Source organism: Cheilinus undulatus, linkage group 1 (genome assembly GCF_018320785.1).
Source record: "Cheilinus undulatus linkage group 1, ASM1832078v1, whole genome shotgun sequence".
In the NCBI taxonomy this organism is placed as follows: domain Eukaryota; kingdom Metazoa; phylum Chordata; class Actinopteri; order Labriformes; family Labridae; genus Cheilinus; species Cheilinus undulatus.
In genome coordinates this window covers 3,967,536-4,089,431 of record NC_054865.1, presented here as the reverse complement: position 1 = coordinate 4,089,431, position 121,896 = coordinate 3,967,536, and the positions used below count along the sequence as shown (strand labels likewise).

General features: G+C 38.4%; 4 protein-coding genes and 1 non-coding gene across 7 annotated transcripts; all 5 read right to left on the bottom strand.

Annotated features, from left to right (window-relative positions):
- Nucleotides 1–13,710: 13,710 nt before the first annotated feature.
- trnap-ugg lies at nt 13,711–13,782 on the bottom strand. Its single transcript has one exon. It is a non-coding gene; the product is annotated as a tRNA-Pro (tRNA).
- A 5,676-nt stretch (nt 13,783–19,458) lies between these two features.
- Nucleotides 19,459–21,947, bottom strand: plekhf1 (pleckstrin homology domain containing, family F (with FYVE domain) member 1). The gene is made up of 2 exons (XM_041811451.1): nt 21,570–21,947; nt 19,459–20,946 (listed from the first exon to the last, which is right to left on the bottom strand). Exons 1-2 carry the CDS (start codon nt 21,823–21,825, stop codon nt 20,333–20,335), a joined length of 870 nt encoding a protein of 289 aa, XP_041667385.1. The 5' UTR covers nt 21,826–21,947; the 3' UTR covers nt 19,459–20,332.
- Nucleotides 21,948–27,448: 5,501 nt separating this feature from the next.
- On the bottom strand, nt 27,449–40,844 carry pop4 (POP4 homolog, ribonuclease P/MRP subunit). 3 transcript variants are annotated; one of them, XR_005991696.1, is made up of 8 exons: nt 40,713–40,844; nt 34,867–34,922; nt 33,941–34,170; nt 31,775–31,852; nt 31,579–31,640; nt 31,074–31,175; nt 28,546–28,736; nt 27,449–28,300 (listed from the first exon to the last, which is right to left on the bottom strand). XR_005991696.1 is itself a non-coding variant. In XM_041782909.1 (7 exons), the coding sequence occupies exons 1-7, from the start codon at nt 40,717–40,719 to the stop codon at nt 28,600–28,602; spliced, it is 672 nt and encodes a 223-aa protein (XP_041638843.1). In that variant the 5' UTR covers nt 40,720–40,844; the 3' UTR covers nt 27,449–28,599. The 3 variants fall into 3 exon arrangements, 1 of the variants encoding a protein (XP_041638843.1); XR_005991698.1 differs by lacking the exon at nt 27,449–28,300 and adding an exon at nt 31,297–31,411 and having other exon boundaries at nt 28,600–28,736; XM_041782909.1 differs by having other exon boundaries at nt 27,449–28,736.
- A 3,447-nt stretch (nt 40,845–44,291) lies between these two features.
- Nucleotides 44,292–90,179, bottom strand: tpcn2 (two pore segment channel 2). Its single transcript, XM_041783616.1, has 25 exons — nt 89,793–90,179; nt 76,812–76,867; nt 72,990–73,066; nt 71,830–72,007; nt 71,577–71,693; nt 69,523–69,629; nt 67,418–67,490; nt 63,547–63,646; nt 63,403–63,468; nt 63,228–63,292; nt 58,796–58,887; nt 58,616–58,697; nt 56,295–56,384; nt 56,070–56,189; nt 55,926–55,985; nt 55,436–55,564; nt 52,662–52,711; nt 52,292–52,391; nt 50,181–50,252; nt 48,693–48,766; nt 48,366–48,471; nt 47,840–47,922; nt 45,981–46,062; nt 44,982–45,073; nt 44,292–44,890 (listed from the first exon to the last, which is right to left on the bottom strand). Exons 1-25 carry the CDS (start codon nt 89,944–89,946, stop codon nt 44,812–44,814), a joined length of 2,304 nt encoding a protein of 767 aa, XP_041639550.1. The 5' UTR covers nt 89,947–90,179; the 3' UTR covers nt 44,292–44,811.
- A 6,611-nt stretch (nt 90,180–96,790) lies between these two features.
- nadsyn1 (NAD synthetase 1) lies at nt 96,791–119,629 on the bottom strand. Its single transcript, XM_041806634.1, has 21 exons — nt 119,376–119,629; nt 117,130–117,190; nt 116,763–116,879; nt 114,674–114,727; nt 114,418–114,507; nt 112,369–112,420; nt 112,197–112,285; nt 112,006–112,123; nt 111,554–111,685; nt 108,909–108,980; nt 107,687–107,811; nt 107,553–107,601; nt 106,168–106,270; nt 104,643–104,811; nt 103,476–103,611; nt 103,127–103,233; nt 98,628–98,759; nt 98,454–98,523; nt 98,071–98,199; nt 97,387–97,563; nt 96,791–96,871 (listed from the first exon to the last, which is right to left on the bottom strand). The coding sequence occupies exons 1-21, from the start codon at nt 119,458–119,460 to the stop codon at nt 96,833–96,835; spliced, it is 2,106 nt and encodes a 701-aa protein (XP_041662568.1). The 5' UTR covers nt 119,461–119,629; the 3' UTR covers nt 96,791–96,832.
- Nucleotides 119,630–121,896: the final 2,267 nt, after the last annotated feature.

Below are 121,896 nucleotides of genomic sequence, written 5' to 3'. Positions count from 1 at the left end.
AAAATTCCATTAAGGACAAAAGCTTAGGCCGTGCCACAGGAGCCAGTTCCATTCTAACATTCCATTCCACTCCATTCTACCATTCCATTTTATTCTACCATTCCATTCCATTATACCATTCCATTCCACTAAACTTTACATTCCATTCAATTCTACCATTTCTTTCTACCATTTCATTCCATTCTACCATTACATTCATTATACATTCCATTCCATTCTACCATTCCATTATACATTCCATTCCATTCTACCATTCCATTCCATTATACTATTCCATTCCATTATACATTCCATTCCATTCTACCATTCCATTCCATTCTACCATTTCATTCCATTATACATTCCATTATACCATTCCATTCCACTAAACTTTACATTCCATTCAATTCTACCATTTCTTTCTACCATTTCATTCCATTCTACCATTACATTCATTATACATTCCATTCCATTCTACCATTACATTCCATTATACATTCCATTCCATTCTACCATTTCATTCCATTATACATTCCATTATACCATTCCATTCCATTCTACCATTTCATTCCATTATACATTCCATTCCATTCCATTATACCATTTCATTCTATTTACACTCCATTCCATTCTACCATTTCATTCTACCATTCATTCCATTAAACATTTTATTATACATTTCATTCCATTCTACCATTACATTCTATTATACATTCCATTCCATTATACCATTCCATTCCATTCTACCATTTCATTCCATTATACATTCCATTCCATTCTACCATTCCATTCCATTCTACCATTTCATTCAATTGTACATTCCATTCCATTATACTATTCCATTCCATTATACCATTCCATTCCATTACACATTCTATTCCATTCTACCATTTCATTCCATTCATACATCCATTCCATCATACCATTCCATTCCATTATATCATTCCATTCCATTCTACTATTCCTTTCTATTATTCCATTCCATTCAACCATTTCATTCTATCACTCCATTCCATTCTACCATTTCATCATTCCATTATACATTCCATTCCATTCTACCATTCATTCCATTATACATTCCATTCCATTCTACCATTTCATTCCATTATACATTCCATTCCATTCTACCACTTCATTCCATTATACATTCCATTCCATTCTACCATTTCATTCCATTAAACATTCCATCTCATTCTACCATTCCATTCCATTCTACCATTTCATTCTGCCATTCATTCCATTATACATTTTATTATACATTCCATTCCATTCTACCGTTACATTCTATTATACATTCCATTCCATTCTACCATTTCATTCCATTATACATTCCATTCCATTCTACCACTTCATTCCATTATACATTCCATTCCATTCTACCATTTCATTCCATTATACATTCCATCTCATTCTACCATTCCATTCCATTCTACCATTTCGTTCTGTTATACATCCCATTCCATTATACCATTCCATTCCATTCTACCATTTCATTCAATTGTACATTCCATTCCATTATACTATTCCATTCCATTATACCATTCCATTCCATTCCACATTCTATTCCATTCTACCACTTCATTCCATTATACATTCCATTCCATTCTACCATTTCATTCCATTATACATTCCATCTCATTCTACCATTCCATTCCATTCTACCATTTCGTTCTGTTATACATTCCATTCCATTATACCATTCCATTCCATTCTACCATTTCATTCAATTGTACATTGCATTCCATCATACATTCCATTCCATTCTACCACTTCATTCCATTATACATTCCATTCCATTCTACCACTTCATTCCATTATACATTCCATTCCATTCTACCACTTCATTCCATTATACATTCCATTCCATTCTACCATTTCATTCCATTATACATTCCATTCCATTCTACCACTTCATTCCATTATACATTCCATTCCATTATACCATTTCATTCCATTAAACATTCCATCTCATTCTACCATTCCATTCCATTCTACCATTTCATTCTACCATTCATTCCATTATACATTTTATTATACATTCCATTCCATTCTACCATTACATTCTATTATACATTCCATTCCATTATACCATTCCATTCCATTCTACCATTTCATTCCATTCTACCATTCCATTCCATTCTACCATTCCATTCCATTCTACCATTTCATTCCATTATACATTCCATTCCATTCTACCATTCCATTCCATTCTACCATTTCATTCAATTGTACATTCCATTCCATTATACTATTCAATTCCATTCTACCATTTCATTCCATTATACATTCCATTCCATTCTACCACTTCATTCCATTATACATTCCATTCCATTCTACCATTTCATTCCATTATACATTCCATCTCATTCTACCATTCCATTCCATTCTACCATTTCGTTCTGTTATACATCCCATTCCATTATACCATTCCATTCCATTCTACCATTTCATTCAATTGTACATTCCATTCCATTATACTATTCCATTCCATTATACCATTCCATTCCATTACACATTCTATTCCATTCTACCATTTCATTCAATTGTACATTCCATTCCATCATACATTCCATTCCATTCTACCACTTCATTCCATTCCATTCTACCACTTCATTCCATTACACATTCTATTCCATTCTACCATTTCATTCCATCATACACTCCATTCCATTCTACCATTTCATTCCATTATACATTCCATTCCATTCTACCACTTCATTCCATTATACATTCCATTCCATTCTACCATTTCATTCCATTATACATTCCATTCCATTCTACCACTTCATTCCATTATACATTCCATTCCATTCTACCATTTCATTCCATTAAACATTCCATCTCATTCTACCATTCCATTCCATTCTACCATTTCATTCTACCATTCATTCCATTATACATTTTATTATACATTCCATTCCATTCTACCATTACATTCTATTATACATTCCATTCCATTATACCATTCCATTCCATTCTACCATTTCATTCCATTCTACCATTCCATTCCATTCTACCATTTCATTCCATTATACATTCCATTCCATTCTACCATTTCATTCAATTCTACCATTTCATTCAATTGTACATTCCATTCCATTATACTATTCAATTCCATTCTACCATTTCATTCCATTATACATTCCATTCCATTCTACCACTTCATTCCATTATACATTCCATTCCATTCTACCATTTCATTCCATTATACATTCCATCTCATTCTACCATTCCATTCCATTCTACCATTTCGTTCTGTTATACATTCCATTCCATTATACCATTCCATTCCATTCTACCATTTCATTCAATTGTACATTCCATCCCATTATACTATTCCATTCCATTATACCATTTCATTCCATTCTACCATTTCATTCCATTCTACCATTCCATTCCATTCTACCATTTCATTCCATTATACATTCCATTCCATTCTACCATTCCATTCAATTCTACCATTTCATTCAATTGTACATTCCATTCCATTATACTATTCAATTCCATTCTACCATTTCATTCCATTATACATTCCATTCCATTCTACCACTTCATTCCATTATACATTCCATTCCATTCTACCATTTCATTCCATTATACATTCCATCTCATTCTACCATTCCATTCCATTCTACCATTTCGTTCTGTTATACATTCCATTCCATTATACCATTCCATTCCATTCTACCATTTCATTCAATTGTACATTCCATTCCATTATACTATTCCATTCCATTATACCATTCCATTCCATTACACATTCTATTCCATTCTACCATTTCATTCTATCATACACTCCATTCCATTCTACCATTCCATTCCATTCTACCATTTCATTCCATTATACATTCCATTCCATTCTACCATTCCATTCTATCATACATTCCATTCCATTATACCATTCCATTCCATTCTACCATTCCATTCTACCATTTCATTCCATTACACATTCCATTCCATTCTACCATTCCATTCTATTATACATTCCATACCATTATACTATTCCAATATGCTACACCCTAATGTGGAGCAGCGGATTACAATCAAAAACATCTTATGTCACCCCTGGATTTTTCAGAAAGGGACTATGGAGCGCTGCGATGAGGCCCAATCCTTGTACCCTGACTGTGGACCGGAAATACCTCCAAGAAAAGGAAGGAAAAAGAGGATCAGGAACCTTCACAAGATCAGGGAAGGGGCCATCAACTGCTGCACCAAGATGATCATCCCTTAGTGAAAATAAAGCTGGAAAAATAATAAAGATGTGACCCTGTTATTTTCATGATTGTTTGCACCAATATGACACGCTTCTCTGTCTGAATCTCTTCCTATCCAACAAAGGCAGAAAATCTTCCATCTATGAGTCTTATCCAACTCAGGGTTTCTGTCTTTTCAGTGTTTTTTCTTACTTCTGTCCAGCTTGCTCATGTTAATTTGAGACGTATCTGGCTGCAGACCTCAAGCAAACCTCTACACTGGGGCGTTCAGCTGCAGACCTGTACGCTTGGGCGGACCTGTACGCTGGGGCGTAACGTACATTACCAAAGCCGTGGACCTCTACACTGGGGCGTGACGTATATTGCTCAAGCCCGTGAACCTCTACGCTGGGGCATGACGTATATTGCCCAAGCCCGTGAACCTCTACGCTGGGGCATGACGTATATTGCCCAAGCCCGTGGACCTCTACGCTGGGGCATGACGTATATTGCTCAAGCCCGTGAACCTCTACGCTGGGGCGTGACGTATATTGCTCAAGCCCGTGGACCTCTACGCTGGGGCGATGACGTATATTACCTGAGCCAAATTTTCTGCTCTAGCCCCTTGCCCACTGGCTTACCCTAAATCTAACCACTCGGGTTTTAATGCCTAAATCTAACCACTCGGGTTTTAATGCCTAAACCCAAGTACTCGGGTTTTAATGCCTAAACCTAAGTACTCGGGTTTTAATGCCTAAACCCAAGTACTCGGGTTTTAATGCCTAAACCCAAGCACTCGGGTTTTAATGCCTAAACCCAAGTACTCGGGTTTTAATGCCTAAACCCAAGCACTCGGGTTTTAATGCCTAAACCCAAGCACTCGGGTTTTAATGCCTAAACCCAAGCACTCGGGTTGTAATGCCTAAACCCAAGCACTCGGGTTTTAATGCCTAAACCCAAGCACTCGGGTTTTAATGCCTAAACCCAAGCACTCGGGTTGTAATGCCTAAACCCAAGCACTCGGGTTTTAATGCCTAAACCCTAGCACTCGGGTTGTAATGCCTAAACCTAAGCACTGGGGTTTTAATGCCTAAATCTAACCACTCTGGTTTTAATGCCTAAACCTAAGCACTCAGGTTTTAATAGCGTAGACCCCAGCGTAGGGGTCGGGGTCTGCTACTGCACGCCCCAGCGTATGGGTCGGGGTCCACTGCTGCCCACCCCAGCATCGGGGTTAGGGTCTGCTGCTGCACACCCCAGCATATGGGGGCTATGCTAAGGTCTAGTAAGAGTCAGCGATCCAGTCATGCTAACAATAGCTAACACGCTGCATGCCCCAAGTCTGCTGCTGCATGCCCCAGCGTAGAGGTCTGCGGCTGAACGCCCCAGCATAGAGGTTTTGTCGAGGTCTGCAGCGAGGTTGACGTCTCTTGGTTGATTTAGTTTTTCCTCAGTAATTTGATGAAGAGTCTGGTGTGGATCTAACCTTGCAAAGCAGATAGATACGCCCGTTTCCATGTTTCTCACTGGTGAATCCATCTTCCAAAGCTCCCGCCTGAATCGTTTGGGCCCAGTTAGAAAGTGACAGGACCAATCAGCGACGAGGTGCAGTACTTTCAGGCACGGTTGAGTCGTGATGTTAGCAAGCAGCAACAAGAAGCCAGTGCAATTATTGTGGAAGACATTAGTGTGAATGCTGCTAAAGCACCGGTTTTATCAGGACTTGATGACATTTCTTTGTTAAAAGACAAAGAAAAGCACTGAGTTTTCTTTTCAAAAACAACAAAAGTCATGTACTGACATGTCTACAGTTGCCATAGTTCACGTTATTCCTCGGTAGCTGCAAATGCGCAGCTCGCTGGCGACTAGTCTGGATCTAAATACCATTGAACACCTATGGAGAAATCTCAAAACTGCTGTTGCAAGAAGGCACCCTTCAAATCTGAGAGACCTGGAGCAGTTTGCAAAAGAAGAGTGGTCCAGAATTCCAGTTGAGAGGTGTAAGAAGCTTGTTGATGGTTACAGGAAGCGATTGGTTTCAGTTATTTTTTTCCAAGGGTGTGCAACCAAATATTAAGTTTAGGGTGCCAACAATTTTGTCCATCCCATTTTTTTTAGTTTTGTGTAAAATTATGTCAATTTTGTCTTTTTTCTTCAGATTTTTTGTGTTGTTCCAATGCACATAAAGGCAATAAACACGTGTATACCAAAAACATTTGTAATTGCAACAATTTCTGGGAGAAATGGTGTATTTTCTGGAAATATTCCAGGGGTGCCAATACTTTCGTTCATGACTGTAAGCTGTAGAGTCCGCTGTCTTCAGAAAAATAATGAGAAAGAAAAAACACAAGATGAGAGAGGACCGTGATGCAGAAAAAAAATTTAGAGAGCAGCTGGGATTTAATCTGTACACTGTCAATAGAGTACAGCTATTTTAGACTTTTTAAACAATGTGCAAATGCTTTAACAGTGTCAAAGTTGAGAAACATTTCTACTGTGTTCTATTGCTTCACCACTTTACAACATAATGATAATGGCTGCTACAATATTATATGAAAATAAAGTTATATCGTTGTTGTGGCACATCACATCAGTGTGATGTGTTGGCTACAATGAGGACTGAAGTTAAAAAAAGTAACGCTTGAGTTACTTTTACAAAGCAGTAACTCAGTTACTTTTGCAAGCAGTAACTAGTGACTATTTTTCAGTAACTTGCCCAACACTGGTCTTTTCATGATGTTCCTCCCCACTCTAAAGAGGGTTCAATGTAACATATTTAACTAATTTATTCCATCATATTATGACCTTTCCTTGCTATAATCATAGCTAGATTATGATAAGTGAGTGGAAATTTGTATTTCAGATATGTAAATATTGAAAATTAATATTAAAAAATAACCATCTTTTTCCCCAGACGTCTCGCGGCCAGATGACACCTGCTGGCATGGGACCTGGCTCGCTGGCAGTCATTTGGGGATGGCTAGTGTAAGTCAGACGTTTTGTTTACAGGTGCAGAAGAACAATTTCTTTTTCTACGTTATTGTCGGTAGATTTTACCGGTGGGACAAAACGGCGCATATCAGAAAATTTGTATTCAGAACAGACTGAGCTGCATGAGCATGTGTATTCGAATTGGATTGTATCTTCCAGCGACCATGTGTACAGAGACGTTTTAATCTCTGATCCGAATGAATTTAATCTGATTGTGAAAAATGCTCATGCAACCGCAGCTACTGTCAGCTGTCAACTAGGAGATTTGAGAGCCCTCATGCTTCCATCTGCTGGGAGGCTTAATGGAGATACTGATTTCCTGGTTTCACCTGCCCACAGTGAAGCCAAAATAAGCAGAAACTGGTTTGTTGACTGTGGTATTAGTGTGCTTTATTGTGACCTGAACCCAGAGAATGGGTTATTATCAAGAAGAAGATGAAACACACCAAACTCAACAACCCAGATGAGCCGAAGACAAAATGGGAGAAATCCCAAACCAAAAACACCCGTTTTGAATAAAACTGAGTAAAAATGAGGAACTAAACCAAGGCTGCCTAGCAGCTGATAAGAAACTAAAATTTTCCAGGGAGTCTGAAAAATATTCTTCAGGAAATAAATGCACAAAGGCCACCATACTGGCATTATGAGGGAACTAAAAGACTGGACTAGGAAATCCAACATCAACAGTACAGTCTTTAAGCAAACAGTTAAATCAGGGAAAACTCGGGGAGGGTCTCAAGAAGAGCTTTGGTTGACTATCACTGAAGGAAATCATGAGGAAATGCAGAGAGATGCCCTCACTACCTATGGTGGTGAGATAATGAGTACAGAGCTGGAGCTGAAGAGTAGAAGTAAGCTTCCCACACACACACCTGGTCCTAATCAAGGCCAATCAGCCACACACCTGACTTTGCACTGCTGATTCCCTAAAGCGCGGTACACACATAAGGATTTTCTAAATCATGAGATTTTTTTATCTGTTAGAGACCCCACACATTTAGATAAAAAATCGGGCGTTGAACAGTTTTGATTGTACTGTGTGTGGTGTGCTCCGATAATCTCAACACACACACCACACATATCATGATTCTGTCCCACCACCAATGTAGAATCTCGTCCTCCAAGCCAGAAATCTCACGTGATCACACGTGATCTAACAAAAACGACAAAGAAGAAACATAGCAACAACCGACAGCAACAACCGGAAAACACAGCACGCAACATGGAAGAGGACATACAAGAAGAGGGAGTGATGGTGTTCTTGGGACTGTTTTTAACAGAAAAATCATGGACTAAGAAAAAAAAAGAGAAGACTGTGGAGAAAATCCTGGAGACAGTGTGAACATGGACTTTATAGTCTACTGGGCGAGCTAGAGGTGAGTTGTTGTCAGTCAGCTCGCTTATTGATTGGCTATATGCCGTTCCACGTCACAATTCACAGAGTCATGACTTGGGAGTTATCAGCTTGCCCCACACACATAAAGATTTTTGGTCATAAATACCGAACAAGTTTAACATTTATGATTGTCGGCCCGACTGTTTTCGGAGCCAATTATCGGGACAAATTCACTCTTAACACATCTCAGACCACAGGATAATCTTATAGGATAATATTATAAGACCTAAAGCGGGGTACACACATAAAGATAATCTGGCTGTTTTTGTCCCGATTTTCCCCCTTCCCAACCAAGGACAGCAAATGCCCGATTATCTTACGTCTTATAAGATTATCCTATAATATTATCCTGTGGTGTGTTAAGAGTGAATTTGTCCCGATAATTGGCTCAGAAAACGGTCGGAGCCGATGATAGTAAATGTTAAAGTTGTTTAATATTTACAACCAAAAATCTTCATGTGTGTGGGGCAAGCCGACGACTCCCGAGTCATGACTCCGTGAATTGTGATGTGGAATGGAATGTAGCCAATCAAGAAGCGAGCTGACTGACGACAACCATAGACATTATATACGTATGTAATATCTATGACAACAACTCACCTCTAGCTCGCCCAGTAGACTATAAAGTCCATGTTCGCGCTGTCTCCAGGATTTTCTCCACAGTCTTCTCTTTTTTTTTCTTAGTTTGTGATTTTTCCATTAAAAACAATGCTGTGTTGAGATTATTGGAGCACACCACACAGTACGATCAAAACTGTTCAATGCCTGATTTTTTATCTAAATGTGTGGGGTCTCTAACACAAAAAATCCCTTAAGATTTAGAAAATCCTTATGTGTGTACCCCACCTTACATAATCGGGCGTTTGCTGTCCTTGGTCGGGAAGGGGGAAAATCGGGACCAAAACAGCCCGATTATCTTTATGTGTGTACCCCGCTTAACCTGCCTCTATGAGTAGTAAGACTGAGAGCCCTCACACAGAATGGTGTCCATGCTGCTGGCTGTGGTTATTTACATCATTTATATGACAACAACAACAACCCACTTCCTCCTTCCATTTATAATGTAAAGTTCAAAAGGTTGAAATGGATCTGTGCTGCTCAGTAAAAATGTCTTTATAAGACAGAGGAGACATTTACAGCTCTACTGGCTGAGGAGTATCCTCTACTCAGGTATGATTGCATTCACTACTCCTTCAGTACTGTGCCTGGTTATGCATTAACAACCTCTATCAGCTGACTTTGTGCTCATTTAAGAGTCAGGTGTGCTCCAGTTTGGGCCTGACTCAATAACATGAAACCACACTTAAACTGCATACAGCAAAATAGACTATACATAGCAAAGTCATAAGCTGACACGATAGATGGATGTGTTTCACACATCCATCTGGAAAACCTTCAATACTAAGCGTTTGGGAAAGGGCAGAGGAGTAAAACAAAAAACTCGGAGTGTGATTGGATGAACGTTCTGTCTGCCTCATCTTTACAGGCCAATCAGAGCAACAAAACACATGACGTAGTCGCGACCGAGGTGGGCGTGTGCAGCTACCAAGGAATAACTCGAACCATGGCGACTACAGACATGTCAGTACAAGACTTTTGTCGTTTTGAAAAGAAAACAACTCAGTGCTGTTCTTTGTTCTTCTTTTAACGAAGAAATGTCAAGTTCTGGCGCTTTAGCAGCATCCACACTAAGCTCTTCTGTCGTAATTGCACCAGACTCTTGTTGCCGCTTGCTTTCGTCATGATTTTGCTGCGCCTGAAAATACTGCCCCCCCCCACTTTCTAACCGGGCCCAAACAGTTCAGATGGGAGTGTTGCAAAATGGATTCGCCAGTGAGAAACAGGGTTGGGCGTATCCATTTACCTTGCAAAGCAGATGGGTTTGCCAGAATCCATCTCTGTCATCAGACGAATCCATCTCCAAAACCCCAATCCACAACTTTTGTGCCGAACCGAACTCTGTACAGACCAATCAGCATCATTTGAGGAGAACGAAGCAGTAGTTATGGGCAGGGTTTACCTGTACTCAAAGCTGTTAGTAATGGCTGCCTCCATGCGTTGATTACCTTGGATGTAGCTTTAGCATAGCGTCAGTTTTTCTAGAACTGGATCACGTTTCTGTATGTGCTTACTTTGAACACTCTGGATTTGGATGTGTAGGGAAGATAAATGGACGGACATGTGACCACTTTGATAAGACGGTCGTGGACGCCATGTGTCTGAACACAGTGATTCTGTTTGATAAAGATCGGTACGTCATAAACTAATTTAATGCTTGTTGTAGATTTACATATATATCACATCATCTTGATTAAGATTAAGATTGCTGGTGTATCTAATGGCTGCTGCAGAAGCTGTTAGCTTGGATGCAGCTTTAGAAAAGCGGTAGTTTAACCAGAAGTGGACCGTATTTCTTATTCAAACAATATCATAGTCACACCGAAAGCTCGTCTTGGCAGAGTAGATGTTTTTGCACGTATCCTGACAGGTATGGCATAAATTTCATTCACTGCAAAGGTCCCAATTCAAAATCTATGGCAGTGGTAGCTTAACTGGCTCAAGAGTAGCGTGTGTACAATGTCACTTTGTCTCGTCACTGCAATTGGGCCGTCATGAATTTGATCACCTTCCAAGAGTTTTTCTAAAAGTCCTGCCCTTCAAACGCTTTCTAGGAGAGCTTTCCCAGATGAATGTGAAATAAAACCCTGCAATGAATACTGAACAGTCTATCTGGCATGTAAATTTAAGTTAACCCTAACCCTGATCAGTGCTGGTCAGTGTTAAATGATCTCAACACTAGTGAGCAAACTTAAAGTTTACACATTAGTATTTCAAAAACTAAAACTAATTAACACTAAACTAAAATGACGCAGTTTTGCAAAATAAAAGTTAACTAAACTAACAAACCAGCAGTTAAAACTAATTAAAACTAAATTGAAATGGAACACAGAGAGTGAAAACGAAATAAAAATAAAAACTAATGAAAAATCCCAAACTATTACAACCTTGTCACACATCCTGTTTAACCCATATATTTTTTAAATCTGAAACTTTGACTTCCTCTTCTGTCTCCTCTCTTTGCCAACAGGAAAAATTGACCGCAAGGCTTGGCTCATCGCTTGAGAAATTTCTCTGAGGCGTCTCACACATGCCAAGCCAACCGTCACCGAAACCAAGAAAGGTTTTATCTTCCAGAGAACTCATTTCAGAAAGCCTACACCTTAGAAAATTATCACTCATTAAATCTCACCAAAATCTTCTAGACCTGGCTCAAGGGCAGGAGAGGCACAAGTTCATGGCAAAATACAAGTATTCATTACAAAAAATTAGCAAAAAACAAGTTGCCTGTGAGATGAGTCTGGGCTGAGTGGAGAGAGAGAGACAAAGCAGCAGGGGGAGGGGCTTAAATGCCTCTGAGATCATTGAACTGAATTATGGCTGATCACTCTGGGAGCAAGGAAGAGACGGGCTGTTTCTCAAAGTCCAGCCCTGTGTCCGAAATCACTCCCTATTCACTATATAGCGCACAATGCATTTTGAAAAGTAATGAAAAACCCAGCAATATTTACCATCATGCATCACGGTTGCTGCTCTCAAACATGACGGACGAATGAGAGGAGCACAGGAACACATAAAAAAAACTTTATTTAATACTTTTTTGTTTATTGGTTTTAACCAAATCTGTAAGAAACTGTTTAGGATTTAAAATGGAGTAACTCTGAGGATTACAAGACATGAGACCATCATTTTTATGCAAAAATAAGTTACATTACACACAAAAATGTACACTATTTTGCCACTAAAGACACAAGCTTTTTATCTACTATTATTTTCATTTTTGGGGGGAAAATAACTCACATTTAGTGTCAATTTTCAGTGAAATTCTACCGTTAATTTCGATCCTCAGCCAATGTCATCAAAATCTACGAGCCGTTGTTGCTAAACGTTTGAATTGTGAGACGGTGATGACATCATTGCTCGTGGCCGAAGTAGTGTCCGAAATCATTTTTGTGTTTTGCAGTTGAGTCCACTATGTAGCCCACTATAGGCTGCTCACTATAGAGTGGATAGGGAGTAGGGAATGAGTGAGTGGTTTCGGACACAGCCCAGGATCCTTTCTCCGCAGGAGGGATCCTTTTGAGTCAGGTCCTAAGAAGGTGAGGCAAGAGTCCTCGCTGTTTAACATACATTTGGAACAGGCAAGTGTACGTGATTATGTCAGTGGAAGGCCCATAGACATAAAAGAAATAAAAATGTATCCAGCGCCAATTATATGCTATCAAATCATCATAAAACTATATTAAATATAAAATAAAATCATATTCATAATGGACCGTAATCATATAACATAATTCATATTCATCATATAATCAATTCATACAATAATCCAAGTCCAGCTGGACTTTGGTACCATAAAATGAAGATGATGACCCATTTACAGGGCACATTACATTTATAAATGTAATGAGAGGTGGAGGACTCTGCTTTTGTTTAGTTTTGTCTTTCTTAAAGAGAGGGAAAATGGTGAGCATAGGATTTTGGGTAATTCTTGCATCCTTAGAAATTCTATGTTTGAAGGAAACTTTTTCAGGGATCCTCATTATTAAAACAATCCTCCAACCACTGTGGATGATGTAGTACAGTGGTAGGCAACTGGCAGCGCACGGGCCAAAATTGGCCCTTGCAAAGACTACCCCAGACAGAAAGATGGAGGAAGTTGGGCTCATCCAGGATTTCAACTCGGGACCTCTCACACCCAAAGCGAGAATCATACCCCTAGACCAACGAGCCACAAAACACTATTTTGGAAGGACACCAACATTACAGCAAATGTTTTTTTTTCCCGTCACATAACTGTTGGATTACATCAAGAGATGGTTCATACAGGCAACTGCTGTGACTGGTCCCACGGATGCATTGTCAAGAAGGTCTAAAATGCTTCAATTTGGTTATCAATTTAAGGCTTTGGAAATGGCATATGTCAGAGTCTTGAACCTTAAAGAGGCTGAGAAAGGACACACAACCTTAAAGAAGTGCTGTTCAAGGAAATGCCACATTTGGCAGGAGCTTGAGGAGGGATGTTCATGCTGGGCCCAATCAGCAAGGACCTTGCAAAGACCAACTGGTACAGAAAGATGGAGGAACTGAGGGCTCGTCCGGGATTTGAACCCGGGACCTCTCGCACCCAAAGCGAGAATCATACCCCTAGACCAACGAGCCACAAAATAACATTTTTCAAGGATGCCAAAATTACAACAAATCTCTTTTTTTCAGTCACATAATTGTTGGACTACATTGAGAGAAGGTTCTTAGAGGCAACTGCTGTGACTGGTCCCATGGATGCGTTGTCAAGAAGGTCTAAAATGTTTCAATTCAGTTATCAAGTGAAGGCTTTCAAAAATAGCATTTTCATGGATTTGAACCCGTCGAGAAGTTGAGAATTGACAAAAGCTTCATGAAGTGCTGTTCAAGGAAATGCCAGCGTTGGGAGTTTCTAGACACCTGGCAGGAGCTTGAGGAGGGATGTCCATACTAGGACCAATCAGCAAGGACCTTGCAAAGACCACCCCGTACAGAAAGACAGTGGAAGCTAGAGCTCGTCTGGGATTTGAACGCGGGACCTCTCACACTCTTAGTGAGACTCATACCCCTAGACCAATGAGCCACAAAATACCTTTTGTAAGGACACCAAAATTACAACAAATTTCTTTTTTCTCAGTAACATTATTGTTGGATTACATTGAAGGAAAGTTCATACAGGCAACTGCTGTGACTGGTCCCATGGATTCATTGTCAAGAAGGTCTAAAATGCTTCAATCAGCAAGGACCTTGCAAAGAGCACTCTGTACAGAAAGATGGAGGAACTGAGGGCTCGTCCGGGATTTGAACTCGGGACCTCTCATACCCAAAGTGAGAATCATTTCCCTAGACCAACAAGCCACAAAAAACTGCTTTTGAAGGACACCAAAATTACAACAAATCTCTTTTTTTCAGTCACATAATAGATGATAGTCACATAATAGATGAGAAAATAAGTATTTTTTTTTGTAGGAAAGACAGGTTTTGCCTGATGAAGATGAAATTTTGGCCCGCCATTGAGTTGGTCAGAAAAAAATTTGGCCCCAGGCCAAGTTCCCGACCCCTGATGTAGTATCCTTCAAAAATGGATGTTCCAGGATCTTCCCTAGCTTTGAGAAACTGCTGAAGAGTATCAGCCGTCTACAAAGGAAAGGCAGGAATCCATCACTTTAGTGGACTCCCAGGCATACAATCATCACAAATTCAAATGGGTTAACCAAAATTGTTCAGTAAAGGAGACCAATAAAGAAATAAATCTGTTTTTCCTGCCTATCCCTCTGTGTATGGTATCAAATGATAAACCGTCAACCAGTGACCTGACTGAGATTGCTGGTTCAAAGAAAATTTTACGGGAGCCCACTGGGGTATTTCCTCCAGCGACCTTTCCTGAACTAGTTTACAGGTGAGAGAAATTCAAGCTTGAACCTCACATAAGGAAGTATAAATCATGCTGCTATAGGCATAGACTGCTGGCTCTGTGCTGCATAGATTCATCTGGATCTGTGGGACGGTCGACCTGCAGCATCATCATTATCATTATAACTACTATAATCATCCTACATTTTAAGTGAATTAAAACAGTTCAAACTACACTGCTGTTATCCCCTTTATATATTTGATTTATTATTTTTGCTAATGCTAGCATAACAATGATCATTGCTTCATCTTTTAACATAAATCTTACTTCTGTTATCATAACTAGAACAGTTTTGTTAAAATTCAATGGTAAAAATACTTCACTGCGATATTTATCAATGATGAATTAATGCTGGTCTTTATTATATTAAGGTATAGTCTTTATTGAATAACACTGGTCTATTATAATAGGCCACAACAGAGAGTACGGTCTAGCCCAGGGGTGTCAAACTCAAGGCCCGGGGGCCAAAACTGGCCCCTGGAACAGTAAAATCCGGCCCGCAAGATGATCTCATATTTCTGTTATAACTGGCACATCAGTCTGAGGTCTGCGGATTTCCTCAAGTCTAAAAATGTAAATGTATCCTTGATGATTTAAGACATCCTTAAGTCATAAAATCTGAAAAAGTAAGGAATAAAAATATTTAGATAAGAAGTCAGGAATGTGGGAAAATAGATAATTTTGTTTTGTTTTAATTTCACATTTTCAGTTTTGCATCTCACAATCAGGATTCAAACTTAGACTTTGACTTTATATTTTATACTTTGAGCATTTCAACTCATAATTTTGACTTCTCATGATATATTTTGAGCTTTAAGATTCATAATTCTGATTTTTTTAATTCATATTTTGACCTTTTTAACCAATTATTTTGAATTTTATCTCATATCTTAAACTCAAAGCTTTGACTTCATCATCCCATAGTTTGACCTTTTAGACAATCATATTTTGACTTTTAATTTCATGATTACAAATTTTATTTCATATTTTGACCTTTTAAAATTTTGACTTTCTTTCTAATATATTTTCATTAAAAAAATAATAATAATTTCAATTTCATATTTTAAACTTTTTGAACTAATAAATTCACTTTTCCCAGATTGTGAGCCTTTAAACTGATCTTTTTAACTTTTTAAATGTCAAAATCCTTTATCATCAGCATTAAGTTTTTTGTTTTGTTTTGTTTTGTTTTTTTCATATTTTTTTGCTGGTGAAAAGAGGTTGACAGTTTATGGTTTAAAAGGTGACCCTGTTAGGCCCTCAGGTTAGACCTGGATCCAGAAGCCAGCCCCTGCTGTGATTGAGTTGACACCCCTGGTCTAGACCTTCCTCCTTTGTGTCTCAAGATGACTTCAGTTAAGAATTGGTGCTATACAACAATTGATTGATTGATTTATTGATTGATTGAATGATTGATTGATTGATTGATTCTAGACAGATGGAAACACTCCATCTTTAACTCCAGTCATCATAAACCAGTCTTTTCTTTAATTTAATCTGCTTTAACAGTCATTGTATATCTAAATAACAGAACTAGAGGCAGATGTTTTGTTCAGATGTTTTTGTACACATTGACAGTGACTGAAAACAGATGAAATAAATATAGACAGATTTACTCGGGCTGACCACAAGTGCTCCAGAAACAGTTCCACAGCAACAGCCTTTAAAAAAGCAACAATGAACAGAGTATACACACAGTTCTCTGACTTATAAAGCCCTTCTCCATCCTGCTGAGATCAACCAAAGCTAGTGAACATAAAAATCTGAGGCATCTCTCTACAGAAATTCAAAGCTATAAAAATACACAACAGAGCCAAATGTTCTGTAAAAATTGGCACATGCATGTTAAAAGCATCACGCATCAGTTCTTGAGAAACACCAAACAACTCCAAAGTCACCACATCTCCATCCAAATGTCAAAATCATGAGTTTTCTAGGTCAAAATGTAAGATAAATGTCAAAATCATGAGTTTTCAAGGTCAAAATGTAGGATAAATGTCAAAATGATGTGTTTTCAAGATCAAAATACAGGATAAATGTCAAAATCTTGAGTTTTCTAGGTCAAAATGTAGGATAAATTTCAAAATCATGTGTTTTCTGATCAAAATGTAGGATAAATGTCAAAAACTTGAGTTTTGTAGGTGAAAATGTAGGATAGATGTCAAAATCATGAGTTTTCAAGATCAAAATACAGGATAAATGTCAAAATCATGAGTTTTCAAGGTCAAAATGTAAGAAAAATGTCAAAATCATGAGTTCTCGGCGCTGGTAGTTGAGTGGTTAAGGCGCATGCCATATATGCAGGCAACCCGTGTTTCAATCCGGCCTGTGGCACTATTTCCTGCATGTCTCTCCCCACTCTCTCCCCTGTTTCCAACTCAATCCACTGTCCCATCAAATAAAGGCAAAAAGGCCAACAAGAAATCTTAAAAAAAAAAATCATTAGTTTTCAAGGTCAAAATGTAGGATAAATGTCAAAATCGTGAGTTTAATTAAAAATTGTAATTGTGAGATGCAAAATTGAAAATATGAAAAAAATAACAAATTAATTTCTTTTCTCACATTCCTGACCATTGATCTAATTATTTATTCTCTAGTTTTTAATTTTTTTGACTTACCAAGGACATTTAAATCCTCCAGGTTAAGATCATATTTTTGTACTGGAGGAAATCTGCAGACCTCATACCTGTGGTCCAGTTATAACAAAAATCTGATCTGGTCTTATGGGCCTGGTATAACTGTTCCACAGGCCAGATTCAGCCCTCGGGCCTTGAGTTTGACACCCCTGCTCTAATCTCTGTCTGTATCCGTGTACTGCTCCTGTTTCTCTATTTCTCATCTTCAGCTGTCTGATCACATAAAAGCATGCTGAATGTGATCATAACGTTGCGGCGTCCTCTTTGATTATGGTGAAGACACACAGACGTACACTGCCTAGCCAAAAACAAAGTCGCCACCAAAAGAAGGTCACACACTCTAATATTTCATTGGACTGCCTTTAGCTTTGATTACAGCACTCATTCGCTGTGGCATTGTTTTGATAAGCTTCTGCAATGTCACAACATTTCCATCCAGTGTTGCATTAATTTTAACATTGATTATGGGAGAGTCTGACCACTGCACAAAGCCTTCTCCAGCACATCCCAAAGATTCTCAATGGGGTTAAGGTCTGGACCCTGTGGTGGCAACCCATGTGTGAAAATGATGTCTCATGCTCCCTGAACCACTCTTTCACATTTTGAGCCTGATGAAGCCTAGCATTGTCATCTTGGAATATGCCCGTGCCATTAGGGAAGAAAAAATCCATTGATGGAATTACCTGGTCATTCAGTATATTCAGGAAGTCAGCTGACCTCGTTCTTTGGGCACATAATGTTGCTGAACCTAGACCTGACCAACTGCAGCAACCCCAGATCATAGCACTGCCCCCACAGGCTTGTACAGTAGGCACTAGGCATGATGGGTGCATCACTTCATCTGCCTCTCTTCTTACCCTGATGCGCCCATCACTCTGGAACAGGGTGAATCTGGACTCATCAGACCACATGACCTTCTTCCATTCCTCCAGAGTCCAATCTTTATGCTCCCTAGCAAACTGAAGCCTTTTTTGCATGCCAATGATTTGACTCTTCTTAAACAGACTAACATCTTTTCCACAACCACAGGATGTGTCTTTCAACATAGTTGTTTAAGAAATGAGAAGTTACTCATTGCATCAGCTGGGGTTAGATAACTTGTTGCTTGAAAGATAATCGCCCATGCAGTAATTATCCAATAGGAGGCTTGTACTTGTTTGCTTAGTTCAATCCAGGCAACTTTTTTTTTTGGCCAGGCAGTGTATTATTAACAATCAGCATTTTTGGAGAAGTTACTTCAGGGTCTAACTTCTTACCTTTTGACTGATACTGTTTTTACAGACGGGACTGAGCTGTGTTTTTTCACAAAGACATGAATGCTTCTGCATTCTGGCTCTCCTCATGTTGTGATCTGTGCCAGGACATACCTGGTGAATAGTTAGGTGGTGAGAAAGGGTGGAGAGTCTGGCAGCAGATTTACTCTAAACATTTGATTCCAGGTGAAGTCAAAGCTTGCAGGCCTCATGCCAGCACCCCAGAGAAGTCTGGCATCCAGCTGACTGTAGGCCTTTGCCCTGAGGCCCCTAAGGGTGTAACCCCCCAGGTAAATTCCACTTTTGCTTCATGGCGAAACAACCTTCGCTTGCTTCTACAGCAGAAAGTTTTATCAGTCAGTCACTGTAGAGAAAATCTCAAAGTCAGGTTAAAAATTCTGAATTAGCCCCTTCAGCATGTGTGACACAGTGAGACTCTTCAACACAAAAACCCTGGAACGAATCAGAGCAGGAGACTCAAAGTAAAAATGTAGACATCTTTAATAGCGCTTAGTGAAATAGTGGTTTTCAAACAGAAGTTTATGTAAATAGTACATGGGTTAAATCATGAAGCAAATTGTCAAACATTCAAAACGGAGCCAGTCTGCACTGAGAGGTCAGAGAAGAGAAATATGTACAGGCAGATTAAAAACAGGCCACCTCTACAAATGAATGAGGTCCTATCAGGATCATAACTTGAATTTTCTCACAGCAAATATAATATATAGATGGCTCAAAGTAGTAATAAAAAATGCCTGCACTCAGACAACCTCTCCCAACACAGCAACAAGACCAGCAGAAAATGTAAAACTAAAGGGCCATTCTGACAATTACAGCAGAATCAACTAACATTAGTCCGGCTCCTCTGGTGGTGTCTGTACTAACTTAAACAAACTAAACATTAATTTACAGATGAAGACTTTTTACAGTTCATATTTACACATCATTTACACATCATTTACATTTCAAAGTACACACAACCTTAAAAAGAATAGTCAAACAGACCAAAAACTAAAGTTGAACAAAATATGTTTAAACACCAAAACCTGACATAAATATTATTTAAGCTGTTTTTAATTTAACACTATAATTTAAAGACATATTTTGTGAAACAAAAACAACAACATTAAAATCGTGTTATCAAACATGTTTTTCAAACAACATGGAGCCTCCCACATGGAGAGACAAAGGGCGGCCTCAGCTGCTCTCAGGTGTGCTCAGGTGTGAATGCAGGAAGAGAGGCAGAGGTGAGCTCCAGCCCTTCCCTGCCCCAGTCCTGGTGCTGTAACTCCAGTCACCCTTTCACACCTGCTGTTTTGGTCTTTTAGGAACACGCTTAGCTCATATGTTGTTTAACCTCTGCATGTCTGATTATACACACATGATTAATTGTTGCATGAGTAGGGCCGGGCATGCTCTGGTTTGAGGTAAATATAGGGGGACCAGGAGTCCATCTGGGAGTCCATCCACTTGCTGGGATCATGGTCATCTGACTGCTCCTCTGCCTCCTCTTCCTCACTGGACCCATCCACCTCATCTTCGTCTGATTCCGTCTTCCCCGTGCTGTCTCCCCTCAAGCGACACACGTCTTGATTCTCTTCCTCAGGCCTCAGAAGATTAGAGTGACACATGGTGCAGACCCTCAGGCACTTGGTGGGGTGAATGTGTTGGATCACAGCCCGCTTCCTGGAGCATGCGCCACAGACCACAAAGCCACATCTCCTGCAGTGGTGGCGGCGATGGGTTAGGGAGAACTTGTGCGAGCAGCGCATGCAGATGGCAGAGGCCTGGTCGGGAATCCAGGTCACAGCAAAGGCTGACCCGGGTGTTCGGCCGCTGCTCTGCAGCAGTCTGGACCTGCATTCCTCCATGTGGTCGATCCAGGCTCGTTTCTCCTCCTGTGATGAGGCGGACACGTAGAAGGACTTGCGTGGTGTGCGGATTAACCATTGGTTCCTCATACTGGGACTGTCCTCCAGGTCCTCCAGCTGGATGTCCTCTGAAACAAAGACATGCTGTTTGTTAATACAAGGCTGGGTAATACAATACGGTCGACAAGCATATGAGACAAAAGATGCAATGACTCAGCAAAACGTCTGGAAGGAAGCAGACGATCCTCCACTGGAGATGATGGACCGCTCTGTCACTCTGTTTTTCTTTTAACCCTCTGGTATCACTCTGCACTTTTCTCTCTGAGTTTTCTTGTTTATTTTATGATCATTTTGTCCATGTTTCTGCATATATGATGATTTTTTTTTCTTGAGAGATTTTAATATTCCCATTTTAATTTTTAATGGGCCTATTGTTAAATCAGGGGAACATATTTTTATATAATTTTTGAATTCATGTTTTTCCCTGTGGATTCTGTCCTGAACAGCTTAGAGAGCTAAATCTGAATGACACTGGAGCGTTTTAAGTAGTGCATGTAGAGCAGTTATAAAGTCATGCCAACAATGAAGCCGTCAAGCCTGTGGCTCTAAGAGAATCCAGACCTGTCTACAGGCACCACCTGCAGTAAGAAGCTGTTTTTTCTTAACTATTTTTTTCCCCACAAAGCTTTAACCCTTTGGATTCTTTTGAATATCAAAGCTTAAACAGTGATGTAAAAGATGAGCTGCTCACCCAGAGGCATGATCTGCTGTTTCTTGTGCCAGCGTCCGTTCACGATGATGCTGCCGTACACCAGCACATCATTGAAGAGGAAGAAGGCTTTAGGCTGAGGACCCTTGCGGCTCTGCTTCATCAGCCGACCCTCCCCGATCAGAACCCGCCCTGGCTGGGACAGAGGTCTCCCCAGCGGCCCAAATGAGCTCTCTACAGCTTGGATCCGCTCCTGGTTCTCCTTAGTGAAGGACAGCCGCTCTACCATGGTGCCCATGTTTCCCAGTCAGGAGAGCTGTGTTTTCAGTGCTGCAGTCTTTGTGCTCCACGCCTCCGTAGGTGTGAGGTGCTGTCAAGTGTTTGTCTCGATTCTGGTGAGACAAGAATCAGAGCAGGAGGACTTAAAGACTCTGGATGACACAATGGGGCTTTCCAAACCCAGTTCTCCTTTTAGATAAACAAGCTAGTAAGACAAAAGAGGCGGGCCCTAATTCTGAGAGCATGGTGGTGTAACAAAAGTGTAAGGAGGAAATGTCAGCATTTACAGATTAGCATCAAATTTAGAACTGAAGTTTCTTCCATTGACTAACTCTTCCAGTGCAATAGGCAGGCTATAGAGGAAATATTCTACATTTACTGGAATCTGCAGCAGCAGCTGTTTCTAGATGTGAATGAATTAGGTCATGACCAACATCATAATAAAAGAATTTCACTGTAACTTCTGATGCTGACCATCTATTTATAAGATTTTATATCACACCTGTGCAACCAGAACATCTGAGAAACTGTTTGGTTATGTGACTGTAAGGGTGCTTTCACACCTGGATCATCAGTGGTCGGTGGGCGTTCTTTCTTTCAGACACATGTGAACACAGCAATCAAACTGTTTCAGGAGAAAACAGCTGAGCCAAATCACATGGAAGAGGTCAAAATATGGCTCAAATGAGAATGAAATCAACCTCAGACAGGCAAGCTAACATGCTGTTTGTATTTCACTGCCTCTACTCTGATTCAGAAAGGGCAAACACTGCTGGCCAGAGCATGGCCATGGCACTGATCGGATTTGCCTGTGGAAATTTTAGGTTAAGTAACATGACAGGTTATATCATCCCTCATATGGATCTGTATGACCTGCAGCTCAGCAAGCAGCAGGCCACTTCCTGCCCAGCAAAGGTGGTTTTAGGATTTGGTTAAGATAGGAAATTGCAACAAGGAGTTTACATATGCTATCAGAATGCTACCCTCTGATGGGGCATTCTACTCTAGGTTTTCGCTTGCTTAAAGAAGCTGTCCCTGCCGCTGTGACTTTGCTTGTGTGTCATAGATTCATACTTAGGATGCACATTATTGGATTTTGCTGTGAGCTGTATGGCAGCGCAGGGGTTAGCGCTGTTGTCTCACAGCAAGAAGGTTCCTGGTTCAGTTCCCAGTCAGGACCTTTCTGTGTGGAGTTTGCATGTTCCCCCAGTGCATGTGTTAGTTCTCTTCAGGTACTCTGGTTTCCTCCCACCACCCACCAAAAACATACTTGTTAGGTTAACTAGTGATTCCAAATCAAGGGTGTCGAACTCAGTCACAGCAGGGGCTGAAATCTGAATTTAGGTCTAACCTGAGGGCCCAACAAAGTCAACATTTAACCATGAACTGTCAACCTTATTTTCACAGGGGGGGAAAAACTGATGATAAATGATTTTGAGATCAAGAAATAGTCAAAATGATAAGTTTAGAGGCTCCAAATCTGAGAATAAAATTTTAAATGTTAGTTCAAAAGGTCAGAACACAAAATTAAAGGTTACAATAATGTTTTCCAAAAGGCAAATATACGAGCTAGAAAGTAAAAATCATGAGTTTAAAGGTCAAAATATGAGATTAAGTTTGAAATCCTGATCTTGAAATTTCAAAATATGACTTGAAATTTAAAATTGGAATCCAAAAGTTCACAATATGAGATAAAAAGTCAAAATGTAAAGTTTAAGTCAGAATTTTGAGATGCAAAGGGTTAGGGTTAATTTCTCTCCCCCATTCCTTACTTTCTATCTCATCATTTTTACTCCTTACTTTTTAAAATTTTTATGACTTAACAAAGGATTTTTTTAAATCTTCAAGGTTAAATTTACATTTCTATACTGGAGAATATCTGCAGACCTCAGACCTGCGGGATCCTATGGGCTGGATTTGCCCCCCGGGCCTTGAGTTTGACACCTCTGCTCTAAATGCTCTGTGAGAGTGAGAGTGCCTGGTTCGTTGTTTGTCTCTAAATGTCAGCCATGAGATTGACTGGTGACCAGTCCAGGGTGTGCCTTGCCTCTCACCCAATGACAGCTGGGATAGGCTCCAGCCCCCCAATGGGACATGCTGATATTTCCCAGCTCATTTTTGCAGATATGAAACATTTCTGCTTCTGCTTTAATTCCAAATCGTATTCTTTTGTCTTGTAAGGTGAAGAATTTTGGCACATTCATATTTTCTGCAGATATTTACAGCCTTCTTTAAAAATGCACTATAAAACATACAAACCCCTGTCCCAAAAACAGTTGAGACATTTTGTAAAATGTGATTGTAAATCTTTTCTCAGTACAGCAAAAAGACATGATGTTTAATATTTAAACTGCTACAATGTATTGTTTTTTTGTGAACATTTTTGTTGTCTAATGCATTTTCAATGAGAGACATGTCTGGACTTGGTGCAGGCCCTTCTAGGCTCCGCCCTCTTTTACTGTAAAGTCATGCTGTTGTCACTCATACAGAATGTGTCGCTGAAATACGCTGGGATGTCCCTAAAAGCCTGAATGTAAGCATCTGTTGCTACAATCCCGTATGTCCCTCTCAGTGTTAATGCTACCTTCACAGGTGTGAAAGTGACCCATGCCATTGGCACTGATACACCCCGCTACCATCACTGACACTGGCTATTGAACTTTGTGTTGCTGAAAATCTGGATGGTGGTTTTCCTCTTGGACTGTAGATGAAGTCTGTAGGATCCTTGTAACAGCATGTTGAGGAGTGTTATTCATAGCTGTCGCACTGTTTGCCCACACAGGCTTTACACAACAGAAGAGTTTTACACCATGTGACTGAGAATGACTGGTTCTAGTGCTACTTCTATGGTAATATCACCTGTTACCTGTGTTGGAAGCAACCAAAACATCTTTGTTTTTAGTAAAGTCTCATTTTGTCAAAATTCCAATTAATGACAGTGTTCTTACATATTCGTTTTGTTAGTAATCACAGCCTTGTTTGGGACTTTTTGGCCCGTCACTAAAAAGAGCTGACTCCTAGTACAGTTCGTTTCTAACTGACAGTTTAGTTCTGTGTTGTTGGTTTGAAGCTTTTTTTATTTTTGGGGGTCTTGTTTTGTGCTTTTTTCTTGTTATCTATTTTTGTTAATGACTTCATTAAAGAAGTCTTTTCCGTATTTACTCCTCTGTCCTTGTGCTGAATTGCTCCTAACAGTTGTAGCAGACATTCAGAGAAGTTCTGATATTAACTAGGACGCATGGCTCAGTGCCCAATACATGCTGGTGTTTGCAGTATGAATGTTTTTTTTTTAAAGTAAACCAGGTCAGCAGCACCTGAAAGTGGTTAGACAACTCCTCTAACCAGGTGAGTCATTCAAGGGCACAAAGCGGCACTTTAGTCCTGAAACATCCCCGACAGCAGGTGAACCAGCTTAAATAAATAAAGTGTTGTCTTTTTATTAAATGTTATATTCTAGTTGTTTTCAGTCAGAAGTCAGAAGCAGCTGATTTCTGTTAAAACAAGAAACAGGGAAGACTCAGGAGTTTTCTCCTTATTTATAGAGCAAACAAAAAAGTTCCTCTTCAACCAATCACATCTGTCCTATCAGGTGAAATTCAATTTATCAACTAAAAATGAGGAAACCTCTGATCAGACAACTTTTCATGAGTTTATTGACGTCTTTTTTAAATGTTTTGATAAAACTATCCAATGCAGTAACATCCAGTAAAGCAGCTAGTTCAGCAGGCGTGAGCGCCCTTACACTACTTCCTCATACGCCATAATTTCAGGTTGGCAGGGCCGCCCACAGATTTGGCTGGGTCCCTGAAAAACCCAGAGATGGGCCCTCCCCAGGTGTGATTTATTGACAGTATCAATGTGTGTTTCATCGTTAGCATTGGTGCTAGCATCCCGGCTAACAGTTACTTCATTTTGGAGCTGAAAAGAATTTCAATCTGTTGCTGGGTCTGATGTTGAAGTTATTTATTTGTGCCACTTTTAAACCTCTTTTAACCACTTTTGACCCATTTATCCGCTTTTATTTGCCCCTTTAAACCTGCTGTTTTTGGCTTTTTAACCATTTTTGCCACTTTCTACCTAATTATTTTGCCTCTGTTGAAGTGTTTTTCCAATTTTAAACAACTCTTGCCAATTTAAAGCATCAGTTACCTCTTTTAACTCATTTTTGCCACTATTAACCCATTTTCGCCATTTTTCATGCATGTTTTTACTATTTTTTAAGGAAGTTTTGCAACGGTCTGACTATTTTTTGCTTCAGTTATGTTTAAATTTTGAAGCTGGTATACTACAGCATGATTAGATAAATACATTTTTACTTTGGTAATAGTGGTTATTATTCAGGTAAAAAATAAAACATGGTTTTCACAGCTTAACTCTATAATGGACCATGATTTAGCTGACCCCCATGGGCCCCAGAATGCTCCCCTTTATCCCCCCTTATGGGCGGCCTTGCTTATCAGTCAGCATGGCAGCATTTAGACACAGTGAAGACAAGCTGAAGTTCAAACGGAGCATCAAAATGGGGAAGAAAGGAGATTTAAGAGACTTTGAATGTACCATGATGTATAGAAGTTATTTCATGTAATGGCAGCAGCTGCTAGATTTACCTGTTGGTCATATTATAGGTGGTTTTACCATCAGGCTACGCTGTGTAATCACCAGGAGTTCCTCAAGGTGTAGTTATTATAGATGTGCATAAAATACATGTCTTAAACATACACATTTATTTAAACATATAGGGATTAGGGAGTATGTTTAGTAAAACATACTCCCTACTCAAAAGTTTAGCAAAAAGTGAATAAAAAAGAACAAAAGTATATTCTAATTATCCATAAAAATCCCTGGTGAGGACCCCTGACCCCAAAAATGAGGTCCAACCTCCTTAAAAAATAGTGTCTTCATATCAAGCAAATTATAAATAGAAACAAGGTTATACTAGATCTGAAATTTTCATCAGTGTGCATTTCGTTATTTTGTTTACAATTTCCGTTTAGTTTTTACTGCTGGCTTATTAGTTTGGCTTGTTTTTTTTATCTTGTAGAAAATGCATTATTTAATTTAGTTTTTAGTAGTTTTAGTTTTTCAGTGACATGAGATACCTGTCAGGGGTGAGACCAAAAGGGTCAGAAAAAGTAAAATTCATGTTTTTGTAAAAATATACAGAAATAATCTTTTCTTCCCTCATCTCAGTCAGTAGGTTTTTGTCAAAGACTGAAACTAAAGAGAAGTAGTCTAATTTTCTATTAGTTTTGTGAGCCTACAATTAACTTTACATATATATATATATATATATGTAAAGATTTGTTTTTACTTTAGTTTCAGTTTATCAAAATGATTTTTACAATTTAGTTTTGGTTATTTTGTAGGTTTTTGTTTACTGTCATGAGCTTACCAGGAAGATCTCTAAAAACATGTTGGAATAATGTATTTATGGATTATTGAGAATAAGGGCATGCAAATAAACACATATCCATAACAGATTTTCATCAATCGTAAGCAAATAATTTTCCCGCTCAGGCGTGTCAGGTTAGTGAATCTGACCTGCTGTGTAAAAGTGCTTTGAGTAGTCAGACGACTAGAAAAGCTTCAAGTCCATGTACCATGAGTGTGACTTCCATGAACAAAAATTACCAGGAAAATAATTCACTCAAAAAATCAATTTATTAACCACCAGCACATAGTGCTGCTAAAGGAACATTCACTGAAAACATCAGCAATCCTGTACAAACAAATGAAGGCATAAAAAATATCAATGTACAGACAGTTTATAGGCTCAGACTCCAAAAAAATAAACAATGAAAAAATCAATAAACTGCATCCACCTGAGTTACATCACTGCCTCAGGCTCTCTTCTCTGTTAAACAGAATCAGTCTCTATTGTGGGGTGTGTGAGGTACGTGAGAGAAAAGTCTTGTGAGACTATGAGGAAACTACTTCCTGCCTTTTTCTCACTTAAAGCAGTTTCTTAAATCATGTCCAAGGTTGCCAAACTACTGCTCTCTCACTGTTGTCAAAACAAAAGGCTCAGATTTTTTTAAATTTCATCTTTGATCATCCAAATATTTCAATCTTTATAAAACTCCCCTGGACCCCAGAATGCAGAGAGAGAGAAAACTGAATGAATAAGTGGAACAAAAGTTTTCTTGTTGTTCATTTCTGAAGCTGCTATTCACACCATCAGTTATGTGACCGATTTAGGGAAGAAGTGCTTACGACAGTAGCAGCCACCACTGATCAACTGACTCAATCAGTCAATCAATCAATAAATCAACCAATTAATCAATCTGCATTTATATAGCACCAATTTGTAACCAAAGTTGTCTCATGACACTTTACAAAGAGGGCAGGTCTATTTTAATAGACCAGTGTTAATCATCATGAGCACAGCAGTGCTTCCGTTAGCCCCGTTACTATGGTGACAAAAACCTTCCCTATTTAAGGGCAGAAATGTTGAGCAGACTCATGTTGACAGCTCTCCGCTGAAGCTGCATCACCTAACAACAGAAGAACAAGATGAACAACTTGACTGATCATGCAGGGTTCCTTTTAACAGTTAGTACATCCACCGGACCTAAAACTTTCTGTCATTCTTAAAATACAATAAATAAATAAAACTGACTGAAACGTGTGGGTGGTCACAGAGACCATCAGCTCCACAGTCTACAGCAGTCAGAAGCCTGTCCATGAATGTGTGGGGTCACCTGAGAACTATGAAGGACAGTAAACATGAGTAAAACACCTCTCTCTCTTTTGTTGATACGCTGAACACACACTGTAGTGGTCCTTGGTGCCTTCACAGGTCGATGCTTCCTCTGACTTTCATTTTCTTGGCAGAGCGATCGCCAGCTCGCTGCTCAAATTTGTTTCCGTAGAGGTGAGAGACGAAGCCGTTTATTTCCACTTCAAACACGCAGTTCCTCTTGGGGATCACTGTGACACAACAGTGAGACAAAAACCATAGGACCAAAATAAGGCTGGGGAGTTCATCAACATTTAGATTACATAACAGCATGTCCTACTGCTATTTACAAATCCCAGAAGGTGCAATATGTCTTTGAGCTGAGACGTGTCCAAATACCACAATCATTATACAAGTTTTTTGCACCAGAGACACTACACTCTCACACACCAGTGTTAATTTTGGTTGATTAAAACTCAGACTAATGTTTGTTGACAAAGGCAGGTTGTATAGAGCACAACAACATGATTTGGTACCAGATCTAGGCTTGGACTGAAAGTTAAGACTAAAATGTGATGACTTTTTATGGACTAAAACTAGAATAAAATGTTTTTGAGCTTTTGTCGACTAAAACTATAAAGAGCTGTAATGACTAAAATGTGACTAAACCGAAAAGGCATTTAATCTAAAGACTGAGACTAAATTTGAAAATAGAAAAAAATGAACACTGCTCTGGACATCTTACAAACATCCACGTGTCAATTTTTATGGAACAGTTAAAAAAAATAATACTTTTATTACTTTTTGGCATGTTTTCTTACCAAAAGTGAGAAAGACAGAAATTATCATTCCCTTCAATACAATAATTCATATCCAGTTTGCAGAATGAGTTATAATAATTACAATTAGATATTTAAAAAATCATCCAGCCCTAGTTTTACCTTAATATTGTGTTGGTTAAAATACAGAATGATTTATTTCTTGTGTTTGTTAAAAATACATGAAATAAGACATTTAAACAATCATCGTAAATGCAATATTTGGTATGAAAATCACTGTTAGACTATTTTCCCAATCATTCAGCCCCGGTAAAAACGCTTTTATCAAATTTTCTGACTTAAATTTTCACTTTAGTAAGTTTGTAGAAGAAAGCGAGTCTATGCAGAAATCCAACCCAGACCAGGGTGAAATATGCTGATTTAACAGATCCAGTTTTATGTCCAAGAACTTTTCCTATGGCTTAAAAGTCACTGTCCTTCTAACACTTTAAAATGTTAAAGGGCTGTGTCCATACCTCCTGCGTGTCTTAAAACCAATAATAGAGATGAGATAAGGAAAGCAGCAGCATGCTGCTGTCATTGGGTCTTTATTTTAAAAATGCTCTAAAGAATATGTTTGTTTTTAAAATTCACTCACACAGTTTTAAGTTTCAGTGGTTTGTCAAAGATCAGTTTTTTCTTTGCTAAGAATAAAATCTAACAACACAGAAGCACCCCTACACACATCTGAGCGCTTATATCACCAGAAAAAATAAAAACAATTAAATTTGGATTTATTATCACTAAAATTACCTAGATTAAGAGAGGCACAACAAATGAAAATTGATATTTTACTTCTTTTTTGTTAATTTACCACTCTGTTTTAGATTAGAGCTGCCAAATTTTTTTTTGTACCATTCTGTGACACAGCATTTATTGTTTGAAGAATGAGGAAGAGAATAATTAATCAATGTAACAACAGCTTCGTGAAGACTGTTCTTATGTGTGAGAACAGCTGGCTAAACACTTAAATCCAGATCCCTTAATTTAGTTAAACTAATCTTTAACATTTTTATCAGTTCAGGCCCACGATCCCGGTCAAACGCGCCGTCTACGGTGTAATACACCCGCCTGCCACTAGTAGCCACTATAGTTGTCACAGAGCTCTTTAATTCAATAGAAGCATCTGCTAACTGCGTTAGCATCCGTAATCTCTGGTAGGAAAAGTGCGGTTTAGCACTTATTTTATGTAGAAAATTATGATAAAGTTGTCTGTAAGCCATGATACTTTACACTCACGCATGAATACAGCACTGAGTGACGATAATAAGCTTAGGAATGTGGACGTTAGCCTACAAAAAGAACTGAAGGCCAGTGATGCTAGCACTGCTATTGTTAGCCACATTCTGCAAACCAGTTTTGTACTGATATGGTGTGATGTTGTACCATTTAAGTGTGAAGCTGGTTTACAGAATGTATTTATTAGACTTTAGACTAGCTGGTTGAACAGTTCAGATGGGAAATGATACGCCTAGGAACATCACCGTTCTTAGGATGTTAGGTACAAATTAAAGAATACTCCTGGGATGAAATTCATGAATGACACTTGTAGAAAGCCGTTAATGCTGAATACTTAAATCTCCCACCCACTTCTCAAGCCTCTTTGGAAAGAAATGTCAAGACCACAGTATCATAAAACAATATCATAGCAATATTCATTGAGAAAAGTGTTTTCTGATTTTGTTTCTTTGTGTCACTGACCCTCCTCTAAATATACAGTAACCTCAGTGGACTGAGTAACAGAGGGAATGAACCATCCGTGTTTCTTACCTTTCAGTCTGTCTTCTTTGGTGATTAATTTAAAAACATGTTTGAATTCTTGGACTAGAATCCCCGTCGTTCCCACGTATGACGGACATTTAGAGCGGATCACTGAGAAAGTAAAGACACAAAACAAATCAATAAAACTGTCATAAGTATCAGTAAAATACACTTTCATGCCACCAAAATTGCAATGAACTCTGGGTAATTCCTCTGCAGTGAGAAGACTCACAAAAAGTGCTGGATTTTGGGCCGAACAGTCCACACCAGAGCCTTTGTGCCCTTTTTTAATTCACAGTGGGATTCACTGTGTGCTCTCACCAGGAAACAAGGCTCCATGTCTGAGTCTGTGAGTGTGGAGTTTAAGACTGAGCCTAAATCATGAGTTAAATAAGCTTGGACAAAAGCTGGACTTTACAGACATACCTGTGTACTAGAGAACACCTGTATTTAACTTCATTTTAACATCAGTGCTGACAGTGTGATGATTTAACTCATTAGACCTCAAACATACCGGTGAGGATGGCACCATGGAAGTCTGCCTTCACAAGTTTCTGCTGCACAGACTGTGGACTGCTGCAAAAACACAACAGAGAGTATGAGACTGGACAGAAACAGGTCATATGTTGGGATGTCTAAAATACTTTGAAACCAATAGGTAAAGCTGTTTAATTGCGATTATTGTCTCTATCTGCTCTGAAATGAATTACCTCATTGGACCCAATCCACCACACAGATCGATCATGTACTGTCTCCACAGCTCATGCAGAGGCAGGAAAAGCTCATATCTGCAGAAAATAACAATAAAATCAGTGATTCAGAGGAGAGGATGACAAACAGCTGAGTTCATGAGAATCTGTCAAACAAATCCAATGAGAATATACTGTTCCATGTAGAACAGATTCCAGATTTCCCAACGCCAGATTTGCCCATCAATGTATGAGTGAAGTCGGGTTGGACTATGACAGAGATAAGCGGAGTTTATTTTTTAAAATGACTCATACCCTGGGGATGAAGTGTTTCCAGTCATATCTTCTCTCTATCACACACACACAAACAGCATCACCATCCGTGTTAGCTGCAGGTCCACAGGTAGGAATATTTCCTGCTCGTTTATTTCCTTCATCATAGCGGGGGTGGGGGAAATCAGAAAGTCATTCCTGCTGTTGTCATGGTAATTTAACACGCTGTCTGACAGTTTACGGAGGACAAAAAAATCCCCCAAACTTATTTTTCCGCCTGCATTTCTGTTCTCAATGTGGGAGTGTCTGGAGTCGTACGACCAAAATGTCAGAGATCCATCCAACCAGTCAGGAGCAGCCTGTCAGGCTGTGATCAGGTCATTGTCGGTCGTCGTATCCTCCTGGACCCAGCATGACAAACAACGACCGATCCGACTGAGAGTCGGCGAGACTCAAAATTCATGGCTTAATCGGATGAAATTCACACTGTGTATGCCCGGCTTAATGCACACCTACAGCACTTTGTAATATTCAAAGTGCATTCATTGTGCATTTATTTATTTTGTTAATCAATGCCAACGTCACTTTTTTAAATACAGCGATAAATACTGTACTGTGGACTTGTTACTGAGGTATTACCTCTATGCTAAACTGGACCACTGGACATTATAATACTCGCTCTCCTGACTGTTTAATGCTACAGGTCCCGAGAGTTTACTCTGAATTTGGGAAATCTGCTTTCAGCTTTTATGCTCCTAAAATGTGGACCAATTTACAGGAAACTCTCAAGATTGGCATTTTAGTTTCTTTAGGACAATTAAAGGAAATGCTCTCAAATCAGTTCACCACAGTGTGTGCTTGTTTTAACTGAGCATCATTCTTCTGTTTGTTTCTGGTTTTTTTGTGTCTGTTTGTATCTCAACATCATTGTAAATGAGGGAAACCTCAATGATTTTTGAGACTTAAATAAAGGTTAAATTAAATGAAATTACTGTAGCGGGGGATTTTGATACCGTTACACGGTTACTGATTAGTTTATGAATAAGCTAAAATGTTTCAGATTTTTGAGTTTGAAAATACGCAGAACTAGGCCTTGACTGACCTGAGGTTTAATCTCAATCTCTAGAGTTGGATGGCTTTCGTCCACAAGTAGAGTTAAACTCTGGGGTATTCTTATTTACAAAGATATTTTAGGTCTGGCTATTTGAACTTGAACTGGGTAAAAAGGGTTACAGTTTGCTGCTCCCTTTCCCTGGAGCAAATTCTAAAACTGTAACTGTCTCTGCAAGGTATACAACTGCCAGATATGAAAGAACAGCAGTAGTTAAAGAGGAAGGGCTGGGATGTTGTTTAACCTAAGACCTTCAAAATCAATTCTCTTCATCTTTAAATTATTGTGAACATTTGAACACAATTTGAAGAAAACCCCAACAACTGTTCTCGAGATGTTGTGTTCACAATAACGGCCCGGATGGAGATGAAGTACCTATGTACATGTACAAACAGATGGATGTAAGGACAGACATCCTAAAAACATAACTCTCTGGACCCCCAGCACCAGTGCAGAGTCATAAAAAGACCTGAAACTTCATGAGCTGCTCTCATTGGATAATCTTAAGACAATGTTAAATGACCCAGATACAGACACATCTGTCTTCAGGTGTTCTGTATGGAAGAGTTAAGATTATGGATGATTTTGAGAGATACTCACTATTTTACCTGTTATTCCATGTCTTTAATTGTATTCCTGTGTCTTCTACTTGAATGACCTATTGTAGAAACTTTGTTAATTTTGCTGCTGCCTGTTTTGGCCAAGAAACTCTTGAGTGGGATATTTGTATTCTCTTCAGGTTTTCTTCTGGTAAAACAAAGGTTGTATATATGAAAAAAAAAAAACAAAATAAGATTCCCCACCTCTGGTGCTCCGGTTTTATCTGGAAGATCTTCATCTCTTTTTTCTGCCGAGCGTTCAGCCCTTTGGCCGCCTTTTTCTTCCTCTTGGATTTGTCCTTCTTGGGCCTGGCGTAGTCCAGAAGCACAGCTTTGTGGCTCAGCATGCTCTTCAGGTCATGTTTCCAGGGCTGTTTGAGGCTGTTCTTCAGGAACGCCTTGGTGAAGGCCTCTGCTTTAAATCTGGTCTTAGACTGGAAATACACACCAAAGATTGTTTTATTTTCAGAGGAGTCATGATCATTTTATCCTTTCCTTAAATACAGTACAGAACTGATCTGTTCTGCTTTTCTTTAAAATGGTTCAATGTTAAAATGAGGAAAATTTAAAGTATAAAAAACTCTAATTATTGGTTAGAATACCCAAAATACCTGTAGTAAAGAGTTTTAAGCTGCACGGGTACATCTAAAAATCTAAATATTATGAAAAGTCTCCTTTTTTCTTGTAATTTAATCCAGTTCTGGTGATTTAGGATGCTGTTATCTACTGCTGTTGATCAGCTGTGTTTCATAAAGTCAAGAGTCAACATGCTAAAGGAGCTTTAACCAAATACTGAAGGCATAAATGAGCATACCCTTTAGAGCATCAGCATTTCTTTATAATAATTACTTTTACATTGATCTTATATAATATTCTAACATTATAAGACAAAAGATTTTAGATTTTCTATTGGTTTGAACTTAAATTTGGTAAAAATAAATAAACTAACAGTTAACCAGGGTGTAAAATAGCCACAAATAAACATGCATTTATGTATTTTAAGATGACTGAGTTGTTATTTCAAATGACATGCTGGGAATCATTTGAAAAACTGTAAACTATGGCAGGTTATGATGAAAACTCAGTTCAGAAACAACTAATCCTGCGTTCTCTATGGAGTCTCTGCTTACCTCAACACCGACAATCTTCCCCAGATCCCGAGGAATGGTGGCTCCAACAAATGCTTCTGTTGAACGGACACACAAAAAAGGACTCTGATCAATAAAATAAAGCCACATAATGGAGCTTTGGCTTCATTTATTAAATTTATCTAATTATGGTATTTCAGCAACAATCATCAGACAGCTACGTTTCTTTATCTTTGGATTTCTACGTCTCTGTGTAGACAGGGCAGAGGTCAGAATCAGAAAAGATGTTCAGACTGCATTATCTGGGATTAACGATACATTTATGGCATTTTGAAGTCGAATGGCTGCACCGTCAGAACTCACCGTCCCTCCTCTTACGCAAACAGCCTGTACATCATTTCTGTGGCTCTCTTACCCCTGGATGGGTATCCCTACATGCTGTGTGCAGTGAAGCTGCTGCTGATAAGAATGTGTGCTAAGAGGCAAGCTAAGCGGTGCCTCTTTAACAGCTTTTCTCCTTCATGTCATAAACGTGCTTTTAAAGGGACATGGTGATGACACACTATATAACAAAGTAATCTTGTAGGGTACTGGACAGATTTAGGCCGGCCACACATTAGACCAGTGGTTCTCAACTGGTCCGGCCTCATGACCCACCAGTTTGTCTTACCACAGATTAAGGGCTTTGACTGTAATGAAACTTTGTGATAAAATCACATAATAACAAAAGGGCCATTTGATTCTGTCGTCAGATTCAGGAAAAGGTCAGAGATTTTCATTTTTTAAATGTCCTAAATAAGTACTGTCTGTCTGTTTTACTGCAGCTTGGAAATCAAACTTGTTGTACTGGTTGGAAACAAAGGCCATCCAGGAACTTCCTGATTTAAACAAGAAAGAAAGAGTTTCAGACTACACTTTCCTTTGGCAGCTACAAGGAGCCTCCCCTAGGGTTGGGTAATGTTCATTTTTGTCTGATACCGGTGTTAAAACATACTTTTTATAAGGTGCCAGTGCCTAAACGGTGCCTGCATAGATACTTTTGAAAGGAAATAAGGTTTTGAAAGTCGGGGGAGAATAAAAGCTGTCTTTGTTTTCTAGACAGTCACAAAAATATCTGACAAAGATACCAGTAGAAGATGGGATAAGAAAAGGAAACTTCCTTATGTAAGAGGCTCAAGCAAAATTCATATAATGGCCTTCAATAAGAGACAAACATTACAGTAAATTAGTCAATGTGGTTATTTCCTCGGTGCACATAAATCAAGCAAATTCCAAGGCATAATTATTGCCTTTTGTTTGGGTTGGCAGGGGGTCATTCGATACTCATTCCTAACCTCTCCTGTCCTTGATAACCTTCTGCTGCTGTGAAGTTACATAAGACAAGCCCAGTTACATTTCTTACCTTCTGTGACTCGTAAGAGAGTAAATCAACAGATATAAATCACAGTATGAGCAAAAGTGACAGTTTTATTTCCTGAAGGTGAAAAAGGAGGCTGCAGAGAAAACACTGGAGCGCTGTTAGGTGAGAAGCAGACGCTCCGGTCTGACTACTCTCTGTGAAGATGACTGGAAAGATAACAGATGAAGTCAATCACTTCACTGATAACTAAGCGATGAGATTTCCCAGGTCACTAAACACAACCCAAAAACCCCCAACCTGAAGGAGACATCAAACTTTAGACAGATTTCTATCTGACCACTTCGTCTCAGCACATCGAAATGTCCTGAAGGAGAATGTTGTAATGGAAAAACACTCTTATAGTGTGAAATAATTGATGATGCATTCAGGACATCCCACAATTCAACAAGGATGATGCACCACAATTTTTTCTTGTATCAGCCAAGTGGTCTGACACCCTAACCCAGGGTGTCAAACTCAAGGCCCGGGCTCAATTCCGGCTCGTGGCACAGTTACACCTGGCCTGCAAGATATTATCATATTCTTAATATAACTGGCCCAAAAATATGAGGTCTGCAGATTTCCTCCAATGTAAACCTAACCTTGATGATATCAAATATCCTTAAGTCCTAAAAATGTGAAATAATAAAGAGTAAAAATAATTATAAAAAAAGAAATGTGGGACAAGAAATTTATCTGTTTCATTTCATGTTTTCAATTTTCCATTGCATAATAATGATTTGAATTGATTATTTGGGCTTTTATTTCATATTTTGAACTTTTAGAAATTAGTATTTTGACTTTTTATCTCATATTTTGACCTTTTTCAATTTATTATTTTGACTTTTGTCTTAAATTTTACCCTTTTCAACTTATAATTTTGACTTTTTAATCTCATATTTTGACCATTTAAATTTATTATTTTCCCTTTTTATCTCATATTGTGACCTTTTCAATGTATTATTTCAACCTTTATCTCACATTTTGACATTTTAGATGCACCATTTTAAGTTGTAAGTCATATTTTTGCCTCAAAAACATGACTGTGACTTTCTTTTTTATATATTTGCCTTTTAAATGCATTATTTTAACATATTATTTTACATTTTGACTTTTCAAACTAATAAGTTTGACTTTTTTTATTTCAGATTTTATGCCTTGTAACTTGTCATTTTGACTTTTTAAACCTCAAAATCATTTATCATCAGTGCTCATTTTCCCCCCATAATTTAGGCCTATTACTGGCTAAAATGAGGTTGATAGTTTGATTAAATGTGGACCCTGTTAGGCCCTCAGGTTAGACCTTAATTCAGAATTCGGCTCCTTCTGTGATCGAGTTTGACACCCCTGTCCTAACCTAACGTGACTGTGTATCCTGACGCTGACCAACAAGAGAGCAACAGAAGACCCAACCAACAACATTTAACATGTCTTTGTACATTTACAACAATATATTTTAGTCCTCTGAGCTCTGAAGGCACTACCAGCTTTTTAAAACCATATGTACAACTGGGCAGTCACAGATGCCAAGGACCAATATTAACACTACATATTTAAAATTCAGTGACAGTAAAGACTACCATCCTGCCCCACCTCTTTATCTATGTCTATTCTTTGTTTCGGCCAGTATTCATCTGCAGTGCGTTGTCTAAAGATGTTCCAATAACATCACCCACCTTTGAAAAGTTTCATTTAATATTCTGTAACCATAGCAGGTAGTTTGCAGTCTGTTTTTCTGTCCTCATTTCTGTTAAAATATCACTAAACTGCAGACATGGCTTCAACTGGCCCATCTACTCAAATACTGAGAGGCCAACATCAGGCTGCAAAATCTTTGATGCACAACATTGGATTTCTGCAAATATCAGATATGCCATCATTCATAATACATTTTAGCCATAAACACCATGCAGAGACTGCAAAGACTGGTTAGGATCACACCAGTCTCTCTGCCAGGACAAGATTTCTGTTGCATAGCCTGACATGGTGTCATAAAAGTTTCCTTTATAAGGGTGTCATGGTAACAGAACTTTAAACAAAGATGGTAGTAAAAATCAAACAATAGCAATACCTCTTTAAATACTCTGGTGACAAATATAGAACTCCTAGGAACCTCCAAAATTAGCAGGTAAATTCCTGCACACTGTCTAAACTGCACTGGTATGTTAGAAATGTTTTGTCAACATGTTTAGATCTCTCTAGAATCTCTTTCTCTCTCAGCAGCTTTTAGATAAGAATCTCATTGATTGTTCTTCTGTAAATATTCAGTACATTTCAGTTCTTAAAAAAGAGTGTATAGTTTTAAATGTGTGGTACCAAAATGTGTAACACAGTATTGGAAACCTCTGTTGACCTAATGCCTTGCAGGACTTCCACGACCAATACAAATAATGTACCAACAATGAAAGGCTATGTCTCCTTTAGTCAGTGATACTGGGTACAGAAATCTTACATATTTTTTTTTTTTGTTTGTTTGTTTTTGACGGTTAAACCATACAGCAGGCTCAAAGCAACAGGTGTTTACATGCATCATACAAACTGTGCCAATGAAGGGATCACACTTGCTGTGGAAAAACCTCTCCAAATGATCAAGGTGGGAAAACACCGTAAAGAGGAACTAAACCTCAGAGTTTCAGCTGAGCTTGAATTCTGAAACAACGCCTTTGGAACGTCATGGAAAGGGCGAGGGGAGGGGGAATAAGACAGGCCCCCTCCCTCCTTTCTACTGTCCCTCATCAGCCACAACATCTGTGCTCTTCTTTAGATCTGATTGTTAGCCATAATGTCAGAACCATTCCAGATAGACTTAACATGAGCTACCTGAGTATGAAACCAAGATGTAGGGTCATGGAGAAGACAATTCCTCACGTAATCAACCTTATTATAAGAAATACTTGGTTTATTCATGTTCTCTGCCAAAGTACTTCACCCCACGATTACCCACTTACCCACAATCCTATAGTGTCACAGTGACATCCTTGATTGCCTGAACCTGCCGTCAAGTGCAAAACTCCTGCACTGCTGCTAGAAGCTAATTTAAGAATCAATCATCAAATGAAGTATTAAACTGGGTAACAAAGGTATGTAGAAGATATCTGATCATTTAGAAAGCATAGGTTTATACCTTATCCACTTAAAACATGGTTTATCACAATCAAAGTTAACACACTATATTACACACAATCCTAGAGAGTCCAGTCTCTGATTGGTTGATCATGTCTGTGAGCACTAAACCTCTGTGCACAACCTGGTTCTGCCACTAAAAGGAAATGGAACTTGTTTTTAAGCGGAAAAAGTTTAAATGAGGAGATTAAGACATAATGGAGGAGAAAAAGTCAGTTAGTCTACTATCAGCCTTCTTTTTTGTGATCTCAAATAACAGCACTACATTACATTATTAGTTTGAAAGGAGTTATAAAGTTTGATTGATTGATTACCCACAATACTCAAGTGTCACAGCAACGTCTCTGATTGGTGGAGAGTGAATTTCAGCTGTGTGCTGCTATGAGTAAACAGTCATGGAAAAAGTTTGTGATTACTGTGGCACTTATAGTGTCTACAGGTGCCATAGCGTCAATTATCAACAGATCCACTGGTTTAAATAAAGCAGTTGCAGTAAACGATTTCAACCTGTGGAGGGCAGTAACTATGCATATTTTTAACACAAAATATAGAATTTAAATCATTTGTGTTGTGCTAAAATGTCAACCTAAGTGATCAACAATACAACTAAATACCCAATGAAACAAGTGGTCTGAGGGTTTGGTTATCATTTAAGACTATTTTACACAACATCTAAATATGAAAATGGCGCCAATCTGGGAAAATATTGCTAATGTTTTCTACAACTTACAACGAGTAGGAGTTTTTCTGCAATTTTTGTTATTAAAAAATGAAAAATTGCCCCACATTGTGTATCTCAGGCTGATGTTTTAGTTTTGATAGTCTGAAACGAGATTCAGTGTGGTTTGATGTTCACTAGAATCATGTCAAAGTTTATAATAATGGTGTTGTGACAACGATTTTTGAATTCTTTATGGATAAAAACAAATCATGTTCTGTAAAGTGTACTACCAATAGGTATAGCCCTGTATAAATCCCTGTTGTCAAAGGGTCCAGGGTATTATAGAGTATTTTAAGAGTACAGCAGAGGTCTGATGAAGATTTGAGGCCACTGTGACAGATGGGAGATGTGGAGGGGTAAATGTCTGATACTGGTCTGGGTAAAGTGGATCTCCTGCTCTGAACTATCAGGATATCAAAAAAGGTGTTCACAGCAGAAAATATCAACAGAAAAAACACTTGAAATTAGGAAACAAGCTCATTAAATTCACATTTTAGTAGCAGCAGCTAAGATGTGCGTTTAGTAACAGTAACAGGAGAGAAAGGTTTGAATTATATAAACTCAGACGTCAGCTTCACTTCCATCGGTGAGAAATATGTCATTACCAGTCGTATTTCTACTTTTCTCTTACATAACAATACTCACCCTCCATTAGTAAATCAGCGGACTTCTCTTTAGAAACGTCACAACCTCTACAGTCCTTCTGTCTCGTGGGAAAAACACCAAAACCTGAGAAAATGTGACTGGAAATCAACACACGCTTACTTCCTTTTCCTTCTTCTTCACTGATGAGACATTTCAGCAGACTGTCAGCGTCAGAGGACTAACAGCGCCCCCTACGGTCATTTCAACCACAGTTACAGAACCGCTTTAAATAATCCTTTATTCAACGGTCTGTGATTCAGCCACGGAGCTCAGACTGTTCTGAACTACAATGAAATACAAAGCGTTAAATGTAGTGTAAATAAAGGATCTAAATAGGCTTTATCATTGTCTTAACACCAGGTTAGGTTTTCCCCCCAATATATTTTATTGAGTTTCTTGATTTATTACATCATGAAAGTACTTTGTATGAACATACAGTTAAAGTACAACACAGAACAAAACACAACCCCCCCCCGCCTATATTAAAAAAAAAAAGATAAATAGAAGGAAAGAAACAATAGCCTATGTAGTGTTCAGCCACTGGTTGCATTATTTATCCCTCCAACATGCCCTTCTTGTTCTAGGGAGTTCAGTCCCTTAACGTAGGAGATTAGGGGTTGGCTGCTGCCTTTTATGTTCTTAAATTGAATCAAATTTAAAAGAAGTAAGACAGTCAATTTTTGGTGACTGTAATTATCCATGTACACACAGCAAAGAGCCTGTTTCAGCAAACATAATTGGTCTCACATTATACAAAAGATTAAATCATTTTATAATATAAAATTTAAAAAGTTATCAGGTAATAGTAAAATGTAGAATGCCTGTCTAGACATAATGATAGGATCCATATAAAACTTCATATACAGCAGTGGATTCATGGATTAATAAACACAATAAAAGAGATTTGAGACCTGAAGACAATATGTTTTGATTTTTTTGATAAAATATTTATTAAAAATCTGTCTTTAAACCATTTTTACAAACAGTTCATTAAAACACATGTTGTAAATCAACAGTCAGAAAGTTTCTAACACATTTTAACTTCTTACAAGAAGAACCTTTCACTCAGTTTTAATACAAATAAAATTAGAAAACAAAATATAAATATCAAGGCATCATTTGTCCCATTCAGAAAACAAGTTCATTCAAGGTTTTTCCCTTTTGACCCTTTAATTTACAGTGAAGATGTCAGAATATCCTTACTTCATGGCATTTATCTTTCTGCATAAAGAGGACTAGTCTGTTTTTACAGAGTATGTTATATGTCACCTTGTAGAGCACTGGTGTCTGTTGTGCAGTAAAATTTTCCCTTTCACATGTTCTATACTCCCTTAATGAATGATTTTGATGCAGACACCAGACTAAACCGCTCTAAGGTACAGAAGATAGACTTCAGATTTTTAAACAGTTTACATGTTTGATTACGCCCACCACCATAACCCAGTCAGATATATCCAATGTAGGAATACAAACTGCAGATTCATGAGTGTTCACTTGAAAAAGCAGAGAGGAAATTAAGAACGACGGGGGGGAACCAGCGTGCTGATTTCCTCATTGGCTGTCAGGACCGAAGCAATAGAAATCAGGACCTGATGCCCCCATTGTGTACAGTTAGGATATGGTTTTACCAAGAATTCAGAGAGCTGTGTATAAACTATCTAGTGCAATTAAACAGGTTTCAGTGATCAAAGGTCATGTAGAGATGTTGGGAAAAACTGCATATAAGATTCCAATAAAATCTTGGTTCTACTGACAAAAATTGATTGGAATTTGGTGTGGGTCCAGAAGAAACAGCATGGCGTCTCTGTGAGAAAGGACGCACATATGTGGTAATTGTGTTTCAGCACATGCAGTAATGAGCACAGACCCTCTCTGACCCCTCCATCTGACAGCAGTGCATGTTGAATATTATGTGTAGACATTTAAAGTGTGTTTACTGGTTCACGTGCTGTTGCAGAGGACGCTCTATTTCTTTTCTCACTCGCACCTCTGCACTCAAAACATTTCACAAACACGGAACTGAAGTCTCAAACATTTAGGTCGACAGTTGAGATATTTTTAGTCTCAGTAACAAGAAAGGAAGGCTGGCATTTACATAACAGACAAACGCATCTTTGGCAGATCTTTGGTTCTTTGTTTGAGGTGTTGAGTTGGTTCTCATGTGTCTGGATCACATTGAGAGGACAACAGTCCACAGTCTGTTAGGCTGGTGAGAACTTCTCATCATTCCTGATGACAGCAGGAGGATAGCAGCAGAGCCATCCAGCTCTTCACAGTAAAACTCCTGTTGAAGGATAATGCTGTCTCTGCTGTCTTTCAGTGGTTGTGCGCTTTTATTTGACTTTATGCTACAACTTGCTGCTATTCACTTTTTGTTTGAATTTTGTTGCTTAACAGAACAAGTGAGAGCTTTAAGTGTTGGAAATAGCAGCGATTCAAATGATCCAACATCCAGTTCATCAGGTTTAGGAAACTAAACTCCCTGCACTAAAGTGTACCACGTTTGTTTTCTTTACACTCAAAGCTGATGTTATCAGACAGATACCAAACCAAGAAACTGTCACACTGTAGGGATGACTTTCTTTCTTTCTGAGAGTTATTCTGCTCCCTCATGTTTTATTCTCCTCCAGCAGGAATACTCTACAGAGCGCTTAAAAACACTGGACATGACGTCAGATGATCAGAGTTTTCTTTCTCCTTACATTCTTTGGTCTTTTTTTGCAGCGTCTCTACAAACATCAGAAATGCTTGAAATCTGATCTTGGTCTTTTAAACTGGCAGTTATTTTAGTTTCATTCGTTGCATTGGTTTTTATCTCTTTTAAAGGCCACAACAAATACAGTAACGTGTAACAGTGAATCTGCACAGTACACTGTAAAGGCTCATTTATGCTTCACATTAAAACACATATGGTAAGAAGGAGCTTTCTGTCCATACCTCTCATTTCCACTTACATATGTTTACGGCGGCCGGTCCATTTGTTCTTATAGGAATGTCTATCATATTCAATGTGCTGCAAACTAACAAAAACACTACAAGCAGTCCTATTTATCAGCCTAATACACAGGTGTCAAACTCAAGGCCCGGGGCCAAATCCAGCCCCAAGATGATCTCATATTTCTGTTATAACTGCCCCATCAGTCTGAGGTCTGCAGATTTCCTCAAGTATAAAGATGTCAACCTATCCTTGATGATTTAAGATATTCTTGTTAAGTCCCAAAATCTGAAAAAGTAAGGAGTAAAAATATTTAGATAAGAAGTCAGGAATGTGGGAAAAGAAATTAATTTGTGTTTTAATTTTACGTTTTCAATTTAGCATTTCACAATTGAGACTCAAACTTAGGATTCTGACTTTTTATTTCATACTTTGAGCATTTCAACTCATAATTTTGACTACTCATATAATATTTTGATCTTTAAGATTATAATCTTAAGTGATATTTTGACCTTTATAACCAATTATTTTGTATTTTATCTCATATTTTCAACTCCAAACTTTGACTTCATAATCCCATAGTTTGACCTTTTAGACTCACAATTTAAAATTTTGAATCATATTTTGACTTTTAATTTCATGATTACAAATTCATTTCATATTTTGGCCTTTTAAACTCATGATTTTGACTTTCTTTCTAATGTATTTGCCTTTAAAAGTGTCAGAGTGGCAAAACACAATGAAGAATGATCTGAACCTAAGTTGGATGGAGGACAGACGGAGTGGCCAAGGAGCTGTGGAGCTCTGAATGAGACAGCGACCTCATTTCTTAACATCCACCACAATGTAACAGATGCACCTGAATAAGTGGGCAGTGACAGCTGTGTCGTCTGCCACATTGATCTAATTTTGTAGGCAAAAGGAGCATAAATGAGCCTTTAGTTTTGAAGCTCCACACACTTAAAAAAAAAAAAAAACTAAGGTGGCAGTGGTTTCACTTGTGAATTAAAAATATTAACACACTGGTCTACTGCGTTCAGTAGTAAAAATAAAATAGAACTCTATGACAAACTAAAACTAAATTCTCATGTTGACCTCTCAGTGCTTCTTCACACAGCTTTACATGCAGCAGTAGTTCTGGACCTGGTGCTGTGAGACCTCTGGTCACCAGTGGAGGTGTAAGTGTGGGTGTTGGTGAAGTTGACAGAGTAACTCCTCCTCTGTTGGCTCCTGAATCTGCTCTCTGCAGGGAAGAAAGAGGAAAAGTAGTAATTTGACAAAGTTAGTGACGACATGAGAGCTTGACTGTCTAAACGTGACAAGAGTGAACGGACCTGAACATGAGCTGGACAGAAGTTTGATATCGTGTCTTCTCCACCTCTGTAACAGAGCAGCTGTGGCTGCGATCCCACCTGTAGATGAAGTTCTGTTTGAAAGAAAAGGAACAGCGAGCATTAAAGGGTGTTAGCCAAGTTATGCTAAATAATTATGCCTCAACGTCGTAATAGCTGAGGACAGAGGTGTTATGGTTGAATGTTTTAGTCCATGGCATTCTTGTGAATGACTAAGACAGTTAAAAGAGATTTCAAGAGCCTCTTTAGCCATACAGATGTTCGTGCAAGCCTTTACAGTGCTTCACAAATTTATTAGACCACCTGTCTCAGAGACCATCCAGCATCATAAAGTGCTTTAATGCGGACTCTTTCATTTTCAGTGAGATCTCCACGTTTTTATCTTTTTGAACAGGAATGAGGGATTTCAAACTGAATTCACCTTTTCAAACCCAAATTTTAGCTGGCTCACTGGGCTTCTCTGAGAAGTCAGAAATTAATCAAGCATAACATTCAACCACTGAAACGAATTTTTCTGTTCAGGCATGCAAGTTAATAACTATAATCTGACATATTAATCAAGAAATATTAATGTGCTTTACTATTTTTTCCGTTTCTTTGTAAATCAGTAAATTTGAAAATTCATGGATAACAATAATAATTACAATTTAGCGTTAAAAATATCATTTGGGTTAAAGAGTTTCTACACATTGGTGTATTAACCATTGCAGAAACATAAAAAATGATTTTGGTTTTACCAATTTTTACCAATGCTGTTAATTTAGGGCAGCTGTGGCATAAACCTTACTTTAGGTGGTGGTCTAATAAATTTGTTAAGCACTGTATATCATGGGGCTCCTGACCAACTGAGCTAAAAGTGCCCCTCCTCAGTGGTTTTAAGGACATTTTTTGTCAGTCTAATCCACACATAGGTTACTAAGTAGACCACTTATTCTCTGCAGTAACTTAATGAGTGAATGTTTTCATCTGTGTTGAACTGACCTCTAAGATGAGCGCCACAAACAAGTTGACCCACATGACCGAGGAGGTGAGCCACCAGCACACAAAGTAGATCTTGGCCCAGCTGCAGAGAGTAAAACACTTCAATCACCATCATCAGCATCACCATGAGTATAAATATATCCATGTAAATGGCAATTTCAGCCTTCTGCCATGTATTATTTAGGAGGGCTGTGCCTACAGCTTAAATCAATGTAGGTCTATGACAGCAGGAGGTAGACCCACAATTAACTTGCTGAAATGTAAATCAATTTTCAAGTTGTTTGTTTTGTACCACATCCTACATATATTTACTATCCAGGACAGGATTTTAAACAAAACTTCAAATGTTTATGCCTTTATACATTTGCAAAGGCTATATCAAAGATACAAGCATTGTCAGATTTACTTTAATATGCTGTAAATCTGTTTTTTGACCCTCTCTAGTTCTGTAAAAGCCTAAAAATGATGAAACATTGTTCTGTGTAACCTGAGGTTTCCCCAAAATCTTCTCCCAGCAAACACCGGAGCCAAGTGAAAAAGTTGTGTCAACAGACAAATACTTCTCTGTCCATTTGTTGTTAAACTGTCTGTTCTTGGCATCTACTTAGGACTGTTTTAAGTAGAAAGACACATTTCCTCTGGCTTACTAGTTTAAGTCAGGTGCACACTGGGGGATTTTAAGCTGATTCTATGACAGTCATGGTAAAATGTCACACTGTGACTGAACTATTTAATAAATGCAATTATTAAATAGTTCAATTTATGTGCTCACACTGTATTCATTCTACAACTGAAGTCAGGACAGACTGTAACAAATGTCAGTGGAGTTTCCATTGAAAAGAGTCACGCGTCTCACTACTGTCTCATTTTCATGCAACAAATCGCTACAAACGGCAAAAAATCCACTCTCACTAGCTCTCTTACACAATTAGCATCACCAGCAAACACAACTAGCAGCTAAATAATAAATAATAGTAAGCAGGAGGTCTGCAGGTAGGCCTATTCCCTGCTCATTTATTTTCTTTATTATAGTTTGGGAAGGCCCATCACATGGTCATTCCTGCTGTTTTCATGGTGATTTAAGACACTGTCCAACAGTTGACAAAGAAAACATCCCCCAGAGTTGGAGATTCAGCTTTGGGAGTGTGTGCAGTCATACAAACAAAATATCAAACACAGAAGAAATCCATCTGACCATTCAGGAGCAGCTAATCAGACCGCGGTGGGACCGGTGTGTCTCCCTGTACACTACACGAGAAACGACGCACGATCATGCCAAAAGTTGGCATGACTTCTAAGTCATTCATGCGACTCAAAATTCATTTATGTCTGAATCTGCTGAAAATTGCACAGTGTACAATTAGTGCTTTATGTGCCAGCAAGAAAATGGCAAGAGGTGACAAAATCTGTGTTGAGACACCAGAGTGGAGAGCAGCGCATGTGTCGGGAGGATTGTTTGTATAGTGTTTGTATAAGTAGGAATAACCTGCAGAGCCGTGAGGTGGGACAAATAAAATGGGGACTTAATATGACAAATAATCGTATAAATATATAATAAACATACATTATTTCATTTTAAAAATGGCACGGGCCATTTTTGATGCATTACTAGTCAACTCAAAGGGCTGCTAAAAATGACCTCAGGGGTGTAACCCAGCCCCAGGGCCTCAGATTGAATAGCCTAGCTTTATATATTATTCTTATTCAATACATCAGTCATACCTTGTGTTTATGACAAAACAAGCAGCTTGGACACTGATTCACATTTCAGTGAGTTATAAATATTTTCATTGTGAATGTAGACCACCCGCTTAAATTCATTACCAGCTGCTGTCCAGTGTTAAAGAGGCGGTTCTTACTCTGTGGTGTATCTGCTGTAGGCGTCCATGAAGGCCTGCCAGTTATTGACCACCATGACATCATACAGCAAAAGGATGGATGCCTGAAGGAAAAACAAAAGCTTCATTTCATTCCTCAGTAATTATTCCAAAAAATGTCAGGCTTAACCCAACCAACTAAAGGTGTAATGCGCAAATTTCAAACATTGAAACAGCAGATGTTCAACATCCTGGAAATATCTATGAAGACATGATGACTGTCTTAAAGAGAGAGTAAAGTCAAACTCAGTGTTCACACTGAACAGTGATTTCTTCAGCTTTCCATGTTTCGCTGTGAGGCTCAGAGTTTATTCAGGCATGTTTTTTTTTTCTTTTTTTTGTCTAAGTATGAAGAACCCTTTCCTCTCCAACCATTAACCCTGCCACAGCATGGAGGCACACACATGGCTATGCCTACCCAGGGATGTTGTATGAAGAATTGATTACTTGAAGACAAATGTAGAGAATCCAAAGATACTGTTACAGAAGTGACCGTTTTATTACTCACCCCAAAGTCATCGAAGTTGTTGGGCCAGTACTCCAGCTGTTCATAGGTTCCACACGCCATGCTGAAGTTAGACGTGATGTTCTCCATGGTGGTGTTGGAGAGCACACTAGACAAACATACACAAATATGAGCAGATACACTACTGAGGAGAAATCGTAACTGACTGATTATAATGTTACAGTAATAATGAAGGCTGTCTGCATTACTCTAAGTGACATTAGGGTCTAAAATAACCACATCAGTCCACAGCAGGCTTCTGTTTCAGAGCGCTTCTTACAAGCCTCTCTCATTTCAGGCTATAAAAGCTGACAAAAGAAAATGTCTCACCCCGTCTGAGGAGGAGGTTTAATGGCTCCTTCAAACAGCCAGATCCCAAACACAGCAAACACGTAGTACACCACCTGCAGGAAAGCACCAGGTAAGTATTAACCTCTCAATGTGTAAGGGTCAGTAACTTAACATGTTGAATACTGCACACATTCCTGCTTTAATGTTAACTCTTAAATAAGCGCTGTTCAAAAATCTCAGTTTGTTCTTTTTCCAATTTGAGCTTTTGAAATAAATACACAGCAATGACATAAAAATATTCAAGCATACAATGGAACATATTCATCAATATCCTCCAAAGATATCTCTTTGATTCATTCTTTAAAAGATTCATGAAGACAGGCTGAAACTGCTGAATTCTTTGCATCTGTGTTCTTAAATTGAAGAATGCTATGTGTTTGTAACCTGGATGCTCGCCCCCTTTTTGCCTACTTAACACAGAGAAATGCCTCTTTACTTCTCTTAAGGGTATGAGACTGCAGGGAAAACTGAGAGGGCTGTCAGGAATGCCCAAATTGATATACAGTGATGTGAAAAAGTATTTGCCCCCTTTCTGATTCCTGATTTTTCTGCATATTTATCACACTTCAATGTTTTGGATCATCAACCAATTTTTAACTCTCCCAAAGACAACCCAAGTAAATACAAAATGCAGTTTCTAAATGATGATTTCATTTATTAAGGGGAAATAATCCAAACCTATCTGGCCCTGTGAAAATGTAATTGCCCCCTGAACCTAATAACTGGTTGCGCCACCCTTGGCAGCAATAACTGGTATCATGCATTTGCGATAACTGGTGACGAGTCTTTCACATCGCTATGGAGGAATTTGGCCCACTCTTCTTCACAGAATTGTTTTAACTCAGCATATTGGAGGGTTTTCCAGCATTAACTGCCTGTTTAAGGTCACACCACAGCATCTCAATTGGATTTAAGTCTGGACTTTGACTTGGCCACTCAGAAACCTTGATTTTGTTTGTTTTAGCAATTGGCATGATGTTCCTTTTATAAAATGCGGTGCTATTTTTATGCCAGATGTAACGGGCACATCTCCAAAAAGTTCAACTTTTGTCTCGGCAGTCCACAGAATATTTCTACGAAAGTCTTGGGGATCATCAAGATGTTTTTTTTGCAAATGTGAGATGAGCCTTTGTGTTCTTTATTGTCAGCAGTGGTTTTGGCCTTGGAACTCTCCCATGGATGCCATTTTTTTTGGATCGTGGCACGATGTGTTTCTTTTAGAGATCTTGTAGCCTACCTCACTTTGTCCACCCCTACACAGAGGCTGGTAACATCAGACCTGGCTGTCAGCTAGATCCCACATGCTTTTTTTCTGCTCTCTTTGCTTTACAGTCACAAATTAAGGTAAAAACTAAAAGTACATGAGGGCTCAGTAATCTCAGTCCATACTGATACAGGACAGCTAAAAAGCCTTTATAAAAGCAAAACCATCAGTGAAGTACGAGTGGATGAGCTGGCATCACTCACCACCAGTATCCCTGCAAAGGCCCGGAGGTTTTTCACAAGATCCAACAGCGTGCTAGCAACCAACGCCATGAGCTGCAAAACAAGATAAGAGTTATGATGTAAAAGGTTTCTGTGATGAAGATGAAGGCTGCATCATGCTGCTGTCAAAGAACAAAGGATCTGAAATCTGGGTTGCAAACACGGTTTATTTAAATGTGCTAGTTTGTCCTCTAAATGACATTTTAACATTTCGGATAACATCCATTAATATGAGATTTGTTTTTTTATGTTTGTTTTAAGTACATCTTTACGAACAGATATAGAAAGATGTGTACATCATGGATTTCAATCATTTATAAAAAGTTGTGTGAGTCAAAACAAAGTAAAATTTGTGTACGCCATTGTCTCTCTTTAGGGTAACAGTGAACATTCAGCTATATTTATAGCAGTTCAATAAAGAGTGAAGGATCAAAACACACAGCATGAACTAAGAAATACACCTCAACACTGAAAGCGATCCTAGAAGTTGTGGAACTACTGCAGAATTATAAAAACACAATTTTCTTTACACTTCATTAATTCAAACTAGGGCTGTTAAATGTAAGCTGTAATCTGAGAATTTTTACAGTTAATCAGGATTAGTTACAGTTTTAATAGCATGATTAGAGTTTGTTTATTTTGCATTTTAAAACATTTTTCTTTAGTCAGAGTGTGATTCACAGGCCGTTAGTTCATGAAAACCTCTCCTGTAGCAGACTTAAACAGCAGATTAACTTGCTGCTCAGAAGAATTAGATATTCTAGAGAGGTGGATCAAATTTATATGTTTTATTACTAGTGCTGTCTAAATGATTAAAAATGTAATTGTGATTGCCTGCTGGATTCAACAGGGATTTAAGTTTAAATCAGAGGTTTGATTATTTTGTTTTTAGATTTATTTGTAGGCTCTTATGTCCTCACTTAGACAGGAGGACCATGGATAGAGGCAGAAACAGGGGCTAGGGCAAGGGAGGACACATGCAGGGAAGGACTTTAACCCGGGCCGCCTGCATACACGATCTAACCATTTGGATATCTGTGCCCTTAATGTTTAAAATGTTCTAAATTTGCATTTGAAAGCAGAAATTTTAAGTCCAGATTGCCAGTGTTTCATGAATTCTTTACAGTAGATAAGTGAATCCAATAAGCCTTGACTTAGAGCTATGTGACAGCTTCAAAGAGCTTATTCTAAAAAAAAAAAAAAAAAAAAAGTTTAACACTGTTATATATGTAAAATCATGCAGTAGTGCATGTACAAAATGACTCACTGATCTGATGTGAATGATCCCCGGTGAATCACTCTTTTTGGGAGTTCATGTTTAGATGCTTTCTCAGTATAGGTAACCCAGTTAAGGTTAACAGTTCTGATTTTCTCAATAAATTGTCTTTTTATAATTTCTATTTGTAATTTGCAATGCCTTAAAGCTTAAATACTTCCTGTTTGGATAAAAAACTGCTAAATTTTGAACAAAAATATGAAACATATTATGGTAGGTAATGATTACAGAGCTAAAAGTTATAAAAATTAAAGGAAATATTTTTTTAAAAAGTGAATGTTTGATGTCATAAAGTGTAGAAGACCCTCATCTTGCCTACTCACTGAGCTGTCTGTGAGTTTATTTAATAAGAGAAACAGTGATGTCATTTTTAAAAATATTTCACAGAAGTTTAACCATGTGTATAAATACATTATTTTAAAATCTAATAAGTTTGAATTAAACGCAGAATTATTTTTTAAGTTACATATCTATAAACCTGGTTGAATTTCATTTACTTTATTCACAGCAATTCTGCACTAATAGTTTTGGTTCTGTCTGTCCTGCCAAGTTTTATTATTTTTTAACTGTATCACGGAGAATAACTCCACTCGCTCTACCTCTGCACTGTTGTGTTTATTGTTTGTAGAGAACTTTCTGTGATTATGGTTCAATCTTGGGAAAATGGGCAGAAAGCCACCTTTGAAACATGGTTTTCAAGTTACAACAGTTGCATTTTTTAAGTTTAATCCTCGTTTGATATCACTGTCAATAGGGTTAAAAATACCTGGCTGACACTAAAGATTCTTTGTTTTGTTTAATTCCTGTTTTTTTCTACCTTTATGTCCGGGATGATGCGCAGGAAGCGGAAGACAATCAGCAAATTCACCAGACGAACCATCTCCCACAGAGACAGCACACTATGAGTGGATGGATCCCTGTCACAACACAAACACACAGACAAGTTATTTCTATAGGTTCATCCATCAAAGCTCGTCTTAAAATGACGATTTGCTTCTGACTTTCTGAATATCCTCCTTCACAAAGCTAAGGAGACGTGTTTATTAGCAGCAGCATTTTAATTCTTTATCTCAAAAAAAAAAAAATCTCACTGCAGTTGAAATCTATAATGTATTTCTTTGTCTGTCTGTGCTGCTGAAGACTCATTAAAACAGCTCTGACTCTAATATGAACAAGAGAAAACCCACCACTGAGAATGAGGAAGCTTGTAGGTGACATAAATGGTGATCTGTAGGGCCTGAAAGGGAAAAACACAGATTAATATTCATGAAGTAACACATGTAATCTTTAAAGACATTTTATTTCTTTCCATTTCTTCCTTCTTGTTACAGCCTTTTTTTTTAACTTAAACAAACAACACTTACACACAAAAATATGAAAAGATACCACACACATCGAGGTAGAATGAAAAATAAGAGCTTTAGTAACGATGTTAAATCAAAAGGCAATAAATAAAAGTAAACCTAAAGAATCAAAGGGGCCAAACAGAACTATAAGGAAGATAGAATTGGCCGACACCACAAACACCAACTAAGTAAAGCCTTTTTCTTTTTATGAGGATAAAATTATATAAAAACATCTACATTTTGTTTAAACTCGAGATTTAGTTTAAAATACTGGCGCCACAGCAGATCAGAACTGTCTGCAGACACTGTCAGCAATGATACAAACAGGGACGGAGGATCAGCTGAGCTTCATTTTCAACTAGCCGCCACACAGAGGCTTTTAAAGTGCCAGGAGTGATAGCAAGAACTTTTCACTTCAGCTGGAAAGCTTCATGATACTTGCTGCTCTGCATATGCAGCCTGTTAATCTGGACAGACATTTTTGATCTCAATGAGAAATCTTGTAAAGTTTACGTCTCATTACGTCCCTAGGAAACAGCAAAACTGACACCTTACATTTAAGGATTATTTAGGCATGTAATTGTTTGTGACAAGGCTTGAATCAGGGACCCCAACCCTGATGGTGAGAGGGTCAAATCTGGCCTAAACTGTGTTTTTAGTTTCACACCTGTAAATAAAAAAAGGACGCTACCATGATGATGTTTACTGTCCACTGCTGCACTGCCTAATCATAAGATTAACCCTAAACATGGTTACCACTGGTTAAAGAAAGAGATTTAAGAATGAAAAGACCAAGTACGGTAAACATTCTCAGAGCAAGTGGAGAAGAATCTAGTAGTGAGGAAGATTCTGGACTGAAGGACCAGTGGGATGAAGTGGATGTGATCTATCATCATCAGACAGTGATCTTCTGTCCGTTAATCAGCTGTTCATTGTATATGGTTAAATAGTTACTCTTGATCAGCACTATTTATGAAGATCAATGTACTAACACAGTGATACTCAATGTGTGGCTCTTGGGCCACATGTGGCATTTTTGTGATATGTGGCTCTTTTATGTTGTAATAAGAAATATTATTAGAAAACCTCAAAAATGGAAACTTTGACCTCAGAAATTATCCATGCAAGTCACTTTAATCAGTTCGTTTCCCAAATTTATACATAAGGATTTAATTGTCAAACTTAACCGTCAACCTTTATTTTTTGTCGGTGTATTTCCAGTGCCTTTATTTGAAATTTTTGCCACTTTTATTCCATTTTTACTTTTTAGCCCAATTCCCACTTCTTTTTGTCACTTTTCCCCCATTTTTGCTACTTCTTCCAGATTTTGCCCGTTGTTGACACTTTTATCCTACGTTTTGCAATTTTGTGCCCCTTTTTGCCCATTTAAGCTGCCTTTTTAAAATTTAAATTTATTTCTATTTTGCCACTTTTTGCTAATTTTTGCCCATTTAAGTCACTTTTCACTCATTTTTTCCACTCTTTTGCAGCTTCTTGCCACATGTAACTCATTTTTTGTCACTTCTCACCCATTTTTGCCACTTTCTGCCCTCTTATGCCATTTTTCTCCCACTTTTGTGTAACCTTGTAAAGCAGATGGATACGCCCGTTTCCTTGTTTCTCACTGGCGAATCCATCTTGCAAAGCTCCCATCTGAACCATTTGGGCCCAGTTAGAAAGTGACAGGACCAATCAGCAACGAGGGGCAGTACTTTCAGGAGCAGCAGAGTCGTGATGTAAACAAGCAGCAGCAAGAGCTGGTGCAGTTATGGAAGGAGAGATTAGCGTGGATGCTGCTAAAGCACCAGTTTCTTTTTCCAGTTTCATTTCTCAGTTAAAAGAAGAACAAAGAAACGCAGTGAGTTGTTTTAAAAAAAAAAAGACAAAAGTCAAGTACTTACATGTCTATAGTCACCATGCTTCGTGTTATTCCCCAGTAGCTGTGCACGCACAGCTTGATGGCGGCTACACCACATGTTTTGTTGCTCTTATTGGCCCGTAGAGATGTGACAGACAGAACGTTCACCCAATCACACTCTGAGTTTTTTTTCAAAGCCTCTGCCTTTTCTCAAACGTTTCCTATTGAAGCTTTTCCAGATGGGTGTGTGAAACAAATCCATCTGGCATGTCACTTTTAACTTATTTTTATGGCCACCTTAACCCATGTTTGCCACTTTTCACCACTTAGATTGTGGCTCTTGCAAATGTATTTTTTAATAATTCAGCTGTTTGGTTGAGCAGGGTTGAGTAACACTGTTCTAACGGATAAATTTTACTGCTGGTAGTTTAAGGCAGGGGTTCTCAAATAGTGTGGCTAGGCCCACTGGTGTGTCTTGAGGCAAGTCAAGGTGCCATGGGATTCGCAAAACCATGTATTACCATTACATCCACACAAAAACTTAAAGTTACAGTGACATGTTTTTAAAAGGTCATTTTGCATGGATATGGATTTGGCATGCCTTGAGATTTTGGCTTGATTGTAGGTGTGCCTCGAGCAAAAGAAGGTTGAAAACCACTGGTTTAAGGTCTACAGAGACCCTCACAGTTCTTATGTTGAACCACCGGAAACCCTGTAAATATGAAAATCATCAGAACGCGTGGGTGGACAGTGTTACCAGGAGCAGGATGGTGAGGAATCCGTCAAAAACGTTGTTCCTGTAGGAGAGGTAACCTCTCCAGCCGAAGGCAAAGATCTTCACACACATTTCAAACAGGTAGTAGAGGATGAAGCACAGGTTGATGATCTGACAGACAGATGATGGAAATCAGAATGAAAATGCTATTTCAGAAATGTACCCTTCACAGACTCATAGGCAAAGTCAAAGAAATCAGGAGGGGTTTTTTCTTTTGTTTTTTGAAGATTAATGATTAATGGTGGAAAGGTGGAAAGTTTGACCTGAATGGTCATTAAAAACATCAGTGGCCACTATATTTAAATAACAAGACAAAACTTCTAGATATTTATCACAGTTCACAGTTTGGTAAGGATGTGAGTTTGACCTGATTGATGTGCAGAAGGCAGAGCAGAAAGGGTCACAGTTAGGATTAAGAATCATCACCTAAAGATAAAAAAACATCCATGAAGCACGTCATGTCTGCCCTCACCTCCATGATGTAGTTGTCTCTCTCTGCAGTGGTCTTTTCAGAGTTTAGCACCAAAACAGTCTGAAACACACCAATGTGCTGTCATGTTAGATTGTGTGAGTTTAAATGTGAGCATACACAACTGTGTGTTTGTGTGCAGCTTACACATATACACATGACGTTGGCCAGCGCCACGGCGTTGCCCAGAATAGTGAGATAGTAGTGACTAAAGACCACCTGAAGCCTCTGCAGAACTGGGGAGTTATACTGGGGCAAAGGAGGGTGCTGGGGGAATTCAACCAGACAAAAACCACACAATAATAGTCTTTCATATGAAGAGAACTCATTCTTGTTATTTAGAATGAACCTTTGCAGCAGTTGGAGTTTTACCTCCTTTATACGATCTTTATCCAGCTCATCAAAAATCTTCCTGAACTGCTCTCTGTCCATGTAGCCCACGTCTGCACACTGCTGCACCGCCTACAGTCAACAGGAAATACAGAAAAACAGTCAAGATGAAAAATCAAAGGTGCAATAAAAGGTTTGAAATCTTGTTTTTTCTACCCCTATAGTCCAATGTAGAGCAGATGAGCTAATTGAGTTAGCAGCCTGTAACAGTTGCTCCTGTTAGGAGCAACTGTAGGCTGTAAGAGCATCTCCAAGCAGCTTGATGTTCCTGTGACTACAGCTGACCATATTATTCAAAAGTTTAAGGTCCAATAGGACTGTAGCCAACCTCCCTGGATGTGGGTGCAAGAGGAAAACTGATGACAAATTGAAGAGACGAATACTGGTAACCAAAAAGCCCAGAACAACTTCCAAAGAAATTATAAACTGGAAAGCTAATCATAGAGAAACCAGGCTGGAATTTGTCAAAAGCGCATGTTGACAAGCCACAAAGCTTCTGTGAGAATGTCCTTTGGACAGAAGAGACAAAACTAGAGCTTTTTGGACAGTCACATCAGCTCTACGCTCACAGATACAAAAATGAAGCATCCAAAGAAAAGAAGACTGAAGCTACTGTGAAACATGGAGCAGGCTCGGTTATGTTCTGGGGCTTTGCTGAATCTGGCACAGGGGGTCTTGAGTCTGTGCAGGGTACAATGAAATCTCAAGACCATCAAAGCATACTGGAGCCATATGTGCTGCCCAGTGTCAGAAAGTTTGGCAAAGGTCTTCTAACAAGGTAATGACCCAAAACACAGAGCTGAAAACAGCCAAGAATGGCTAAGAACCAAACACTGGACTATTCTGAAATGGCATTCTGTGAGTCCTGATCTAAGTCCTATTGAACATCTATGGGAGGAGCTGAAAAAGTCAGGAGATGAAACCCTTCAAACCTGAGACAGCTGGAGCAGTTTGCTCACAAGGAGTGGACCAAAATACCTGGGACAGGTGCAGAAGTCTCACTGAGAGTTATAGAAATCGCTTTTCTGCCTTTTCTGCTTGTTTGGTTGAGTAGCAACCAAGGCTGCATAATAAATCATATCTTTATAGTCTGATATTTTTTGTGAAATCACACAGAAATCCACATCACAGAGAAACACTAAAAACAGTAATATTAGGAGGTTAGAACAGATCTCATGCTCTGAAAGTCAGAATGAAGCTCAGACTTTTCAGAACAAAACTACTTGCCTGTCATGACATGAATCTACTTTTGGCTCTAGTGGTTTAAACAAAGAGCTGCACAGATCCAGAGAGCAGCCAGACCAGCCCTCCTTTGTCATTTTTAAAAAGAGGCTTATCTTTTCTTAGTGGGCATGGTTTTGGCAGTCAATGGAGCCATGCACTCAGTTGCTTAATTTCTTATAATTTTAAGGTTACTTTTATATAGTTTGTCTTTTTTATCACTGAAATGTGGCTGGTGTTACTAAAAAGGTCTTCTGTTACATAAAAAACCTCATATTATCAGATAATTGACAACTCCAACTGTGGGGATTAATAACTATAACTTCTGCTCTGGTCCGAATTTGCAGAAATCCAACTATATTCAGGTTCAAGAAAGTGACCACCTTTAACCAAACACTGTAAAATGAAAAATATATTTTGCTTTTTCACACTGAGTCTTAAAATGTACACCATTGTTTGCCATCCACACTGCATTGTTTAATATCTTATTCTTTTTCTTGTAAATTTCAGTTTTCCTTTCATTAAAAATGTGAAATCTTGTAGGTGGGTAGCCTGGGTTTACGTCCAACCTGTGGCTCCTTTCCCTCATGTCTCTCCCCCTCTCTTTCATCCCTGTTTCCAAATCTATCCACTGTCATCCCCAATGAATAAAGGCATATACAAAATATATCTTTAAAAAATGAATAAATAGATAAAGATATCTGGCACTATAATTCTGACTGTCACCTCACGGGAGCGAGGAGCTTTGTATGGATGAGCCTTTGGTGGCTGTGAAATGAATAGTTTTGCCTATGTGTTTACAAAATTAAGAGCATAACATTAGAAACACTGCAGCCAGCTAACAAACCTTATTAAATGAGGAAAGTAAAGAAAAATCGACAAGTCTTCCGGCCACTCCTGACTCCTTGTCATCTCCCTCTGTTCTTCTTCTCCCCACAAACCTCATCATGAACAACATGCTGTCAGGATCCTATAGTAAACATCACTGTAATCAAACTGATTTTGTTGCTGAGGCTCACTCAGGTATAGCTCAGGTGTGCTTAGCTGGAGTGTGTGTGTGTGGTGTTTATTCTGGCTCTTACTGTAGTGATGGCTGCTCTGTAGTAGCTTTTCATCTGGACTCTTGACATCACCTCCAGTATCGCATCGACCCGCACACGCTCCCTGACCGACAAAACAACACATCAACAGGCTCCAGCTTTCCTTTTCAGATGTTTTAAAATAAATGCATTTCATGGTAACATGTGATAAGGATCTCTTACATAGCAGCCTGCTGAGCTCCACAGCAGCTGAGGACTTGGAAAGCAGCTCGGATCCCCAGTCGTCTCCTGATGATGGACGTCTGGACCGACATCTGCACCAGAACATGACCAGAAACAGTCCATGAATGCAGACACTAAATGAATGGTAATGACTTGACTTTTATAGTTTCATCTTAGACTTCTGACCAATATAAACACCTTATATGTTTGAGTCAGAGTAGAGTCAAGTCATTGTAATTCACAATGTGATCAGAGTGGATAGTCTTGAAATGGGTTCTTGAACTGAGAGGGAGATATCGTGATCGCAGTAGTGGTCCAGGTGGTTTGGATGTCTGAACAGTAAGGACCGGATGGACAGACTGATAACCCAAAAACATAATGCACCTAGCCTTGGCTGTTGCTGTCTCCAAGGCATTAAAAGTCCTCATCTCAGACCTGATGTTGATCCACCTGATCTAGACTGTTAGGCTACGTTCACACTGCATGTAAAAGTGACCTGAATGTGATTTTTTTTTGCACATATATGACTCAAATCTAATTTTTTTCTGACAGTGTGAACAGCACAAGTCACATTGAATCTGCCTTTTTCCAAATAGATTCAGGCCACTTTTGTATGTGGTTCTGAATCAAATACACATCTGATATTTTGGACGTCGACTGCAGTGTAAAAATGCAAACAAAAAAAACAGTTCTGAGAAAAGATCAGAATTGAGCATTAAGGCCTGCAGTGTGAACGTAGCCAAAGTGGCATGAATCGAATTTTAAAAAGTCAGATTCAATGTGACTTGCGCTGTTCACACTGTCAGAAAAAATCTGATATGAGTCACGTCAGCAAAAAATCAGATTCAGTCCACTTTAAACTGCAATGTGAATCTAGCCTTAGTCCTGTGTTCCCCTGTCCATGGTGTGCCACTTCAACCCCACCCTCGCCTCTAACACTGTCCCTGCTTTTTGTGCATTCACATGGAGAAGGAGGGTGCCCTGATCTTTGGACATTGTCCGGAGCAGTGGTTCTCACTGGTGTGATGAGGCATTTATCCTTATGGCAAGGATAAATGGCTAAAACTTTTCGAAAGGGCCTGCAATCTTTGCATCTTATCTTCACTTGAATAAAAGTAAATATTTCAGTAATTTATTCTGTTGTCAAAGTTAAAAAAAATAGTGTAAAAATCTCGTCTCTTGAGATAAGTTTCTCATCACAGCATTTGTATTAACGAATGAGCTGAGGGATCGAACCCCTAAACTTCCAGCTGAGACTTAATCAGCTCTACTTAAAAATCCACAGTCAGACAAACGTGCCAGTGTCAGTTTTTTCTCTCTGTAGATGAGATGAAAACCATTCTAGCTAATCATCCAGCCTAATGTCTTCATTTAATTTTGTTTTAATGTATCACGGTTATTTTATTCTGGAGAGGTATAAGAACAAGTAAGAATGTCTGCCTTTGTTTACATAAAGGCTTTAACCCGCTAATAACAGAAACCTGCAGGGCTGGCATACTTTGTGGAGGCAGATTTCACCACTTCCTTTTGAACCTTGTTTTTAGGGGTAAGAGAAAACTCCAAACCAAAGGGTAGGTGGTAAAACTTAGAAATGAGACTGAGCTTCTCTGTCCCTCTCACTCTCTAAGCCCACTCCTTTTCTCTCCTTAAACAGTCTCTCACCAAAGTGCTCACCGATTTTTCTAAGCCTTGTGCTCAGTGTTGTGTTAGTGACACATTTGTCTCCTGGTTTTAGGACTTGTACCTCACAAACCCCTTTGAAATGTTTTGTCTTGAGAGTAAAACTCAAGACTGAGTCCATGGACCATTTTGCTCTGCCTCGAGGTTTTACGTCTCCATTTTCCAAAATTGATTCTAAGCTCAACTACTTACTGTAGACGATCATGAGGGTGAAATACATGCTGTGGTCTTCAGTTTCAGTTTCAGTGTCCACGATCTGTTTCTGTTCACTTTTCAGAAACATTAATGTGTTTGGCTCCGGCAGGACCAGTGCCAACAGAAAAACAAACACAAATTCATTGAGCTCATGCTGGCTGAGTACTTTTATATTGAATTCTATCAGGGTTATCGGACATGCTGTCAGTCATTCTGAAATGCAGAGACAAATATGGGAGTATGTAAGTCTAAAATATGATTTTCAGACTGAAATGTTTTTCTCATTTTTACTCTAATCACTTCAGTCATATCTACACTTAATCTGCTGAAACTGAGTAATTCTGAGTGAACACCCATGTCTAGATATCTTGGCGTAGACTATGCATCTGAAATTACTGTCACATGATTCCTGCAGACTTTCTTCCTCTGCCAAAGCTCGCTCTTTCCTGTTGACACACCCGCTTTTCCAGCTGGGAACGTATAATAAGTTCCATCAGTCACCATCAGTTCAGGAAAAATTAGAAACCCTCTGGTATCACATGGACATTTGATTTAAAGGTGCATCTAAAAAATAAAACGGTGGGAAAGTTTATTTTCCTTAAATTGAGGATAAATTCTCTAGATTAAAAACTTTTAAATATCCTCGATTCATTTCACATAAAGTGAAATATTCAAAGTCTATATAGTTTAACAGCTATGTAAAAAGGTATTTGCCTCCTTCCTGATTTCTTTTTTTCTGCATAATTGTCACACTTAAATATTTCAGCTCATGAAACTAATTCTAAGTCACCTGTTGGACAAACTCTAATCTGTTTTAATGATCAAACAGGAGATAATGTTGGCACTGTGGGAGTGTCACTGTGAAAGGAACAATAATAAATCAGAAATCAGTTTCAACAATCAGCTAAATTTTCATCTTGGACCATAGAACTGGCAATGACCCAAATTTTACAAAAAGTCTATCTCTATTTCATTATTGTTTGCTCGACTTTAGTTTCAGAAATGTAAGGCTCTATTCTTTAAGATTAACAAATTTATTATTGTAAAATCACAATTTGAGTTTTAGAAATGTAAACTTTATACTTCTAAATTTGTTCTTGTGAAATCCCATCTTTAATCTTGTATGTTAATGACTTTATTCTTAGAAATGTATGGATTTAATCTCATAGAATTATGACTATTATCTCTAAATCTTTAAATGGTTTTATGTTATAGTCTAATATTTCGGGATATCGGATTCATAATTTTCATTAGCCATAATCAGCCATACTCTGATGCTAAATGGTGAACAGTTTTGAGCTTGTCTAGTGCTTATCTTAGTCGTCTTACAACTCAAAGCCAAGTTTACTGGAGTACTAAACTCTTATACTTTTTTCCACCCCTGCTGATGTCACAGTAGTATGTAGTGAGAGAATGATCCCAATTCACATACCAAAAAATAAAAAAACGTTGTGCAAACCAAAACTGGAGTGTTGATATCTCAGGATCAGGGTTTTAACTCCCAAAGTGTAATTTTTACCTCCATTCTGAGTTAAATGGTCTTCAGGGTCGGAGTTATTTGACAAGAATGACCCTCCAGTGTTAGTTCAGCTCTAGAGAGAAAAATGTTTCTGGTGGATTGTCGTTTTTTTTCATGTGAGACACATTTGTACCATGAGTGAAGTTATCCACTAAGTTGGAGTTTGACTTTAGGTGTTCCTAAAGGACACACAGAGCGTATTCTTCATCAGTATGCATTGCCCTTCTGTGAGGTTGACTCTCTTCTTTGTCATTACCCGCAGCAAGGAAGTTATGTGATCGAGTGGGTTTGTTTGTTTGTTTGTTTCTCTGAAGTGCTTTTCTAGTTAATAGATGAGACCCAACTTATTATAGAGGTGTGACTTTACCAGAACAAACTGGTTTAAGATCGATTCTCTTATTGTTCTTGCCGATAAGGTAAGCTCATATTTTACTGTTCAGCTTGTCAGTAGCTACTCAGTACTTATAGTTAACTTTAGATAAGATATGTTTTACTTTTATTTGAGTAGATTTATAGCCCAGTAATTTAACTTTTACAAAGTAAATTTTAACTAGAGTAATTATACTTTTACCTGTCATGTATTTTTTCCACTTCTACACTGATGGTGAAGGTTGCTGTGTAGAATGACCATCAGTATAAACCTTTCAATTCAGACACATGCACAGATATTCACACCCCACTAACACAGCAGCGGGAGCGATTTAAGGTTAAGTTTTTGCCCACAGACTCAAGGATATGTTCCTGCAGGAGCCGGGTATCAAACCCTTTATCTTCCAGTTGAAGGAAGTTTTCACTTCGTGTTTAATCAGTCTAGAAAAAAATATTTTAAAACTTACTGAAACAAACAAACTCTTCAACAATACTGTAATTTGTTTATATGCTCTCATAATTGTGCCAATAAACAGTGTTTAATACTGACCCACAGCTACCTCCAGTTAAAAACTATGATTGTAAAGGATGGCAGATCTGTAATCTGTAATGTGAGATTAAACCCAGAACTAATAAATATTCTCAGCACAGTGTTTTTATGTGACTCACCAGTAAATAGCCCCTGAACTGGTTATAGATAATGGCTGTCAGTAAGTTCATCAGACAGTAGGTTCCTTCAGGAAAGAAAACAAGCGTATTCACTAAAACACAGTCTCATTCTATTAATAGTAAAATGACAGTCTGCTAGCACTACCACACACAACATGAAATCATCCAAGCTCACCAATGACGCTGAAGGTGACAAAGAAGACGGAGTAGAGTCTGTTGAGGGAGTAGGCAGGAATCATCACTGCGACAGGACAGAAGAAACAGAAATCAGAAATCATCAATCCTCCACATCATGTGTTTGTTTTCAAGGATTGCATACCATCAGGGTTGTTGGCTGTGGTGAGCAGCACCAGCAGGGATGTGAGGGACGTAGGCAGGTCTCTGAAATGTAACTCCCATTCTCCATTCTTCTTCGGATCCTAAACAGAAAAACGCAAACAGAGGATTACTTCTGTTCATAACACTCTAAGAAATAAAAACACAGAAATTAAAAGAAAACACGCCAGAAATGTGGCTCCAGTCAGTAAAGAGACTTCATGAATTCATGCAGCACTTCCCTGGTCTTCTAACCACTCTGAATGCTATTTTAAATTCCATCAGTATTATAGTATTCCTTTCATCACAAATGGCTAACACAGTGGAGACGTTGTGAGGTTCAATGTCTTGCAAATGTTATTTAAAAATGTGAGATCTAACCCTGACTTTCCAGTTAAGCAACATTCAAAACGCCAGTAAGCAACAGTTGAATATACAGTCAGCGGCTCACTGTTCAACAGGAGTCTGGTTCTTTTTAGAGTTTCCTCCTGATAAATAGTTGGACTTTTACATTTTACTGCAGCTTTGTTACTTGTTGCTCAGTGATAACCTGACATGCCACATGGATTTTTTTTCATACATCCACCAGGTAAACCATTCATAGACAGCGTTTGGTAAAGGGCAAAAAACTCGGAGTGTGATTGGATGAACACCCTGTCTGTCACATCTTTACGAGCCAATCAGAGCAACAAAACACGTGACGTAGCTGCAACCAAGGAGTAACCTCCATAGAGAACTGCATAACACGAACCACGGTGATTGTAGACATTTCAGTACATGACTGTTGTTGTTTTTGAAAAGAACACAACTCACTGCAACTGCCGCTTTAGCAACATCCACACTAATGTCGTCCGCCATTACTGCAGTGGCCTCTTGTTGCTGCTTGTTTGCGTCACGACCAAATGTTTCAGATGGGAGCTTTGCAAGATGGATTCGCCAGCGATAAACACGGAAACGGGTGAATCCATCTGCTTTGCAAGGTTTAGCTCAGGGATGTATTCATGGTGGATTAATGTTGGATAATAATATAATAATATAATAAAGTAGAGATAACATTTGTTAAAAATTGGTGCTATACAAACAAAGACGGGTAAAGACGTGATTCTCTACGAATCATGAAGCACTGATGGCTATACACATCCCTCATCATTTAACAACACCACTTCCTGTGCATAGGATGGACAGATGTTACTTATTAGAGGAATCATTGTTAAAGTCAGCTAAAGCCACGCCACTGTTCCAATCAGGTGACGGCAGTAATTTCACCAACTACTGCCCTTTATCTGTTTTGTCTTGTTTTTCTATCCTGACAGAAACCTGTCTTCCATTGTCTCTGTTTAGTTTTGATGGTGGATTAGTTAAAGGATAGAGAATAGTGCTTCTGTAAGTGAAGAATAGAGCTAAGCTACTGTATGGGTGCTCCAGGGCTCAATCCTCAGGCCTCTCTTATTTCTAGAATACATAACTGACCTGCCCAGGGTCTGTGATAATAATGCTTCACTCTTGCTGTTTGCTAATGACATGTCTTGTGGCTTCCAAGGCTATAATAGTTTTGGATTTTTCATTAGTTTTCATTTTTATTTCGTTTCCACTTTCTGTGTTCGATTTCAGTTTAGTTTTTATTAGTTTTGAGTGCTGGTTTATGAGTTTAGTTTTTATTTGCAAAAATGCTTTGTTTTAGTTTTGTTTTTATTAGTTTTAGTGTTAGTTTTAGTTTTTTACAGATAGATGTCGGGGCGGAGTGAGCATCATACATTTTTAAAAAACATATTAATCAGGCTACTCTTCACGTATCATTTTATTTACTTAATGATGATGTCTGAATACAACTCCAGACATAAAACTACCACTATGTGAAGTCTTAACCAATCAGATCAGGCAATTTTGCACTCCCCAGACTAGTGCAGGGGCCAGTAAGTATGGTTGTGTCAAAGACTAAAACTAAGGATATTCTGTCTTCATTTTTATTTTATTTTAGTTAGTTTTGTAGATGCACTATACAGTTTTAGTTAGTTTTCATTTTTTACATAAAGCTTAGTGTTTATTTAGTTTCAGTTAACTAAAATGACTTTTGAATTTTAGTTTTAGATATTTAGTTAGTTTTAGTTAACTATAACAACCTTGGTGGCTTCTCATGAAAATTCTAGCACACTTATTTGAGAAGCAAATAAGGACCCATCATTTATTCATTTCTAAATGATGAACAAACTCTTTTTAATATAAATAAATCTACTATTATAATATTTTGTAACAAAAACAAAGAATAGACTAAAATGGCTTGAATATGTAAAGACAATACTGAAATAACTTGAGTCCATTGCACCAAATCCCTAGAAGTCATTGTGGTTTAAAGTTATCATGGAAATATCAGATTGTTTCTGTGTGCAAGACACTAAGAAGTCAGTTGGTATTCTGAGCAGACTGTGTTCACTGACAATTACTGTATTTTAACTTTTTATTATAGTTTAATGTATCCTTATCTCATGTACTGTTAGCTGTGTGAGCAGCCACCTGTCTCACTTATTTAGAGAAGATTTTGTTGATCAAGAATAAATCTTTAAGACAGATTTTTGCCAAAAGATGCGACTCATTTGCTCCTCTTTCCAGAAAATACGAACTCTTGTCAATTTCTAATGTGAACAAAAATCAGTTAAGATCTGTCCAGCTCTTTTCAGATTTTATTAAGTCATCTGCAGAGATTCATTCATATTATACAAGACGTAACTTTCACTGTTCCTTTTTTTGGACTTCCCCTAATCAAAACACATTAAAATACGGAGGAATGTCTCTCTGGAACAAAGTTTCTCTAAACCAGCATCTACATTATAACAATTTAACAGGCAAATAAAGAGTTAATTATGTGAGAAAAACACAACAGATCTCAGATCTGAAATGCTTTAGGTTACATAGATATATTCGTCTATGGGAATGTTTCTTTCTTAGCTAATCTTATGAGAGATACCGCTGTGTCTTATCATTTCTCTTTGTTTTATAATTTGTAAATAAATAAACAGGATTAAAAATATAAAACAGAGTAGATGCTCATCTGATGGGACTTTATTTCAGACATAGATTTCTTTAAAACTGATCAGTGCAAATGTTTATCAAATAATTTAGGAATTAGTCTCTTAAATTTGGACAGAATCTTTCAGTTCCAGTTTCAGAAAACATTTAGTTCCCTACAAAAACAGAGCTCAAACACTTAACCCTTTAGAAACTGATTCCAGAAAACTCTCACTTTAGGAACTGAGATGTTCATTAAACCTACTACTGAAATCCCCCCCCCCCCAAAAAAAAAAAAAAGCCATTTAATTTTACTTTGCTTATCGGGTATCACATTTGATGCATTAGGCATTCCTGGCAATTGGTAATCCACTTGAGGGCATTTTGCCCATTTATCAGATTATTTTGATTAGACAGAGGTCTCACTAAAGGGTTAATATAGGTTAGGTGTATGATAACTTGATTAAATTAGCTTTGTTTCATATCAGAATTTTGAATCTTTTGGGGTATTTTTACTGTAGTATCTCAGTACCAGTCAGACAGTTTCCAGTGTAGTTGGACGTCACAGTCTTTGTTCTTTTTTCCTTTTACTTTTGTGATATCCCTCTCCATTGCGTGCTCTGAGTTGTTTCTCTTCCTGTTTACAGAAACTGTCTGGTGTTGAAATATTTTGCACGTAAAGCACATTTTGGCTGCCTCATATCTTTCCTTCTCAGTACTGGCCCGATGCCTCAGTGGTCAGAGGAAACACTGACAGTTGGCTGTCCAGCTGCCATGACAGTCTGCAGCATGTCTGGGCAATAAGACTCAATCACTAGGCCAAGTGTCAGCAGGGCAGAGGGGTGTGTTTAACCACAAAGAGCTGAACTCACCTCTGTTTTAGCAAACAGCAGCATGCCTATCATCGTGAAGAGGCAGAGATGGAGCGCCAGGAGGAGGATGACACTGAGGGTGGGAGAACACACAAATAAACACACAAATACACATAAAACACATACAGTCAGAGGAGAGCTTGTATCTTTTCTTCTGGTTTAAGAAGCAAACAGGTCTTTTAACACTTTACCTACTGAGTCTAAAAATGGCGATTTGGACATATTTTGTTATTATGTAAAATAGTCAGGAAATGCCCTAAGTCTGAGAGCTTTGGTTCCTTTTCCCAGGAGTACTTGAACTTGACTTTTCAATATCTGGTTAATGGAATTGCCAGCAGTGTAAAAGAAGGAAAACACAAAAACTCATTTGTTTTTCATGGCTTTTATGAGAAGAAATGTTGTTATTGCTCATGACATTTTGATTTGACATTTGAAATGTGAACCTATACATGTTTAGAACAATCACCAGTCATTTTTTGAGTCTAGGACTCTGTGTGTGCAAAACAAAGTGCAAAAGAAAACTATATACATAGGTGACAATTGGTGCAAATAAAGGTAGAAAAATGCATTCTCAACATTCTCAAGTAACACATTGTTATTGCACATGACAGACACGCACAAATGCCACTATCAAATGCTACTTTTTGAAAACAAAACACCACTCTCGCTCGCTCTCCTTTTACTCTCTTCCTTCACTCTCCTTTCTCACTCGTCTTCTGCCAAAGCTGCCATTTCGCGGTGCTGTTTGATATTACCGTAATACATATACCACACATCACATATTGCCGGAAAGCACCGATTCTCAACTCTCTGTCAGCATAGGAATTTTTTAGATTGACAAACTTTCAAGGAGTTACAGTGTTGAGAATCCGTGTAGTGGTCTCGCAATACTTCTGGTGTTTTGCTATGAATGCCCACGTCATATAGTTGCGAGTAGCATAATGAACCATATATGTGTGCATGCCCACAATTCTCAGCTTTCCAACGCTGTTGGAATTTTTCTGATCAGACAAACTTTGACAGAGTTACGGTAATAATACTCCCAACAAATAAAACACAGCGCCGGCGCTGGGTCAGTAGGTAAAGGGTTAAATATCATTTAAGTAGAAATATTATTCAGAGGAAAAACAGAAAAATCAAGTGTGTACAGCAGAAGCTGCTCCAAAGCTTGTTTAAAGAAGATTACCACCACATATGTGAAGTTTCAGGCCCTCGCCCTTCATCAGACATGAGTAAATGTATATATTATGTTAAATATAAATTAGTTTCATATCTTCTCTCTGGAATGAAGCTATAAGTTGTCTTACTGGTGCTACAAAGTGGCAGGCTTGTATCAACAGTTATCTGGATTAACTTGCATGAAAAGTAGGAGATAATCAGCAAATGTAGACCTACATGTAAGATTAGTTTGGTGTGGAGAAACAACCTTTTGAGAGGCATTTGAACTCTGGTAAAGACACGATACCTGTGGCTGTTACTAAAGCTATAGTGAGTACCAGATCAGCTCCAATCCTGCATCTGCTAGTGACGTTATGCCGTGTATGATGATATATTTGATGGTACATTGTGATTGTCGGTGCATTCAACTGTTAAAGGAAAACTTCAGAATGTTTGATTTTAAAAAATACTTAAATGTGTGTTTTTAGAGGATATTAACCAAACGTAGAGCATCTTGCTGAGGTCACTCTGTTCATTTTATACACTGGGGTGGGGTTAGGAGTCATATGTTTTCCATGGAGCTGTTTTCTTCTCTAACTTTGTTATGAAGGGATTTTAAAAAATCATCATGAAAGTTATTCAAGGCTGTGGAGAATTAACTAGATCCCTCACGATTGGCTCCTGTGTATCAATAAAGGAGTGCTGATCCTTTTCTTCAGTCCAGGGACTCATGCATGTTTATTGTTTTTAGTTTTTTCCTTTGCTTCTGCCATAATTCAGGCCTGCATTATAACCATTATAACCTTTTTTGAACCTGTGTTCTGTAGGGCTGTGCATCTTTAACAGTATCATGATTCCACTGGATAATGATTTTCCTGTGAATGATTTGATCTGACATCTCGGTGCATTATGATGGCTGCATAGTAAGAGTTAATTCTGTTATTTACCTGGCAATCTCTGGCAGAGTCCTCTTGATGCACTTCAGAGTTTTCTTCATCAGGGATGAGTTCTGCAGAAGGAAGAACGGCCGGAAAAGTCGCCGTACTCTCAGTTTCTGAATGATAAAGACAATACAAAATCACGTTTCATGAATGTAATGAGTTAATGTGATTGATTTGAATCCATTAAACTACGGTCCATGGAGTGTTCTTCATTAACAGATGGGGTGGCTATGCTGTTCACATCCAGCAGAACCGTATATATAACCTCAGCCTCATTTCCTAAACCACCTTTTAGAGCTCTCACCAACCATTGTCTGACAGCTAAAATAAATGATTAGGGGAATTCAGAACAAACCAGAATAAGCAGAAAGCTTTCTTTGAGAAAAGGAATCACTGAATGAAACACTGACATGTAAATGCAGTCAGATTCATGGGGAACACCAGGCGAAAACATCAGATCTGAATCTTCTTGATTTTAGTTTTTAATTGGACCAACTGAAGCACTGAGTAGGAGATTACTGGTAGATCCAGACATATCTGAAATTAGAACTTAACTTCAAGTAACTCTAATGTTATGTTCACCTTATCATTGTAAGACTGTCTCAGAGGCTCCATGGATGTTGTAGAAACTGATTTTGTGTTTGATATATTCATCATGTCTACAGTGCATGTGATATTGTCTCTTACCAGTGAATTCAACCAGGTAGCAAAAGTTAAACAGGTATGACACCATGGTTTAACTGTTCAACATACAACCAGTTCACTGCTCACTAACTTGTAAGCAAGCTCATTTTAAAGAAGGCAGATGGTCAGGGTCTAGAGGTGGGCATACCGCCACTTACTGTAGGAGAGCTGGACATACCCTCTCTACTAAAGTGATTCCACCCTGGTGCTTTTTACCAGGACAAGGATAGAGAGCAGTTTGCTTTATTAAAACCTTTTATGCCTTTGCATTTGGATCTTCTTTAATTCTGACAAGTCAAGCTTTAACTGCTGCTCATCTTCACCATGCATGTTTACTAGGGGTCACACAACATAGTTTTCTTCAGGGCTGATCCATGCTAATTTTTAGCAGTTACCAATAACCAACATTTAGAGCTAACATGCATTTAAAAAGACAAACAAAACATACTTAATGTCATAAAAATACAGTTGCATGATCCAAAAAAGAAAGCAGAATTTAACACTAACCCTGATAACACAAAGCAACACGGTAGCAACAGGAGAACAGGAAGTGATGTCTATGCTTGCTGTGTAAGTGGCACGGAGGCCTTAGTGTTGATAAATAGTATTTGTGTGACTTCAGATAGTGTTGTGGACAGGATATTAGGTGAGACAAGGGCAAGTGAAAACAAAGCCAGAGGGAAGACACACCTGGCAGAAGAGCTGAAGTAATGCACTTTTTAATTGATTAATTTAATCAGCATCAGAAAAATAAAACGCTGATACAGATACTGCCTGATAGGTCAAATACTAGCCCTGATAATAAAAGGCCAGGCTCATAAACCATCAAGCCCTAATATAGACAGATTGACTGGGGTCTGAATTTGGCTGGGTATTATACAGATAATCAGGCAGAAGACTCTGAGAGGCAGCGCTTACAGTCTGAGGTAGCACACGTATACTGGACAACAAAGCGGTTGTGGTCTGGATGCTTTTTCTCCTCATGTCTGATGTGCAAAAGATTTAAATACTAAGTGTAATGGTGCTTTAGCTGAGACCTGTCTGGAGCGACACCGGGTAGGTAATGTGGCTTAAATGTAGGATGGTCTGTTTTTTCTTTAACTCTTATGACACAATAAATCCATAATGTTTGAAATCTAGACACTCAGTTTCATTATCAAAGGAAGTGAACCAATTATCTGCCACTGCTGCTGGTTGATGTGAGATGCATGCTGGGATACTTCTAATCCCAAAGCAGACAGCTCCTGAAACTGGCCTTTGCCAATAGATAGCTGATTTTTGGAGGCTGGACATCGGCACTTCAGTCACTATTGTTTGTACTGATTCTCACACTGCCCTCATTTAATACAACATAATAGAAGAGAGTTGAACCTCACCTCATCGCACACCATGCTGACAGACAGCATCCAGTCAATGACTGACAAAGAAATGACTATTGTGTAACCAATCAGCCATTTGTTCTTTCTGAATTCCTCCCAGCCAATCAGGTAGCTCTGTTAACAGAACAGATGAGACGAAGCAGAGGTTATTTCAAAAAGCAGGCGGGAACATCTATTAAAAGCTGAGAGAATCTTTTGAAATGTGGTAGAATCTTTATTTACAGCTCTGAGCTACAGTGGCTTCATTTACCTTCACAGCAAGATCAAGAGCAAAAATGACGAGGCAGACCATCTCGATGCTCTCGGTGAAGCCGCAGGGAGGCTCCCAGGGTTGGGAGCGGTAGCGTGGGTCAGAGGAGATGGACAGGGAGGACGGGCGCTCAACGAATGCAAGCAGCAAAACCACCGCAATAGTGAGGCCCAAACCCCTAAGAGAGGGAGCACAGAAGGATGATGGCATGCAGAGATACACCAAATATCACGCAGATCATTATTTATCTCTTCTGAGAGATGTTAACAAGTGAACTTCAGTCTGTGGAGGTAAGTGCCACTAGCAATCCTCATATTCACATTGTTTAAAACGTTGTGGTTAATGGTTTAATAGATAACACATTAAAGCTAAGATACCCAGTAAAACTCGTGAAAAAAAGGGATCTTTTCAGAGTAATAACCAGAAGTACTGCAAACAACGACTGCACTAAGATGGATTTTTAATCAGCTGTTTGTTGCACCATTAACAGACTGCATGGATAGGAGCAAAGTTATACTTATAACCCTCTAAAGCATTAAAAAATAACATACTACTGTAAATCAACACCAACTGTGACATGTCAGCCTCTTTAAATGATGGCATAAGTCTCTAGATATTATATTTAAGTGTGAACTAGGGCTGTCAGAATTAATGCATTAATCCTAATGCAATTACAGTTCATAATTAGTGCATTAATCTACTAAAATCACATTAAACCTGTTTTATTGTCCTTTTTAACACAGTTTGGTTGAGCCACATCAGTGTCTCCTGCAGCCACATCAATGTAAAATACATCCAACCCCTCTCCTTAATGTCTCATTTTAATTTAAATAGAAACTCACACACCGCTCAGCAGACGAATCAAAGTCATCTGAAGCTTCTGTTATCAAACATTTACCTTTATACTGTTCCTTTATTTTTTTAAATACCAATAACAAGTTCCTTTCCCCCTTTCTCTGTGGTTAGGTTCATGCCTTTGTCTCCGATCTACCCAAAGCTCTTTATTTTCAAAATAAAAGCAGGTTTGACTCATGCTTAACAAAATCCAAAATAAAACAAAATGACTAAGAAAGCAGAATAAAGAGATTAATTCTGATTAAACATGTAGACTGTATGAACATAAACACCAATCTTTTCTAGAAAGTTCTGACTAAACTTACCATTGACATAACCGAGAGTAGTACCATCGATACAGGCGGAGTGAGCTGGCATCCACCCGGTGGTTGATGGACCGGTACTAAAGACGAGCAAAAATACCATCAGTACAGGACTTTTCAGAATAATGCGCTTTACGGGGAAACAGAGAGTTTAGAATATTAAAGGGTATACATTATGCAAAAGTCACTTTTTCAGGCTTTTCTAACTGAAATATGTGCCCCTGGCCTATCCACAATCCTCTCAAATACCAGAAAAATCCATTCCCTTCCACTCTCTCTTTCGCCGCCTTTCAGAAAATTTGTGCTGAAACAAGTCATTCTCAGATTTTCCCCTTATGATGGCACATGGGGAGTAAGCACTCAGACCCAGGTTTGGTTGGCCCTCTTCTACTGATCCTCCTCTCAGCGAGCAGCTGAGATGCTGGATTGATCAGTGGGTTACCCTGCTGACTTTTATCTGGGAGATTGATTGTTCGAATCCCAGTCAGGTCTTTAACTTTGGACAAAAGTGTCTGTAACATTGAAACATCAAGAGAGCCACATCCCATTTCCATGAGAAGGGTGTGGTAAGGGGCGGAGTCAGGGTGTTAATTACCATGTAATGTAAAGCCACAGACACAGAAACGGCTCGTTCTGAGAAAGGCTGAAACAGAGGGCTTTTAAAACATACAAAATTCCCATACAGGAGTGTTTATTCAGCAACAAACTTCACAGGCATGTTTTGAGGACCTCTGAGACAAATATAAACTTGTCTTAAAGGGTAAAATATGCCTCCTTTAAATAAAAACAAAATGTACAAACCAGGAAAGCAAGGGAAAAAAACAGCAGAAAGGAGGCAAATTTAACTGTTCCCTCATGCTAACAGGGATATTATAATACCAACATTTGAAACCTGGACAAATTAGTTAAAATCAAACAAATCTGTTTCAATATAATGGAAAAACAATAAAAGTCTCAGACAACCAATATTTCAGTGTTTTCTGTTTTACTCACTAAAAATTCAGGTAAACTTTTTCTCCACACTGAAATGCACAGGTACTCTGGGAATTTTTCAATGCCAACATTTGGTCTCTGTATTTGTTGAATATCAGTCTATGGGCCAGAACACAAAATGTCAGCTGTTTACTGATAAATTTACAGTGGAAAACTTTAGAATAATTTTTGTTCTTGGATGACATTCTGGTGTGGTAGATATTCCTGAGAGGCAGCTGAGCTCATAACAATTACTGAGTACTTAAACTACTAGAAAAGAGAAATTAAATGAGAGAAATCCCTCTAATTTATGGCTCGTAATTAAATGGTTTTGGGTATTTTGTGCATCTCCTGTCCTCTTATTGTCCTGGGAGTATTCCAGTTTCTGAAATGTGTGTCCCTGATGTTCCTAGCTGTCACAAGTCTAAAGCACGATTTAAGTTACAACTCTCAAAAATGTATGTCAATGACTGTTTGAAGAGCTAAAGAACTTAAGTATTGGAAAGATTCATACCTAATATTTTAAACATTGAAAAATACCCCAGTCATGGTCCTAAACCAGTAAAGGCTGAGCATGAGCTGTTAACTGTGACTCAGCTGCCACTCAGGAAAGTCTATCACACCAAAATATCCTCTCAGACAAGGACATTTTAAAAATCATTACTAAGGATTGCCACCTTGAGTAGCAACGGGTTGGCCCATTTACTAATCCCTTCTCTTCCCTATTCTGCTGCTTGGTTTGAACTTTGGTGCATCGTCTTCGCCTACACGTCTCAGAATGCTTCGGCTGCTGCTTTACGAGTTTCTGATTAAATCTTTGCATTAATGAGCAGCTGAACTGGAAAACCTGATGACATCATTATTTTGGTGTAATTTACATGTAAAAACAGGCTGGGTCTGGTCTTGAAGTGTGGGACTGAATTATTTCCTGAAAGGCTAATACTGCAGCATTAAAAACCAAACCAAACCTGTTAGATTTACAGTTCTGTGCAAAAGTATTTACTGCATTATGATTCCTTATTTTGTTTTTGCATATTTTTCACACTTAAATGTTTTAGACCATCAAATAAATTTTAATGTTAGGCAAAGACAATCTGAGTAAATACAAAAATTTTGTTTTTAAATGATGATTTCATTTATGAAGGGGAAAAAATGCATCCAAACCTACCTGGCCCTATGTGGTTAAATTCATCCCCCGCTAAACCTTATAACTAGTTGTTCCACCCTTTGCAGTAACAACTTCAAAAGCTTGTGATAACTGGCAAATGAGTCTTTCAGTTCACTTCAGTTTAGACACTTTATTCAGTTTACAGTTTACCACGCCTTAAAGCAATCTAAACAATAAAGTAAGGCTGGGTATCCTGCTGGGTCACACAGCGTGGAGCGCCCCCTGCCTTCACATTACTGTTGAGGAATTTTTGCCCAATTTTCTTTGCAGAGTTGTTTTTAACTCAAACCTACAGGGGGAGTTCTCCTGCATGAACAGCCTGTAGAAGGTCAGGCCACAGCATCTCAGTCAGGTTTAGGTCCAGACTTTGACTAGGCCACTCCAAAACCTATATTTTGTTTTTTAAGTAATTCAGAGGTGGACTTCCTGGTGTGTTTGTGATCATTGTCCTGCTCCATAACCCAAGTGTGCTTGAGCTTGAGGGCATGAACTGATGGCCAGACATTCTCCTTCAGGATTTTCTGCTAGACAGCAGAATTCCTTGTTCCATCAGTTAGGGCAAGTGATCCAGGTCCTGAAGCAGCAAAGCAGCCCCAGACCATCACACTGACACCACCATGTTTGACTGTTGGCATGGTGTTCTTCTGATGAAATGCTGTTAGTTTTACTTCAGATGCAACAGGATTCACACCTTCCAAAAAGTTCAACATTGTCTGGTCAGTCCACAGAATATTTCTCCAGAAGTCTTGGGGTTTATCAGGATGTTTTCAGTTAAACGTGAGACGAGCCTTTGTGTTCTCTTTGGTGGCCCCTGACCTTAACTGAGGCCAGTGAGGCCTGCAGGTCTTTAGATGTGGTTCTGGGTTCTTCTGGGACCACCTGTATGACTCACTGATGTGCTCCTGGAGTCATTTTGGTAGACTGGCCAGTCCTGAGAAGGTTCATCACTGTTCCAAGTTTTTTTTGGTTGGTGGATAACGGCTCTCTTCATGGTTCACTGCAGTCCCAAAGTCTTACAAATATCTTTTTCACCCTTTCCAGACTGACAGATGTCAATGACTGATTCTCATCTGTTCTTGAATTTCTTTAGATGGTGCCATGTTGTGTTGCTTTTGGGATCTTGTAGCCTACTTCTCTTTGTCAGACAGGTTCTATTTAAGGGATGGCATTAATCAGGCCTGGGTGTAGATAGTCAAATTGAACTCAGCTATACAAAAAAATGGGGTTAATCACAGTAAATTCATGATTTAACAAAAGGGGACGATGACTTTTCACACAGGGCCAGGCAGGTTTGGATGACTTTTCCCTAAATAAATGAAATCATCACTTAAAAACTGGATTTTTGTGTTAACTCATGTTATCTTTGTCTAATATGAAAATTTGTTTGATGATCTAAAAAATAAAGTCTGACAAATATGCAAAAAAAAAAATTAAGAAATCAGGAAGGGGTAAACACTTTTCCTCAGCAGTGTATTTTCCTTATGTCATGCAAAAAAGACTTCTTACAGCCCATAAGAAAAATATTCCTCATAATTTAACTCATAAAGGACAATAATGATAATGACAGTGTGGCAGTCGAGTCTTGACCAAAACACTGCTGTTTCTGATCTTTTCTTTAGTTCTATAATATTTTTACTAATATTTTACCAAAGAAAGAAGTAAGGCAGAGCAGCCATTGTTCTCACCTGTATGGCGTCCTCAATGAAGACCACAGCTTGTTGGATGTAGAGGTCTTCATCACCTGTAGGCAGGGAGACAGGTTTAGGTAAAAGGACCATCTGAGAACTTGGAAACCACAGAGCTCTTTATACACACAGCAGAGGCTCAGTACTGTGACCGTCACTGTCCTGAACCACGCCACCAGCTTCTCTCAGCTAAAAACCGCTGAACAGTCAGACAGACACAGACCACAGAGACTAGAGACCAGAGACCGGAGCTGATAGTGTTGTCTGTAGAACTGGTTGGATCAGGAGCTGGGATACTAGTTTAGTTTTCTCCAGGCAAAACTGGGAAAAAGCAATATTTGGTGTCATATAGTGGATGTGAAGTGTTAACTACAATCCTTAATGAGAAACGTCACATGACCAGCAGAGAAGATGGCCGGCTGATCACATTACTCTTTATTGCTCTCTTATGGATAAACTTTCCATTATTTTTCATTGCTGCTTGCTCTTTCTCAGCTTATTAGCACTAATTACAGTCTTGGTTTGAGCATGGCTGAAAGTCGAAGAGGTAAGTTTTCCCTAGACCAGTTGTTCCAGTGGTTCTCAAGTTTTTCAGCTCAAGACCCAAATAAGAAGTCTGCTCTCTCCCTGGGACCAAACGTCTAAAAATACATCACATATTCCCACATCTACATCAGAAGTGTCCAAATTTTTTCCACTGAGGGCCACATACAGAACTATATAAGGACGTTGGAGTCATTTTAATATCCACAGGATGAGGTATATGACATTGATTAAGTCAGAAGCAGAATAAAGGAGGAGCTGGGGTGGAGGAGGGTCGCAAGAGCAGCTTGCAGAGAGAGCAGCAGAGCGTGGCCAGGCAAGAGAAGTTTAAATACGGCAGCATGAGAGTGATCAGCCAAAAGCGTGCTTAAAGCAGCTGATGACAGCTTGTGTGAGATCAGCTGACTGGTGCAGAGATTGACTCCATGGCCTGCCTAACACTAAATGCTCGATTTAATGGCTGACAGGAAAATAGACAATCATTTTTAGGCTTTTGAAGCCACCAATCAGATTTCAGGGGGTGCTGTTTGCCTGTAGCTGCTACTGGCTCAGCCCCTGGAAAGTTTTCGGTACCACTATTTGCTGCTATTTGCTGAACTCATCAGGGAGTTAGAAGACAAGATATTATTATTTTGATTGGCATCATTCAAATGTGGGCCATATTTCATTTTATTTATAGAATTTGCTGCGGGTCAATCAAAATTGGACCACAGGCCACGCCTGGGATTTGGGCCCCCAAAAAGAATATTACACAGGGCCCCCCTTAGCCGGCTAGCCAAGCAACAAATGTTACATCACTTTTACAAATATCTATGCATTTTGATGGATTTTTTAAACATAATTTCCCAATTTATGAGCAATATTTTTATTCTGGTTAAATTAAATTTACTTGCATTATTTTGCAGCGCTGGACTATACTAACCTTGCAAAGCAGATGGATACGCCCATTTCCTTGTTTTTCACTGGTGAATCCATCTTGCAAAGCTCCCATCTGAACCATCTGGGCCCAGTTAGAAAGTGACAGGATCAATCAGCGACGAGGGGCAGTACTTTCAGGCCAAGCGGCAACCGTCGGTCCTTAAAAATGAAGCCAATGCGGAAGTGCAAAAAATTGCTATACCGCAAGTGTCCACTTGAGGCTGGCTGCAGGAACACTGGAAGTTCCATCTGGACACCTGTTAAACAGCCGGTTTTGACAATAGAAATAAACTGGTTTACAGCCTGGTTCAAAACACCAAACGTGTCTCATTAGCTAGTGTCTTATTGTGCTCCCACTGCACGGGGGTGAATTTTTTTGTACCACGATTGTTTGGATTATATTTAGGATGAAAGCTGATTGGTGCATCTCATTTGATTGATAGATAGCTCGGCAGGCAGAGGCTCCGTTTCTGTCAACTGGAATGCTAGCAGGCTGACAGGAAGTCACGCTTAGTGGGTGAAACGCCAGATGGATGTGTTTCACACATCCATCTGGCGTTTCAGGTTAGGACCATTTGGACATTTTTAAGAGAGGGGCCCCAAGTATTTTATTTGACTCTATTCAAACAATTTTCAGTCTGTTGACCGATTCATTTAGTCACTTTTGATTTAATAATGACACTAAGAAAAAATAAAAAAAAAAACTAGTGCTGTTACTCGATTAAAAAATTTTCAAGTTAATTAATCATGATTAATCACAGCCATTTTATATAGTTTATGTATATTTTTATGTTTTTAGATTTTTAAAGGTTGTTATTGTCAAGTGTTTTTTTTAATTCTTTAATTCTATGTGCAGCACATTGAAAGAGCTGATCTGAGTCCTCATCGACACCACTATCGATGCCTTCTATAGTTTGGTGAAAAGACAAAATGGAGGCAAATATTTAAACTACAAGTGGTCTTAGCTGAGTAGTGCTTCAGTTAAAAAGCTATGATTTAGTCTGTCACATATCTATTGTATATCCCTCAAACATAAACACATATTTACACTGTATTTATTGAAGTTTCTCATCAATGACTAAATTTTCCCTTTTTATGTGACATTTGAACACATCATAACATAAAGAATACAGTCGTCTAATTTACTGAGGTTCAGTGGTGTGTACAGTCGTTTTCAAAGGCGGGGCGAATAGAAAAAAAAGGCACATAGAGCGCGTTCTCGCCTCTGAAGAGGGCACTAAGTTTCATGTGTTTTCGAGGGCACTTAAGACATGTTTATATGTTATACAAATGGCACATTATAGAGCCTTAAAACCAGTGGTGGGTAGAGTACACAGTTACAGTACTCAAGTAAAAGTACTGTTACTTAATGATAATAATTGCTCAAGTAGAAGTAAAAGTACTCATAAAAATAAGTACTTGAGTAAGAGTAAATAAGTACCTTGTTGAAAGACTACTCAAGTAGTGAGTAACTTTTTGAGTAACTTCATTTTGTGCAATTTATTAAAACATATTGCTCTACAACATATTATTCAGTGGTAGTAATGTAAACTGCACATTGTCATAAATAAAGTAGCATAACTTGCCAAAAGTAAAAGAAATAAAAAACTTAACATAAAGCAGCAGTCAAATTATGTTTGTTGATCAAGATTATGAGATAAAAATTTCAATATAATGAGAAAAAAAGAATCTTTCTCTCATTATAGCTATCTTATTTCTACATGATGATTTTAACCTCATACATGAATTTATACCTTGCAGTTCTTACTTTTAAATCACATTATGTTCATTTTATCACGTGTTAATGATTTTTGGCTCATATTTGTGAAATATGAGCCAAACTGAACTAAATTGGCCTCAATACTGACTTTTTGCCCTTTTTATTTAATTGTTAAGCTCCAATTTATGAATTTTTATCCCGATTATCACTCAACAAATTCGGCAAGCCAAACTGAAACTTATTAAAACTAAAGACAACTTTGGCCCACGTTATAACCATGTTAAGTATAATCAGAGATATGCCACACACGATAATAGTTTCACCCACGACGTAACGTTAAACAATGCCGTGTAAAATCACATTTGTGGCAGAGTTGCAGAGGTGGTCGGACACGTGACTTCATTTATCACTGACACAACTGTGTATTTGCAGTCTGTAGTTAAAACAGAGATTTAAACTTATATGTTTAGCTAACTAGCAGTGCAGTCGTTAGCTTGTTTATCTTACTTACCATAACGTGCTTTCTTAGATTTGATGTGCTATTTTTGAAGCTTGACATTTCCACCGTTTTAGATAGACACAGTAATCAGCGCATTAAGTGGCTGTTGTTCCTCGTAGTTTGAAAGGCAAAGAGTCTTGATGTTGGTCCAAGGATAAACACGCTCATCTGAAGGAGACGCAGGTATTACAGCTTCAGCCATTATCTCCAACTGTTGATTGTTAAGGGGGAGGGATCATTCCTCCGTCTATTCTGTGGTGCTGAGGATTTTACCTCACGCTGATGTGAGAGCTCAGCTGAGTGTAAAAATACTTAATGAAAATAAATCATAGACAGGTAAAAGTAGCGACCGGTGCATGCCCAATGTAACGGAGTAAAAGTATCGTTTTTTAACCACAAATGTAACGGAGTAGGAGTAAAAAGTACTCTGATCAAAAGCTACTCTCAAAAGTAGGATTTTTAAAAAAACTACTCAAGTACATGTAACGGAGTAAATGTAATGCGTTACTACCCACCTCTGCTTAAAACAGACAAACTAGACAGACTATTCAGGTTAGTTTGCAGTTAGGATCAGCATCCACAAGAACTGTGTAGATTCAACGTCAGACTGTGAAGAACACAGGGAAATAAATAAATAAATCTTTAGGGGGTCTGGAGGTCTTCTCCCAGAACATTTTCAATTAAGTAGATGCCATTCCCTGTATTCTAGTGCATTTTGACACCATATTAGCACCAGATAATCCAAACTGGTCCTGTGAGATATAGTTCTGGCTCAATATAGATCAAAAAAGGGCCCAACATAAAAGTCACTGCAACAGTACTGTTTCATAGAATTTTTGGTCCTAATGGTCTTCTGGAGTTTAGTGTGTTTTGCCAATGAGGAGGGTACTTAAACACGTCTTTGTCACCCAAGTGGGCAGTTTATTATGATTTAACCAGCCAAGGGGGCAGTTTAGTGTGTTTTTCCTCCCAAGAGGGCAATTTAGCACGTTTTGGCTCCCAAGAGGGCACTTTAGCACACGTTTTGGCTCCCAAGAGGGCACTTTAGCACACGTTTTGGCTCCCAAGAGGCCACTTTAGCACACATTTTGGCTCCCAAGAGGCCACTGTAGCGTGCGTTTTTCAACAATTGGGGCACGAGGGGGGGCTTTAACATCATGGAAACACATTTCAATCGTCACTTGGGGTCAGGTTGGCCTACGCTGGACATGTGCAGATGTCACAGGTTGATGAAGATGAGGGTGAGGACAACGAGTGAGAGTGAAAGCTCCTCACGCTGAACACCAATTTTACTCATATTAAGAAAACATCGCCAGTATTCTGATTCTGATTAGGATAATCAGTTTAGTAATTCTTTTAGGGAATTTACTGTAACAGTTGGTGGCCCAATAAAAACTGGTCCATGACCCATTTTGGGTCCTGACCCTCTAAGTCAGGAAAAGGCTGCCCAGACTGTTCTAAAGTCACTGTTAACTACAACAAGTTAGCAGCTACTATCGCCTCAGCACTGCAGCATCAATGTTTTTTCATTGAGGAGCAGTTCTTCAAGTCTAATGAACTCCTGGACAAGATAAATAACAAAAGCAAAAATACCGAAGCTCAACCAGACTATGAGGATCTCATAACACGCATAATCCATGTGGGAAAACCCAATGGAACGTCATGGAAGCTCACCTTGTCAAACTGTGATGATGTGCAGGTCATACACTTTTAATGGACTTGACCCTGACTGTAACTGTGATTTTGTGAGCAATGTAGTATGAGGAAAAACACAACTAATATTTAGATTTGACCTTTTTCATGAGTTGTCATTGCTGGCAGAGCAGCTAGTTTGTTCCAGGGCTGCTGAGCCCTTCTGCTCAGTGACTGTAACTTTTCCACCCTGCAGTTACACAGACAGATCTGATGACTCAGGCCAGGCCACGCTCACATGCACACTCCCTAACACACATGCACATCCTCAGCGCTGCTGACTCGATGCGTCAGAGCAGGATGTGTCACAGCGGTGATTGTGGGTGCCACTGACAGGACAAGGCTTTTAACGGCTGCAACACGGCCAGCGCAAACAAGACACACAAGTGTGAGCTTGCTTCTCACACTGGCTGCAGCAGAAAAAAAACTTTTTCTACAGAACAGCAGGGATATTAATACTTATGATTAAAAAAAGTTATCCTTAGGATTCTTACAGGCTCCAACTGATCCATGTATGAAGAAAAATCTCCTCTGTCATAAATGTTCAACTTTGTGCTGCTGAATGCAGGTTGTGATAAAAGAATTTTAGACCTAAATATTTAAAGTCAGATATTATTGATACCTGTTTTGATACAATGGCCAGTCAAATGGAAGTCCTCAGCATCCATTACTGTGCAATTTTTTATTCTAAATGACCTACAACTGCTGAGAAACTCTTATTCAGTATCCAGATATTGCCAGTGTTTCTCTGCCATATAGATAGTGTGCAGGAGTCTAACTGCTATTTTTAATGAAAACAGCATGAAATAGATGCAGGTTTTGTTTTAACATTTCAATATACCATCAGTTGTAACAACAACCGAGGTTGTATGAACCTCAACCTTAAAGCAATAATTTTTTCACCTTAAAATAGCAGTATCAAGTCGATCTAATGCTACAATACCTTTAAACATGGAGAATGGTATCTGTCCCATTTCCACAGAGGGCCCTGGTCCCCTGATTTCAGCACCATGTAATGCTGGCAGTGGGCCCTTTTTCTCTCATTGACAGAGTACAGCTCATGGTAAAGAGTCTTTTTTTTAATCCAAATTAGCCACATGTCAAAAACAAAAATGATTCTGTGTTGTGTTAATCATGTTTGCATAAACTCAGAAACTTTCATTCGTCATTCATTTTTTCAGAGCAGGTTCAATGTTTTGTTCTATCACATTATTGAAAAGGTTGCTGTTCACAGCAGCAGCTGCTACTCCCTTCTTGTTCACTCTCTCTTTCTCTTGCACTGAACCCTTCAAACTCTTCGATTTACCAAAGTACTATTCCGACCTTAGCCAGGTAACAGCACAGACAAAGGCAAAAGTACAAAAAGAGTTTGTACTCAGAGAAATGTAAAAAAAAAAAAAAAAAGGAGCTGAATTAGGGATGCTTGGCAGGGCTTGACATTTACACCTGCCAACTAGCCAAATGCGGGTGGATGTCGGCCGTGGCAGGTAGCAGCGTGACTCTAACTAGCCACGATGGCGGGTTGAATTTATCAGTGTCACAACGTATGCTTCACTTTGAAAGTGCTTGTCAGTTAGCCCTTATGATTTAGGCTTGTTACAGCTAGGTGTTCTTGGCACATACAAGCCTCAAATTTCCCCCAAAACAACTGATAAGCGGCTGGTCATCCATTCATGCATTTTTACGCAGCGCCAAGGGCTTTCATGCTGTATGACACACATAAACATGACACTCACACACATATAAGGACACACACTCGCACTGACGTGTTGGTAATTTAGACTGAAGGCTTCTACCTGTTTAGGGAAAATGTTTCAGAAAGTTGGAGGATAACCTCAGACCTGAACTTTCTCCTTCTGCTTTAAAGCTTCTCTCTGTCCATGGAGGATCAGCGCTGCAGCACCGTGTGTGTGTGTGCTTCAGCTGTGTGTCTCTGTCGCTCGTGTGAGCCAAAGTGTGCAGTGTGTCTGATTATCGTTTGATTAATACTCCATCTGTATTCTTTGTTTGCTGAGGGCGATCTAAATGATAAAATCTCCATAAATGTGCGAATAATTTAAACATTATTAATACCTTTGATACGTTTGTATAATGATTTGCCTTATATAGATCATTAACGCATAAAGATGAGAGAAACTCTGAAACTTTAAATCAGTTCACTGAGAGAGTGAGAAACAGAGGCAGAAGGATTAAAATCTGTAACTGATCACTTAGGAGTCAAAGGGAATTAAACTAAACAGTGATTTTTTTTGCTTCTATTATTAAACAACAGACAGCACAGTTGTCTAATGTTCTTCAAATGTGAGCTTCATGCACCAAATGTAAGTCATCTATTATATAAACAGATATTTAATTAGTTTTAAACACACATTTGAAGAAATTTTTCCCATAAAGTTTAAAGGAGAATAGAGCAGAGGACGGGAGTAGAGCACCCATGTAATACTATATCATACCCTTTGTACCAAATTTGGCATTTAGCTCATAGTTTACAACATCAGAATTGTGGCTAGTGGAAATACCGAGTGGCTAGTAAGTTTGCAAAACCACTAGCCTCTGTGGCTGGTGAGCAAAAAAGTTAATGTCAAGCCCTTATCCTTGGTATCAGCAGACATGAAACTTTTTTCTGCTGATATTTCCAAAACATATTTAAACTATAAATATCTGCCTATAAAGCTGTAAATACTGTCCATACAAACAAATAAGCTAGTGGAGTTTTAGGCTGGACTAACAGTCCTCTGTCGGATGAAGTCTTTTTCTTTTTTCATCATCATTCCTTACACTTCACAGTTTTAAGGACAGAAGTTTTTTCATTTATTCATCCTCTAACTTTAATTTGTATGTTGTAGCCCTTTAAAACCTAACGGGGGCGCCGGCACTCCCAATGCATTTCTATTTTTAACCGTAGATAGAAATGCAACCAAATCAGATAGAGCAAAAATTCTTTTTGCATATAAAACCAGAGGAGTAACACTAACATATCACACAGTGTGCCCCAGAGTACTGTTTCCTTCTAGAAATATCTTTCCTTCTTTTGCAGAAATGTAGTAAAAGCATAACCTGACACGCCAAATGGATTTGTTTCACACATCCATCTGGGAAAGCTTCAATAGGAAATGTTTCAGAAAAGGCAGAGGCTTTGAAAGAAAAACTCGGAGTATGATTGGGTGAACGTTCTGTCACATCTCTACAGGCCAATCAGAGGAACAAAACACGTGACGTAGCCGTGATCAAGCTGCGCGTGTGCAGCTACTGAAGAATAACGCAAAACATGGCGACGATAGACATGTAAGTATTTGACTTTTGTCATTTTTGAAAAGAAAACAACTCACTGTTGTTCTTTGTTCTTCTTTGAACGAAGAAATGTCGTCAAGTTCTGCTAAAACTGGCGCTTTAGCAGCATCCACGCTAACCTCTTCCCATAACTGCACCAGCTCTTGCTGCTGCTTGTTTACGTCACAACTCTGCTGCAGCTGAAAGTACTGCCCCTCGTCGCTGATTGGTCCTGTCACTTTCTAACCGGGCCCAAACGGTTCAGATGGGAGCTTTGAAAGATGGATTCGCCCATGAGAAACAAGGAAACGGGCGAGTCCATCTGCTTTGCAAGGTTAGGAAAAGCACACACATCAAAAACAATATACTTTAACATAATCTGTACCGCTGCCTTTCACAGCACTTCCTACTTTATGTGTAAGTTATGATGTATGATGACGTTTGTCTGCACGAACCTATCCTGTTGTTTTCTTGCAGGTCTAAACACATGTATGCTCAAACATATCTGGCACACTTAGAGATTGATTGCACTAATGTAAATCATTTATTTTTATAAACATGCTGTCTTCTTGTAAACTGAGCACAGTTTCATTTTATTTTCACTTTTGCCCTTTAAGGTAGGTCATAAAGGGTTAAAGACTGAACTTTTAGGTCTGAACCAGATTCAAATATCGGTATTTATATAGCTGTATCAGCTAGAATCCCTTTGTTAATATTGGCACATTAGTTATGAGCAAAAATCCAATACTGTGCATCCTCAGGTTGAACTTAGAAGTTCGCTCCACCTCTCCATCCTGGCATGTGATGAGCAGGCTTGTCCCATCTGAGGATCTCCGTCATGGATGACCCAGTGGGTTTTAAGGAGTGAAAAAGCAACAAGATCATCCTCACTGATTTTTTTCTCTCACAGTTCAGAGCCATTTGAAAATTTTGAAAAAAAGGTTTGTGGCTTTTTTCCCCATAAGATTATGGAACCAAAAAACACCATCGGAAAACAACAGACAGAGTGCAAAGATCTGGACATACAGGAGCTAGAAGCTGTCCTTTAGCAGCTCGTTGTCATATAGTGCACTGTAAATCTGGATTTTTTTTCTAATTAAACTTTTTAGTAATTATTACTTATTCTTTTATGTTTTGTCAAAAAATGTTGACATTACTAAATCAGGTAAGTCGTTTGTACTATTCAGCTGAAAGATGCAATACAATGGTCATGTTAAGCTGAGATAACTTAATATGTTTAGTTCTTTCAGGGGAAGGGCTATTTCAAAAAACCACGGGTGAGACTGTCAGTGCATCTGTTGGCACTGGCAGGCAATGCTTCCATCAAGACTTCCACACGTGGCGAAGCCAGTACTTTGCCCCACCAGGGAGGGAGTAATCGGCTGATCCAGATCACTCTCTGGATCCAGGAATGTTTTTAAAGGACTCTTCACTATTGGGAGATAGGGCTAATGGTGGAAGTCTGTGTTTTCTGAGTGCTTTTCTAGTTTCATAAGTGATGAGGAATGGCTCCCAGACCAGTTGAATGAGTTTGACAAGCTCTCGCACAAAAAGTATGAGCAGCTTTTATCTATTCTGAGGGGGTACTGATTACCTGGGTCCACTGTAGGGAGGGGCCCTCAAGGAGCCTGCAATAAAAAGTGTTTTTTTATCAATTTTTTTCTTTGTAATAAGTGTCATTATTAAATCAAAAGCAACAAAATGAATGAGTCAACAGACTGAAATGTATATCAAATATAGTAAAATAAATACCAGGGGGCCTGTGCTCCTCCCCTAAAAATATCCAGATGGTATATAATCCAGTGCTGCAAAATAATGCCAGTAAATTCAAAAATATTTCTCATATATGGGAAAATTATGCCACAAAAATACATTAAAATGCATATAAATTTGTAAAAAAAAATGATGCAACATTTGTTGCTTGGCTAGTCAATTAAGAGCGGGACTGTGTAATATTCCTTCTGGGGGCCAAAAATCCCTATGTTACACTAAATCCTCCATCCACTCTTATTTATATATATATATAGTGCTTAACAAATTTATTAGACCACCACACAAAGTAAGGTTTATGCCACAGCTGCATCATGAAGTGCTTTAATGCGGACTCTTTCATTTTCAGTGAGCTCTCCACGAACAGGAATGAGGAATTTCAAACTGAATTCACCCAAATTTGAGCCGGCTCACTGGGCTTCTCTGAGAAGTCAGAAATTAATCACGCATAACATTCAACCACTAAAACTCATTTTTCTCTTGTGGAATGCAAGTAATAACTATAATTTGACATATTAATCAAGAAATATTAATGTGCTTTACTATTTTTTCTGTTTTTTGTAACTCAGTAAATTTGAAAATTCATGGATAATAATAATTATATTTTAGCATTAAAAATATCATTTGGGTTAAAGAGCTTCTACATATTAGTGTATTAACCATTGCAGAAACATAAAAAATGATTTTGGTAATTACCAGTGCTGTTCATTTAGGGCAGCTGTGGCATAAACCTGACTTTGGGTGGTGTTCTAATAAATTTGTTAAACACTGTATATATATATATATATATATATATATATATATAAACCCTACAGTCATCAGAGCTATCCACCATCATGTTTTACATTTTGTTATTTCAACATTATTTGGTCGAAAGTTGGGATTTTTAACCAAGTAAATATCATACCACGTATTCTAGATAGAAATAATTTTATCCCATATTTTGTCTGTTTTATCACATTTGATGTTCTCACCTCTCTCTCAGATCTCCATCAGGTATTGTTGGTCCTTAGTTTGAATCTTGCTCATTTAGAAGAATATCAGCAGGATCTGTCTTGTTAAAACTGACCTGTGATTGTTTCATGTGAAAAAAACATGACACAGAGTTTTTCCAGTGATCTCCTAATCTAGATCCTTCTCCAGCACGTCTTGTAAACTCTGTTAGTGTGTTATAATTAGCTGGCTATCCAGTTTTGGTACTGCTTCTAATATGAAACATTGATGCTGCCTTGTGTTTTTCATCTAATCTTTAGTGTAATCTCCTGAAAGTCTGCGGAACCGTTGAGAATTTTCTTTGTTTGCAAGGATGCAACGTCTGGTTTGTGAAAATGTCCAAAATTCAGAGTTACCCTGTGTTTATTTGTTGTTAATTTCATCAAATGATCTAAATACTGTCTATTCCATCATGCCATTTAAAGTATGAGTGTCTGCCTGAATCCATTTGTCCCCCTAAAGTTTTATGTTGTACCAGCTAGCTGTTAACAATGGGTCTCATTTTGTTATTTGATGTGCCTTCCTCTAAGACTCTCTAGCAAAGGAAGGCACAAGATCCTGAAGTGGGATCTGTGAGAGAGCAGTCTCTGTGGAAAGGATTCTCCAGCTGCTCCTCAGTTTTGATCCATGATCTCAGCCAGAGGAAGATGTATTGGCACAGAGAAAATGAAAGGTGATACTGGTGTTCTTGATAAAGATAGCCCCTCTATCTTTGGATGCATGTCGTGTTGTCTGATTGAATAAAGTTTTTCCAACCTAAATATTTTTACCAACCCATTATATGCTATGATTAGTGTGGGAACTGCTAATATCATTGATCTTATCGGGTTATAATCATTTTTTATCAGTAGAAGACACTTTATGAAGAAGATTTTCCCTTTATCCCAGTTCCGTAGCAATACTTGGGATTTCTGGGGGATATCTTGGTCTTTTTTATATTTTCAGAAATGCAATGTTACCTTTTTTTTAAATACTTAGGCATGCAGAGAAGGAAAGAGGAGAGAAAGGAGACAAGAAGAAGACAGAGAGAGGAAAGAAGATTAAATTACAATCAGAGGAGAGAGGACAGAGATGAGCTGATATCAGTGAGATAGCAGGGAGATGGATGAAGACCTATGTTTGCTTTTTAGACTTAGACAACGCTGCAGAGCACACCACCACCAAAGCTGCTGAAATGAGCTGGGTTTCTTTTCCTTCAAAGCTTTTGTCAAAACATTTCTATATTTTCAAGAGAATATTTGACGAAGACAACTAACAGATTCAAACAGGCCTACATCATGATCAGTTCATTTAAACTCATTTTCCAATGAAATATCAGCTGCTGATTTTATTTTCACTTACATGTTCTTACAGTGTTGTTACTATGGTAACTAGAGAAAACAGTTTGGGTTTTGCTTTTTATTAAAATGTTTCCTATGAAATCCTCACAGCCTTTTTCATCTGATCATGGTGGGGTCAGTCTGAAGTGCAGACTTCATATTCTGGTTCTGATCATTAGATTTCCCATCACACCCCACTGCGTCACTGTGGCACTAACATCCTGACTACAGCCCCTCCAGACCCCCTCTCCACTCACCTGTGGCCCCCTCAAAACTGCACGACTGTCCGGACACAGAGTAGGACATCCGCCTGCTGCCCGGGCCCCTTCTGTACTCCGAGCCCGACCCCGACGAGCCATAGTCCGCGGAGACTGCGTTCACAGTCCCGGTCAGCAGAGGCTCCGCTTCCATTCAGGAAATCTACACCTTGTTGAGGGTCCTCAGCAGACAAAGTGAAAGTAACAGCTGAGAGAGAGGACGGTGGAACAGAAGTTACTGAGAAGTTTTCAGCTCTGCCTCCACTCCAGTTTCTCTCCTGTAGCCTAAATGAACTAATAAAGTTCCAAACAACACAACAACAACAACACAGAAGCCCGGGGCAGGCAGGCAGAGGGCAGAGGAATGTTTTTAGGAAGTGCCTCCTGTGCTCCTCCCTCCCTCCTGTCCCATAGTCTCACTTTACACTTTAAAGCACTGACTCCTCCCACAGCTGTATGCACGTGCTGCAGAGGAGGTGACATGACAGGAGACTGACGGGAAATCTTCAGTAGTTACAGCAGAGTGAAGAAAGAGCTGAAGTTCCGGTTTGTAAAGAAGTTTAAACTGTTTTATTTTGGCGTCCTGCAGCCAGAGAGTCAGTGAGTGTGACTGTCAGAAATGCTGCTCTTCCTCTGTGACCAGTGTTATTCAGCAGGGGGTCCAAGGGGTTCTAGGACGGCCCCGGACAGTTTTCTTGCAGTAACGAGTCACAGTCAACTAAACTAAACGTTTTTAAATGCTATCAGTTATGGTTGAAACTGATTTTTTTCAATGTCAGTCATTTAATCCAACAAATCAACACACCTCACAGAGGTGGAGTGATGATTGCTGAACTGAGATAATTTAATCCCCACAGTTTTAAGAGTCCCTTTGATCAAATGAAGACCACACTGTTAAAAACAAAGACATTTAAAGTACTTTTACATACTAAGAATTATCTTTAATTGGGCCTAATGCACATTGCTCATTTTGAGGTCATTATTCTGTATTCCCTCACAGTGTTACACAGAGCATTAAAGCAGGGGTGTCAAGTATAAAAATGTGAACTTATCCTTGATGATTTAAGATATCCTTGTTAAGTCACAAAATCTGAAAAAGGAGTAAAAATATTTAGATAAGAAGTCAGGAATGTGGGAAAAGAAATTAATTTGTGTTACAATTTCACATTTTCAATTTTGCATCTCACACTTAGGACTCAAACTTAGGATTTTGACTTTTTATTTCATACTTTGAGCATTTCAACTCATAATTTTAACTTCTCATATAATATTTTGAGCTTAAAGATTCATAATTCTAAATTTTAGTCATATTTTGACCTCTAACCAATTATTTTGTATTTTACCTCATATTTTCAACTCCAAACTTTGACTTCATAATCCCATAGTTTGACCTTTTAGACTCACAATTTAAAATTTTGAATCATGTTTTGACTTTTAATTTCATGATTACAAATTTTACTTCATATTTTGACCTTTTAAACTCGTGATTTTGACTCTCTTACTAATATATTTGCCTTTAATAACATAATTTTTCAATTTTATTTTAGTTCAATGTTTTGACCTTTTTGAACTAATAAATTTGCTTTCCTCAGATTGTGAGCCTTTAAACTTTTCTTTTTAACTTTTCAAATGAAATCGTTTATCATCAGTGCTAATTTTTTTGTTCATATTGTTTATCGGTGAAACAACGTTGACAGTTTCTGATTAAAAAGTTGACCCTGTTAGACCCTCAGGCTAGACCTGAATCCAGGATCCGGCCCCTGCTGTGACTGAGTTTGACACCTCTGCATTAAAGTAATGGACTCTACACTACACCACTGACAGCCAATCAGAATTAAGCAGCTATTACACTACTGAGTGAATTAAGCCCATCTGACAGTGCTGTTTGAAGCTGTGATGTTTCACTAGGGGTGATTTTAGAATCATTCACGATACTGGGACTAGTGAACATGACATCTTTGCAAGGGTTCACTTCACCTACCAAAACACCACTGTTCTATATTCCTACAGATATCATTAATCAGATTAATCACAACAAAGTGTGTAGTGTGAGTTGTGCATCCCAAATTATTTTATTTTATTTATTTATTTATTTATTTATTAAAGGGGGGAACAATACATATTAATGAACATTTAAAAAAAAATGTAAATATGCCAGATTGTAGCCCAAGGCTAATTTCCATCTGCAGACCCCCTGGCAGGTTGATGCAAGAAATAAAACATATACACATACTATTTACACACAGGACACAACTGTGAACAAGGACAAAAACTGTGACAACAGGATCATGTTAGTACAAACAAACAACAATAACACATTAGATGAGCCAGACATTACATTTTTATGGAATTATAGTTGAGTTCTGCATGTGATCATCATAATCATGTCGTTACCATCAACATAAGGAAGCCCCCCCCCTCCGACACACACACACACACACACACACACACACACACACAGATTAACACCTTTACCTGTCTGATCACATCACCATCACATACTGCCCTGGTAGGTCTGACATAGACAGAGCCTGTCTGTAGTGAAAGTGAATTAGCACACTTACATTATTACACTTCTTTAATTTTAGGATCAGATTAACTTCTGCTAACACTTCAGACTTTACTTCTGCCAGCTTTTATATCTCTGCTGAACCTAAATACCGATCTGTTTAAATTTTAACCTATCTACATTACCTCATATTTTCAACTCCAAACTTTGACTTCATAATCCCATAGTTTGACCTTTTAGACTCACAATTTAAAGTTTTGAATCATGTTTTGACTTTTAATTTCATGATTACAAATTTTACTTCATATTTTGACCTTTTAAACTCGTGATTTTGACTCTCTTACTAATATATTTGCCTTTAATAACATAATTTTTCAATTTTATTTTAGTTCAATGTTTTGACCTTTTTGAACTAATAAATTTGCTTTCCTCAGATTGTGAGCCTTTAAACTTTTCTTTTTAACTTTTCAAATGAAATCGTTTATCATCAGTGCTAATTTTTTTGTTCATATTGTTTATCGGTGAAACAACGTTGACAGTTTCTGATTAAAAAGTTGACCCTGTTAGACCCTCAGGCTAGACCTGAATCCAGGATCCGGCCCCTGCTGTGACTGAGTTTGACACCTCTGCATTAAAGTAATGGACTCTACACTACACCACTGACAGCCAATCAGAATTAAGCAGCTATTACACTACTGAGTGAATTAAGCCCATCTGACAGTGCTGTTTGAAGCTGTGATGTTTCACTAGGGGTGATTTTAGAATCATTCACGATACTGGGACTAGTGAACATGACATCTTTGCAAGGGTTCACTTCACCTACCAAAACACCACTGTTCTATATTCCTACAGATATCATTAATCAGATTAATCACAACAAAGTGTGTAGTGTGAGTTGTGCATCCCAAATTATTTTATTTTATTTATTTATTTATTTATTTATTAAAGGGGGGAACAATACATATTAATGAACATTTAAAAAAAAATGTAAATATGCCAGATTGTAGCCCAAGGCTAATTTCCATCTGCAGACCCCCTGGCAGATTGATGCAAGAAATAAAACATATACACATACTATTTACACACAGGACACAACTGTGAACAAGGACAAAAACTGTGACAACAGGATCATGTTAGTACAAACAAACAACAATAACACATTAGATGAGCCAGACATTACATTTTTATGGAATTATAGTTGAGTTCTGCATGTGATCATCATAATCATGTCGTTACCATCAACATAAGGAAGCCCCCCCCCTCCGACACACACACACACACACACACAGATTAACACCTTTACCTGTCTGATCACATCACCATCACATACTGCCCTGGTAGGTCTGACATAGACAGAGCCTGTCTGTAGTGAAAGTGAATTAGCACACTTACATTATTACACTTCTTTAATTTTAGGATCAGATTAACTTCTGCTAACACTTCAGACTTTACTTCTGCCAGCTTTTATATCTCTGCTGAACCTAAATACCGATCTGTTTAAATTTTAACCTATCTACATTAAACTGATAACGTTTGACAATTTTATAATTATCCCATCCAGGTTTTTAGTACAAAACATTATAATGGCAGAGAAAACTCTAAAAAATGTATTGGGCTGTGTGGGGAAAATACTCGCTGTTTTGAATAAAGTCAGCTGTATACTGATTAACACAATGCATCATTTAGCCTAATTAAACAGTAATATAGCTTATCTTGATTGGATTCTTTATTGATAATTCTCTGACTTTCAAGCTTCATATAAAAGAGATAATTCGTGATTTTTGAAGTTGGGTGGTATGAGGGGCTTGGCTATAGCAGTAGCATTAGCCTCCAGTGATTTCAGTGAAAGTTGCTCCTGTGGTTATTACGAGCTCAGAGAGATCTTTGGCAAAGTGGCTATAAATGGGAGCGTTTTATCCATGTCTTATAACAAGTTTTATGTAAAAATGGGCCAAGAAAATATGTTGGCTCACCTGTACGCTGTGTTGAAAACATACAAAGCGCTTAATTTCTCCCAAAAAACCCCTCTGTGTCAGGCACTAATTTACAATGCAGCTTTCTGCATTTAGTCTCCTTCCACCGCGCACTGATATCCTCTGATCAGCTGTGTGGGTCTGCGGGCTTTTACAGGGATAATAACACCACAACAAGTTAAACAAAGATGATATGAGTGATTTCAACTGAGTGATGATGATGGCTGTTTACTGTGGATACGAGAGGATATTTGTATGAACTGGATACCACTACTGCAGCCAAAAAGCCTACCACACAACTTCCCAAATATTCCTTTAAACAACTTTTAAAGAAACTGAAGCTGCGACTGGGCTTCTACTTTAGAAATGTCTTGTTTTTCTTTTGCTGCAAAGAAAAGGCTTGAAGCTGCCACTTTGGTTGATTACTGTTTATATGCATGCATCAAATCCTTAACTCATCATTGAACTCCGTATGATAAATATGGATGGCCTTCTTCGAACACTTATTTATACTTCACCTGCTTCCATCATACTTATGTGATTTTTATTCATATGAAAAGTTCTGGAAGCTACAGTCTTAGCTCTTTCACTCAGTCACAAAATTTACGATTGCTCTCTGTGCCCAAGATCCGTCTTGAGATGGGTAAAAAGTTTTGTATGCTGCTCCTGCTGCCTGCAATCTTCTGCAGGAAAATGGATGTATTGAGGAGCTGGTCTGCTTAAATAGTTTAAAAAGTAGATTGAAGGCATTAGAGGAAGATGCATCAGGTTGTAGAGGTTTTTGACTCTGCTGTGTGACTCAGGTTTGTTGATGCGTGTTTCGTGATGATTTTTATGTTTAATGTTTCAGGTCTGCAACTTTCAGTTGTGTTAGGACACTCCTGTAAAGGAGGTTCTTTAATCTTGTTTTGAATATGTAATGTAAATTTTGTTTCCTTGCCTCAACACCCCAACACCCCCCCACTGTGTGTTCCCCCAACATCCCCACTGCGCTCATTCCTATGGCGCTTTCGCCACAGCCATAGGGAAACGATAGGGCTAGGAAAGTTTTGACTTTACTACATGTGTAAATACAAAGCAACAAAAGATGACTCTGCCAGTTTTCCTGACGAAGTGTTAAACCTGGAGCCCATCACTGAATCATACCTGTGGTGTCCAGACCCCCTGGAAACAAAGCCCGGTCTTGGTGAAGGTCTCAGCAGACAGAGAGGGCAGGGAGTATATTTTAGGGGTGTTTCAAATCAAAAGGTAATTTATCAAAGGTAATTTATCAAAGACAGTGATTTCCTCTGCACCTTGACAAAGAATATCACTGAGAATTTCATGTTTAACCTGCTATAAAGCTGAGTATTTTTTCTGCCCACTGTTATAAAATTCACACAGCTCTGAGCGCTTCTCATTGACATTAACTGATGTTACATGACAAGAAGCTCAGAGCATCAAGTCACCTGATTGGGGGTAGGTCTCAGGTAAACCTAATCTGTTGTTCTTAGAGGACATGAAAAAGTCCACAGCTTCCTCTGTTTTGATAAAATATGTTGTTTATTGAGCTGCAAACACATTCATTTCTGAATATAACACAGGAAAGGAGTTAAATGTTTTTTAGCTAATGACACTGTGCAGCACATCGTCACAAAAGTAAAAAGTCTGAGGTAGAATAAAATGTCTTTAAAGCATCAGAGGAAACATGTCTGTCTCCTGCTGGATCCTGTGCTTTTTTTAGAGACCCTGTAAAGTGAAAATAAATCTGTATTTAGGTTTGTTATATGACAGGTCACTGTGTTATGAACCCCCAGGTCAAATTTCTGTCCAGTGAAACATCTTTAAGTTCATGAAATTAAACTTCAAAAACAGTAGTAGTAAAATCTGCACCAGGATGGTGTGGGCGGTCTGGTTGAATGAGGCCACGCCCACTCAGGATAAATACGATCATCTCAAATTTAGAAAATGCTACAATCTGAATGGAGGAAAGCACTCATGCCATTATCCTGCCTCTTGACCTTTTGTTGGCCTTAGAAGAAGAGACAAAGTCCGTTTTCAGGCTCAAATCTCTGTGACGATGCTCCAAATGATCCACAGACCACTGTGGCTGATAGATTTGAAAAATTTACCTCACAATGAACAAAAAAAACTGCATTTAACTGACTGTTAACTTTCAATAAAGGCAGTGACATCAGCTAACAACAGACTGGACTGAGATGAACTCCTCTGTGATTTATATTGTAGTGTTAGAGGGCGGGGCCATTCCCTACTGTGGGCTTTGGACATCATGAACCCACAAATTTGCCCCACCCAACCAAGAAACCAAGCCAGGAAAGAGGTGAAAAAACTTTCCAACGGTCCCAATGCAGAATTCAGTCACATGTTGATCTCAGTGTTTTCACATGTTTACAGCAACCATATTCCAGCATGTCTAGTGTATTATGACACAAATTTTGGATTTCACTTTACAGGGTCTTAAAGCTTAGTAAAAGTGTTTGGTATTGCTGAATTAAACAAGGCCAGATATTATTTGATCAGTTGTATCCCTGCTAGTTTTTTATTAGACGCTGTAGGCCTCAGGGTTCTTGGTGCTTATTTGCTGCCATCTGGGTGACCTGTGGAAAGAGGAAAACATCTTAGACACAACACAACACACCATTGTTTGTTTCCTCTTCATGACATATTTCTGTCTGTTCTGATCCATCACTCTGAGTCTTAATCCTTCCCAACACAGAAGCATGGAGAGGAAACAAAGCAAAGCAGAGAAGGATAGCGGGGATATGTTTTAAGGATTTTTCACATTTCTAAGCCGTGTTTCTGCCAAAACGCCAAAACCTCCACAAACTTCATGACCTTTTACATAGTTAAATAAAACAGAATACCATGCAGTTATGATGCTGAAACTTCAAACAGGATAATTCAGCCTTGAAGTATTCTGACAACACAATAGGAAGCAATGTGCTTTTATTTCCTTTCTTAGCAGTATCAGTATAATCTCACAGGAACTCAGAGGTTCATTATTGTTCCGATCATAAGGATGTATAACATAAAAAAAAAAAAACTCCCATATGTGGGACACAAAAGCTTTAAAACGTTGGACATTCCTAAAGTCTAATGCTTGGGGTCTTACCTGGTTGTCGATGCTCCTGAACTGCCAGGTCCAGCGAGTGTTATAGAGAAAAGGTCTCAGGTCAAAGCGGTTGTCATCAGGACTGTAGCTCTCAGCGTGGTAGGACGGCGTCACTGTGGTCATCTTGTGGCGGTTCACTGAGTACATCCGAAAGAAGTGCTTCACCTTCTGAGCCACCTTAATAATAGAAGACCATCACTTTTGAAGCCTTTCTAAGAGTTTCAGTCAGAACTCGTCACAGATTTAACCATATACAGATTTATACGTGTTTTCATAGATATTTTAAAAGTTTGGTTTTTCCATTAAACAGTATTTCAAAACTATAAAGTGCCATACAGTAACAAAAGTTTAAGAGCATAATCGTTCCTAGATAACAGAAAACAAACCTGTTACATTAGTTTGATTTGAGCTCATTTCTGTGTCTTTTGCAGTCATTATATCGACTGAAATCACAAGAAAAAAAAAATCATGACACATGCGTCATTAACGCTTAAATCGTTTACTATATTTCTGTTTTGAGGAAAATCGGACTTCTCTCCACTAAATACCACACATTCAGGAACAAAACGGCGATGGCATCCATAAAAATGTAAATTCTCCATCTTTCTGTGGCTGTGTCTATCTACAAACATGGACCTTATTATTCCTCTCAGAGCAGCACTGTCCCAGCAGGGCTGGACTTACCTCCATGGGTGAGAGGGCATCCTTCCACATGTGAATGAGTTTACAGAACATACTGAAGGGGCCACACTTGGAAATCTTCCTCAGTCGTCCAATGACAGATAACTCAGAGTATGTCATCCCCATGTCGGCCTAAGAGGGGAGGTTTGGTTAGATAGAGTTTGAAGAAGAGGTCAGCTGATAGTGAATTTTCAGGGGTCAATCCAGTACCAGTAACTGAGACCACAAAGGCCAATAACTGATCTTTGGAATCGACGCACTTTTACAGTAAAAATGTTTCAGTAGTTTAAATGTTAAATTGACATCATTTTAAGTTCATGTGTCTCTTAACCAGCATCATAAAAAATACGAGCTCATTTTGAATTTGATGACACTATAGTTCCTACCTCATCAGTTTGCGACACGTGTCCATCCGTCAACGGCTCCAGTTCAGCAGTAGGCGGAGCAGCCAGGATGCTGCAGGGAGACGTACACAAATTATAACTTAGTTTTTGTTTTTTTTTCATTAAAAGCAAATGTATTGTCCTAGGCCAGTTCAACAGTCAGTGAGTGGATCTCACCCCCTCAGAGCGCTGAGCTGGAACTGCTCCACACAGTAATGCAGGAAGCTCTTCAGGTCTGTCTTGCTGATGCCTCCTATCGGGTTGATGTCAGCGCTGGAGCAGTCGTACTTTGTGAAATATCCTGTCAGACTGAGCAGGGAAAGCCATTTAATGGTAGAGGAGCAGGGCTGGAATTTCTCTACATAAAGATATTATCCGCATAAAGAAAAACACACATCTCTCCAAAATTACATTTCTTTACAGTCATGATTGATGCTTTTTTACTGCTGGTTTGCCAGTAAATAGAACTGTAGTTTATTAGGTTGACAACCTCCTAATACCAAATGTTCACACTTTCATCAACCATACATGAAACAACAATGGCCATAGATCCATGGCCACCACTTTTTTGCTCACTAGCCACTGTGGTTAGTGGTTTTGCAAAGTTACTAGCACCTCAACATTTCTACTAGCCTCCGTTTTGTTGTTGTTTAACTATGGGTTAAATATGATATACTATTGTGTTATACTTTATCTGGTATGAGATAACACCCATGCCCTATTTCCCTCATCAACATGATCATAAGATCTCCTCCTAATAACGCACATTTCCCTGTTTCATATTATGAAAAAGCACACTACAGAGATGTGTGTCTTATTTCAGTGTTAGAGACTGTCACTGACATATTAAAGATCAAATGTTCTTATTGTTGATAAAGGTGACACATTATCCTGTAATACCTTTGGCTAATTCAGATTTTTCCTACTGATATCAGTTTTTTACACTTTATCAGTTTTTCTTTCTTTGAGGTACTTTAACCGACAACAAAAACTTGATTCCTGGATTTTAAGTTTAAACTAATATTAAAACCTCTTGTTTCCTTTATTCTTCTTTCATCGTCTGTCATCATTTATGATGGATGTAGTTTATGTGTAGCTTTAAATATGATAAATTATCTGTTAAAAGAACAGACGACTTAGACTTACGGCATGAAGTTTACATTTAGAAAACATTTAAACATCTGTTTTAATACACTCATTGTTGTTTGATAATACTAAAATGAATCATTTGATCGAAATACAATGCAATACAATTTACAAAGCTTTAACTGGACAATAACCACAAAGTATCCAGAAGTTGTTTATAATGAGGGACAGTCAATACAATCTGAGATGAACATTCTTTTTCAAAAACCAAAGATACAAATGTCGAGTCTCATTGTCAGTTAGAGGGTACTTTTGTGGAATTCTTCTTTCGAAAACATAAAAACATGCACTACATTGGTAAGTCTCAAAAGACAGTATAAGAATCAATTGACTTTGAAATACACCATGGAAAATGTAAGTTAATATGAATATGTTATTATGCATTTATTGCCAATGAATATTAACAACAACGATGCACCAGCGTTGTCCTTGCTATGCACTCTTTTCTGTGATGGTTCTGTCTTTGTAAGATAAGAGGGGTAGGTTTTTAATAAGCTTGAGCTTCTGCCTTCACCATTTCGGATAGCTTGGAAATTCAGAAATTCACTTTGATCTTGTTGATTGTTTTATTTGTTGCAAGTAAACAGAAATAAAATTCATGAATTCATTCATTCATTCAAATATAAATCTTCACTTTATTCAGCTGAATTCTCCTTGAAGTAATCCGTTACAGACTCTTATCCATTATTCTCTGTTTCTAACAGCTTAAATGAAGAATATTTAAAGTTTCAGTGTTTCTATCCTCTTTTATATGGTTATTTATCAATAAACAGAAAATCTACATTCAAATATGTTTGTGTCAAATGTTTAAATAGTGTTTCATTATGTCATGATCCCAGCTGTTTCTCCTCCTGTTTTTCCATCCCTAGTGTGTGTTGTCTGTCTGTGTGTGTGTGTGTGGCAATCACACACACCTGAGACCACTTCTGCTACCAATCCTGCTGCACACCTGAGACCACTCCACTACTCAGCTCCTGCAGTATACATACCCAGCTCTTCACCTGATTGTTCAGTTTCACCTCGCAGTGACTTTGCTCCTGGGCTCACACACCTTGAAAATTTTTGAAACCTTGTACTTTGGATTTTTGTGTAACTTTGGACCTTTTTACTAATCTCTGTTTTCCTCGTCCTAGGATCATCTTTCAACTGGATCCCATGAACAGATAATGTTCAAAGAATATTAATCAAATACTATTCCATCATACTGCACAGCCATGGCTCACACAGGCAATGGAGAGAGACACACAGCCGGATCACACACGTACACACAGACAGCACTGACACACTGATCCTTCAGGGAGGAGAATATTCAGGTCTGTGTTTGTCATTCAGTATTCTGAAAATTTTGCCCTCAACAGACAAAAGTCTGAAGTGTTTTCACAGTGTAGGTGTGAGTGTGGTGTGTGTAGGGGTGTTTCATTTGTGTGAGTCAGTGTTATACCGCATGAAAGCCGTTGCTGCTGCATAAAGACGCACTGATGCACAAGACTGAGCCACTGTGCAGTTATTTTGGGAAATTTGAACCACATGTGCACAGATCAGCCTCATTGCAACAAGCATCTAAATGATACCCACTGGGGCTGATAGACAAGACGGACACATTTGTACCTGCCAAAGCTAAAATCCACCTGCCCACATTAAGAATGCAGAGGACCCTAAGAACTAAGTCTTTGTTTTTCTCCTAATGTCTATCTGAGCCCCCAGCGTATGTGGGCCCGTGGACCTGTAATACCCATTGGATAACTCGGCCCAGGTTGGCAGGGGTAAATTTCAAGCCTTGATGGCCACCATGATTACCAGGCTGCATGCAGCTCTAACAGAAAACCCCGGGTGGGAAACAGTTTGATTGAATTTTTACACATGAGAATGAGGGAGTAGGGGGAGGTAGGGCAACAGACCAGTCCAGCTGGGTTGGTTCTAGTCCTAAACAGCACACCTCCCCCTGCCTCTACTACTCCCATCCTCTTTCCAAGCTTCAGATGTTTTTCTGTACATTTCTATCTTCTCTGTGTTCTTTCATGTTTAATGCTTTGTTTGTGGGGGCAATTAGGGACCATGAGCTAGGGTAGGTAGTATCAGTATTGTCACAGCCTGGATCCTGCATACATACAGAGCCCGGGTCTATTTATGGTGGGGGTGGAAAGTCACTTTTTACATTAAGAAACTTTAAGTGAGTAACTTTTTGTCTACTTAGACTTTACTGAGTAGTAAAAAAAGTCAGTAATCAAATTTTTACCTTTTAAGTAAAGTATTGATCTTCACTGTATTTTGAAGCATTAGTTGCTGAAATAGAGAAACTGACAGTTATCACAATTAAACAACAAAAAATTAAAGCCTAACTCTCTCCCTCTTAATTTAACTGAAAGGAAAAATCACATTTTCCTTTTTACCCCCTCGGGTTTCAAAAATAACTACTCAGTACTCAGGACTTAGAGTTAAACTTCCATTAATTACTCTTTATTTTTACTTGAGTAGATTATGCATCAGTATTTCAGAGTCCAGAGTCTAGGTCTGTTGAAGCAGTGGTTCTCAACCTTGGGGTCGGTACCCCCTTTGGGGTTGTGAGACACTGCAAGGGGGTCGCCGGTTGCCCAAAAAACAAATATTTTTTAAATTACACTGTTGCCACTTTACACCAATTTTGTCAAAATTGTTACCACGTTTCATCATTTTTTTCCACCAATTTTAACACATTTTTACCATTTAGCATCTATTTTTTCAGTTTTAAACTCTTTCCACAACTTTTTTTCTGCCTGTTTTTGCCTCTTCTAAATCAATTTTTGCCACTTAAGCTTGATGTTGTCTCTGTTGACCCATTATTGCTACTATTAACCCCTTTTAACCACTTTTAAGCTCAATTTTTCCCATTTTAACCCCATTTTACTATTTGATATGCCCATTTTTGCTAGTTTAACCAATTTCTGCCAGTGTCTGCCTTTTTTTTCATTCTCAGTTAACCCATTTTTGCCAAAATAATGCAATTTTATCCATTTTATCTAATTTTTGCCACTTCTAAACCATTTCTGCTACATTTAAAATTCAATTTCACCACTTTTTCCACATTTTTTTTGCCATTATTCACCCACTGTAGCAATTTAAAAAATATTTTAAATATGAAATATGGATATCACAGCTTAACTTTACAATGGACCATGGTTTTGCTGACCTCCATCGGCCCCCAGTCTGGCTGGGCGCCAGAAAACTCTCCCCTTTATCCCCCTTTATGGATGGCCTTGTCTGCACATGACTACTCTTGAATGTGCATGGCTGTGTTCAGCCACCTTCAGGTACAGTGGGGGTCCCCGGTCTCTGGCACCTTTATTTCGGGGGTCGCGGGCTGAAAAGGTTGAGAACCCCTGTGTTGAAGGTGGGGCTGCTGTTTGGGTTGCAGTGGCACATTCAGCAATAGCACATGAGGGCATTAGGGCATAAACACCCTGTGTTTGCTTCTAATTCTATCAATAAGCTGCATCCTTAGATTTTATTCTAGAAAGAAATATGAAATATGACCGTCATAGCTGCAGTGTTACCTCTCATCTACGTTGGCTGAGCCCAGAACCAGCAGACCACCTGGTCTCCCCCGGGCCCACAGACTCAGCTGAGCGAACAGGTAAGCCAGGACCATCCTGACACGAGCCTGTAGCACACAAGTACAAACATGAAGAGTTCACTTTGACTTCCTGAGGCACCACATAAAAAGCTTCATGATCCTCATTTCCGCTGAGGTATCAGTGAGAAAACTGTGGTTTAACTGTCACTATACATGAGTGAATGAACAGACACTGACACTGACAGAGGCAGAAAATAAAAAGGGAGCTGTCACGAAGATGGAATCAGTATGGTGGCAGAGGGGGTGTGCAGGTAAAGAAAGTGTCTGACCTGAACGTTCTGCAGAGCCAGGTTTTCTCTGTGGGTTCCTCCGTTGGCACGAAACTGAGGCAACCTGCCAGTAACCACTGAGAAAATACCCAGAATTCCTTTCACAGCCATGTCAATGTTAATGTTCATGTGTGAGCTGCAAATTAAGACATAAATTACAAGAGATTAAAATATTTTCATTGCAGTTTCTCTCAGGAGAGTAACACAACACTGGACATAAAAAGAAAACAAACTCATTTCTACATTTATTGAGTTAAATTTAGCTTTTTTTTTTTATCAAACTTCGTCCTGCAGGCTCTACTGTGAATGTGATGATGGGTCAAACTTACAGAAGAAGGAACATTTCTAACAGTAGCTAACAACCACCTTACTCTTTAAATGTAATACTCCCACAACCTTGAATAAAATGTTCCTAAATCATATTTTAGGTTTTAGGTCCTAAGTTATGATTCCTGAAATATCCTTGCAGAATTGTATTACCTCTTGCACCATTTGCTGTTGTCCTAATTACCAGATAAAGCTTGATTTGTGACAGTGGTGTTTTAAACATATCTAACTGATTTGATTCTTCTGAAATAAGTCCAGAATTTAGGATTTAATGACCTGAAGAGTTGACCCATGTGAATCATGAATATCAGTAAAAACAAGTTTTAAAGGAGGGGATGCTGAGTGAAATAATGAGGACTTCAGAACCTCTACAGATTAAAATGAATAATGTTTTATTGCTTCTGTACATTATCTAAAGTCATTCCTTATAATGTCCTCTCCTCCCTAGATAGTTGAAGGCAGAAGAATATTCATATCATCCTACCTGAGGTCTAACATATGATCACTCATTTTTATTTCTTAATGTCTCTACCAAACAGGATTAGCTTTTCCTTGCTGGAAAAACATCAGTACCTAATTCAGTAACTGCAGGCACCAAAGTCACACTCAGATTTTACACAAGGGAGCATGTGAGCAAGGAATAAGGTGAATTAAGTAAACACTGCAGAGATAAACCTTGTTTAAGGTCTCTTAGAATCCTGCTGGCTCTGCTGTAAATGTTTGTTCCATAGAAGTTTTGCTTCAAAGTGATGGAGTTGTAAAACTAGTCTGCTCTGAGTCATTACTACCCTATACTATCCTTAACACCAAGTCTATTCCTTTGAATCAAGTCCTGTCTACCTGCCGATCTGACCGGCCAGGTCCTTAGCCCTCCTGCAGGTGTCCTCTGAGGAGTTTTCACTGGCCATGTAGCAGGTGGTGAAGATGCGACTGCACAGCTCCTTTGGGTGCTTAGGAGAGTAGGAATCATCCCCTATGACTCTGCGAACATCCGCCAGTACCTGCATGTCTGTGGTACGGAGAGAGAGAGGTGAGAGGTACAAAGGAAAGAGGGAAAGAAGAATGGACTCAATGAGATACCTGGTTTGTTAAAATAAACAAGGAAGAAGACAAGAAAGTTTATTCATTTCTAGTTTACTTTCAAAGAAACCACTCGATGAATTATTGCACACTTTCTGATTGCTCTGCTCCTCCAAACACAATCAGTGTATCAGAAAGCTCTTTTTATATCCTAACTGTGAATATTCTTATTCTTTTAAAGGAGACATATTATGCAAAAATCACTTTTTCAGGCTTTTCTAACACAAATATATGCCCCTGGCCTGTCCACAATCCCCTCAAATACCAGAAAAATCCATTCCCTCTCCCCATCTCTTTCTCCACCTTTCAGAAAATGTGTGCTGAAACAAGCTGTTCTCAGATTTAGCTCCTGGTGACCTCACCAGGAGTGTGAGCACCCACCCCCAGGTTTGGCTGGCCCTCCCCCACTTGGAGGAAAGTTCTGCCCTCGTCTAGTGATCCTCTCAACTAGTAGCTGAGATGCTGGATAGCTCAATGGGTTATCCTGCTGACTACAGTCTGGTAGGTTGATGGTTCAAATCCCAGTCTACTTCTAAACTTTGGATAAAAGTGTCTGTAGTACCAGGAGTACTGCATTCATTTCCTGAGAGGGGTGTGGTCAGGGGCAGAGTCAGACAGCTAATTACAATATAACAAGGGGGTAATTAATTTAAAGCCACAGACACAGAAATGGCTCGTTCTGAGAAGGGCTGAAATAGAGGGGGTTTTAAACGTACAAAATTCCTATACTGGAGTGTTTTTTCAGCAACAAACTTCACTGGCATGTTTTGGGGACCTCTGAGAACAATTTAAGCTTGTCTTAAAAGGGTATAATGTGTCTCCTTTAATACTCACCCTGTCATCTTGAGCTCTTGTTTGGTAACAGTGGCTGTATAAAATGTAGTTTGGTAGCCTTCCTGGGTTGTTTTCTATCGCTTTAAAACATCACTTTAAAAATGTCCAGTGTCTGCTACATCAGCAGACACAGCAGGTGAAAACCAATAAAACTAATGACAGAGAAAGTGAACAGAATAGACGCAAAGGTAGAAAGAAAAAGGAAACTGAGGTGTAGGCAAGTGTGTACAATAGACAGGAGGTGAGTGTGAAGAGAGAACCACAGCGGGGTGAGCAGAATTATTTTTGGAAAAGAAAATATAAAGAAGATAACAAAGTGGGGCTGATACTGTAAAAACTAATCTACTGAACACAGTGTAACAAATTCATTACAAGAGTAAACGTTTGCATAGTTTATGTCTGCATTTATACACTGCCCTTTTAACTTGTCTTAAAGAAAAGTAAGTCATACCGCCGTCAGCTACAGCCTGGCAGAGCAGCACACACATGGAGTGAACGATGCAGGCAGTGGATGAGCTGTCCACTCCTCCGCTCAGAGGCAACAGAAAACCAGCCTGAGATACAAACAAGAACCATCAAACAGGCTGGAATAAGAGCAGGTATTGGAGCAGGTCAGGCTTTTCACCGTGTCAAGAAAGAGCTAGGCGTCAAAATAAATCCTACATGTCAGCTAAAATGATTAAACTCGGACAAAAGCCAAGGTTAGTTAGAATGTAGTTAGAAAAGTTGTATTCCTGTGTTAGACTGACTTAAACCAGACTCTTAAACACATGTTAATAACTTAATCTGACCGAAACGGATTACTAAATGTCAGACTAACACACTTAGACAATGTAGCTGGAGACTAGTTTGCTCTTGCATGTACAAGCCTGAATAAGACTAGAGATGCACGATACTATCAGCATGATCTCAGTATCAGGATATATTTGTCACATCCCTTGGTTGAGTTAGTTGAGTTCTCTTTTATTTTCTCCACCCGGTGACCCTCATCTGGGCTGTCTTCCCTTTCCTTGTGTATTTATACCACTCACTCCCTTCCTTCTGTGCGAGATCGTCTTGTATTACTCCCAGTTTGCATTACTTTTGAGCCTTATTTTTCTGATTGATTCTTTGTGCTTTGACCCAGTTTCAGTCCTTAGATTTCCGAGTTTTTGCCTGCCATTTTTTGTACCTTTGCCTGAGCTGACTGACCTCCTGTGTACTGAACTTTGCATTCATTAAATGATTATTGACTCTTTCCCCTATGTCCCGAGTCTGCTTGTGGGTCCTTTTGCCTTGCATTTCGTTACAGTATTGGCTTTGAAATGTAATAACTGGTATGGAAGATAGTAAAATTTCTGTCACTATTTACAGCCGATACAGTATGCATGTCTTTTGCTGCACAAACTCTGAGTTTTCAGTCTGAAAATCTTTCCTTACTTCTCACTCTGTCCCTGCAGTGTCAGTGATCCAAGCACTGATGTGCCACTCGGTCTGTGGAAAACACTAGCAATGGCGCTTGGCTGCCAAACCCTGTGGTGTGTTATTGCCAGCATGTGACCTTTTGTGGACAAGGTCAAAAAGCTAAAAGCACATGCAAATCTTGAGTAAATCTCTGTGTGGTATAAGCACTGCATAATAATTCTTTGTGGATCTGCTTCTGAATGTTTTTGAGTATTGCAGGATTAATTTTTAAGGACACCCAGAAACAGGTTTGTTATCCTTTTAAGTTTCAAGATGAAAATAAATTCATTAATCTAAAAATAAACATGGTTTAATTCACTCATACTAACATGAAAGTCTGAAGTAAGACACATTGTGAGGAAAATGTGCAATTTGCCGTCTGTTCCTCCTCACCTGACCACTTCTCCTCAGGTAGTCCCAGAGCCAGCAGGACGGCCCTAAACTGAACAGCACAGGTGATAACTCTTTCATATGATGATAATACTGGCATTTATTCAAATTTACCAGCAACTGAAAGCTATTTCTACCTGATCTCTTCTTCCGGTGTATGAAAGTGCCATGTGATGGGCTGGTGAGTAGGAAGGTAGACATCGTCAACACCAGACAGAGAGAAGTCCACTTTCACTCTGTGGCAAAGTTTGTGTTCACTTTCCTGCAACGGAGAAACACAGGCAGTGAGAGGACGAGTCCAGCCACAAATGACAGTTAAAGCTGTGTCATACAAAGAAGAAGCCATATGTGAACACAATGCAGAAATGCCACTGTCTCCTCTGGGCCAAAGCTCATTTAAAATAGATTGAGGCTAAATGGAAAACTGTTCTGTGGTCAGATTAATCAAAACTTGAAATTCCTTTTGGAAACTGCAGGCAGCGTGTCCTGTGTACTGAAGAGAAACCATCTAGCTTGTTATCCTGGCTCAGTTCTGAAGCCTGCATCTCTGATGGTGTGGTGTTGCATTAATGCTGATGGCGTGGGCAGCTTACACATCTGAAAAGGAACTATCAATGCTGAAAAGTAGAGAGAGGTTTTAGAGCAACATATGCTCCCATCCAGACAATGTATCTGTCAGGGAAGGCCTTGACTATTTCAGCAAGACATTGCTAAACCACATACCACATGGCTTCACAGTGGAGCACTCAGTGAAAGAGTCAGAGTGCTGAACTGGCCTGCCTGCAGTCCAGACCTTTCACCAGTAGAAAACAGGAGCATCAGAAAAGTTGTTTGAGCAGCTAGAATCTTACATCAGACAAGAATGGGACAACATTCCTCTCCTAAAAACAAGCAAACACTTTCCGGACATTTACAGGATGTTGTTAAAAGAAAAGGAAATGCCACACAAGGGTGTTCAAAGGTTTCTGAGATGTGTTGCTGCCATAAAATTCAGATAGAGCTAATATTTTTCATGAAATGGTAAAATGTCTCAGTTTCAACATCTGGTATGTTATTTTTGTTCTACTGTGAGTAAAATATAGGTTTATGAGATTTGACAGTCATGGCATTCTGCTTTTACTTATTTTTTACACATAACTCAACTTTTTGGGAGTTGGGGTTGAATAAATGGATATAGAAAATTCAGAGCCATCATTCTTACATACTCTACCTTTAAACAAACCAAAAAAACTGACCTGATTCAGGTTAGTACTGAGCTCTGAGGTAACATGAGGGAATAAAAATTAAAAAGCATCACAAAAACAATTTTCATGATTCAGCAAACTTTAGTTTGAAAAACACGCGAGGTTACTGTCTCACCATGTTTGGTTGGCAAATTTCTCCTCTGTAGCTCCGCACATCTTCAAGGTCAACAGTGGCCGTGATCACCTCCTACAGTAACAGCAGAAAGACCAAACACAGATCAGTATGGCTCACTCAGGAATGTTTTCTGTCATTGTTCTCTCTGACCTGCGTCTGTGAAGATTACCCAATACACCTGCAAACACAAGAAACCATTCTACTGCAGATAAGAAGCAATACAGGCACTTCATATCTATCAGGTACGTGGGGATTTTCATTTTCCAGGTTTTCCCCTTTGTACTGAAACTCTAAACGTTTTCAGACTTTACTATTCAGTCTTAATAGTAGGTATTTAACACCATATTTCACACCAGTGCACAAACATCTGAATGTTAAAAAGGCAGCAAATAATTATCAAATCTGACTCTAACCTGTTAAATGTTAATTATCCATGAGTCCTTTTCATGATTCTTTAAAATCAAGATTTACATGTCCAGTGTTATTTTCATCAACAAAAAGGTAAAAAAAATGTTTGTCAACAGATAAGACAATGCAGAGCTAGAAATAGGTCTTTGACAGTAAATGCAAAGTAAACATGAATGAGACAAAAATATAACAAGGGGGTAAACATTAAAGGTATATCAGCATTGTGCACCAATCGGCCATGTCTTCCCATGTCCCAAGGTAGAAAAAGACTTCATCAGCTCTGGTTACTGCTGTGAATAGCATTCAGACACATGATTCTGGCTTTTACCACAGATCATCCACATAAACTCGTAGCAGCTTTGGTACACACTTCCACACTATAGAGCAAGTCCTTTAAGTTAAAATCCTATTCAAATATGGAATCCATGTTAAAATGCAGAATAAAAGCTAATAAGCTCAGTAAGTGGGCTGACATATGCTAACATTTAAATGTGTTTAAGCTTGGCTAAGAAATATGGTTATTAGACAAAGAAAATTCTAAACAATAAATGCAGAATTTACTAAAATGTGAATGAAGCATTGTGCATTTTCTTCTGAAGCCTGTTGAATGCCCAGTGCAAAGCACCTTAATATGCAGTGCAGGCGTCTTCCCTGTCTTTGACCTATCATTGTTATGTCCAGAGCTCAGGTTATTTAAAACCAAATGATTAAATATTCCCGTTAGGTTGCACATCAGTGCATATTCACCATGGTTTAATACCAGGAAACTTTCTGATTCGCATCAAACTTTGCAGGACAAAGGCCTTCATTCATTTGATCCCCACTTCACTGGTGTTGTAATGCAAAATTTATAATAAAATATGCACCTACACCAGAGATGTCCAAACTATGGACCAGGGGCCAAATGCGGCCCGCAGTCCAATTTTGATTGGCCCAGAGCAGACTCTAGAAATAACATGGAATATGGCCTCCATCTGAACATGAAGCTTGTGCTTAACTGTATTGAACTTCAGAGTTTTAGCATAATGCTGTGCTTCCATGCTCTCGAGTTATTTGTTGTGTACACATTGCGTCCATCTTGTTTGTTAACACTGTGTGTTTTCTGTGTACTGTCCTGTGAATTGTGTTGTTATTTTAATCTGTTTTTTGCTCTTTTTGTAATTGCCTGCCTTAAGACAACAGATGAAATCAAGCTATTGTGCTAATTCTGGCATATTTACATTGATGTGTATTGCCAAAATGTTGATTGATGTGCACTGTCCTAATCAAATTAATTAATTAATTAAATAATCCTGTAAACAAAACATATTGACAATAAGACTTTATTGATGTGTTTGTATGTGATTAAACTGAAACAACACTGCGATAAACATATTGGCAACCAATATTGCAGTAATATTCCAGGGGCAGAGCCAGTGCTAGCTTGAGCCAAACAGCGCCCCTAAAGATCTGATTGGCATCCTCAGACCCCTGGAAATGATTGTCTATTTGCCAGCTGATTTGCTCTGCGCACACTATTGGCTAATCGCTCTCATGCAGCCTCAGCTCTGCCGCTCTCTCTGCAAGTTGCTCTTGCAACCCTCCTCCACCCCAGCTCCTCCTTTATTCTTCTTCTGACTTAATTAGTGTCATTCTGTTGTCACTGATGCCTTCTCTGCTCTGTGGTTTCTGCTGCTTCTCTTCCTCTCCTCTTCCTATTGGCATAGGAAGAGCAGGGTGCTTGATGTTTTCCACATAGGATTGTAGGAGGGCAGGGGGATGTCAGAACAGCCACACCACCAAACAAATAACAGCAATAAGTGCTAAATAATTCATGCTAATAAATATTTATAGCTGCAAATCATGTGCATTTCCTGACAAAGTGATCCTGACAGAACTAGCCATTTAGGCATAAGCAATCTCTAAGCATATCTTAACCCACATTATATTGATTTTACAAACTTTCATTTAGCTCACCTAAGTGGATATTAAAGTGGCCCCAACATCCTTATATATTTCTGTATGTGGCCTTTATTGGAAAAAGTTTGGGCACCACTGACCTACACTTTTAAAGAAATGATTTCAACCAGTTGCAGAAACCACCTCAGACCTTTATTTTGGCCTGCCACTTTACCTTCATTGTCTGGCAATGATTTACCTCATGGTGGCATTTATCTGCCAGGCAGTAGTTGAGTTTTTCCACCTTGGTTATTTTCCAAACCTTAGACAACTTTGAATATACTTTTTTATATATTTACCACGTCATTTAGAGAGAACTGTGCTCCCTGGGCCACGATGTCTCCGTTGATGGCCACCAAGGCACATCCGTCGTAGTAAACCCGGTCTCCATCACAGCCCCTCTGATTAGCATACAGGTAGATACCTCCGCTCTGAAACAACATGATTTCACTTAATGCAGCATCGATTTCAGTTAAACTATTTCACACAATAAGAGCTGCGATTAAAAAACACAGGATGTTACAGACACATTTTCACTATCTACAGTACAACACTGCCCTCTAGTGCAGGGTCTGTGTCAGTAAAGGTGACTAATGAGATTAAAATAAATATGCACTTAGCAGCCTTTAAGTAAGATCACAGTGTAAATGTGAAATTGTGATTACTACTTGTATGCCCGTATATTCCACTACAAATTATTAAACAACAGATGCAATTGCACCACGCTGAAGCATATCTTAAAACATTCTACCTTGGTGGTGGCTGACTTGATCAGGTTGACTCTCTGGTCGGCCTTGCGGAGCTCATGGTGGCTAGCAGAAGAATTAGTAAAGATTTCAACCCCGTCCAGACCCATCTGAATATGAGGGCTGATAAAGATAAAGACTATATTTAGTTATCAGGAGCAAGTACTGATGACTTAAAACCCTGCACTGATTTTACCTTCTGGGATTCCAGAGTTCTTCACATAGCTCAGTGCCAATGCACGTATCCTTAGTGGATAATACGCAGTCACCAAAAGGGACCGTATCCTGACACACAGAAACAAAGAGGAGATTAAAAACACTGACAAAGAGTGAGATACATCTAAACATTGATGATTAAAGTGTTTTACCTGGCCTGTCACCTCCTGGATCATTCTGGGCAGGAAGTACTCCTCCACTTTTCTTTAAGGGAGGAGCAAAAACACATTTACTTTAACTGCCAACCACAATGTTCACCAAAGGGAAATCAGGTCATTAAATGAGTAAATAAAAATGAACATTTTTCACTTTCTTTAAGTACCCACAGGACTGTAAGGGAAGAGTTACCCATAGATTGAGACAAAAGACTCCAATCATGGGTGCAGAGATGGCTGAGTTAAAAAATAAATACAGAAACATTTTAACCAGATTGATACAGTTTGTTAAAGAAATCATATCCTGATATTGTTTTAGATAAATGGAATTACACATTACGTATCTAAAGATTTTTTCTATAAAGAAATTTAAAATTGTTACAGTAATATGGTTAAAGTCAAAACAAACTGAAATCTGTTTGATGCCCCAGTAACAAAAATGTAAGTCCAAGTCATCCAAGACTGGGCAATCATGTGTTCTTAATTGTCAAAACGAGGGTTTGCTGTATTTATGGAGCATGCAAAGCATCTCTGATTACATGCACCAAACTTTCTCTGCTTTAACAGTGAGCTGTGGTTAGGGACACTCTTAGTTGAAAGCTTGTTGCTCGTCTAAATCTTTTGAACTGAACAAGTCAAGTCTCAGAAGTCTGAAGCTCTTCCTGATAAAATGTTGAGAATCAGCTATACCGCTAGCGTATTATGACAGCTTGACAATGTATAGAGCAACAAAGAGGAAGGGGTGGTGCCAAGAAAGCCAGTCGTGGACCTGAGAGAACTGGGAGAAGAGAAAATGGAAGCGTTATACAGGAGAAGTCCCTGTACGAGTACTCGGCGCAACATTTTAGTTTTTTTAATTCAGATTTGTACATATTTATGACTTTATTATGGCACCAGTTTCAGACCAGTACATCCAAGACGTCTTCTGTGTGGTATCAAGAACAACTGAGGCAACGGTGTGATGTGCAAACCAAGACAGACACACAGACGCCGCCAATTATAACAGTAAAATTTGCAGACTTGTTCCTACTCTCTAAGTTCTACTTAAACACTGGCAGCATACTAAGGTTAACAGAGTATCTTGAAGTCTATAACCTATGTGTTTATATCAGATCATATTATTATCATTATTTTGATGATTGGTGGGGTCAAAAGTACAGAAATTTCATGGTTTTCGCTCATTTTTCACACAAAAAGGAGAGCACCATCAAAATTTCATTAATATGTTAGCAACATTCGGGGGAAACCCTTGATCCTTGCCAGCTCCAACCATTTTTCCACATATTGCAAACTAATTCATGTAATTAGGACAGTGTTCAGGAGTTTCTTTATTATTAAAAGGATCAAATCGCCAAATAATGGGAATGAAGTTGCTGTGGTATCAACCAGATATAAGTATCATTTGATTTTCACTCATGATAAAAAGCTTCTAAATTAAAAAAAAGGAAAAAAATAAGACCCCATTTTGCCATAGTAATTTAAAGATCTATCCATGGTCAATACTGTTGCTGGTTCTTCCAATAAACAACCTTTAAACAGAGCATTAGGCCTGGCATCTGCTTTTTAACTTTCCATCCTCACTCTGTTCAATTCCTGCCCCTTTATCTGCATATCTAATTGTTATAATAAATCATTTCTTAATTGGAAACCATTCAATCCAGCCTTTGGGTTGGGACAGGGGAGGGAAAAACTTATTTTTTTTAAATAATATGGAACGTACCCACCTCCCAGAGAACAGACTGGATCTCAGAACAGTCTAAGATAGGTTAATACTACCTAATTATTTAATACCATGGTATATTTCAACCATGGTCATTCAGCTGATGGAGTTTGGTATAAATATTAGAATGTCTAATATTAAAGCTATCTATAGGTCCAATGTCTAAATAGCAGCTGTGTGCATCAATATGTGAAATCATTGAAGTTATTTTAAATAAAAATGAGAATGATGATAATGATGAAGATCAACCAGTAATGCTCACATGAAAACAGAGTGATAGTCTGGATAGTCACATGTCTGTGGTAGACTTCTGAGTGAAAACCGACCTTAACTGGTTCCAAGGTGAGAACCAGCGTATCTCTCTGTAGTTCCCATGGTTGGCCATCATCACTTTTGGTCTTATCAGCAGGATTTTTCTGCAAGGTGGAGGAAAATTACATATTTCTAAAAAGGTAAAGACAAGTTACTGGGGGTGTACTGCATTCTCCCTTATACATGAAAATATATTAAAATAACACTCCAACATGTCAGACTTTAAAAATGTATGAAAATAGGACAGACAGGAGAGGTGACCTGGTGTACCTGTTGAGGAAGAGGACTCGGCAGTTGTAGCGTACGTTGTGATGCATGATGGGCCTGTAAGAACAGAATCCACAACAGCTTGTCAAAGGGACACCAAAACTATCAGGAAAGTCCAGAATTATTTTTGGTTTAGTCTTAGTCCTGGTCTTTAGTCAAAAAGGCTCATTAGTTTTAGGAACATTTTAGCTTAGTTTATTTTAGAGTTTTAGTCTAGATTTAGTGAAAATTAAAAAACAACATTTCAAAGAATATCCTAACATTTCAGTCATTATTCTGAGTCAGAACAATTAGTCAAACTGTCAGATAATCTAACCTTTATTTTACTCTCATCAGGGATTGATCTTCAATTAACCTAACACTGAAGAGTGATGAACTGATGAATACCGACAACCCTGAGTGAAGGACTTTAGCATGTAGAGGAGTACTTTCACTGCAAGGATGAAGCCCTGCTAGGGCTGGGCAATTGATCCAAAATTCGATTAAATCACACTATGGTCTGCTGCAATTTTTAAATCGCAGAAGGTGAAATATTTCTCTAAAATTTGAAATTTGTTTCAAAATACCAGTTTATATCTTTTATTCTGCAGCAGAGACATTATGCACTACATATCATGCAATCGACATCAGGCAGTTTTTTAGAATAGTCTACAAAAATCCATCTTTTTTGTACGTTCTTTTACTTAATAAGAGAATGACATAAAAATTATAACTCCCTTAGTCCCTTAAATACTTCAGCTCATATAAATAAAAGTCAAAATCAACACAATTACATAGTTTCAAAATTTTTCAGCCCTAGTTTGATCTAATATTGTGTTGGTTATAAGATAGAATGATTTCTTGCTTGTGGTTGTTGGTATGTAAGGAACATGAGAAATAATTGTATATCAAATTGCAATGGCAATACTGGGGAAAAAAATCACAATAATATTATACCCCAGATCATTCAGCCCTAAGTACTATACTAGATATTATCAATATTCCTTAAAGATCTGAGTCGTAATCAATAATTAACTTTTCTTCTATAAGGTGGAAAGATGAAACTACAGTACATTTTTACAGAGCTCTTAGATACAGTAATGTTAAGGTATCTGCCCCCTTTCTGAGTTCTGATTTAGCTGAATTAAAACATTTCTGCAAACAGGGTCAAAGTGGGCCTTAATTTCTCCACAGTAATGTGAAAGACTTACTGACAGTTATTGCAAACCCTTGCTTGCAGTTGTTGCTGCCAGGATTGAACGACCAGTTATTAGGTTTAGTAAGGGGCCACGACTTTTTCACATAGGGCCAGGTAGGTTTGGATGGCTTTTTTTAACTAAATAAATGAAATCATTTATAAACTTACTTTTGTACTTACTCAGTTTATATTTGTCTAAAATTAAAATTAGTTTGATGATCTAAAACATTTAAATGTGACAAATATGCCACCAAATAAGAAATCAGGAAGGGAGTAAATATATGGTACTAGTAAATACTAGCATTATATATTTTCAATTACTGGAAAACAACTCAAACAACAATTTATGCAAGTGTTGCACCAAAACTCTAATTGTCTTTTTCTTCATGTGACAATTGAACACATCATGATGTTTTATTGACTTTGTAGTCATGTTAATGCTGAGCTTTAGGACACGTCACAATGCCTCTCCCAATCTAAACAGGGGTTTTGACAGAAGATGACTATTTTTAACTAATGGGTTAGGGTTAACTAAAGGTTTGAGGGAGTGTAACAGCAGCAGTCAGACTCAACAGAGTTTTTTTTAACCAGTAGAAAGTTGAAGGTTCTGCTTTTTGGTCAAATATGGTGCTTGCTAACTGGAATTTTCATCTTTTAGTGTTCTGCAAGCACACCTTGAACATTTTGATCTTTTTGGATACTAAAACCTTTAATTTCACCCAGTCCAATCTTTGTCATTGTTTTTGTTGAATAAATTAGCACCAGCAAAGGTGCTAATTTAGTGATGGTTTAAAGGTGACCTTTAAAGTTAGATATATGATGCTGAAGCTTTTAGGTTCTTTACCATGTCAAACTCTTGCAACAATGTGAATCAGGCTTTCTACTGAATCAGACTCGTTTGAAGGTGACACCTACATCCCCACGTCACAGATGATATCCTGGGTGATGGGAGACTCCAGGAGCTTTTTAAGGACCTGGAAACTGTGGAGCAGTGTGTCTGATTCATAAAAGTGGTCTGCACATCCATAGCCGCTGTAAAAAATAGTGTGTTAGAAAAGAGAAGTTAGCTGAGGGAAGAAAAATGGAGCCGGATATCCCAGACAGCTTTACCTCTAAGCTGCAAAACATTTCCAAATATTTTTATGTCCCAAATTTTCACATATAGTTTCAAACATATTTCACACCAAGATAATTTTACATTTCTAAAACTGAGAAATACTCATGAATCTGATGAACCTATGAGAATTCCCAGGAAATAAATGAGAGTTTTATCCCATCATACCAGATCTCCAGCTCTGGGCCCAGCCTGTATTTGGCTCCCTGAGCCTTAGCTATCTCGATACCTGTCAAAGAAACAAAAAAAAAAAAAAAAGAAACTTCATACATATTTCAAGACAAGGTGTGAAAGATTTTCCTGCAACCGCCAAACAAATCATGACTCGTTGCCTTACACGGTATAAATATCCACTTACTGATACATTTCATGTCGTTCTGAAAACAAAAGTTCTGTACCTTTAATCAGTCTACTTTGTAATAAACCATGTAATCAAACTAAGTTATCCCAAAACACAAAATGTCGCTGTGCTTTTTTTCTACTTTGCATCTCAACTGCTCAGCACTTAACAGGAAAAAAATTAAAGAAAAAAGTTAGTTCATGCAAATATGAAGGAATTCTAAACACATAATGCTTCCTCCACGTGTTCATTGATTCATCCAATCAAGGAATTCACAACGACTGACCAGTAAGCAGTTGGTCATCTCCAAACCAGAAGCTCATGGGTTCAGTCCCAGCTCCTACACTCACATGTCCACGCCTCCTTGGGCAGGACGCCTAACTCCAGCCATTTACCATGGTGGTAATGTCATTTTGTTTTGTGTTTGATGGACAGTGGCCTTATTTTGCTTTTTGACATTTGTGCGATGAGTTGTTTCTTTGTGACAATATCGACCAATAAATACAAGTTCTGTACCGATCTATTCTGGATTCCTTCTGACTTGAAACTCTGAGCGTTCTGTGTTATAAATAGGCATGAGTAATATGTTTATAATGTCACCATAGTCCAGACTTAATGAGATAGAAACAGGAATAATTGTATTCCAAGTCTATAAGACTAAAAGTTTCAATATGTGGTTTTTCTTTTGTGGTGCAAATAAGAAAATGGATCAATGATAAAAAAAATAAATAAATATTTAACAATCAGTCAGCTATGCATTGCTAGGAAATGTCTGACCAGTCAGATAAGTAATCATATATATCCTCTATTCAACAGTGAATTCACTGACTGTTACTGAGAGATGTGACACTCAGAGTAAATCAGACCAAGGCTGTTATCATTAATCAAGAAAAACTGATTTAATCATTTTGCTGTGGTTAACACAAACTCGAGTTGTTTTCCTATAACTTAACTCATTTATTTCCTTATCCTGGGAGCAGGTTTTCTATGATAATGTAAAATAGAACATACAAATCTCCAGAAAACCACCTAAATGTATCACAAGAAACAGAAAAAAATACAGTTCACACATGAGTGTCCTCCTAGGACTTCTGTAATAACATGCTTTTTAAACCTGCTAGTTTTGTCCTGTCCCTTCATTCAGTAATATGTTTAATTCTATCTTATGTCCAAACTGCAAAACTTTCTGAGATCTCAGTACAAATCTAGAGACTTGCCATAATCAGTGAGCCCTAGTGGCGGGTCATGAGTGTAGACCTGTTGAGAACAACTGCTTTAATGTGTTTATTTTCAACATTTATTTGTCAATTATACATTTTAATCATAAATTATTAGGCCACTTTTTCATAAAACATACATTCTGTTAAAAGACAGAGATAATGAGGCCAGCCTAAAGTCTTATTAGGTATTATGACATTAGAAATACAGGGTTTTTGATGTAACATTATACTACACAGATCAGCTTTTCTTAACCTTTATTTTGTCCCATTATGTGGCCCGTCTGTACAGAGGAGGATCAGGCCCACTAAAGAAATTAGATGAAATTGTTTTTTAATTCAGTTTTGAGATCAAAGTTAGACACTTTTTTTTTCAGAATAAAAAAAAACATCCCAGTCCTAAATCTCTTCCGTAGTCTGAATTAATTTGAAAAAACTACATGAAATAGAAAAATTCAAAGGCTACAAAAACAATACAATAATTTCGCTCTGTATGAAGCTTGGTCAATAAATTTGGTTGTTTTCCAAGTAAGACCTTTTATTTTAGATTTTTCTCCACGTTTTTTTTTTTTTTGTCTGTTTGTTTGTTTGACATTTATACAACCAGAAATGTGAGGAGCTGTTTTTATTTAAGCATTAGGGGGTGAAGAAGGAATTATTTATGTTTGCCTCAGTCACTTGCTCTCATGCCTAGTGCGCATGTCTGTTCTTCTACACTTGAAGTCTAGCGTGCAAAGATTTACATGATGATTTCGAGCCATAAGCTAAACTCCATTGTCCCATCTCGTAGCAGATACGGCCTCTTTAAATTAAATATAATAGCGGATTTTCTTGTATTAGTGTGTTAGTGGACTTACTCTTCAGTATTCTGTCTGAGTTTCCTTCAAAGTCCAGAGCCCATTGATTCAGTGAGCAGGTAGCAAGAGTCACCTTTCGTCCCATTTCTCTGCTCGTTGGTACGGTGGAAGTGTCGTAAACAGTTCAGGAGGACAGTAAAGATGATTTACGGCTGATGAAGTCTCTGTCCTTAAAGAATTATCTGTTTAGAAAGCTGTTATAACAAGTTTCACTGGAGTTGTCTGGATAGATTAAGAAAGAACAGTAAGCTGCCGTCCCCCTTCTTCTTCTGGTCCATCATTTGGTCTTTCTGTACAGTCCTGTAAACATTACTGCCCTCTAGAGGGCAAACGGTGAACTACATCACTCACAATGGCTGCGCTGTTTGGGAACAGGTGAAAATGACAAAATTAAAAAAAAAAGTGAAGGTCACACAATTTCAGGTAAATTTGATGAAAATAGGGCAAAAGTGAAACATTGTAGTTCAGTTATTTTCAATCATTTAGTCTTTTGTGTATCTCCATTTGATCACTATCTTTGGTTGTTACTTCAATCATGCCAATCAGCCTGCTGCTAATTCTTCACTCACTGTTTCAATCATTATTTGCATTACAGCTTTATCCAAGTAAATACAAGCTCATTTCCAAAAAAGTTGAAGCGCTGTTTAAAATGTAAATTTAAACAGAATGTAATGATACACAAATTTCATAAACCCAGATTTTTTTTCATGTCAAAATAACTCAGAGTTTGATGGCAGTACTAGTATAAGACTGTTGTAAAATACAGTTACTCTGGTTAGAATGAACTTCAGTATAAGTAGAAGTACTGGTCTATACATTTACTCAAGTGAAAGTAAAAAGTATCAAAGTTTAACTTTAAGTACTGAGTAGTTAACAGGGATGAACAATTCAGGAAAATAATCCAATTGTGATTTATTTTTTCCAATATTGATGTTTAATTTGACATTGCTTTTTAAGTTCTTTGTCTTATGTATTTTTCAACAAACACAAGCAATAAATCCTTCTCTATTATAAAGAACACAGTATTAGATGAGATCATGATTTAACAACACTCATTACTCTTGATTTAACTAAAAAGGACTTACTGTTTCACATTAAACTGTTCATAAAAATGATTTATGATCAACTTATCCCATTTTACTGCTGTACATGAATAGATTGTGTAAATCTTGTAGTGAGTAATAAATGTTTTTTTGCACACTTGTTTTTTTATTTTATTTCATATGCATTCAGCAGGTCACAGAAAGACATCTATGAAGTTCTGATGCCTGAAAGGATGAGACTATGTTTGAATGTGTACAAATAAGAGCAGTCAACTTTTGATTAGTTTCAATAAATTAATATGAGAGGGGGAAAAATGTGATTAAAAAATGAACACACTCTATCATCATCACACAGCTCTCCATAGTAGCTCTGTGGCATTATTGCAAACCAGTTATCAAACCACCAAAGGTGATACAGCAGGTTAGAAGGCAAAGACTTTTCCACAGGGCCAAGTATACATTTGGATGTATTTTTCCCTTAATAAATGAAATAATTAAAAAACTGCATGTGCATTTATTAAGGTTAGAGTTTTCTCTAGCTTGAACTGGCAAAGCTTGGATGAAAGGGGAACATCTTCAAGATTGGAAACCCAAACACTTGTCAATAAAACTACAGACTGGCCCTTTAATGAGGAAAAACCATAACACTGTTTAGATAGAGGGTCAGTCTTTAACTTTAAGGGCACTTTTTATGTTGAAATACATTTAAGTCAGACTAAAATAACGACATCACAACAGAGATGGAATCTGCTGAGTAAGGACCAGACTTTATTTTTCTAGAAAACATGCACTGGTGTAAATGTGAGAAAACATTGTGTACAAAGCTGAGGGGAGGTCAGAGGTGGAGCTCACATCGTCATCGTGATCACGTTACGACACCAAACACTCGGTACACTGTCTGGTGTTGGAGGAAATCAACCATCCTTGTCAGAGCCATCACCATCGGTGACTACTGCATGGAGAACTCTAAACACAAGCTCAGCAGTGTTTCATTAAAACTAATCACCAACAAAGCCAGACTTAACTGAGGAAGGGGAAAATGTTACATAATGAATGGACAGTCGGTGTTTTTACTCACATTCAGAGCTCAAATATGAAGCCCAAACTCTGCTAAACACTCAACAGGTGCTGTGTCTCTGTGTTCTAGTGTAAAGGTTTTATATAAACTAGAGCTGTGGTTATAATTCTTCATATTGACTTTGGTCATTCTCTGACTTTTCATCAAACACTAGGCAATCTTTTTCTGTTTTGTTGTTATTTTTCCCTTCTCTACTGATGAGCATGTCAGTTTGTCATGACTCTGTTGATATGTTCTTATTATCTAAATCTATGAAAAGCTTAACCGTGTTCTGGTTAAATGTGTGAAAAGTCCTGCTTTTCCTCCTGCTGCGTTCTGAAACGTCTATCTGCAGCATCTCTCTGCTACAAAACCTAAAACAGCAGCTGGAGTCCGTATGAATAGAGAGGATGTGTTCTGG

Excerpts from the sequence above, each read along its gene's own strand:
- plekhf1 (XM_041811451.1), bottom strand. The coding sequence starts at position 21,825 with ATGGGCACCATGGTAGAGCGGCTGTCCTTCACTAAGGAGAACCAGGAG. Across the intron at positions 20,947-21,569 it reads ACAGCAGATCATGCCTCTGG|AGGACATCCAGCTGGAGGAC; the intron begins GTGAGCAGCTCA and ends TCTTTGTTTCAG.
- pop4 (XM_041782909.1), bottom strand. Across the intron at positions 31,853-33,940 it reads ATAAAACCGGAGCACCAGAG|ATATGAGCTTTTCCTGCCTC; the intron begins GTGGGGAATCTT and ends TATTTTCTGCAG. Across the intron at positions 31,641-31,774 it reads GGTGGATTGGGTCCAATGAG|CAGTCCACAGTCTGTGCAGC; the intron begins GTAATTCATTTC and ends GTGTTTTTGCAG.
- tpcn2 (XM_041783616.1), bottom strand. The coding sequence starts at position 89,946 with ATGGAAGCGGAGCCTCTGCTGACCGGGACTGTGAACGCAGTCTCCGCG. Across the intron at positions 47,923-48,365 it reads ACAACTTCGATGACTTTGGG|GCATCCATCCTTTTGCTGTA; the intron begins GTGAGTAATAAA and ends TTTTTCCTTCAG. Across the intron at positions 45,074-45,980 it reads TTGTGGCGCTCATCTTAGAG|AACTTCATCTACAGGTGGGA; the intron begins GTCAGTTCAACA and ends TCTTTCAAACAG.
- nadsyn1 (XM_041806634.1), bottom strand. The coding sequence starts at position 119,460 with ATGGGACGAAAGGTGACTCTTGCTACCTGCTCACTGAATCAATGGGCT. Across the intron at positions 117,191-119,375 it reads CTCAGACAGAATACTGAAGA|GTATCGAGATAGCTAAGGCT; the intron begins GTAAGTCCACTA and ends TTTCTTTGACAG. Across the intron at positions 112,421-114,417 it reads TCACCTTGGAACCAGTTAAG|AAAAGTGGAGGAGTACTTCC; the intron begins GTCGGTTTTCAC and ends CCTCCCTTAAAG.